At 41.4% G+C, this 143437-nt stretch overlaps 8 protein-coding genes across 12 annotated transcripts; 2 read left to right on the plus strand and 6 right to left on the minus strand.

Moving 5' to 3' along the window:
• Positions 1–5285: 5285 nt before the first annotated feature.
• thrap3a (thyroid hormone receptor associated protein 3a) lies at positions 5286–20777 on the plus strand. Of its 2 annotated transcripts, none has more exons than XM_076106754.1 (11): positions 5286–5445; positions 10910–11072; positions 13669–14601; positions 14993–15676; positions 15919–16091; positions 16477–16588; positions 16889–16973; positions 18381–18562; positions 18684–18864; positions 18957–19103; positions 19231–20777. In XM_076106754.1, the coding sequence occupies exons 2-11, from the start codon at positions 10933–10935 to the stop codon at positions 19465–19467; spliced, it is 2874 nt and encodes a 957-aa protein (XP_075962869.1). In that variant the 5' UTR covers positions 5286–5445; positions 10910–10932; the 3' UTR covers positions 19468–20777. The 2 variants fall into 2 exon arrangements, with proteins under 2 accessions (XP_075962869.1, XP_075962870.1); XM_076106755.1 differs by lacking the exon at positions 5286–5445 and adding an exon at positions 10631–10819.
• Positions 20778–22724: 1947 nt separating this feature from the next.
• Positions 22725–32156, plus strand: sh3d21 (SH3 domain containing 21). Of its 3 annotated transcripts, none has more exons than XM_076106675.1 (17): positions 22725–22949; positions 23518–23675; positions 23780–23837; positions 24405–24514; positions 25039–25129; positions 25212–25273; positions 25352–25391; positions 25676–25770; positions 26124–26225; positions 26593–26644; positions 28626–28676; positions 28782–28899; positions 29750–29936; positions 30435–30515; positions 30730–30926; positions 31585–31648; positions 31797–32156. In XM_076106675.1, the coding sequence occupies exons 1-17, from the start codon at positions 22946–22948 to the stop codon at positions 31842–31844; spliced, it is 1518 nt and encodes a 505-aa protein (XP_075962790.1). In that variant the 5' UTR covers positions 22725–22945; the 3' UTR covers positions 31845–32156. The 3 variants fall into 3 exon arrangements, with proteins under 3 accessions (XP_075962790.1, XP_075962792.1, XP_075962791.1); XM_076106677.1 differs by having other exon boundaries at positions 22728–22949; positions 29771–29936; XM_076106676.1 differs by having other exon boundaries at positions 22741–22949; positions 29768–29936.
• A 4470-nt stretch (positions 32157–36626) lies between these two features.
• Positions 36627–49433, minus strand: eva1ba (eva-1 homolog Ba (C. elegans)). Its single transcript, XM_076106679.1, has 4 exons — positions 49194–49433; positions 39372–39534; positions 37837–37931; positions 36627–37747 (listed from the first exon to the last, which is right to left on the minus strand). Exons 3-4 carry the CDS (start codon positions 37901–37903, stop codon positions 37323–37325), a joined length of 492 nt encoding a protein of 163 aa, XP_075962794.1. The 5' UTR covers positions 37904–37931; positions 39372–39534; positions 49194–49433; the 3' UTR covers positions 36627–37322.
• A 25087-nt stretch (positions 49434–74520) lies between these two features.
• Positions 74521–88453, minus strand: stk40 (serine/threonine kinase 40). 2 transcript variants are annotated; one of them, XM_076106716.1, is made up of 12 exons: positions 88094–88453; positions 86119–86356; positions 84598–84722; positions 84084–84169; positions 83428–83571; positions 82052–82276; positions 81514–81566; positions 77544–77659; positions 76004–76148; positions 75690–75809; positions 75380–75464; positions 74521–75150 (listed from the first exon to the last, which is right to left on the minus strand). In XM_076106716.1, the coding sequence occupies exons 3-12, from the start codon at positions 84713–84715 to the stop codon at positions 74932–74934; spliced, it is 1311 nt and encodes a 436-aa protein (XP_075962831.1). In that variant the 5' UTR covers positions 84716–84722; positions 86119–86356; positions 88094–88453; the 3' UTR covers positions 74521–74931. The 2 variants fall into 2 exon arrangements, with proteins under 2 accessions (XP_075962831.1, XP_075962830.1); XM_076106715.1 differs by lacking the exon at positions 86119–86356 and having other exon boundaries at positions 88094–88443.
• Positions 88454–90264: 1811 nt separating this feature from the next.
• oscp1b (organic solute carrier partner 1b) lies at positions 90265–96276 on the minus strand. Its single transcript, XM_076106717.1, has 10 exons — positions 96083–96276; positions 94655–94809; positions 94199–94366; positions 93928–94008; positions 93704–93807; positions 93168–93296; positions 92759–92828; positions 92395–92534; positions 92196–92259; positions 90265–91252 (listed from the first exon to the last, which is right to left on the minus strand). The coding sequence occupies exons 1-10, from the start codon at positions 96192–96194 to the stop codon at positions 91133–91135; spliced, it is 1143 nt and encodes a 380-aa protein (XP_075962832.1). The 5' UTR covers positions 96195–96276; the 3' UTR covers positions 90265–91132.
• A 1099-nt stretch (positions 96277–97375) lies between these two features.
• On the minus strand, positions 97376–99265 carry LOC142965698 (cornifelin-like). Its single transcript, XM_076106756.1, has 4 exons — positions 99156–99265; positions 98303–98447; positions 98039–98175; positions 97376–97831 (listed from the first exon to the last, which is right to left on the minus strand). Exons 2-4 carry the CDS (start codon positions 98409–98411, stop codon positions 97733–97735), a joined length of 345 nt encoding a protein of 114 aa, XP_075962871.1. The 5' UTR covers positions 98412–98447; positions 99156–99265; the 3' UTR covers positions 97376–97732.
• Positions 99266–100494: 1229 nt separating this feature from the next.
• Positions 100495–104822, minus strand: mrps15 (mitochondrial ribosomal protein S15). The gene is made up of 8 exons (XM_076106740.1): positions 104599–104822; positions 102359–102427; positions 102195–102270; positions 102015–102063; positions 101796–101880; positions 101644–101702; positions 101046–101237; positions 100495–100786 (listed from the first exon to the last, which is right to left on the minus strand). Exons 1-8 carry the CDS (start codon positions 104732–104734, stop codon positions 100688–100690), a joined length of 765 nt encoding a protein of 254 aa, XP_075962855.1. The 5' UTR covers positions 104735–104822; the 3' UTR covers positions 100495–100687.
• Positions 104823–105885: 1063 nt separating this feature from the next.
• On the minus strand, positions 105886–115711 carry csf3r (colony stimulating factor 3 receptor). Its single transcript, XM_076106839.1, has 17 exons — positions 115085–115711; positions 113027–113128; positions 112201–112275; positions 111725–112021; positions 111485–111617; positions 111183–111349; positions 110512–110681; positions 109588–109738; positions 109208–109287; positions 108885–109092; positions 108587–108775; positions 108270–108371; positions 107851–107997; positions 107628–107768; positions 107426–107522; positions 107268–107346; positions 105886–106595 (listed from the first exon to the last, which is right to left on the minus strand). Exons 3-17 carry the CDS (start codon positions 112262–112264, stop codon positions 106122–106124), a joined length of 2499 nt encoding a protein of 832 aa, XP_075962954.1. The 5' UTR covers positions 112265–112275; positions 113027–113128; positions 115085–115711; the 3' UTR covers positions 105886–106121.
• Positions 115712–143437: the final 27726 nt, after the last annotated feature.

The raw sequence follows: 143437 nt of genomic DNA on the forward strand, positions 1-143437 counted from the left end.
AAATAATTAGCCGTTACCTTAACAGTTAACATTATTCTGTAGCTAGATGACAGAATATTTAAATGGAGTAGATACAATAAAATGAACGTGTACAATGTAAAGCAACACTCCTGAAATAAACAGAACCTTTGTGATCAAATGGTGATGTTTCCTTTAAAAATGTATAATAATGGCAATGTTATATCCTATTATAGTGTGCCTAATATTCAGCCCTATAGCAGGAGACTACAAGATGTTATTTCTATTTGCTCTGTTTGTGTCCACATCCTTTGCTAAAGCAAAGAGGTTACGCTCATCAGTCTTCCATTTAATAAAAGGAGCATAAATTTGTTCTTAAGCTCAACAAGTTTTATGAAAATATGACAATGTTTTAAAGATATGTTAGTCAAAGACAATTGTACCTCTTCTCATTGGCGAACGAAGGAAAAACTAAATGTTTTACAGACACAGCATATCAGGGACAGAATGTCTTTGCTATATAGTTTCAAACATCTGCACACTTAAAGCGGAGTACCATTTTTATTACTTTTTGGCTCCCATTATTTGTCAACTAATCACATCAGGCTCTTACTCAAAAGAGATCCTATTTAACCCCCTGAGCAAGCAGCTCCAACTTGTGTCCCCACCGTTCTCTCCTATTGCTGACACAGCGTTTGATGGGTAAGGGTGGGATTCAAGCCCTGCAGAAACATCTAGCAGGCTAGAAGGCTCTGGACAGGGGTCATGGAGTCCCCAGGAAGCACAGGCAGCTGTCTTGCTTACGCGTTTGTCTCATCAGACCCAGTTTGGTCGATGCGTTGACAGCGAAGAGGACAAGAGAGACATCCATCTTGTGCTGGAGAGGTGTCCGCTAACCTGACGTTTATAGTGACGGTAAAGGACAGTACAGATGGTGGTGTAGCCATAGCAAGCGTCTTTTCCCTTTCTAGCCAAATATGACCGTTAATAGGGTGGGAAAGCTGGATCTCAATGGGTGAACCAAAATCAACTGGGAACAGAACTAACAGTTTTTACCTGAGGAGGAACCGGAGGGTGGGCGCTATACTTCCACGACGACGGAACATTTACTTTATTCAAGTATAGGCTACTCCACTACATTTCAGAGGCAAATATCATACTTTTTACTCCTGTCAATAATGTGACAGCTATATAGTTACTAGTTACATTTCAGATTCAGATTTTACATAAGAAAATATGTAATGAGCATATAAATACAATTCATTGTTATAGATTCAACTACGCAACAGTAACAACTGATAAAGTTGTCATCATTTGCTCCACCTCAACCAGCTGGAACCTGAAAATAAATAGGGTTTTGAATGCAGTACTTGTACTCATTCTGTTGAGCCATACTGAATCTAGCCATGTGCTTTCACAACAGCATGGAGTGGAAAGGATTTGGTTATGTCAGTATGGCTTTTATAAAAAGACAAAAGAGTTTTCATCTTCAGAACAATCAAAGCTTTATTTTGAAACTGTTAATTGCCGATATTTTCCACCAAAGTGCCCTGAACATGAATTACAAAATGATTCAGCCAACAACCGCATTATTAAAGAAGAGTTTGGCTCTTTACAAGAGGTAACCACAACCAGATGGGACTATATTATGCAAAAGAATGGCCTAACAACCAGCTGTTTGCTTCTGCCATTATATCTTTGTTCACCCTATACTCCTTCAGAGAGTCAAATGATTTACAAGAATACATACTTAAATAGAATATGAATATTTGAAAAATGACTTTTGTTGATATTTAAAAAAGCTCCAACATCCAGCTCAACAAACAGCTATAACAAGCAGCTACATTTCAGTATATGCGTTTTTAAGTTTTTAGGTAAACACAGCAAAACATCATGAGAGATCAAGTCATTTCTTATGTGCAGTCTCTGTGAAGGTAGCAGTAACATGTGGCTCAAGGTCCATCAACCCTTGGGGATTATGGGTGCAGTAATTAGAAGTATTGCTGATGCTCTGTGTTCAGGCATGTCAGCAAGGAGACGGACAGCTCCAACAGGTGGAAAGGATATAAAGTAGGGGGAGTATGAACTCTTTTATCCCGGCACAGAGGGAGAAAGTGGTGTCAGAGGTATTGCCCAAAATAACCTGCCTGGTGTCTGGCCAGTGGCGATATGATGCAGAGCTAACAGGCGAGAGAGATGGATGGGAAGGGGCCCCAGGGCAAACTGTAGGTGCTAAAGCAGGGGCCATCCCAGGACTGACTTTCAGCAAAGATAGTGTCAAGGTTAATAGGCAATAGTTTTTGTATTCTGCTTGAGGAAATGTAATTGTAATTTAATTAGAAATAATAACTGAAGTGGGAAAAGTTTGTGACTTTTTATATTAAAAAGAAATATCCTAAATCCAATCTTACAATGGCAATGCTAAGATGCTGATGTTAAGTATGATGTTTACCATGTTCACCATCTTAGTTTAGTGCGTTAGCATAATGACATTAGCTTACTAGCAATAAACTCTAAAGTACAGCTGAGGCTAATTAGAATGTAATTTACAAGTATTCGTTCAAAAATGAACATTGGACAAATTCATATGTCGACCTGATGATGGGGCTAGATGAGGTCAAGGGATTGTTTTGTATAAATAACCCCATAAAAATGTAAGATGCTCGGTCTCATTTGCTGTGGATTATTGGCTTTTAGCCTCAGGGCCTTCTCAAACTGAGCACAGTTAGTCCTGTGTTGACACTTGTTTTCTGTGGAGTAAAGAACTGAGTTCTGTGAGAGATTCTTAACTCTGTCCTTATGAACTTACACAAAAGCAAACATGCCACTTCCTGCCTAATTTCCTTTGCATCTTTCAGCCACACTGATACTTCTGATCTCATTTCGCCTACATAAGCCGAGCTATTTTACTGTGTCAATTTCCTGGGAGTCACATTTTGAATTAATCAAATGAGCACTTCAGATCCACTTCCAGGATGTACCAGTGGTATCTGCGCACACAACCATTTATGGGGGAATGTACCTAAATAGTAAGATTGCAATATTCAAAAAGACAGTTTGTAAACTTGGCCAAGTAACTGATATACAGTATATTATATTTGATAAATATAAAAAACAACCATATATATTATAACCATACGATAGCAGCTGTGAGAGGAAAAAAAATTTTCTTACTTGAAAAGTGCACTCTGGACACAAAAGAGATGCACCCACCCCCAAGCAGACTAGCAGTTGTAGAGATAAGGGTAATGCCACATATGTCTCAAATGACCCTTCTGTAAATCCATTATCGCCCTGTAAATGTTGTCTGGCATATACATTAAGAATATTAAGGGATCAGGAGACCAAATCCAAGAGGATGTCTTCATGTCCAAAAATCCCAAAGTATGTTGTTTTTGTAGACAGTGAGTTGGCTATGTCTAGGTAGACATGATAGATGATAGCAGTAGGTTTGATGCATGCATATAAACATGTCATTATGTTCTATTTTTGTTATCAGGATGATTAGAAACAATTTTGTTCCCAGTAGGACTAAGAAAGAAAAGTGTCTCTGTGGTAGACCCTTTTTGTGAGCTAATGTGCACTGTATAATACTGTATAATTGTCAAGGGGATAGAGTTCATGTGGCTGCTGTGCGCACTTCATTTTTCTTCCCCTGGAATGTGCTAAATGTTGAACATATTGATATTGAAAACAAGCCAAAAAAAAAAAAAATCAGAAGATAACAGATCCCAGAGTAATGTCTTGTGTGACCCCCTGACAGAAAGCATTTGTGACTTTTATTACTACACTGCTAACATGTAAGTAACACGATTGGAATATTATTAAAGAGACACTTCACAGAATAGCACAGCTGATCTGTTATAGAGTAAGTAAAAACCTTACACATAGTTCCAAACTGGAAAAAGTCCACCAAGATTCATCGTTCTACAAAGCAGGCTGCATTGAAAAGGTGACAAAACAGTAATGCCTCAGTAACCTTGTCAATATCTCAAACCAAATGCTTGGTGTCTGTAAATTTGAACACTTGCATGCACATTTATTACAAAGATTTAGTATTTTTCCCAAACAATATTTTCTTGGCAGGATGGAAAAGCCTTTGAGAAAGCTCATGAGTCACTTAAACCCTCCACTGAAACCCATACCAGTTTGGGAGATAAAGGACTAATACAGACTGAGTATGAAATAGTTTAAGTCACTCTAAATATTAGAAATGATTAATGTAAAGATTTGAGAATTCACAGTAAATAATCATACCAAAGGTAGTAGGTACTAAAGACTATACGTCTGTAGCTAAGCTTATATTTCACATTTATAATTTGATTAAACCGTGTCCCTTAGAACAGGTATTATGACACTTGGTTGAACGTATTTGGAGTTAAAGTTTTTTGTTCTCAGTGGTTCCTGTAAAATACATTTACAAATGACGACATTTTTGCAGAAGTACAATGAAGTCCAATGGAACTTATTTGTGTTTTGCACACAAAATATGCAAACTGCCAACTCTGAGATACAGTTGGAAGATCCTGATTTAGTTGTGTCTATTAGATACATATAGTGAAGGGAAAAGTACAATTCCTGCTGAAATATAAACTCAGTGGCCACTTTAATAGACACAATTATACAGTCTAAAAGTCTACTTTTGCCTATAATGTTCAGTTTTTGTTGACACTCTCATCTGTGTTGATTAACTACAGGTAAGACTGCAGAATCCGACCTTTATAAAGTGAAACGAGACGATATTAGTACTCGTTTGAAAATATTATTGGCCAATTGTTCGAAAAGCATGACAATTAATTGAATTTGCATTAGAATTATTGATATTTAATGAAATAAATGTAATCAAACAAAAACAAATAACTTCATAAGTTTATTTTTGAATTTCTTCTAAATCTAAGTCTACCTTATAAAATGCAGATGAAAAATGCAAATTAGCCAAGTTTACAAATGAAAACTGGACTTTACTACAAAGAATGTGCTGTCCACTAATAGGCGAACCAAAAGGAACAAAGAAATGGCATTATATTAATAATAAACAAATGGGAATATAATAGCACCATAGGTTATACAACAGACACAGTATCCACAGTAGCTGTTCCCTGTAGGAACACTGTTACTACAGTGCGTTTTCATCGGGGATTAAAAGGCTTCTTTGACAGAATGATGTCATTAAAGGACGGGGGATTTATTCGCCGATTGTGTTTCTGATACACGGCTTACTGAACTCCACTCCCGTTCACGGCGATGTGAACGCGGAAGGAAACGTGAGCCACACGGGCCGGTCACACCCCCTTTTCTCTGAACACCGCAGACTCCAGCCGACACACATACACACACACACACACACACGCACACGCTTGACATACGCTAGGTGCAACTGCGCAGACACACCGAAGACAAGGGAGAATTCGTCTTTAACTCGTTTCTGCAATATTACACCGCGCTGCCTGAATGTGACGCGACAACACTTAACGACAACGCTCACCGGTGAGTAGTTTAGCTTTTTCCCCATTTATTGTATTATTTTATACGATGGTCGAGAGTGGAAATAAATGTAAAGAAAATAATTGTATGGCTGGCAGCAACATGGAAAACGATCGTTGCGCACCACAGGGATCATCCACGCCAAAATAAAAAGTCACTGTATGACATTACTTGCCACCAAATTCTGCCTCGAAATTAAATGCGCACAAATATTGACAAGAAAAGTATCAAAGGTACATTGTTTGACCCTCAGAGGGAGACGTCGTTCTGAATCAGGTCCTCGGGTGACGTTGAGTGCGTATTCCTTCTCGATTTATTATTTTTCCGTCACGCTGAATGATGCGTCATTATGCGTTTGGATGCACTCTACAGTCTATGGATGCGCATGAGGAAACTCCAGGAGGATGCACTGTCTATCCTGTCCAGGACATGAGCCTACTGGCTTTGATACGCTTTCCTTTGGCGTAAGGTTATGTCATTTCACCAAGTGTAGTGAAAATATCTGTGAAGTAGCCTCGGGGTTGAATAATTTGCTAGAAGCTCAGCAGCCATAGTCTCAGTCAAAGTTTACATCTTGAACTTTGTTTAACGGTTTAGGGATTTTTAAAGTGCACTTGTTGGACCACCGGAGGACTGAAGGAGGAACTCAATATTGGAGTTGTTTAACTTTACCAGTTGTTTTTAGTGGTTAGCCCAATGACTGTTGTGATTGCAGGTTTCACCAAGCTGTCCCTCCACCTACTGTAAACAGCTAAACTCTTGAACCAAGCCCAACATGTCATACACACAAGAATTGTCTCTTAGACTTGAAGTAAACTTTAGAGTTTCCTGTAAATGCTCATCTAAATGGGTTTTGTGGTCCAACATGAAACTGCTTCTGGTGTTCAGTGATGCAAAAAACGAAAGTTTAAAAACATTATCATGTGATTTCCTGTTGGTCCGCTGCATCCTGGTTGAGGTTGACCCTCTAAAACAAACACCAGCAGCACTTAAGTACACACCAAATGAAAAGGTGTGCCCATGTTGCACTTACAGAAATAACATTAAATATCCCTTTGTCTTGTTTTCACTTTTGTGTAAGCCACCTTCTTTGTGAGGATATAGACTTACTGATCATGTATTCATCGTACTGTAAATGTGTCTGTCTGTATGTGGCTTGGAAGTGTTGCCAGTATTGACATAGGTAGTCCCAAGAAGCAGAACATTTTAATATCTGCAACACTGGAGTACCTACAGCAGAAGATTAAAGCATTCTGGTTATACGCCATGCCGCCCGTAATTAACTAGATGAACACCAACCGTTTCTAAACGCTTCATGCAGAGACTTAATTTAAAGGGGCATGAAAACACAAACAACTCTATGTCCTCTCATCATTGGATAGGTGTTCCCAACCGACCAAGATAGAGGACATTTAGCTGATGAGTTCCCTCTTTTTAATGCAGCAGAGTTCCACAAACTTGGTGATGACAGACAGCTGAGGAGCTTGTCGGTGTGAGGATGCCTCAGAGACACTTAGCTGTGTGACATTTTCCGGGCAAAAGTAGCCTAGAAATCGTGAAGTGGCAGACGCTACCTTTTACAAACTGTTGATTGTGAACGTTTTCAGATAGAACTAAACGATGAAAAAGCAGCACAAATCCTCCTAAAAAAACCTGCTGAGTGATATTGAACTGCCTTAGTTGGGGGAAAGTTAGCTGCAACTGCTGATAACTGTTATCAATAAACCTTCACCCAAGTTCAGTGCCAAGCTGAATAGTGTTCTCGTCTGTCATTGTAGGCGATTAGCAAAGATTGATGTTGCAGGAACTGTCTGCATGAGATCATCCATTTGTCTCTTTAGCAGTTACAGTAGCTCCCTGAAGACAAACAAAACTCAGCGTATACACATTCAGAGATAACTGAATGAATCAGGCTATTCAGAAGAAGTTTTTTTTTTTTTTTTTAATTACCCACGAGGAAGCAGAAAGGTTTATCTTGTGTTGAACAGCTCGGCCAGCGGCTTTCTATCCATTAACTGCCTCACCATGAGAAGTGTCTTGAGGGAGCACCAAGAGGGACTGCCACATTTCAATAACAACGATTGTGCCAGTGACAGTTGCTGTGACTTTTCTGAAATAGCGAGCAGGGTGTCTCAGGGGCACATATAGATAGCAAGTGTGATTCCAGCTGCCACTGTGGCATCCAAGTCTTAATGATAGGGCAGTTGACGAGTGGAGTGTTTCTTTTCATATGCTTTGAGCTATGTATCAAGTTGCTGGACCATTGTTGATCAGAGCTACTTTTGCCGTAACACAAAATAAACAGCTGATGAGGATTATACAGCTGTCACTCCGTACTCATAAGGGGGGCTCTTAATCGAGTCTGTGTGTGTGTGTGTGTGTGTGTGTTCTGAACTTCTATCCTTGCGAAGCATTACCAGTTAAATTCTGTTTTACTATTTAAAACGTGTCTACTCACCAAACTTTGTTATGCGTTTTCAATCCTGCAATGTTGAAGACCGACTTTTCTAGTTAGTTCCTGGTAAAATAAGGTGACCAAGATTGTTCATTAGGATACCAGTCAAATAACTTCAAGGTGATACTTTTGTGAGGGAAGTTCATCTTTGGTCAAATTACACTATAATACCAATATTATCTATCTCGAAATATCACACCCATTGATACAAGCATTAGATAATCAATAACAAGGACACCCAGTGATACAGCTCAGAAAACCTCCCAGGAAGACTGGAGTTAGACTTTAAACCAGGAAAGATGTTGTTTTTCCTGCTGCTGCCATTTGTGAATGCATCATCAACTGTAGGATCTGGTGCAGAGTTGACAGTGGAGTGACAAGCACACGAATGAGGTTGGCAGTTGATGAAGTGGTTAGTTCAGTGCTCCAGATGGAGTTGAGGTGAAAATGCAGACATTAGGGGCAACTAAAAGTCCTCACAAGTATAGTAAGACACAACATGTGTTAGTGACTGCGTTTGGGTACGCAAATCTAGTCGTGAATGATTAAAGACTGAGCTTAAGGCGGCCTTTCAGAGAGGCTGAAATGTCGGTGATTAGGCTGCCGCCCATACAGTGTGCTGCCGGGACAGCTGCAGCTGGTTATCAATCAAGCGTTTAGAGAAAAGCTATCGAAACGGATCCCACTGCTCGATTCTACCAACCAGTTTTTTTGTAATGAATACAGATGCAAAGAGGTACTTTAGTTGCAATCTCTTACAGCCATCTACTGTACATAAAGTCATAATGCAATACTCCTTTGACTGGGATTCCACATCTCTGTATCGACAGTTTCTGATGAAACTATTTTCAGCCATATGAAAATTGTCTAAATCACAGATCTGTTGGTTTTGAATATTTAATGACAGCAATTACAACAAATGTAGAATAATCCAATACAATTTAAGGAGCAGTGTCTAAGATGTAGTGGCATCTAGTGGTAAAGTTACAAATTGCAACTAATTGAATACCCCTCCGCTCACCCCTCCCTTTCCAAGCGTGTCAGAGAACTACGGTGGCCTTCAGGTAACGTAAAAACCTGAATGGCCCTCTTTAGAGTTTGTCCGTTCTGGGCTACTGTAGAAAAATGGCGCTGCAACACGACGGAGTCCTTGAAGACGACTAGCTCCGTATTTAGATATAAATGGCTCATTCTAAGGTAACAAAAAACAATTCTTAGTTTCAGGTGATTATACACTGAAGAAAATATAGTTGTGAATATTATGTTCCACTTCTGCCAATAAATCCTGCTTAATCTTACACACTTTAAGTTTTCAACCTTCAAGGCCAACTTCCCCTGGTATATAGAGCAAAATTAAGAAGACTGGTACAATTTATTTATTTTACGGTTTAGCTACCATGTGCTGGAAAGGGGCACATCTGAATGCCATTCTTGAAATGTGCAGTGTAAGCTAAACTGTCTGTTGAGGCTGGAACCTCAGGAAATTATTCTCTGAAAGCCAAAAACAACAAGCTGCCAGGAATGGGGAGAGTGGGAAGTTCATAGAGCATGAGGTGGAGGCGGGACAAGATGGATACATTTCAGTGCTCTCCAAAATAGTAGCTTCAGATGCACACTGGGACCCTCATGTGATAGCGTGCGCTGGTTTTTAAATCCCCGTCATGTGCAGTCGGCAATTTCCTCTGTCCAAAGTCCTTGAAGATAACTTTCTCATCATGAAAGAACATTTATTTGATCCCTGGCACGTCCTGTAGTCCGAGGATCATATGTCACTGATAATGCCATGTGGACCTGGGAAAGAACTGGACGCCTTGTAATAGAGAGTAGAAGAGAAGAAACTTATTTTGAAGTGAAAAGTATACTGAAGTGAACATGCAGTCTCGTAGCAAATTCACAGCTGATCATAAACCATATGCAAATGTCATGGGGTGAACTGGCCACAGAGGAATTCAACTATTTCCCCGTCTAGTGAGGTGAACTATAAATAAATCACGTTGGACTAGTAAAGTGTGAGTTCAACCGTTACCGGTGCTTTTAATCCCGAATGACGAGGCATTTAAAATAAAAAAAATGAATTGGACCAGTCTTCTTACTTCGTAATTTGTATTAAATTCTTGTAAAGACAACATTTGTGGCGTGAAGATATACAGTATTTAGCAGCTTTGCGTTCTATTTCAGAGGCATAGATATATGGTCGGTCATTACTTCCTCAAAAATGATCAGCTCAGTTATTTGCGCTGAATATTTTATGCCACATCTGTTCACATCTTTAATTTTCTCTTGTTGACACATTCTCGGCGGCCGTTGGTAGAGTTCAGTTAAGGTATTTGGAAGTGTGCATAAGTGGCGAGGTTTGGAGTTGATTGTAGAGACTTGTCTTATATGTGTGGGCAAATCATTCAAAAATGAAAAATAGAATGGAACATGCAGGCTTTGCTTTTGTCACCTTATTTGAAAAAAAATGTTTTGTCTTTTCATGGGAACACGGAGACTACAGAACAAACATTTCTCTCACAGGTTTTTTCACATCACCCAATTTACAGTATACATATACCACAGTGGAGGTAAAGTATAGCATATCTAACTGATAGCTGGAACTATGTATTTTAGAGTGGGCTCAACAAGTAGTCAGATGACTGACATACGACTGCCCTCTATGCAAATGACCAGCGACCAAATAAAACTGCTTGTGTTTGGATGCCCTACACTATTGCCTTCTTCCTTATCCACAGCTGTTCCGTCTCTTCACTCAGCTTTTCCATTAAGACTGCTTTTGAAGTGCATCTCGGATGACTCATCTCTGTCGGATATTGAAATTCTTGAATTTTCTACTCTTGCCTCACTTTATCTATTTTTAATTTTTCTTCCGTGATACTTGTTAAAGATTAATATCTATTCAATGCAGCCAATGCCTTAAAAAAGGTAATTGAATAACCTTAGACTTTTTTGTTAAATATATTGTTTGCCGTTTACAAAGTCCTAACTCGGCTGTACAACTCTTTTGTGCGACAGTTTGAGGTGGGCTGGCTGCAGTGATGTCCAGAGCCACAAAATCTGCCTCGAGGTCCCGGAGCCGTTCCAGGTCCCGGAGCCGCTCCAGGTCCCGGTCAAGATCCCACTCTACCTCCCGCTCCAGAAGTCGCACCAGATCCCGGTCCAGGAACCGCCACCACCGGTAGAGCCCCGTTTTATGAACTATCCTCCTTTCTGAGCAATCTATTGGCTGTGTTGTTTTTCTGAGGTCAACTGCCTGTTGCTTCATTGTTGGAGATGCCTCTTTGTTGCCAGACCAGAATCATTTAAACAAGGTTATGTACTAATAGTATTTAGTACATACAGTGTGAATGAAGAATGCCTTGACCCACCTAATGCTGAAAGTATGAATGACTGTGATGAAGAAAAGAAAAACTAGCAGCAGGTGCAGCTGGTAAAGTGCTGCCTTGTTATGCACAGACACCAGTATCAACCATCCATCCACTCAAATTCTATCGAGTAAATCGTATCCCTAAGATCTGACTATGCTGGTAAGATTTGACATGTAAAAAAATATGTATGCAGGTAGATTATTTGTGACAGTGGGGATGTCAACAGGCAGCTTTGTGTTCAGTTATAGTCAGCGTGACCCGTTGGCTGCATATTTATTGATTTCCATCTGCAAGACCTTCTTGTCTTGGACTTTATTACTTTGGTTCTCATGAACTCTGGAGAACTGGTGCAGCATGTAGGGTATTAATGGATTTGGGTTGGACTCCAACTCTTGACTTCGGCTTCTGTATCAAGAGGAAATTGATGTTTTAGAAAGAGTTCAGCTGCCGGTTTGGGAATTGAATTAAGTAGGAGCGAACATTATTGCAGTTTGCAATTGGTGGGAAAACATTTTCATATTAGTCGACCTCATCGGCATGAGGTATGAAAATATTTAAATCAGGAGGGCAGCATTGGTTGGTTTGCTTGAATAGAAATGTGCTGGTTGTTGGGTTATCTGCTGGATATGATGTGTGTTTTCAAGAAAAAGTGAGGCTTCACATTGATGCCTTTGCTGTTTCTATACAGAATGACTTGTGGTAATAAAATGGCAGGGCAGCTCATTTTTACTGACAGTGCACATATTCAAATTAGCATGAGTAAGAGACATGGAAGGAATCTAATGGTTCACTCTTCCTGTGCCCACCTTTCTCATGTGCAAATGGTTTGTGGTCACACTGGACCTGTGCAAGCCTGAATGCACACATTAGCATAATGTGTATATAAACACAGATTAAAATACAAACACACCAAAACATACTCACACATTATTTCCCTACATCTTGTTGGAAAAACACAGCTCCAACAGGTTTGCAGGTCTGAAGACTAAACACAAACCTTCTTCTCTTGACTCCCCTTTCACTGTCAGCATATCTTAATTGATGAATCATCAGTAGTTAAATGGGCCACAGATGCAGACTGCAGCAAAACACTTACTCTGGACTTTCCTAACTGACTTATTTCATGTTTAATAAATATAAAGACCACATTAAGATGTTGATAGTATTTTGGATGAACAGTCAGCATAGTAAAAATGTCTCACTAAACTGGTTAAACAGCCAGTATAGCTGGCAAGCATGGAGTCAAAGGATTGGAGTAGGAGATTTTTTTCCTCTCTCAAACGGTCCATGTGACTTTCTGCTCCACCATAGTTGGCCAGACGAGACAAAGTATCTGTAGCTCGCAACGTGAGTGTGCGGTGCGGCTCAGTGCGCTGCTCTCTTTGCTCACTCTGTATTCCAATGCAAAAACACACTAGGTGAGTCTTTTTTTAGCCTTTTTATATGGCTTTAGCATGTCTTTGCATGTAGTGTGGTTCTGCGCTGCCCTGTCCAGTTATTGTTCTGCAATATATAGGCTTTGTATGTATTTGTAAATATACTTTCACATTTCAGTTGATCTTTATCTTATATTACGATTGTAATTGGAAAACCAGCTGAGAAGATTCGTTTTATTTATTGATAGTTGTCTAAAAGTTGCTGAAGATGTACTGTTGCTGTAGAGAAAACACGAACAGAAAAAGAACTAGTTTGATGTATTGCAGTAGATTTGCGACATTCATAATCTCAAAGCTGTTGGTGGAAAGTTGTGGATATTGTGTTGACATGGGTTAAAAAGAGCATGTTGGACTGATCTAAATCACTGAAGACGGGTATAATCTATAGATTGTGTTTAAGGTTCGGGCTACAGAACGACACGAGGCATTTCATCAGAAGGGCAGCAGAGCCACCATGTGGCCTAGTCTCACCTTGCATCTTGGCTCTGCACCACAATGTGAAAGCTCTGCTTTTCAAACGGACTGGTTTAATTAAGTAGCAATCTAAGTTGTATTTTTTTTGGCATGCGTTTGTCAACTTGTAACATTTCATAGTCCATTTAGCCATAGTGGCATTCAGTGCTTTAAAGTGTCCTTAGTGTGATTAGCCAACATCTAGATTTCTTTATAAACTGAGTGACTAGGTTGTACTACATTGGTGAAATGGCAAAGCGCTATATGATCACATACACAGCAGGGGTGTATCCGACTCTCTGCTCAGTAAATGTTACATTTTGTGAGAGAGTCTCAGATCGATGTTCGGAGTTTAGTGAAGAGCCTGTGAGTTACAGATTCAGGAAGCCATGTATTAGATTGTAGTACATTCCTCAGACACTTCAAAAAAAACGTTTTGTTATGTATATCTATAGTCTTAATTTGTGTATTAAGTGATAACTATTTGCTTGCTTTTCCTCTTTGCTTTTGTTCACAGCTCTAGGTCTCGGTCATGGTCAAGATCTCATTCTCCATCTCATAACCGGGAGAAGAAATACCAGAGGGGATACCAGAATGGTCGTGAGTTCCGGGGATACCAGCGCGGCTTCCGGAGGCCGTACAACTTCAGGGGCCGAGGGCGGGGCTACTTCCCACGTGGACGCTACCAGCGTGGTGGCTATAACAATAACAACAACTTCCGCCCCAACTGGAAGAATTACAAGCAGTACCCTCAAAAAGAAGAACAACAACAGCAACAACAACAACAGCAACAACAACAACAACAACAGCAGCAGCAGCAGCAGCAGCAGCAGCAGCAAAACCATTCACGAGGACGCTCTCACAACCTCCAGCAACGCTCAGGAAGCCCCCCTCGTGGTCACTCTCACCACTCTGACCGATCCTCTTCGCCATTATCCAGACACTCGCAGCATTCTTCCTCTTCCTCACACTCCTCTCCCAAATGGAAGCCATCCTTGTTGCAGATGAACCAGAACTCCAAAGATGTGAAAGAGGAGCTTTCTGCCTCCAAGGAGGTCCAAAAGGGAGGAGGGGGAGATGAGGAGCCAGTGGAGCTCATCGGGGTGTTGGCAGGAGATGCCAATGAAGGAACATGCAGCGGGAAAAGTGAGGGAAAATGGCAGAGCCTGACAGACTGCAGAAGCAGTCCAAAGAGAACGAGTCCTCTGGTAAGCTCTGTTGTTATTGTTGGTCAGAACAGCCAAACTACAAACCAGTCAAGTCCTTCCCCTAAAATCACGAACGACATTGGCAATGGCGCCCCCTCCTGGAAGATGGTGTGTAGTAGTTCATCCTCAACCAAGAAAAGCCCACATGAAGGTCTAAATCCAATGCTTGCAAGCTATGACTTCTTCTCCAACGAGGAATACCTGGATGGAGATAAAACGGCAATATCCGTTGCCTTCAAACAGTAAGACAGATTTTTACTCTTCTTTTTTCAAATTGTTTTATCAGACTATGCAAGCTTTATAAATGTACAGATACAATGTGATGAATTATTGCTTGAATCCTTCATGTGCCTTTTTTAAGACCACACTTTTTATGTCATTTTATCCTGGGTAGTAAATATTTGTCTTGTTTAACAACATTGTTTAACAAGGAAAATAATGTAAATGTCAAATTAGGGCCTTTACAAATAAGACTTTTTTAAACACCGGGGGGGAAATAGTGTCAGATAAGTATTTTATATTTAAAAAGGCTCTAATTTGACATCTTGTCAGATTTCTTCTTTAATTTCTGCAGTTGTCTCACAAGTTGCATGCCCAGTTAGATGCAGCTCTTTATCTCTTGTCATTGTTTAGGTTTTTGGAGGAGCAAAAAAAAAAAGCCAAAGCTCTTGAAAATGGCAAGACCACAGAAGCAAAAGATGTGGACATGGAGGAAGGGAAAATGAAGGCCAAAACATCAGCAAATATCTCTGACTCACTGTCAAGAAAGTACAGAGAGGACATTGATGGCGAAGTGTCTCTGAAAAGCTTTTTGAAAGCTTCTCCTTTTCTGTCTGCTGACGGGGAGGAAGAGGACGAGGCGATAATCAAGCCTCGTTCAAAGTCTCTTCACAAAGACTGGCACAACGGGGACGAGTCCTTTAAGACAAAGATAAAGGTCACTCACTCATCCCGGGAACTGTTTGATGAATGCTTTGGCAAATGGCAGAATGTGGCCTACTCACAGGTAGCCAACAGTGACCTCGACGTCATGGCAGAGGACATATACCTCGCTCGAAAGCAGGAAAAAGCAGCGGCCATAGCTGCTGCCCTCGCCAAGAGGGAGTTGGCGGGAAAATGTGAGGGACTGTCCCCAGACATGGGTGGTAAAGCCAGGAAAATGGCAAAATCTCCCTCCATCTCATCTCCTACACCACCACCACCAAGGAGGAGCTCTGACAAAGAGCTCAGGGGAGAGGACTCACATTTCATGTCCTCAAGAAAACAAGAAACTAAATTAAATGTCAGAATGGATTTCCTTGGAGAAAGCCTGATGAGGTGAGCATCACATAATGATACTGGGTGTTTCCTCAGTGAGCCATAAGTCTTATCTGTACGTCCCGATGAAGACATTGCAACAGTAGCTAATACTAAACTTCTGATATACTGATTCCTAACAAGAATTATATATCTAAACTCATTTTAATGTTGTTTTATGTGATTGAAGGACAAGCTTTCTGTTTTTTGACGATTTTTTAACCAAAAAGAACAGACCTAAGTTATTTTTTTTTCTTTTCCAGGTCTTCTGATATCTTAGCTGAGGAGCGACAGTTGTCTCAAGATCTTGTGCAGTCCTCAAAAAAGGATCAAGAGTTTCGCTCCATCTTTCAACATGTTCAAGCTGCTCCGTCACAGAGGAGTCCCTCCGAGCTGTTTGCTCAACACATTGTCACCATCGTTCACCACACTAAAGGTGAGTCCTCACCTCTTTTGCTGTCATTATTAGAGTGGTGTAATCTAATAATAGCTTTTTTAAAAGGGACAAATCACTCTACATGTTTAGTGTAGTAAGATTTAGCCATTCAGTTTAGCCACACTGAGCATTGTAACCTTCAAAGTAGCGATAAACAAATTCATGACAATTGCAGTTTCTCTGCAAACCAAAGCATGATGTTTTTTTAGGGGACTGTAAAACAAGGCCTTAAGCGCTTAGTAATGTTTCACTTCCTACATTATATAAGATCTTGTGTCACATGGGAATATTGAATTCAATGCAGCATCACAGTTGGATGGAAAAAGTCACAGACAGTAGATGCACTTACTACTTTAACGGCTGTTTTTACCGTGTCCCTGCACAGCTCAGCACTTTCCAGCCTCTGGAATGACTCTAAACGAGCGATTCACCATGTACCAAAGACGAGCTGCAGAGAAAGAAATCATGAAGCCAAGAAAAAGCCCAGAGATACACAGGTAGAGTCGCCTATTGAGTGACCCTCTCACCTTCAGTGTGCTGTGGCTTCACCTCCTCTTTTAACAGCTTTCAGGTATTTCTCTCACCTTTCCTACCTGAAAAAAAAAAAAAAAAAAAAAAACTATCTCGGCTTATTTTTTGCTCATGCTCAATTTTTTCCTTTTTCTTTTGTCCGTTTTGTGTTGTCTTTGTAGTTGAATGCACTGTAGCTCACAGTTTGTCGTTTTGGCACTTGTACCGTGGTTCCTTTGCTGTGTGCATTCAAATCATCTTGTCTTAACTGTGTTTCCTTCTCACAGGAGAATTGATGTTTCACCAAGAGCTTTTAAGAAACACTCTCAAGTTTTTGAGGCGATGAAAAGCTCAGAGGATGGCACTTACAAGGTGACTGAACATTTTGCAAACTGAAGTACGTTGGAAAAATCAAACAACAGCAAACGAGTGCGCAAGCCAGATGCCTTTAGGCTGAACTCTCTGAAAGCCTGTCAGGCTTTCCTTGAAGGGAGATGCAGAGTCTAAGAAATGCAAATGCTGAATAAGGCACTTTGACTTTGTTGTTTGTTATATATCGCCTTCACACATGGTGAAATGCTTAGACTGTGGGCACAAGCCTGACCAAGGCCAATGAATCATATAAGTTCAGAAATGGAAGCCACTGTGCCAAAGCTGTTCAAAGGACTCTAAGCAATTGTCTTCGTAAGTATTCTTTAAAAAATAAGGAACGGAATTAACCAACCGCAAGCACTTTAATGCACCTGTGCTTATATTTACGTGTTTAACTTTCTGAGTAAACACTCACAATATTTCTTTATTGATGCGCATGGGCACATGGTCAAACATGAGGCGCAAATACTAAAATATATTAAAGTGAGTAAACTTAAATTAGCATGAATCCTCTTTTTCTTCACTATTGTTAAAGAACCATGCTGGTCGTTTTGCTCAACAACTACAAACTGTGTATACTTTTAAGTAGGGACACAAAACTATTTCCCAAAGCATACCTCAAAGTTTCTAGATTGGTTTCCCAACTCCCAAGCAGCTATTGGTTTGACTTCATGTCAGAACAGTGTGATAATTAACTCACAGTGACTTTAAACTTCTTTGAAACAGGAAATACATCACTGCGCACATTCATGGATTGTTTTGAAAACACTTTGAATTCTTGAAAGCACCATGTCTCCTAAGCTCTGATGGTCAAAATGTGGGAATTGGCCGCTGAGGACGTAATGTTACACATGGAAGACATACAAGCAAGGATGATGTGAAATATGCTGGTGCTGTAGTGCAGCAGATTCTCGAAGCCTTGGATGCTGGATTTTCCCCACAAGCATTCGAATGCCCAGTAAGGAGGTTTTCAAAGACCCATTTGGCGTTTAACCATGGATTAACTTAACTTTAACACAAAAAAGCATCTGACTACATATTAACAGTGATGGATTGCCTATCTGAAGCAAATTGTTAATTTTTTTCAAGTTGATTTTCCTACCATATTTAAATAGCTGCTTTGAAGGCAGAAAAAAATCAATCTAAAAACATATGCTTTGGAGAATGGTTCAGATTTTAAGGTGATTCTTAAACATGCAAAACTTCTGGTTTTGCCCTTTAAGTGCACTGGAGAATTCACTTTACAACAGCTTGCTTTTATTCATGGCAGCCGTCTGTTATCAGGGGTTTTTCCCCTTTACTCACTGTTTAGTCTAAAAACCAGCTTGGCTGAGAGCAGATTGATAGCATCTAAATGCTAACCCAAAGTCTGTCCACGACGTTGTGTTCTGTTTTTGATTTTCTCAGGATGGCGGGGAAAAACTGACGGGTGACCCGATGGACCTTCGTTTGGATATCGAGCGCCGTAAAAAATATACCATCCATGACAGAGATAATAATCAGGATCGGGGAGGAGATGTGGGAGATTCCCCAGATTCTAGTAGAGACAGATCCATGGAAAAGCTATCCAAATCGAGCGAAAGATCAAAGTATGTGCGACTGCCCTGTATTGTTTCCAATTATCTTCAAATGTGTTTAATACCGTTGTTCATCTCACCTGCATGATAAAGAGTTTGCCATGAAGGATTTTGCATGCTATTTCTCTCGTAGGAAAAGTCAGAAGAAGCGCTCTCGCTCAAGTTCGTCCTCATCTTCCTCGTCCTCAAAGTCCCAAAAAGAAGCTTTGCCCCATGGCAAGTCTGATCCCAAAGATAAAGGCATTGACAGGGCCCAACTGGGTCAAACAGAGTCATCAGGACCAGCTGAAAGAGGAAGGCCACATGGTGGATTTGTAAGTTTAACATATGATGGTGGATTGACACCGTGCATTTGAATCAATGGTTTTTCTCCATTTCAATTCCTTGTCTTTTATTCCAACTACAGCAAGTTCGTATCCGTGGAAGGAGCTGGAACGGAGGCAATTATCAGGGAAACTGTTCACATAGTAACATGATGGCAAACATGGCTGTACAACCAGAAAATGAAGACTGGGACCCAGAGTACACTCCCAAGAGCAGGAAATACTTCTTGGTAGGGTTGATCTCTTTCCCAATCATGTTTGAATTAACCACCTGGTGTCGTTCGGTCCAATCTAGCACAAGTTTGTCCTTTTGGCAACTGTTGTCTTGACACACCTCCATCCTTTCATTTCTCCCAGCACGACGACAGAGAACGGGAGGCAGAGTGCAAAATGGTGAACAACCGAGGGAGAGGACGGGGAAGCTTCTCGCGTGGAAGGGCGCGATTCATCGTCCGCAAAGCCACTGGGGGCCCCAACACCAACAGCCCCAAATGGGCCAATGACAAGTTCCAGAGCAACGGGGAGCAAGGTGACACGCATGAGGAGACGGAGCAGGACCATAAAGAAGGAGAGGACAGAATACTGGAGCAGTGAAGCAGGGTGCTGCTGAGAATCTTAATTTTCTTCTTGTGTTGTTATGGGATTTGAATCAGTGATTTTATCCACCACAATGGATTCATAAATGCAGATTAAGACTCTTTTTAATGCCTTAATTTCAGTTTAGGATACTCACTCTGACTTGACATAACGATTTTCCACATCAGGATAGAAGTCATACCTAGTAGTAGCACTGTTTAAAGGTGAATTGCTGTTTCTCATAAGAAGTTGGATTTATGTTAAAATGATTTATTGCTTTATATGTTTATGGGGAATTTTACTTTTATCTCGCAGAATTGATTAAAAAAAAAAAAATACTACTTAATTTGACATTTTTAAGTAGCAAGAAAAGGTCATATCATAGACCTTATGCTTATGCAAATGAAGAAATGTTTTGCGAGTGGGTTAGAAGAGGAATAGTTTTAGAACAGCAGGCTTGTTGTTTTGAGTTGTGTCTTGATTAGAATGACAGCAATAAGTACACTGTAGTTCATGTTGACATAAAAAAACATCGCTGTTTAGCCAATGCAGCACTCTACAAAAGACCCCGATCTGACATGGGACCAAACTGTATGGAGTCAAAGGTTATGCTCTACTGTCTTTCATTGTACTACAGCCAACAGATCTACAATACTGACACCATATGAGACTGTTACTATGAGGATAACTGTACATTTAATACGTTGCTCACTAAAGATTTTGCAGTCAAGATATTTCTATACATTACAGTCGCTCTTTGCTTGATCTTGGACACCACTAATCAATGTATAATATTGATAGTGATTATATATTTTCTCCAAAAGACATTCATAGTTTTTGTACCTGGCTAGACAGGATTTTGTCTGCAAAGGACTTGCCATAGATTTTGATGTTTTTCATTCACTGTTTGCAAACTTTTCTCCAGCCAATAGTGATTCAATCAGTTATGTTGTGTTCAACTGTGTTGACATTGTGATAGAAGAGGCTCAACATTTGCATTTGTTTATACAATACAAGGCAGTTTATAGAGCAAAGGATACAGTATGTCTAAACCTAAAATAAGAATGTTTTTCAGTGTATATCTCCAATCATTTTAAGTCTAGGATTAGGCTCATCTCTGTTTGGCCAACTGCCCGTACAGTTGGATTACACGTTCTTGTGCCTTGCTGCGGGTCTGCTGGTCTTATTTGTACTGCAGGTCAACAGATTGAGATTCAAATTTAAATGTTTCAAGATTACCTGCTTGGGGAATATTGCTTTTCTAAATAGGTGTTGTTACTGTTTTTTTTTCTTAGAGAATGTAAATTAAAGAGACTGATTACTTTAAAGTTCGCTTTGAGGTGTGCTTTTTTTTGAAATTTCTTTAAGGTGTAATAACAATTCAGGTTTATCTATAAGAAAGCCACTCACACAGTCATTATAGTTGTATCATGGGAAGCATGAGCTTGATGCTTGTCCTCACCTAGACTCCCACCAGAGAGGAACTTAACATACTGTGTAACAGTAGTTCATCTAGTGAATAAACATCTTTACCACATGCCAGTGACTACCTGCTGGTTGTAAATGTCAGTTAACAGCCTTCTTTTCTCCCGGAAACACTGCAGCAACTGAATATAAACCCATTTAGCAATAACCCATGCACCCGTGACCATAAACAGCGAGTCCCCCAGGGACAGCTCATTTAAATAATGCACCAGCTGCACAGGAAACCAACTAAATTGTACATGGTTAAGTCTCCAGATGACACTGCCATCTTGTGTTTTAGGACAAATTATTCAGACAATAGCAAATGCAACCACAAGATCCAGAATGTTTTTGTTGGGCTTTATCAGTATTTTAACCCTGCCAGACCACTCACCTTGGCTATGTTAAAAATATTACAACTTAGATTGATTCATGTCCATACCTGTTTATCTGACAACACTAATAATAACTTTAAGCATTTTTGGGGTTTTTGATTAAATAGTCATCAGACTGATCATGACAGAAGCTGAGCATGTCCTCCACTGTGACTCTCGCAGCTTCTGCTCTCTGGGTTTGCTCACTGGAGACATCAGTGAAAACACTTTCTTACTCTGTCCACCGAGGCGCTGGAAGACAGTGTCTAATTCAGTAATGGCATTTTTATAGTATTTTTTATAGTAAACAGGAAGGCAATCAAGTTGTCCAAAATCAAAGACCAATGCAGAAGGAAATATTTAAAAGTCTTTATAATATGGGCCTTAATGTATTTACATACATGCATTTATTGTATGCTCTGACGAAGAGAGTGGTCAAAACACGCTCTTTTAATAATTTAGCCACTATAATCAAGGCTTTTTAATATTTTCTTTCTAGTTGGTGTCAGATTTTGGAGTGCCTGGATTTCCGTCCTGTTGATCCTGATATTTTTCCCATTTATTTTTTATTATTTTCTACAGTTGAGTAAACAGAGCAACCAGTTATCGCTCTGTCCTGGTATTTTTATTGTATTGTAAAACATTATTTTAGTTTTACTGTGAATTTTTGTGTATTTGAAAATGGGGCCGTTTGTACTCATTGATATCAGTTTGTACACCTTCTTCATTTTTAACAGCCCTCACTGGATGTTGTCCAGGAGAAACCTTTAAAGGATCAAAAAGACAATACCCTTTCCTACACAATCTTGAAGACGAGACCGAGAGGACTTGCTTACTAACATTCAACAGGAAAGATATAAGGAAGCACTTGAGTAATGACATGACTCAACATATAAAGCAAAAGAAAGGGCGAGAGCCTGAACTATTAAAGCTGATATGTAACATTTTAATAACATTGTAACAACATGTTTTACCTTCTATAAAATGTACGTTCTTTTTTTTTTTTTTGCCAGATGTTATGTTGTTTACTAAATTCAGTCTTGAATATCCTATTTCAGCTACTTTGCCTCAAGCGGTGAACAAAAACAACATTACAGACACACTCAAACAAGCCCCTCCCAACAAACATACATAAAGTATTAAGTTTCTTTATTTATATATCTTTATATTTCACACCATCAAGTATGGATGTGTATGAAAGAGCAAAGCAGACTTGGATTAAAGTGGGGTTGTGCTGCTTGTGAATGCTGACTTTTATCCTCCGATATTGTTGTGATGACATACGTTGTCATGATCTATTCTTAGCCTCACTTGTGACCTTTGTTCTTTGACTATAAACCTGTCTTACCTGTTCTGTTCATTATCTCCCTCTGTCCTCCTCCTCTCTCTCTCTCTCTTGCTCCCCCCACCTCTGTCTCTCTCTCTCTGTACTGTATGACCTATCCTACTCCTTGCTGTTGACTTGTCATGACTAGCCTAAGGAAAAGTTGCTCAATGTTAATGTTTGACAAGCAGGAAGAAGTGCCCTGGCTGCCATATTGCTCAGTCTTGGTCAACGCAACCACACTCTTTCAGTTCTCCTTCTACTCGAGGGTTTGTTTGCTGCTTTGTGAAGGAATTACATATTCAAATCTGAGGGAGAAAGACAGAAAGAGATCATGGGTGAGTCGGTGTTTTTTACTTGTATATTATGTTTTAATCCTCTCGGCTGTCCGTTAGCTGGATTCCTGGTGATTCAATGATAAAACAGGAAATATTTGCAAAGTAATGAAAAGATGAAATGTTTTTGTGTCTGTACAAAATGCCACTGATTTGATTGGAATTTGGCATGCAAATAAAAGTATATCAGTGGTTCTACGGACGGATGCCATTGCATAACTTCGCATGGACTGAGCGTATGTATTTGTGTTTGCTGGAATTTGTTTTGTATGTACCCAAAGATTCTTTTAAGTTGGAAATCCTACTAACGCTGGCTGACTTTTCTGTAATTTGATGATACGTTTGAAGACTACCATTGAAAACATGTTTTCACTTGTAAGGAATGATGAGTGACAACAGAACACAGTGGCGTTTATCTGTAGCAATCTACATTCACTCCAAGCCCGTTCCTCTCGTCTCCACTGGGTTTGTCTTGGTTTTTGAAATGTCAGGACACATCACTTGTGAAGCGAGCACACCAGGCTTTGTGCAAAGAATCAAATTTTCTGCCCCATTTACGGTGCCACTGCAGAGGTGCTGGTGCTGATCGACTTCGAGGGCACCATGGGAGACGAGCTCACAGTGAGGACGGGGGATGTGGTCAATAATGTCACCAAGGCCAGCGAGGAGGGATGGCTGGAGGGGGAGATGAGAGGAAAGAGAGGCATCTTCCCTGCCAACTTTGCCAAGGTCCGTTAACTCTACACAGCCCACAGCATTGTCCTGTTACTGTACTGTGCGTTTATGTTTATCCACTTGTCTTAAAATATGCCTCGTTCTGGTTTTCATTACAGGAGGTGCCAGTCTTTTTGATTGGGGACAGCAAGAGGGAACCACGGAGCATTAGAAAAAGTACAACGCTAAGTCTAATAAAACGCTTCATTTGCTTCATGTTTAGACTTGTGTGTGTAGAAGATCTGGAGTTCTGTCTTCATCAGTGGCAGGCAGATTAAGTCAGTAAATCAAGAGAGGATTTTATTATATTTAATGTACTCAGAGAAATGATCTTGAGAAGAAATACTGCATATGTTGCAATATGAACCCCTTCTCTCTGCTTGCAGCTTGAGTCAAAATAAACCATGAAAATATTTGGCAGTGCTGTTTAAATCAGGTTGCTTTTTCTACTGTAACATTGAGCATTTAAAATCGTGGTTAGTGTGGTGCATACAATCAGCAAGACTGTGCAGCAAGCGAGCCGACGGTAACTATATGTTGTACCACATCCTCTGCCACACAAATCCTAATTACGATGTATGAAAAGTGTGCAGATAGAAACAAACAGTCTTTGAGGGATTAGACGTGCACTATCATGTCCTCCGATCAAGGTAAACACACCATTATTGACCTCCAGCTGTCCATCGGCTTTACCGCTAGATTATCAACTTTACATCCGGCTGCTGATTCTTTGTCTTTCTCCAGCGATGAAGATGAAACAGACAAGGAAATGCGAGGTAGCGTTTGCCTACAACGCTTTGAATGAAGACGAGCTGGAGCTGGTTGCTGGGGAGACGATAGAGATCATCAGAGAGGTAGAGTCCCCTATTATCGCTGCTCAAACACTCACGTTTGAACTCCAATAACCAAACAATGATGCTCGGCAAATGAGCTGCCGCAGCATACTGTACAGTTGCAAAGCATTTCTCTGCTGGTGGCTGAAGCTGCTCAGTGGCCAAAGCCTTAGTATTGTATGTAAATCTGGGCGTTGGGGAAAGGTTTGCACAGCCAATCTGCCCTGGGCAAATAAAGAGTGTTTTTATAAAGGCATAAATTGATTGTTTGGGTATTACATTCTCTTTATGCCGCCAGGCTGATAAAGCATATTTCCCGGACAAATTACAGCTTGACGGAAATGCATGTGGACTGAACCGACTGGTTCTGAGAATTCACATGGATACTAATGCCATGGAGTAATCAGAGACCTGAAACAGACCGATTGTATGCAGTGTGTTAAGGGTTTTAGCAAAGAGTTGTTGCACCCATACAATGCTGATTTTGTCTTCTCACATTGTTCCTTGTTGTACTCCGTCTCACTTTGATCTAATCTACTCAACAGATTGAAGACGGATGGTGGATGGGGGTGAAAAATGGCAAAGTAGGAGCATTTCCTTCAAATTTTGTCAAAGAAATTTTCGTTTCTCCTAAAGGTTGGTAAAACCCAAACTTTTGTTTCATGTAATCTTAAAAAAAAACAGCTTAACTCATGATTAGCGATACTCTTTTTTACAGACGGCAAGCACAGTGAGGGCAAGGCAAGACCCAAGCTCAGTGACGCAGTGTTCAACAAGGAGGTGTGTAAAGCAGAATGAATGTACCTGAAATGCATGATTTGTTTACCCTTTGACTTAACAAACTTTTTGTCCTCAAAGATATCTCAAAGAACAAGTGTGAGGAACAAAGCAAGAAACGGTTAGTCCTATTATATGTGGTAATTCCTGTCCTTGTACCTGAATGGTAAATGGGTGGTGGGAGTCAGGTGGCTAACGTGGCTGGATTAATCACTTTACAGAGTGTTACGTCAGAGCGGAATATCCCTCAGCGATGAAGATTTACAGCTTTTATCTCCAGTTGGTCACCACCTCTTTCGGGTTATTCTTTGAGTTAGTAATGGGACGGTTGCATGCAAGGCTGATAAGATTCGTCACCATTGTTAAAACGTCTTAGTAACCATGTCATCTTCTACGTCTCCTCAGTGGTGGAGTGTTGCCAAGTCATGTTTGACTACAAGGGCAAAACGGATGATGAGTTGGATCTGAAAAAAGGAGACGTTGTTGTTCTACTGAGAAAGGTGCGAGGACATTTTATTGTTCTTTTCTGGCATTGTTTCGACCGTGTTTTCCCATGATGCCATGCTATTAACAGATTCCTTTCGGCTGCATTTGCATTTCTTACAAAGTAGTTGCAAGGGTATGACATTGTTTTTCCAGCCAAACCAGGGCGTTCCACGGTGCACATGTTTTAGTTTCACACATCATAGAGAAGAAAAAATGCCATTTCTGAGATACCTTCCATGATAAAATAGATAATAAGGCAGCCATGTCTTGCTTGACCATCTGGTAACCTCGTGTGCAGCAATTTGGCGTCCCAAAGGACGCTGCCATGTTTGAACTTCTAATGCGACTCTTTAATCTCCATCTGAAGGAAACAGAAGATGACGGCTGGTGGGAAGGAGAGCTCAACGGACGCTGTGGCTTCTTTCCTGATAACTTTGTCATGGTGATACCGCCAATGGACAGTCTGCAAGTGAGTGGACTAAAACACAATATCCTCTTTGGACTGGACCTTCCCCACATTCAAGATCTGACAACTGCACTGCGCTTCCACGAAACCATAGATGTGCTTTATAGCAATTCATATCTGTTGAAAATTTTTATTATTTTGAAATGGCTCAAAATACAAACTACATAATGGCTGTTTTTCTGTAGCTGGCTAGTATTTATGTTACTTTAACAAGTCTGCAGTGAGTCACGATCGTCTCTTAACATCCTCCGTTTTGGAATTACTCACTGAAAATTCCCTTAGTGGAAAGAGTGTGTAAAATAGAGGTGCCTTTAATTCACAAGGGGACGTACTTGCCAACCTGTTGAGTTTTCCGTTTCTCCTCCTCTAGTCTGGGACCTCAAGCCAACCGCCTGCACGCAACAACAGCACTAAACTCCCAGGTAAGAGACGAAAATGTATGTTGATGAAACGCAGCAACACAGGGGCAAACAGCGTTTTACATGAGAGACAGGAGCTAGGCTTCACGTCTTAGAGGTTCTCTTCTGACTCGTGACTTCTGGCTGCAGTGGTGTTTAGCCTGGCAGTGTGTCCGCAGCTTGGACTGTGATTTTCAGCGTGTGGTATAGAAGTAGCCAAAATGTTGCCCTGATCAATGTCATTATTGAAATGTGCTTCCGAAGCAACTTGAACGCTGCAATTTTGAGATCCTTGCACTTCACTAGAGTATTTCCATTTTCATTCTATTTTACAAGGCAAATATTGTACTTTTCATTCTACTGCATTTAATTAACAGCTTTAGCTACAAGTTACTTTGCAGATGGATATTATCAACACATAGTCAATTAATAAATTATGATGAATAAAAGTTTACTTTCAAATTTCTAAATTACAGTTTTCATTGTTAATGTCTTCTCAGTTATTGCAGCCAACATATTCTTTTAGTTTGGTGATTAAAAAAGAGAAAAATGAACATTTATAGCCTCTGAAACAAAGATGTAGAAGTCAAATCAGTGAACCACACAGAGCCGGATGTGGCTTCTTGTGTTTCAGCTGAGGAGTGCTGTCTGTGGTGCAAGTTGCACATTTTGCAAATTATTCTACCAACAAAACCAAAATGTCTATTTTACAAAATTTAGACTCCCAACTCTTTCCTTGATTAGAGATTCAATATGCATGCTCATTAAAAACATCTATGGGTAAACAGGCAGGTGAAACAGTGCCATTCTATGTCAATGCCACCTGAACTAACTGAATATCAGCGCAGTCTCATACTGCCACCACGTTACACTCATTACAGCAGTTTTTCCACACAGTATCACTCACAAGAAGTTCACAGGAAGTCTCAGACTATATTGAGATGGGGGAGGGTTACGCTGGTCATGTGACACAGTTCAGGAGTCTTGGAGGAAACAAGGGGGTGGGGGGGACGGAGGAGGCTCTGTCACAGAGATTTTCACAACCAGCACAAGACGCAGCACTTGAGCTACTTTTGCTGTGTGGATGGTTTGCTTGAGAGGGAATGTTGCACAATGCTTTGAACACTCAAGGTAGGCTTCCTGTGTTCTCATTCGGTCTGTTATTCATCTCTGATTCTAAACGCTGTGCAAAGTATAGTTACTATTATTTATTTATCTTTAAGGCTATGCATTAGAGCAGTTTTACTCCATAGATTTGTGCTTATATGTAGGTAGAGCGGTAACCAAGCTCCTCAACATCTTCTGTTTGAAATGAGCACTTGACTGTATGATAAACGGGAATCTCTCACATTACCTTCCTAATTCAAGTTCTCTCAGGGACTGTATTTTTTTCTTTCTATGAGTTGAGGCAGAGTGACAGCGGTAGAGTGACAGTCCCTGAAGAACTTGTTGAGACCCTCGGGAGCTGTTACTGCAGTGCTATTGGATACAGCTGTGACATTGTATGCTCCATCTTTGTCTTCCCATGCAACTGCTCATAAACTAGGTTGCCGTTTAATTGAAAGATTAGTGGCATTTTGTTCTCCACCACATTAAACCATAATGCTTTCTGGGGTAAACAAATTCTGTGACTAATAAAATAAGCCAGCGGCTTCTTGCTAGTGGTAATAGCTCTCCTACGTTACATCACTGAAAACAATAAGACATAAACATAAGTGGCGATGTCAAAGTTTGTAGCGGTACTTTCGCTGAGGGTGCTCTTTTTTTCCGACAACCTGCTCTATATTCAAATCGTTACACACAATGACACCTGGGAAATACACAGAAGCTTGAGAGCACTCAAAGTAGTTAGCTTAGGGAAACAATCTAACAAAATCCCAATGTAGGATGTCTCTGCTTAATTGTGTAGCAAATTAAATACTTTTAATATTTAATCTAAAGTGCAGCTGTGCTATTTACATACCAAATGCAACTTTGTGATAACGGTTCACTACTGCTTTCTCAGTGAAGACAGAGGCCTCAGCGATGGAGAAAGTTACTCCAGCAAAGAGGAAAGGTATAAATGGCAGTGGCTTTTATTATAATGATAATATTATACTGACACATTCCTTTTAAAAAGGTAAATAATGCTGTGCAGTAATGTGATGCATTTGCTTTCCAGATGATAAACCAGAGGTTAAGGACCTGAGAAGCAATCCTCCAACCAAAGTCAAGCTGCCATCCTTCAACAAGCCCAGCCCGCCTCCAGTCAAAGACAAACCCAGCAAGGTTTTACCCAAGTGAGTGATGCCAACACCAAATGCACAATGCTGATGTTGTGTCTCACGGCTAATCTCCATGTAAAATCACTAAAGAGTTACTCGGGAATATGGCTTCCAAATCAGAGACACGATTAGTGATTAATTTGCAACCTTTCCAAAGTAAAAGGCCTTTAGGAAATGTCAGGAACACTTTCTCCTCTTTGGTCTGGCACCAGGAGGGGAGCCTTTAGATATTAAAAGGTTTTGGTTGCCGCCACCAGTTGCCATGGTGTCCTTAAAGAAGAATGCCAGGATGTCCGACCTTTATCGGCTCAGTGGAAAATGGGATGAGTCAGATCGGGCCTAAACAGACGAGAGCAGCCCATTTCCTGTTTCCTGAGCAAAACACACACAAACGGGCACGTTCACAAAAAATAACAAAAACAGCGCTAGAGAGACTGCTAATGGAGAACAAGCTTTTTCTGAAAATTGTTTCCAAGAGACACCTTTCAAGCTTCTTTAAGAATCATTGTTAATTCGGAAAAATCTTTCCTCAAGACCATTTATAAACCTACTATCAGATCTCAGCAATGTATAAAGGGGATTGAAGTTGAGTTGTGACTCAGGGGATCTGCCATCATTAAAAACAGTATGCGCTGTGAAAGTGAAACATGTGCCAGGACAAAATAAGACACAGACTCCAAAACTTCAGCTGCTATGCTCTGCACACATCAGAGTTCAGAAAACACATTCAAATATTCTTTCCTTCTAAAAATGTCAACTACAGATGGTGTGTGCACTGCAGGTTTCATAACCTCAGAGAAGAAATGTGATGTTTCGCACTTTTCTACTGCAATCAAAAGGTTGACATCAATTTAAATCTTTTAAGATTTTACTCTCTTTTCAGCAGAACCAACGGTGATGTGGCTCCCGTTTCGCCAAAACAACCGGAAGAGAAAGAGACCGACCAATTTGATGGAGTGGATGTGCAGACTGAAAAGCTCTGCCATCCTACGGCAAACAGAGCCAAACCCCCGCAGAGGAGACCCCCATCAGGCCTGGTTACAGCAGCACAAGTATGTCCACAACAGTGACAGAATAATATTGACTCATCACAACTTTTGCCTCCAACGTTCAAGTGGAGAGTTACATAATGAACACTTAACTGAGGCAGCAACCGCAGACAACCTGCTAAACCACATAGGTGGTGCTTACCACCACTTCTGTAGATGACCTTTGAAACTTGAGATTATCGCTACAACAAAGAGGCAACTCCCTACTTTATCTTGGACATAATTGTTAGGTAAAAGTACTTGCTTTCTTAAACTGAAAGGGCCTAGTAATAGACACATCACACAAGCCCATTTTACACTGACAGCAACAACTTTGGACCTGGTCTTAGAGCTTCATTATAAGTCATTCTGGGAAATGAAGGAATTTCTTCCCTAGAGGGTAATTTTATGGTTTGTACTTGGCTGCTCAGAAGACAGACGCACAGGAGAATGAGAGTTCTTAGGTCAGGTTGTGAGGAATGATTATTAGCAATGATTGCCATAGCATATGCTCCTTTGCAGGATCAAGGTGCCACTGATCAGACAGAACCTGAATCTTCCCCCAAAAGGTTTCAGACAGAGAAATTACCTGGCTTGCAAAAGGTTTGTGACATTGACTTCTTTCTAGATACAACACATCACATGCGTTTTATTTTTATGAAACCTCACTGGTTTGAATTCAAGAAAAAAACAATATATATATATATATATATATATATGATCTTTGTTGTATATCATTTTACATCTCATTTAGCGTGGATATTCTAGCATAAAGCAAATGAAGCTCAGTGGTCTAAGCCACCTAAATTCATTGCAGGGTACAGAAAATCTCCTGCCATTGCCCCCAAAGCCTGAACATCGACCAAAGACGCCGCCTCCGGTTCGACCAGCACCACCGAGAGCAGTTGTGTGTGCCAAAGCTGTGACCCATGAAGAAGAAGCAACTGTGGAAAGCTTGCAGGCTGAGATCAAAGAGCTGAGGATGGCTCTGGAGCTGCTGCAGACACAACATGAGTGAGTAATACTCATTTTTTTATGATTCACACCTGAGCAACTGATTCAGTTTAGCTGAGAGGTGTTAAAAAAACAAAAAAAAAACGGTTCAGTCATCTTGAATCAAAAAGAGGGACTTCTTAGTAACATTCATCCTCCTTAACTGAAAAATGTGCATATGGACCCTCATAATGAATTTTTGGTGTTATTTGCGGACACTAGCACACACAGGCTTAACAGTGTTCGATCTTTTGCATCTCTGTGATTTGCTTTGATATGAAACATCAGAGGACTGGTTGGTAAACATGAGCTACGCTGTGCGCATTGTCGAAACATGATTTCCTGGCAACTGAACTCTGTAAGCCATTCAGAGCCCTCGACATGCGATTACAGACAGAGTAGCTTTAAAGGTGGATCTACAGGGTTGTGTATTATGAAACGGCATATTTTATTATTATTATTAAAAAATATTGATATATTTAAAAGGCATATTTAGAACAATTGTGTACTACTTGTGCTTAATTAGAGGGATAAGAAGAAGAAGATAAAAGCCATTTCTGTTTCAATATAATTCATCTATACATTTATTCATGTGACTTGACTGCTAGTATACATCGTGACCTATTTAAGCAAACCCATGTCTGCAAACTCATCATTTACTTCTGTCCCTTTTGATCAGCCGAGACATGCAGGAAGTGAGAGAAGAACTGAGGGAGGAGGGAAACAAACGAGTTGCACTGCAGGTCAGTGAGGCATGCCCTGAGTTTTGCATGCATCAAACTTTATGCCTTCGGCATTCTGCCAAAAGACAATAATACAGAAGCTGCGGTTCCAAAGATCGTGACATGTGGTGTAATTGATTGTATAAAAAAAAATGTCTTTTCCTTGCAGGAGGAAGTACACAGTTTGGGGAAGAAAAAATCCCAACACAGACTGTGACTGGGCGGCCTGTCTGACACTGTGCTATGTGGACTTGCGTACTGCAAATTTAAAACAGGATCAACATTTTTCTGAAGTGGAATGGGGATATGGAGAAGACAAGCTAGCTCTCCCACTGCAGAAACACAAGCAAGGGCTAAATTACAAAGCTGGACATAGGATCAAGCTAATCCTGCACTGGACCGGAGAAACTTAATAATTGAGAAGACTTTTAAATGTACTGTTAAAGTTTTTTACATATTTGAATGCTGGAAATGACAAATGCTGGTTATTAGGCGGTTACTCTTTGTTACAAATTAATGTTTTACACTGTTCCGTTTCAATTGTCACTTTTGTTAACTTCACTAGGTTTACTAGTACTTTACTGTAATTTTAACTTTAACATATGCCTTGGCAGAGTATGTAAAATATGCAGCTGTACATAGGAGGACATATTGTCTTTTGCAAAGACCTAAAATATAATTTTAAGTCATCCAAAGGGGCATTGTTACTTGAATGTTAATACCTTAACTACAGCTGTCTAACACGGTTTGACATGGAGGTGATTTTATACAGCAGGATGTAATGCTGCATCAATCCACTGGGGGGCACTGTATGACTATTCTACATAAAGAGTAGGGTTAAACTTTTCAGTCAACGATTGGTGGAAGCGATCATACAATAGTGAGTTCACAAATATAATAGTTTACATTAGAAAACAAAAAACGTATTTCATTCAATAGAATGTGTTGAGATGGAGTTTGGTGGCAGTGGTGGTAGTGGTGGTGTGCTCCTGTCTACTCGTGTTGCCCACTGTAGAGCACATCTGGAGAACATCTGGAGCTCATAAGGGACCGGGTGCTTCCATGGGAACATACTATTTTTAAAAACTGTTGAATAATGGCCATTAAGAGCACATTCCCTCTTGGACAAGGGGTGAAATTACATTGCAGTTGCTTTTTATCCAAAGCGACTTACAATTCAGATTCACATTCATACACCGTAGGCACAGCTACGGGAGCAATTTTGGGGTCAAGTGTCTTGCTCAAGGACACATCAACATGCGACCAGCGGAGCCGGGGATCGAACCGCCGATCCTCTGATTGAAGGCGGCCCTGCTCTCCACTTCAGTCGCGCCCATAAATGAAACTAAACAAAGGTGGATATTGCTGGATTTTTGCAAGTTATGAAAAATGACTTTCTGTAGCCCTGTAAAAACAAGAGAATATTTTACTTTATTCAACGAGGGACCTCTAAAATATTCAATAATGTCAGTGATGACGGGTGCTGCTTATACAACAGGCTATATATTATAATACACCATTTGTACGTACGGCACCGTACTATCTCAGGAATGTAAGACAAGTAAGATGGAACTGTTGGGAGAACTGAAAACTGAGTGTTGATAACTGGAGCATTTTGGAGCTCTGAGGTCAAACACAAAAAGACCCCTCCGAGTTAAAATTAGAAGTAGAGAAAGAGGAGCTGACGGAGAACAGTTTGCCTCTGTCAAAGAAAGGAGTTGGACAGATGCCGAAACGAGTCATATGCAGGACCTCATGGGAAATTGCAATAAATCTGCAGCATATTTAAAAAATCCTTTTAAGGAGATTCACAATCACAAAGCTAGTGCAATTTTCGACTCAAAAAAGTTGAAATTTGGCCATTATAATAAAATGTATCAATTAAAGCAGCGGACAAATAGCATACATGTAGCTATATAGACGTTATCATGAGTAAAGGCTGGTTTCTGGAATCAGCCAAAGAACCACAAAAAACGTCCGTACTATGTTCGACTTTGCAGAGATCTTTCCCACGCTGTGTTGTGGTTCCGATTTATGGCTTTCCCTCATGCTGGTGCTCACTTAATTTTGGTGATGCATTGTTTCAAAACTGTGTAATTACCATAAAGCCTAAGACATGTTGCTTCTCATTACATCCTGTAAAATGAAAAAGAGACAATTCAAAATATTGAATCGTGGGTCGAGTGAAACATTTTTAGAGTCCTATGATTTTGAGGTAGACGCCATTCACAAGAGATTGATACAAATATAGTCACACAGCTACTTCAAAGAATCCACACCATCAATGCCACTGATTTAGGCCTGTGACCACAACAAGACCTCAACAGAGAGGACTTCGGTGTGGGCTCAATCTGAAAACAAGAGCGGGTCCCAAGGCAAACCTGAAGCCTGTCTGCTCCTCCAGCACAGTTTGTACTTCGAGGCCGACTCCGGTGGAAGTTCTTGGCCTGCGTCCATCGCAAACCAAGACCTTCCTTCGAGCAACGCCACACCGGCTTCACAGCACAAAGACTAAAAGTTTCTGGCTCCAGGTTGGCCAGCAGAAAGAATGTGGACACATGCCCAACATGGATAAGTAGTTAAGTCCTTTTGTGTGGCTTTATTGACATGCCAATAATGCATAATTTCACTGCTTTGTATAAACCACCAAACGATTAACTTGTGATGACGTCCAGTACAAACACTCACCTAGTGTGGGCAGGTCATCAATGTTCTTTCTGTAAGTCTTTTTTGGCCGTCAGTTCACTCACATGAAGATGATTTATTACATGAAAGCAGAGTTGACATTGGCCACATACGATAAGCTCAGACCTTGCCACCAAAGTAATTGTGGGAGTGAGGATAATACACTCCCTCCAAAACCACAATAGATACAGAACATGACACCAGCTAGTATACGGACGCTACTATGTGTGGGCCATTCCCCCGCAACGAAGAGATATTATGTAGCAGAGATAGCAGCTACAGATAACCATCAGTACAATGAAGGCAGTAGAATTGAGCAGCAATGTAACCCAGTTGAAACATTTCTGTAAGACAAATATGAAGTGTCTGAAGAAAACGTGAAAGTGACAAAAGACATGCTGTGTTTGCTCATGAAGCCAATGGTATAACATTACAGTGAAATCATTATGTAAACAGGCTGTGTGCTGGACAAGAGTTATGTTTGAATACCAGAAGCTGGAATCACCCCTGCAAAACAATTTCAACAACATAGAAGGAAGCATGCCACAAACCAACAAAGCCTGTATAAAAAAAGCAGCAAAGCATCATTATGCACATGCCAAACAGCCCAGAGGAGAAATGAACTCTGACGGGAAATCAATTCAGTTATTTCCAATTACTACCAATGCCAACACACTGCACGTAGTGAAACAGCATATGAGCAAACATTGGCAGCCATCATTTTAAAAGCATTAGTGCAGAAATAAACAACCAGCATGTTTCAGCAGCATAAAAGAAGACAAGTAGCCACAGAATTAACAGCATAAAAGCAAATTCAGCCAGCAGACAGATATCAACATAGAGCAGAAGTTAGCAGCAAACAGACTCCAAGACACGCAAAAAAGACTGAAAGAGAACTTAACAAAGCTTAAAGTTTATAGCCACGCCAGCAATTCTATACTTTGTAATTTGAGCGAAATACTAATGTCAGCAAGTCAATACTGATGTTTTGCTAACACTCAATATTGTTTTGCAATATTTACTATGTTCATCTTAAAAATGTAGTGCTGAACTCAAAGTACAGCTGAATGTCATTAGTTTTGCATGCATTTGTTTGTAAATCGACTTAGACTTAGATGAAATGTCAGGGGAGCATGATAAGTTACTGCTATTCTGCGTGGGGCAGGGGCGTCGTTAGGGGCCCCCCTAAAATGTTCTTCAGCCCCCCCAAATAATTTGGCACGCCCCTGCTGTGGGGAACATGATTGTTAAGGATATTCATCTAATAACTTTCCAGACATTTCACTTGGAGACAAAAAATGTCAACCTGCTGGTTGCACCAGAGGAAAAGTCAGGGGATCACTAGCGTCATTAGGATCCATCCTCTGGGAACCATGAATGTCTGTGCCAATCTTTCCAGTAGCTGTTGGGATGATTAAATTCATAGGTGAAGAATTAAAAGATGAAAAGTCAGCGAGTCAAGAAAGTCAATAAAGAAAGAAATGTATTCTCTGGGATCCTTGAATATCTGTAATACATTTCATGGCAATTCATCAGATTTGACTATATATAAAATAAAAATGTCAACCTCATGGGGGTGGGGGGGGGGGGGGTCACCAAAGTCAGTAGGATTAACCCTTTGGGGAAAGTGAATGTCTGTAAACAAATGGCAATGCAATCCATCAAATGGCTCAGTCTGGTTCACAGTGGGTTGACCAACTGACCGCCCCTAGCCTCGCTGCTGGCGTGGCTTAAAAAACAAGCTGCATTGCTTTGCTCTGTTGTCAGCAATTTATCACAGCTAAGACATTCTTCACGATACACGTTAGATACATTAGCTGCACTTAGCTTGAGGAAGCGCTGAGGTCCCAAGTTGTCGACAGCAGGTGAAGGAAAACGCAGGTAGGACGCGCGTGATTGGACAGCTGACGTGACCGACGGAGAAGACGGTGATGAGCGACGCATTTACGGATTATGAATCCATAAAACCGCTCTTAAGTAACATGGCTGGACTTTTAGCGGGCAAGTTTGTCTATGAAATACGACAAGAGCTGCAGTAGAAGCAACAAATTAGTGAGCAGGTGTGACAGGTGGTAAATGGACCGCCTTTCCAAAGGTGCGCTTGAGTGATGTAGGCTGCCGTACGGAACCGGTTCCGACTGAGTTATCCCATTCTGTTATCAGAACGTCCTCCTTTCACAACCCTCATGTCTCACTCCACCAGGCAGAGTCCACCTTATAAAAACATATAACCATAATTGTACCTCTCTCTCTCTCTCTGTCCCTTGATTCTCCATCACGGCCCAAAGCAATATGAAGAGAAACAACAGCAGAAAACGTTTTAAGCGTAATACTTTAATTCTGTCATTTCCTTTGGTAGAATTATCCCTGAAAACACAGACATGGATTTAATGTACTGATAAATTAAAGAGTCCAATTGTAATTGTCTTTATATCATATTGCGTAATCTGACCCACCACACTGATTGATATGTGTTTGTTCAAATAATGTAATTTCCTGTTTTCTTTCCCCCACAAACTAACCAGTCTAGAGGAGAATTGTCCTCACTGCAAACAAAAGAAAATCTTCATTGCAACATACAGTACATACATTGTCCTAATATATGCTTTCATTTTCCACTTCTTACATACATAAACCTAACTGTGTGCATTATTGTCATTAAGCGCCATACATTTTAACAGACTGATTACTTCAAGTGTCTGTCAGCTCCCACATTCATACTGCATCTTTTCCATATGGATCAATCAGTCTTTAAGACACCTCTTGGTTTATATTTCATGTAGTCAGTTGAAAATAACATTGCTACATGGGAAGTGCAATATCACATAGTTCAGCTCTGTCAGGGCTGAGTGTTGGCATATCAAAGTGTCACATCACTGTTGTCCTGTTTCCATGATGTTGCATTGTATCAAACACAAGTCTCCCAGGCTTCAGGGACATCGGGCCCACCCAAAGGTCTATGTCTGTCCTTCACGGGGCTCACAGTGTTTCCCTTGAAGCCTCGTGTGTCTTAGTAGTAATGCACTCTTCCGATTGTGCCTGTTCCCGACCCCAGGATGTCAGGCTGGCCATTCCTCCAGATCTCACGTATGATTCGTTCCCTCTCCTCCAGTCGCTGTGCCCGTTCCAGCTCCTCAGCTGAAGTAAACACGTTCACACTCAGTGTCCCATTTGATTGGCTGGTATGATTACCAACAGGGATTTCTGTGCTGGGCAAAGGGATAGGTGCCTCTACATCGTCCCCGTCTTCATCGTCATCGTCCTCACTCTCCTCGTCCTCCTCGCTGGTGTCCTTTAAGCGTTTTTTCTCAGGCATGGTGGGGGCGACGTTGGTCCGCGGCTTGCAGGAGATGCGGATGACCAGGAGGCAGAGCGTCAGCACCAGGCCGAAACACACTCCAAGCACGAAGTAAAGGCTGAAGCTCTCTGGGTTTGCTATGGAAAGAACAACATGAACAACGTTGGATGCTACTTGATCTATTGGATAGAGATCACTATGACTGGTCTATTGTGCTGTGACTTACCTTTGATGTGTGCGTATGCAGCTATGCTGTTGCTCAGGAGGTCCATTTCTTTTTTCTTCACATCCATGGTGACCTTGACTTTGATTTCTTCCCACCTGAAAAACAACAAACATATGACGCCCTATTATGACTGCACAATAAATTAGACTGGTGTGTAATGCAACTACACATAGACAGCATTTGAACGCTTTTTCAGGTGCTTGAAAGTCTTTGAAATATTCCCCAAGAACCCTTCCTACAGTGTCACATTCTGTGCAGCGCCTAGATGTCAAACCCACTGCCCACGGTACTTCTATATAGGTCACGGAGTGTGGGTGGGATGAGGCTTCCAAGTGTCAAACAAAAGCTCCTCTGTGTCCTCCTAAAGTACTGGCTTAATCTGGGATCATCATAACGCATTTGGCACATGGCACTCTGCCTCTGCCATTTCTCTGAACCATGACAGCGCCCTCTATAAAAGAGGTACATTTTCCAAGCGCCCACAAAGGACTCCTTCCAGCCTGATGGGACTCCCAGATCAATTTGTGAAGCTCAGAGGAAAAGAGCAGTGTGTTGTTGACTGACATTTAGTCTGTCCTCCTGGCATCCTGTCAGTCTGAGGAGCTCTATTGTGTTTTAAACCGTTCCCGTGTGCTCCCAAGGAAGTCCTTCTCAAAGTAAAACCTGTGGAGCTGTGCACCAGATATGATACAAGAACAGTTCAAATCCATTCTCCTTTACAATCAGTTCTTTGTTTACAGTAACTATTATACATCCTCCGTGTTACCTTCATGCTACTTCCTCACTCAGTAGCTTTTGTCTTCAGGAGAAACAAGCCTGGTTCTCATCGGAAATGTTTTTGGTTTTTTTTTGCCCGCATTGAATTGTGCTGTCGGGTCAACCCTCCTCGGCTCCCCTACCCCTGCAGCCCTTTCCTGCTGACTCTGGCTTATTTTCCTCCTCTTTGCCATTTTGTGAACATTTTCCATCTCTCTGGCTTGATGACATCATGGTGTTACACCATGAAACACATACGAGTTTAGATGGCAAACAGAGGAGAAACCAGTTCAAAATCAAAAGGAAGTGCCTTTAATCGTTCCAGCGAAATGTTAACGCCATTCCTCTTTAACGTGTGCTTTGTGTTGTGGCTGACTGTGGGAAAGAAAAAAAAACCTGCTCATGTGAAATGATGATGAACTCTAAAGCCGTCCCGCTCTTACGTGTGCACACTTTTCGTTAAGTCGAACCACATGTCACAATACCGAGAGAACATATGGATGTCCTCAAATTGCACAATCCACATGTTTGTGTTTGCATTTACTTCTAAATTGCACCCACTGATAACCTCAGTGCCTGATTTGTGTCATGATGTGAATACCTCAATGATTCATGCAGCATATTGCTTATTTGTACCTTTTAGTTACATTCAAGCATAACACCACATACGTAAACCACATGTAATGTGGCTCACTAATGAACTTTAAAACACAGCAAACATTCTCCGGTAAAAGCAGAGGTAAACAGAAAATGGAACACGGATAAAGTATAAAACTTACCACAAAATGAAAATATGAAGCACGTTCTCAGATCCAGCTCATGGTGTAAAAGAAGTTGGATAATGGCTGCAGAACGATCACGCTTCTCTGTCTTTCTCTCCCTTGCTGTTGGAACAGGGCCTGTGATCTTTGGTCCTCAGGCTAAACCGTTCATTTGGCCACCCTGAGACGAGAGCAAACACACACACACACACACAGACAGACGTCAAGCCACATTAGATCCAAACTCAGTGAGGCGTCTGCAATGCAAACAAAGACGGGCCTATTGCAGGATACACGGTTCAGCAAGAGACTAGAGGCAGGCTTTTCAGTTTTCACTGGTTCAACTGTGCTGTCTTGAGCCTGTACAGGGTAAAAAAAACAACAACGCAGGAATGTACACTGGCCCACTTTTTAGGTACAAAAATACAGTTTAATGCAATCCAATACAACAAATCTACCACAGTTCTATATTTTGGAAGGTTATGATGATCAGTTTTTGTTGACACTATATGTTTATCATTGAGGGTGTAGTTAATGGTTGTTGTTGTACTGGACTGCCTTATGCCACAGACACTCGTGCACCACGGGAGTCAACAGCACAAAAACAGTTTAGTCCTTTTTTGAATAGTGGAAAAAGTTAAAGCTGCAGAGTCATTGTAGTTTATATGTTCTCTCAAACAGTGAGGAGAATTGAAATGTCAGTGAGACTTTTAAACAATGCTGTCTTTGGCTTAATAAGGAGAGGGGAAACATCCCAACTATAGTTTAATGTGACAAAATCGGAAGTTTCCCTCCTACGGCAAAGTTCCCTCACAGCCGTAGCAGCTCAAAGCACCACAATCTGCCAGAAATCCGACAACACGAGCCCCAGAATCACTTTCCTATACTCAATAAAGGCCTATAATGTGTGTGTGTGTGTGTGTGTGTGTGTGTGTGGGGGGGGGGGGGGGGGGGGTTAGTGCTTAACATACCAGGTGGGGGATCGAGGGCTGTTAAAAATGCTGCGTTGTGAAGTTTTCTAACTTGTAGCCCTGTTTCGAAATAAAAAGCTCCTCTGCCAGCTGTAGTTGGTTTAACAGAGCCTCTGTGCTTTCCAGGGCAGATTTTGATCCTGCTGACTCTTGGCAGATTCTATGTACACTGCAGAGCGCCTGACCGAGACAGAGCTTGGGGCTAAGTGACAGAGCGGTCACTATAGTAACATGCTCCCCAGGCCACGCCCCCTGTCCCCACGGTAGAGCGAGACGATGGGCCTTTTGTTTCTGCAGTGCATCGTAGGGATGGACCCACACGCTGTCTTCCTGTCGAGCTTCCTTCCTTTCCTTGCGATTATGAACAAGTTCATCTCCTCACTCCCACAGAGCCTAATCCTTCCCTACTAATGGAATCTATTCATGATTATCCAAGCAGAGCTGGAGAGCGTAGGCTTTCAGTGAGATATTTTGTTTTTGTCTCGAGGGTAATAAAGTGAACAGCTCCAATGACTGCAGCAGTTCCTCAAGCCAAGGTCAAAGCTAATGACCTACAGTAACTGGCCTCTTCTTCCACTGGAATGCAGCAAACCTGAGCCTCATCAACACTCAGGCATCTGTTTCTGGTTAATGACAACTGGAGAACTGTTTAAAGACAATATAAACACCAATTATCCCACCCTGTTGTTTTGTTGTGTTTTTGTTTTACCTCAAGAAGGAAATCATTAACAGACCTCCTACTATCCCATGACTCAACTTTCAGACATTTTCTCCAAGTGACCCAATTAGCTTTCCTGTTGCAGATGTTGCCCTACGCTACAGCCTTGAAAACGAGACCTCAATTACAACATGCATTTGCAATTTAATGTATTGTTTTGTCCCATCATGTTTTACTCAAACTTAAGTTGCATTATAAAATGCCTGGTAAATATTATGAATGGAACACTCCTCAAATGATCCCCATGTGATCAAATACTGACACTAACCATGACGACATGAAGAAAAAGAACGAACCCAAATGATATTTAGTGATTTCATCACTTTGGCAAAAATCAAACAACAAACAAATAAAGCTTCTCGCTTTATTTTTGGGGAGTGCCGACTATAGTGGGAACATTCACACCAACTGCTTTGCCATAAAAGTGAGAATATTGCAAGAATCAAGACACCATACTACGGGCATATTCTGTTGGAACTCAAGCTTTCCTCTGCCTTCCATTATTAAGTTACAAATAATAATCAGATCTAGAGACGAATATATGAAACAAAACATAAAAAAATATTTTCCAGTCATCTGGCTGAACAAGAGGCGACACGTGTCTTTGTGCCACGTCTGAGCTTCTGTGACGTTAATGTTTAGTCCTATTTTGTATTGTTTGTCTTTCCTGGCCTCATATCCTGAGGTCAACCACTCAGGCATCCCCTTCCTGAGTCCTTTGCACGCTGCTGACTATTAAATAATCTCTTAAACCCATCCTGACATGCCTTCAATTGTGTGGGAAACACATGTCTACATCTCTTCATCTCATATTAAACCAAAACAAAATATGATCCCAGTAACAAATGATTGGTTTGCTCAGCTAATGTCAACAATGGGTTATTTTTGTAACGTCAGATGAGAAAATGTGTTCAGACTGCCCGGCAGCATGAACACATGGTGGTGGTGGTGTCCTGAGAAGAGGTCAAACACTATTTCTGACTGAGCATTGTCTGCTTTGGTTTGGTTTGAGGAGCTGAAGAAAAGCACCAAACTGTCATGTATTGTGATATTTTCGTTGTCATCCACTTTGAGATAACCACAATGGCGCTTCCTTCCCACAGGGGTTGTCCCTTTCCGCAGGGACAACATCCAGGTCAAAGCCCTCCATCAGGATCATTGCCATTGTCTAAGATAAGTACGTAAAGACAGAATGACTAAGCTGTCTTCTGCACACGAATGTCAACTGTGTTGATTCATCAGCTGCTTCCTAACCGGGGCAGACCTCCAAAGCAACAGTCTGTCACAGAATAGAAGCACTTTTCCCCAGACACGTCACCAGTACTACTGGTTTTATAAACCATCGCACAATACTCCCGTTCCACAATGAAGAAATCAAAGTCATAACCCTTCACTGGAATTCATGCAGGGAGTCAAGCCACATTTGACAGAAGATGAAAAGGTCAGATTACACAAGGGAGCGAGCCGGTGTTATTTCCTCATTGTAATAACACACGCCAAACCGCATAGGGAAATAAATATTTTCAATATCTTGAATTTCAGTGCAGCCGCAACAATTCCTGGCAGACGGATGGTCTTTCTGTGGTTCCCCTGCAACAGAGCTTGACAGAATGAAAATTTGAATGCAATCAAATTTCATTTTAAACTTAAGTCCACACACAGGCTCTGAGGGAGATCACAGAAGCAGCCATTCGTATTTATGGCATCTTACATAGCGCCTTTGCTCTTGATTATGTTCATTAAAACGTCCCTGCTTTGGTTCTGTGGCTGCTACTTAATGATGCACAGCATCAAACAAGCCAATCCGCGTAATTCGTTCACTATTTTCAGTTTGCAGAGCACATTCTGAAACTCTGCATTTTCCCCTTAAATAAATATACTGAATCAAAGCTCGGTCTTGGCAGTTATTCTCTCACTGATGAAGAACTCAGCTGATGAAAGTCTAACAGCAACCTTCAAACTGCTAAAGAGTCTGAAACTGTATAACAAAGTATCTGCTGGATGTCTCTACGAGCCATATATCACACACCTGTGATCAAGCCAGAAAACTGACTCCCAAGTACTAAAACAAAATGGAACTTCAAGCTCTCCCCTGAACAGCAGAGGTGCAGGCGATTACTTTCCACTCGGTAAACAGAAACATTGTCCAGACCTGGATCTCTGTTCACGGTGTCTGTGGAAGCATTCATGAATGTCATCAGGATGAAGGTAATTCATTGTGAAAGCCACAGCGAGTTCTCTCCACGTCCAAGAAGGTTGCAATGGACATACTGTATCTGTAGAAAGTAAGAGCGCATTTCTTCCAAGTTCCTCTTGACATAAAGATCTTGGGCTTCAAGCTGCGCAAACCGTCAGTGCTGCTTCCTCCTTGTCAAGGCCTGCCAGAGTATCTGACTGAGAGGGAAACTGTTGCATTTGGAAACAGGACAGGCATGTGGTTGCCATCAGGACAGAGATGTGGAGCACCAGGTGAGGTTGACCTCGATCGGACCTTGGTCAGAGAGTATTTGCAAATACCTTTACAGCTTGTTTTATTCTGTAAAACGAGCCAAGTTGGAGTGGCTACACTCAAATGCGAGATGAAAAGCAGAAAAAGAAAACAGATTTCTGCCAAATATTGTTCATATCTCAATACAGATGTTATTCGCACTTCTCCCCCTCTCTTCAACCAAAGGTTACAAAAATTGGGTGATGCAAACTCTGCCTGTTCAAAAGCCTGAGGAAGTCAAGAACAGATTATTCTTGACTTATAAACAGCAGTAATATCTCAAACCAAGGTCCACTTACTCACTTTTTGTGGAGCTTTCGACCATATCACACAACTTGGACAGCAGTTTACTTATTTGTTTGTAACCTATTTTAATCCGCACATACATCCAGGTACATGTATGATATTTGACCCCTGCACCAATCCTAAGCATTAGGAGCAGTGGTCAGTGTCTCACTCATGCAGGCAGGAGATTAACTGTCAGCCTCAACCGTTATGCAGACAAAAGGACACAAAGTCCGAGATCTGAATCTACATCTGTTGATGAAGACTGTGTGTTACTGTTGAAAGCACTTATTAGACTTTAGTTCAGGAGATTATGACACTCAATTATCCTGATGTGAAACACACCCACTCATCTAACACTCCGTAGGTAAAAACAATCAATCAAACACATTTAAAATCATATTTGGCCCTAGTCTGAACTCCAGTGTGCTGCCAGCTGCAAAGACTAACAGCTCCAATGAATGCAAAGTTAGAACTTGCCCAACTTTTATTAAGTTTCCTCTTGAGTGGGTCGTAACTGGAAAATAAATTTAGATCTAAACCTGTGTTGTTTTGTGCAGCATTCAAACTTTGACATTTTTGTTCCATTTGACGATTCAATCTCATCTAAACTTCTTGAATATGGTTCAGTGTTTGATATAGTGCTGAAAGGAAGCTTTGTTTAGTCAAGTGTTGATGTATTTGGCTTTGGGCATGCACTTTATTTGACATGGACTCAATGAGCTTCAGCTTCAGCTTCAAGGACAAAAACATTTCCAGGAGTAAACACAGAATCAAACCAGTCAGGCATTGTCGGCAAGTAATTATTTGACTTTACACACTGCACTTTTCAGCAAAGGTAGGGTTGTAAATTCAACATGATTCAGTATGCCAATGTGACGCCAGCCTGGCTCAGAGTAACTGCAACCCTTGCCCCCAATGAATCTCTGTGTATCTTTAGGTCATAAAAAGGGAACCACAGTGCACTGCTTGTCCGGTGAAGAGCATATTTTGTAGACAATGGCAGGTAACGGGAGATATGGGACTGAGCTGTGGCTTAGGGCAAGTGGTTAATAGCACCCAGATGTGTTCCTGATGAGAGGCAGAGTCCGAATGCTAGAAGATATCCTATGTTCCATCTTCATTCAGTCATTATCACGGTACCAATCAAGCAAATCAAGCAGCGCTCATGGCAGTCAGAAGCCACATTTAAACCACAGCTGTGTGTGTGTGTTTGCTGACACAGTTTATTTGTGTGTGTCCGTGTGTTGGTAGCTACTGATTGTCTGTGTACGTTCCCGTACGTTGAAATTGATTCATATGAACATTCCTCCATGATTCTCCAAAGCAGTGGGCTTTAGATCGTCCTAAACTCAGAGCTCTGAAAATAGAGCCATGATCTCACCCTTTTCATCGATCTGGGCCACCACCCAGCAGCAGGCCAACGACACATACTGTATCAATTACATGGACCCTACGGATTACTCCGTGACAGAAAACACGTGTATGCCTTCGTACGATTGGGTCCGTAGCATTTACTCTATAGAGCCCATGAACATGATGCGGCTCCGCAAGATTTAGGAGGTTCAGAAATGTTGTTGTGACAGGAACTAAGTTTGTGTAGTAAAAGTGAAGGATGGTGCACGTTTTCTGCTATTTAAAAGGCCTGTATGACTTCTAATGGACCTATAATAGCGACCAGTAATAGACATCAACAGTATTGCCATCTGTCATGGTTTCTTTAGAATTACAGTGGCATCATATTTTTTTTATAAATAGAGATGAGTAAATACGACTTTCAGATCAGAACCAACAGAATGCATTTTTGTGTGCGTTTCAGTTTTGGTGTTCCTCCCTTCATATGTGTGTGTCTAGCTACATGCTTGTATGTGTGTGGGTTTGTATCCGAAATAGGAGTACAAACTCAGGCAAACCCACTGGAATTAGCATGTCAAACATCTGCCCGAGCTTAAACAGGCGAGTGTCTGGACCAGTGAAGCTCTGAGCCCATGTAAGACATCAGTGGTTGATGGGAGCTTTGCTCAACACAGTTTGTGAGACAAGTCATTCATCAAACGCCCTTTTCTCTATTACTCTAAAATAGCCTCCTGGTTACTCAATGCCAGTGAGATTAGAGCTGCTGTGGTAAGCAGAACATAAGTTCTTACCAAGTATATCTTCATATTGAACTATTCATAACGTCACCATTCACATTTGAACAGTTTTATGAACAGGATTATCTCCCGGTTAAAGTGCACTGAGCAAACCTTTTGTTTATAAACTCTCCCATCTGATCACCATGAGGCTGTATATTTATGATGGTTTGAAAAAGATATTAATCTTACCCAATTGCTGCATGATAGAAGATGCAATGAGCTAGGACCAGGCAGCAACCTCCAGGTATGAAAAGTGAAGCCAATGCTGAAGTGCCTCAAACTTGCTATCTTTCTAATAGCCAGCAGGGTGCAACTCTTTGGTTGCAGAAGTCTGATTATATAGAAGTCTATGAGAAAAGGATTCTACTTCTCACTTTGATTTATTACCTCAGAGTTTATGGTTTTAATTGCTGGTTTCAAGTCTTCTTCAATGCAGCATGATGTTCATTTAGTAAATGATCATCCCATTTAGGGTAAAGTAGATGATAAAGCAGGGTATGCTTTCTGGTTTGGGGGCTTTAGACATATTAGAACTTCCCATTGTGGTTCAGTTCATGAAAGTGTAACATTTTGTGTCACCTAAAAATCTCTTATTCAGCGTTCAGTTGTACTTAGCTTTACCTTCTCATGTCACTTCTGGTCGTAAAAACCCAAGGTGGCAACGGCCAAAACCCAAGAAGGCGATGGCTAAAATGCCAAATTCCAGGCTTCAAAACAGCAGGACCCAAACCAATGGATGACGTCACGGTGACTACGTCCACTTCTTATATACAGTGGATGGCTAGGACGTTGTGTTTTAAGACACTTTGTACTAAAGCGAAAACAGGATTATAGAAATTGTTGTAAGGTTAAACTAGTAGTTAATGAATCCCCTTAAATTCTAACTATTAGGATATCTTTTCAGTTTGCAGTGAATTGCAGGCATTGACTGAAAAATAAGAGATAGCAGCAGTAACAATTGCGAGCCAAGTGTTTGAATGGACCCCTCTGTTATAGGAAGACTGCTTCAAAGAGACCAGCTGATGATAAGCTGATCTGGGTGAATGGCTGCATGTCATTGCCTAAATATGCGCCATGAAATCTATTCCCACAGTATTTTCACATATCATTCATTCATCTCTACAGTGAAGATATGACTATCCTTGATCTCCAGTAGAGGCCAATCAGAGTCATAGGTCAGGTGTGATTTGGGTAAAAATGGAAATATTTTCTGCCAAAGCACAGATTGCTGGGATGTTTAAGGGAGCCAGTGGTGGGCTACAGTCTTACAATTGGTCAGGCTGAACTGTACGTAATACTGTGTTTAGCTAGCCTTGAAGAGCTTTGATAAAAAGGAGTAACCATGAAATTATAACTCGTTCTAATTCATGTATGTCAAAGCTTTTCTATTGCTTCTGTTTGCACTAGCTTTAATGCGCAATACTACCATACAGAACCTGACCAACCGACAGTGAACTCTTGATGCAGACTTTTCTGCGTGTCCAGGTAATACTGGGACATAAGAGACGCATTATACGGTAAGTATAAACATTAAGACCGAAGTCGCTGAACTTACATTTTAATTGCAAATTACCTCATTGCGTAAGACTAAGATAATTTATTTTCTAATATTGGCTAATAGTTCTGAAGCATTTCACTAAATGAGAAACGGAAAATTAAAAGAAGCTGCTCTGTACTCTGACTGGGAGAACACCCCCTGGGACTATTTAGTTTGTTGCTAAATCAGCCAAATTTATTGTCTATGGAGTTGCTCCAGGCTTCATCACATGCACTAGTTTCGGGCCATTCAGGAGATATTTATTTTCATTATTGTAATAAACATTAAAAACAATTAACAGCACATTTTACCCCCTTTTCTTGGAAGAGGTTGTGTTTGTTTCTTGTCACTGTGAAACTGCTATGTGGGGTTATTTTCTCTTGAATTATCTCAGCTTTGTTTAGATTGAAACTTTCGGTATCTCCCCCTGCAAAACAGATCGGTACCCTTGGAGTTTAGACATGCAGTTCAAATCAGAGTCTGACCTCTGACCTCTTGGTAAATAGAGTAACTTAACAACAATCCTCGGGACTGATAAGACTGGCCGACTGATAACTGAGTCGGTGGGGTTTTGGGAAAAGGACAGTCTGCTGGCAATAGCTCGGAGAGGTCACACAGAAGTCAACTCTTCCCAGTTGGCCTTGAAGGGGTTACTTAACCAGGCATTCACACTCATCCTATGGAAGGTTATCTGATCGACTGGAGGAGGCACAACTAAAGTGCTGCCGGCCCACTCAGATTAAAATGTGCGAATTAAAAGAGACCCCTGAGAGCAGCCCAGCCCTAACCAGCCTCCACCCATCACCTCCCTCTTCCCTCAGCTTGCCTTCTCCCTGATAAGAGGTGCTAACCACAAACGTCCAGTTTGAGAGAGAGAGAGCGAGAGAGAGAGAGAGAGAGAGAGAGAGACTATGGGAGCTGAAGCATATGATCAACTGCTGTCCTTCATGAATGTTTCTATGAGTTCACGTCAAATATGGGGAACAGCTGAAAAAGAAACAGAGCCATATGCACCATGTGTACACTTTTCATGCCTCATTTTCAGAACCTGTGACGTCTCCCACCTCAGTTGTTTTTGATTAGATGACGTCTGCTCCTTCTGGCCTCACGAAAAAACACAAAGAAGCGACAGGATGTTTGATTTGATTGTAGCAGAGTGACAACTAATTAATCACCACAAGGTTAGCCAATAGCAGCTGCACAGGAAAGCCATCCCCGGGCTTTGCTGTCCTGTCTCAACTATAAATGCAGCATCAGCTCCTCTTTGGAAGCGGCACATCGAAGACATGCAGAGAACACATACATTCAGCAGGACTGGATGCACTGACACTGCTTGGATGAATGTGGATATTTAGCTTATAGTCTTGAATTGATATTGACAAAACAGAGTGCTACACCGTAATAAGATAATGGTTATTACTGTAAACAAAAGCCAACAGCATGCGGGCTTTATCAAGGAGTTTACTCTGCTTTTACCAAAACTCATTTACTTCTCTATCATATTTAATCACACTTTATTATGAAAATACAAACAATCACACAAGAAATTCATGTAAAGTAAAAACTTACTAGAGCTGCTGCGATTCAGACTGCAGACACTTAACTACAGAGAAAGTTCCTCCATTGTAAAAGTACAGTGACAGAAAAGCTGTGGCTCACTGGGGTTTCTATGGTACTATACACACACTGAAAACTGTCAAACTCACCGATCTGTGATGCCAAGAAACGTCCCTCTCAAACGGTTCAGTCCACACAGAAAGCGTCGGGCAAAGCCTTCTTTCCCTCCAAATTCAGAAAGAATCACAGCATTACAAGCAGTCCTGACTATTTCAGTTGATTCCCTGTTGTTGCTGTGTTCAAGTCCTGAAGAGCGTGTATGTGTGTGTGTGTGTCTGCCTGAGCGTGTGTGTACAGAGTCTGGGGAAGAGGTGGTAACTTCCTCTCAAAGTTGGAGACGGAGTGAGTAACAGAGTTTTCTCTCTCTCGGCTCCAATCCACAAGAAGCAGGAAAAGCTGTCATACTATCCCCCATTTCAAATGGAAAAAAAAGGAACAGCCTAAAAAGGGCAAGCTCAGGGAAGAGGGGAGGGAGGAGAGCAGTGTGTGTGTGTGTGTGTATGTGTGTTGGGGGGGGGGGGGTCTTTTCCTCTGTTGTTAAGGAAACCAGCAGAGAGCAACTCCAGGCAAAATAGCTCAGGTTTTCCATGCACAGTTCAGTGTGACAGGAAAAGAACAACAACACGTATAGCTGATGTGTAGCTGCTGTAAAAGCCTACTTTTACAACAAGTGAGTTGCTTTGTAGGTCTATAAGGTACAGTTTGTCATTTTTGGAAATACTCTACTCTTTCTTGGTGAAAGTTAGGCGAGAATATGAAGTGCCAGCAGCAGGTTAGCTTTGACTGTTTCCAGTCTTTATACTAAGCTAGGCTAACTGGCTGCAGCCCTATATTCACTGGTGGGATATGAGAGGTATTCTTCTCATATAACTCTTGACAAGAATGCGTGTAAGCGTATTTCCTTTATAATGGACAGTTTATCACGGAGGAAGAAATATGAAGAAATGCATTCATTCTGGTTCTGTTGGATGTGGACGAAAAATTTAAATAAGCACACTTATCCTCCTGGTGATATTATTTATGAGACTATATACTCTCTAGATATTTATCATCAAGTCTCATGTGTTCATGCAACATAAACTACAATGTGCTGACAGAAAGGGGCATAAGAGCTTCCCCAGGATGTCTGAAGAGTGGTCCCACGCTGCCATGATGCTTACAATACGATGAACAAAAGTTTTATATTTTCAATTTCAATTCAGAAATGTTCCTGCAGTGTGCAGCTATAAAGTGAAGGCTATATGGTTTTGTTGAAGCGGCCGCACACAAAACACGGCAAACATGTAATCTCAATAATATGTCAACTCCCATGCTGAAGGAGTTGACATACTAATTGCTAACAGCTGCGAGCTGAAAAGAAATCCTTTGGCAGATCGCATCAATGATCGACCACACAACTGAAGCAACACTGACAATACTGATCCTTTGCTAGTTTCAGGATGTTCTCAACATTTGAATTCGCAGCACACACTGTGAACTCATGCGAGTCATATTTTGCAAACAGCTTTACAACCAACATTTCTTCAACTTTAAGAGCCTTGCACTATATCCATGTGGGCTCAGCTGTAAATCTTGGTGGCCACCGAGCTCTGTCTTGACCAACTTTTATTAAAGCCATGTGCTCGGAAGGGCAAAGTGACACTTTTGATTAGCGTTGCCCCGACTCTTCATGGGAAAATAAGGAAGAAAAGCTGAGAGCAGTGAAATCAAGCGTTCATTTTATTCTTCCAACTGGTCAATGTTAGAGCAGAGCTGTTTTTTTTTGCTACACCCTGCTGGGGCTTGAAAGAACATCCTGGTCTCTATCCCACATATTTCACTCATAAACCCGCTCGCTAACTTGAGCAGCCTGCCTGCGAGTGGCCACAGAATCTTGTGATAGACTCACTTTAGTTGAAATTGCATTGAATACTGGACCCACTGGGCTTTTCATCACTCCAAATCAAACATCCTCCCACTGCCTCTTTCTCAAATGTCTGCTTTCCCCTTTCCCTTCATTTAAAAAAGTGTCACGATTAAAATGTTTTTTCTGAGCTGCATCGATGATCACATTCCTGCCTGGATCTCCTCATGGCTGGCAGATGTCCACCTGTCCCTGGGGCTGATTTATACCCCGGCACTGGTTTGGTCCGATGACGGTGGATAAGTTATTGGTAGTGGAACGGAGAGAGACTGAGGAAGAAAGAAAAGAAGAAGAAGGAAGAAAAGGCAAAGCGAGAGAAAGGTGAGAGGAGGTGAAAATTTGACTTAAAGAGAAATGAGAGCAGTCTAATTACAGGGCATGCATGTGGCTCCCAAGGCAGACTTTTCCTGGATCATGTCAGACAAACCTGAACATGCCAGAGTGGAGTTCAACACAAATACACGGTATATCATGATAAGCTGTTGCGGAGGCGGAAAACAGAGAGGGATATGGGGCTGATGACCGTGGAGAGTCTGTCTGCAGGTGGGAAAGGATGAAACAAACAGTGAAGGTGCATGTGTGTGTATGTGTAGACGGCGGGGGGATGGTGGGGAAATTTAAACAAGATAGCACTCGTTCACAAAGCTCGCAGCCGGTGTGAAGCGAGGGCCCGATACGCTCGAAACAGATTTCTGAGGAACAAAAGCTAACTAGCGTATTTAACCTAGATTAATATTTGCAGTGCGTTTCATGAGAGAGTCGCCTCACCCACTCATTTTCCAAAGGTTGCCACACAGTGCCTTTGTTGGCGATCTGACCTGGAGGGATGCCGTGTGAATGAATGGTGTATGGGGACCTTTGATGTGGGGCTGTGTTTAGCTGTTACAGATTACAAAGCACAGAAAACCAAGAAAAGAAACTCTTAAGCTCAGGAAAAGAAGCTGAACTGCAAACACAACACAATCCATTTGAAGGAAAGCAGTGACTTTCTTTTTCTGAAGAAAACTAATAATCTGATATGGAAGAATAATATTAAAGCATCGTCTTCCTTGCTCAAACTGAGAGAGAGAGAGAGAGAGAGAGAGAGAGAGAGAGAGAGAGAGAGGGGAAAAAACACCACCCATAGATGACTCATCTGTACACTGAAATGAATATCCTAGGAGGGCGCCCTGAGATAATTACCATTGTCCTTTCATCAAAACATGCTGAGATATCAAACTGTAAACACATGTTGCTAAGGAGTTTAGCTTACGTCAAGTGGCAATGTTGATTATGACAGAACAGAAAAATAGGCAGACAAAGAAGAGAGGGGGAAAGAAATCTTTGGCACTTTTTAATGTAGGTTATCAACAAGCTTGTCAAAGTACAAACACTTGGGCATTCACAAACTGCTCATTAAAACTTCCTTGGCGAGCCTGTAGATGGGTCCTGTCTAGGTCTTCACTTCCAGGTACTCTCCACTCCCTCTTTCCAGTGCACGAAAACACATGTCTCTTTGGCCCCTTGTGCCCCCATATAAAAACAAACTCACTGGAGGCATATCTGCCTGCAGTAGCTTCTTTATGGGACAGATGGGAGAGCAGGGAGCTCCTGTGCACAGGGCTTGTTTTGTGATCATAAGTCTGATCTTTATCCTGCTGCGACTTTCCGTTCCCTCGGCAGGCATAAATAATAAATCACATGTGCATATGTAGGCACATAGAAACACACTAACATGCACGTATGGAGACGTATGAGCACATAGTGTAGAATGTACGTACTGGAGACTGACTCAGTGATCCTTCAGTTCACCCAAATTACAAAAAAATATTTTTTCTTATTCTACAGTTTTTCTGAAGCTACAGTATATCATATTGTCCAATATGTAAGATTTTGGAAACGCATCACATATGCAGTGTGCCGAATAGAAAAGAGATTGAAGGAGAGGTCTGCTTGATATTAGGCGGGAAGCCTGAGACAGGAAATGGTCGATAGTTTCACAGAGGCGTCCCATCCACCGAGCAGGAAGTGGTCACACCACCATGAGGGCCAGGATAAGGCCCTAGTGTTCACACTCGCCCCCACCCAACTCTCTGTCACTTTACACAGTGGGGTTGACAGACATTAAACGAGTGGAGGAGGAACTAAGGGATTTCAAAAGCTGAGGAGAAGTTAAGGGGTGAGATTAAACAAACATCTCACCTTGGCAACTCATCGTGGCTCTCCCTGCCTCCTCAGTTACATCGTTTCCCTTCCTCCCTATACCTCCTCTTTCGCCAAGTGTCATTAAATTAAATCAAAATAGTCAGGTTTCGTGTTTTGTTAATGGTGAGCATTCCTTGCAAGATAGGACACCGTGTTAGGGTTTCATTGTCATGAGAGAATGTTCTGAATGTGAAACATAAATGTAACTTAAAATAATTACAAAGGGCATATGTTAATCAAATGAGAACTGCTTGTGCACATCACAAAGACTGTGCAGGAGGCCACGACTGAAACGGCTCTTTTATGAACCCGTCTTGTTTTGCATATTTAAGAATAGCTCTTTGTGTGAATGCGAGCATACTTGGAAACTATGTGACTGACCAGCTTCCTCCAGCAGCCTTGAAGTGCTGGATATAGAGGATATAGTGGTAAAGCCCTGCAGTGGATTCCTCAATAAGCTCGGATTAGGTCCTGAACAACAGGTTCATTAACAGCCAGTCACATTAATTCACTGCCAGCCTGCCTTGAGCACAGAGAGAGAGAGTCACATCCATCAGAGAGAAAAACGGTCAGCTGCAGCCTGAGATAATGAATAATTATTTCCACCTCTGGCCCATTCTGCCAGCAGCACCACTCAGCAACACCAAACATCCACATCTGTATACACATGAGGCATAATGATGGGCTTTCTTCTTCAGGGAACTGTAAATGATGCTAAATATATGCCCCAAAATAAGCATGAACAATGTTGCACTGTGTTTATGTCTTCCTTCATAAAATTGCTGAAACCAGATTGGTGACGCTCGGTCACAGAAACACTAGTTTCCATTTTCAGATGGAGCAAAAACAGTGAAGCTGTTCAAATGACATGACTTATACTTTTTCAGTCGCATATACAAACCACCAAGAATATGAAACATTTTACACACATTAAAACAATGGACCATTGTCTCAAAAAGAGTTGTGTGTTTGCATGTCTTGTGGTGATGCTGGCTGACATACGTCCTTAAGTTATTATGTTATTAAGTAAAGAGAACCCAGATGAATCGGATAAAAACATGAACTAATAGATATCACCATGGAACTTCCCCAGTGTATTACTTACATTTAGACAACTATTTTTTTATTGCAAGTTTTCTAAAAATATTTAAATATGCAAATGAGGCATTCTCTTATTAAATATGTGCTGATATGCATATATTTGCAGAGCAGAAATCTGGATTAAATAATGCCAGGTTTAAAATTCCTGTTTCATTTTGTTCACATATGAGAGTCAAAGGTTTTTACGGCGATTATTTTGGATATCTCTTTATCTGATTGTTGAATTTAACGGTGTTAAAAAAACTTTTCTCTTAAAATAATTATAAGATATTACATAAATCAGACTATAGATAATATATAAAGGACCCCCATTTCAAAACCTTCAGAATACAGATAGGACTGTTAGACAAATAGACAAAGTGTAGTAAAATAAATACCTCAATGTATATTTTGGATGTTTTCTTTCTAGTCTAGTCTCTATCGGACGTCACTGAAATCAAAGGTTTTGCTGCCATGGCAGAAAAATTGCAGCCAGCATGTTTTGAAGATTACAACTTTTTTTTACAGAGAATATTATGGTTCATGACCATGGCCACTAACACTTCAGATTTGAGGCTGACACTAAAAAAACAGCAAGAGTAGTGATTATGGTTTGATAAAGGCATCAGTCCCAGAGCAAGCTGGAGCCAGTTTGCTAGTCTCTCCTGCAGACACACACACACACACACACACACACACACACACAGATAGAGAGACAGAGGAAGAGAGAGCAGCTGTTGACTGTCAGAATGACAGTGTCGTTGTTTGGCCGGCATTTTCAGAGTAGTCTGCTTCTTTGGCCCCAGCCTTCGTAACCCTGCCTCCTCCATTGACCTGGCCTCAGGGCATGCATCACCTACAAAACAGACACTTTCCAAACACGTTGACGGATGGATTCTTTAGAAAAATAGACACACAATGACAGATCTTTCAGTGTAACAACTGGCCAAGCAAGGAAAACAACAGGGAACAAAAAGAAAAAAGGACAAGTGCTCCGATTTCTCTTGTGGACTTAGATTTTTTTCCCGACTTAATTGAATTAACTTTAAGCAGCATCAGATCACACAGACGAAAACATCCTTACACAAAGTATAACATTAACAATGTTGACATTGTTGATTGAATTCTCAGCTCAGGAGGTGAAAAATGACCCCAACTCTCCCGCATAGAAAATCAAGACATAAAAATACATCAGAATCTACTGTAGACTTTAGATACAACTTTACATTTAGATAGAACATTACATCGTCACTTTCTACAAGCCCCCACTGATGTCCAGGCACTGTTGAGAACCACACATGTTGCAAGTGGAAGCTCCAACCTCTGTGTAATTGCCGCAGGGCTTTTCAGAAGTGCACACAAACAAATCGGGCCGACCCACAACATTGCACTGAATCCTGTTTCAAATACTTAACTGTTTGTGGTCCACAACGGACAAGAAGACTAACAACACTTTTAAAAGAAAAAGAAAAAGAATCGGAACAGTTCGGAAGCCTCTAGTGTCTTCATGAATATGGAAATCATTTTTTGACATTAGCAAACAATACTTAAATGCTTCAAAAATAGTTTCTGAACGTTAAATTATTGCATTGGACTACACTAAATGTGTTATACATCTAGTAAACACAAGTAAATACAACAGCTAATCCAGATGTTGCAACTGCATGTTGCACCAATATTAAGTTTTTCGTAACTATCTTCAATTCCCATTAATTAGATTAGCATGTTGTCCCATAGTATGACATGATAGCTTATAGTATGAAGCTTGTTTTCAGTTTGATTTAACAGGTTTCTTTCACTCTCTCTAAAGGACGGCAGGATGGTTAGTAAACAGGAACCAATCAGCCTGCATCATGTCAGTAACATTATTTCCCTTTAACTCACAATTATGTCAAAGCATTACTGGTTCAGAAACGCAGTTCTCACATTGTCCACTGTGTGCCATTTGTCTGTGCGTTGGTCAGCCACGGTCAGATCGTGTGCTGTCATTCACGCTTTCACACTGGGACCATTGTTCTACATTAAGCAACATAATCATCAAAGGATTCTGTAGTTCATGGGCCCCATGCCTGCAGTTAATAAGTTCTCTGAAAAAGAAAACTGTTTGGCTTCACAATTGAATAGTCACTTGTTTTAGTGCAATGACCCTCCTCAATGCCCTAGCCTAAAAGCACGGGAAGACCTTATGACGACGAGGAGCTAATGGCACAAACAGACTTCTAATGATCGCTTCTGTTATTCTTGCAGAAAGAGAGGGACACTAAAAACGATGGATTTTAAAATGTCTGATTATGAAAACAGATATTTCTACCCTTATTCACCCTGTCAGTTATTCCCTCTAGCCAATAGTCACCCTCCTGAGAGTCAACATGCCAATCAGGTGCCAAATAAATCCACACAGCTCCTTCCCCTGTGAGCCTGTGCCACCATAATATAAGTCCTGGAACCACAAATTTCCCAAAGGATGCCCGGCCTCACAGTCATCCCCTTTATGAAAACAACCACTCCTATCTTTACATGCACTGTAAACACATACACAGTGATAGATAGACTATTTGGAATTGAGCTTGAACTATCCCACAGGCATGAACTAAAAATACAAGCCCTCACTGGTATTTATGACGACTGAGAACAAGTCGAAGTGAAACATCAAGCAGAAATGTGTGGTAGGCCGGCCTTTTTTGTTTTTTTGGCTGTAAACCACAAACAATTGTACAGCCTTGGGAGCACAGCACTCTCAAAAGACTGCACATAATGACATAGAAACTGGCATTAATAATATGTCAACAAACAATCTGTTTCCATTCATGCTTTTCACACAGTGAAGGGTCTAACATTAACTGGAGCCGGGCTGCACGGTGCACACATGCCTTGCAAAAATGAAGATGCCCTTAAGTCAATTGTGATGGTGTGTGGAGACTTTTTCAGCAGTGACACCTTAGGTGTGCTACATGCACATGTATAAGTGTATTGCATTTACATATATGCAAGTGTGTGCCTATACATGTGTGTATGCACAGTGTGTGTCCAACAGTGGTGGCCAGAGCCATTAGATGCTGTCTTTTTTTTGCCTCCCTCTCATTAAGGTGGAGCCCGGAGGAGTGTGCTGGAGGAGTGTAATCGAGATAATAACACGGTTGCACAGACAGCTGCTGATGGGGACTGCAGAGCTGAGCCAGGTTGAAAGTCAACACTGCTGATAGTCAAGAGTGCAGGTTTACTTGAGAGCGCATACTGTGGACAGGACCCAACAGGCCATGGAGAGAAAAGAGAGAAAAAGCAGATGTGAAAGGTAGATGAAGTAGTGCATGTATAAAGGAATAATCCACATAATAGTAAAATACTGTAGTTAGTCTTTACGTTCTGAATAATTCAAGTTTGTAGCTTCTTTCTTCACTGAGGATGGCAAACTGTATTCAGCTTGGATTCACAACAGTTACATGCATCTCAACAATTACCCAGCAAAGCAAAATGTAAACATTTCCACTGAAACTTCTCAAACCATCCCTGCACCAGAATCCTCCTCTTCACCATTCATCCATATCTTCAGTGTGTTCTGCAACAAAGTTTGTTGCACATTACAGCAAAAATTGGATCATGCTGCAGGAGGAGAAGTTTCTTCGGAAGATGATTATACTGTAAAGAAAATGTAATCAAACTATGAGTTATGAGACTGCCGTAACATTTGAATTTAATTCAATAGTTTGTTCAGTTTGAACTGTTTAAGCCCGCAGGCTCCATATTTTGTACTTTAGAGATTATCAGTGCGGTATATGTGCACATCATTCATGCACACCAACATCACAATCTTGCACACACACAAACATCCGCCAACACTATAATAATTACAGCAGTCCACACTGACATCAGTTGGCAACTTTTTTGCTTCTGAATCACTCAGGCATCTGCTTCCTGTTTGCCCCCACCCCAGGAGCTCGAGCCCCATGTAATCGTTCAACACCATTGCACTTCCTTTCCTCTGTCCCTCCATCCTGCCAGCCCCCTCTGCTGGGAACTGTTGACTCATGGTTGACTAAATCAACAGTTTTGGGTCAGAGGCATCCATCTGGACTGTGGTCGCCGCTGTGCCCTGCTGGTCATTTACCTCTTCACCGGAACAAGCCCCTGGAGTTACAGTCAACACGCATGGACACTTGTGATAACAAGCTGAGCTGCTTTTTATTGGAAATCAAGCACTTTGACACCGTCGCACCGTCGGTGGAGCAAAATTGTGTCAAAAAGTGAATGAACAGCCTGTAAATGTGCCAGAACAAGCTTGTCACAAGTTCTGTTTTCAAGACCCGAGGGTTTCTTTAGGGAAGCAGGTGTCCTTCCATGCTCCGTTCTCACAGAACGTCTTTAGCCTGCAGATGAGCGTGACCCTCCTTTCTTCAAAAAAAAAAAAAAGCCAATGGCTTCATTCAGAGTGAAGGAACTCTCAAAAGATTTTAATCTGTCAGCATCTAGTCTTGATCTTCAGTGGATGCATGCACACCTTGGAGTCAGCAGCTATAAAGTTCTTAATGACTTACTCCACCCTATGAGGAGCTGGAGCAAGAGCTGACATGTACAGGACAAATCTCATCTTTTTGTGCGCCGTCAACCCATTTCAAAGCACCCTCTTATCGTAATCTATTGCTTCCTTCAGGTGCAGCCGAGATTATTTATTATCATCATTGTTATTACTGTCATTCAAAATGCAGAGCGACAGAGTTCATGAACCATTTGTTCTTAACATGATAGCATGTCTGCCGCACAGGCAGGTCAGAGTAAGATGATATATATACACAGTATATGAAGAATGTAGAGACCCATCTTCAAGACTAATTTAAATTTTGGTGGTTTATTGAAAAAACAATTTAATCAGAGTGAAGCTCTGGGGATTCAAATATCTGCACACGCAGCACTGCATGAACAGCCAAAAAAAATCCACCCTGACAATCACTGCTTTTCACAGCCATTTGTTTTTTTGATAGAAGGTCCCTTCAAGCACGCTGACTTGATCAACACCTAAGAGTTCAGGGAGTGCGTTTAGTGAAAGTGTGTGCACGCAAATATATGTGTGCTTACACCCTTATGAATGCACTGCATGTGCGTGCGCGTGTACGTGCACTGCATTGCATTTCTCAGCTGACAGGGGAATGCAAAAACATGACTCCCTTGGAGTGGAAACCATCTGCCTCACTTGTAATCAGCTTGTGCAGTGTCGGGGTGTTTACATTGAGGCTGCATGCTTGAAAGAAAACAAACGGGCAAGACTTCATCAATCAGTTTCCTGTTCAAACCCCCAGAGTTTGTGCGGCCACAGCATAGTGCGATGCTTATCACTGATGTAATGAGTGACCTGCAATCAGGAAAACAGCCGAAATCCTTTCCCCACATGCAAAAGCTGCTCAAATTTACTGGTTCTTTTAATGTGTTGTTATGTCTTCCGGATGTTTTTTAGATAGAAACTAAAAGGGCACTCGAGTAGCGCAGACCTCAGCCAAGGCCAAATGCTCTGTGTAAACGAAAGTGAAAAATAATTTGTACATCCGTCCTTTGAATCGGATCCGCTCCAGATATTAAGGGATTCTTCCTTGGCCCATGCTTCATCCTTCCACCAAGTTTCATGAAAATCAGGCAAGTAATTATGCCGTTATTCTGCTGACAAACAAACCAGCCAAAGCGGGAAAAGAATAACCTCCGTGGCGAAGGAAACAAGATGGCGAGGATTGACATGTTATATGTGTTTAATCGTTGGCTTTTTTAGTTGGACTGATTTTGTATCTGTGAAAAATGCATGAAGTTTTTCAGCGTTATACACCGAGTGTAACCCCATCCTTCTTATATGCAGCCTATGATCCACACTCACTCCAAGGAGATCCTGTCTTTTGCTTCAATGGTTGAAATGTAATTGACATCTCCTCTGAGAGAATGAAATTCCAGCACTGCAGCAGTGGCGCCCGACTATAAAGCAAGCAGGCCAAAGACTGCATGATTCCCCCCAAGACGGTTCACCTCTCTCACAGCACGAATTCTGTTTTTTCGACCGCACTTCTTCTGGATCCAATCTGAGGAGCTGCAGCATGAATGCTGTAACATGAGGATGAAGCGAGTGGATCGACGGGAAATTAAAGGGATTTAGTGAACTGTGCCTTCCACGTCCAAGAACAATGTCTATAGCTTGAACATCTGTCTATATGGATTCCAAACCAAACAGTTTGCTCTGATTAGGTTTCATTGAATGTTAATTACATCAAAAGACCTTTCATTTAATACAGTATGTGTAGTTGTAGTTGCCTTTTCAGCTTCAAAATGCTCTCCTTATGGGCTCAAAAACGTCTTCTTGCACAAACTTTATCGAAGAAGTGCTCTTGGTCAACAGCAATCTGTATTTACAGCATTCTTAGCTCAGGTTGACTCATGGTCGCGTCATCTTCAGCATCCAGAAATAGAATCAACGACTGTTTGGTTGGACAGTACAGTACAGTGGGTAATGTTTATAGCCTGGAGGCTCCGCGAGGCCAGATGTGCAATCTGGAGAGCTCGACTGCTGAGTTCACCCCGGGACACATGAGAAAATAAAACATTACAGGCCCACAAAGTATTCACTGGAAGCAATGGGGCAGTGTGTGTGTGTGTGTGTGTGTGCATGTGTGTGTGTGTGAGGGTGAGAGAGATGATGCATACAGGTGTGTAGTGGGAACAATAAACACAGCTTGAAGCCTTGAACTCTAAACCACAGGCCGTTATACCAGTTTTAATACATATTGGAGCATAAATACAGCTGACACCTTGTCAATGTTGGAAAAATAAAATCTAATCATTTCCCAGGACACCATTCTCCCTTTGATTATAAACATGTTGGTTGAGGGAGGCACCAACTACGCAGATGAAATACAATGTTATTGTGCGAATATTTAGGCCCGATCTGTACCAGTGCAGAAACTATTCATCTGATCTTCAGAGACGTTTGAGATGTTGCCTTTGAAAGTTATTTCTTTTCTCCTCTCTGTAACTGAACCCTCGCCACTAGACATTAATCTCTCCGGGTACCGTTCACCGCCTCTCCAGGTGTTTGGAATAAAAGCCTCTTCACCCGCTGCTCAGGTGGCGACTATAGTGCGAGTGTAGATGATGGAGGAATGGAGTGGTAGGGAGCCTAATAAATAACAGGCAGGCCCTCTAAAAGCTTATTTTACAGTACTGGGGATCATTTACAACAAGAACACTGCAGCAAAAAAATGTACTCTGGGCTTTGGTGCAAAGCATTTCCACAGATGGAGGAGAAGTTACTGTTCTGGTTAAAATGGGAGTTTCATGTGTGGAGAGACTTCAGACATTTTAGTTTCCGTTTCATGCGTTTCATGCTTTTCTTTGCCAATCAAGGCAAGAAAAGAAGCGTATTTGTAAAGCACCTTTCAACAACAAGGAATGCAAATTGCTTTACAAAAAAAGAAACACAGATAAAGACAGATAAATATTATTTTAAATGATAGAAATAAATGCAAACAGAAACATGTTGAGCCTTGATTTAAAAGAACTGAGAGTTTGAGCAAACATCAAGTCTCCACGCTCACTTTTGACTCTGGGGACCGAAAGCAAACTTGTCCTCGTTCATAATGTGGTGGAATGTATTTTGGCTCTAAACTAGTCAGTGCTTTATGACAACAGAAGTGTTTTAAAAGCAAACTCAAAATATGAGAACTGGCCTGTGATCCACTTTCTTGTTCACAGTGAGGACTTTAGCAGCAGCTGTCTGATGGGGTCTTTAGAGGGACCTGCAAAGACAGCTAGTCAAGCCTACTGCTGAGACACAAGTCCTAGGTGCTATATAATGGGATTCATATCATTATATAGCAGCAAACAACATGCTATGTGAAGAAGAAGCAGCGTAATCTTATGATAGGGATGGGCGACACCGCAAAATGTGGTTTTGATCCGATATCAGGTACTACAGGGACAGAATCGCCAATATCTATAGCAATACTTTTTATTATTTATTATTTATTATTATAAGCGGCTTGGGCCTATGTACTTTCATGTTGCTTTCCACTAATTCATGATACAAATTAATACCAATTAGTTACTGAATCACATGCATGTTAAAACACAGGGCAACAACAAACAAAGGCAAATTATAAAAATAGGTTTTTTTTATTTTTGGAAATTGAATGTGCTAACATGTTTTGATAAAAACAAAGTGCAAATGTTTAACTGTTGAGATAAGAGAATTTTTTTTAACTTTGTTTGTCAATCCAAGTGCTCCTCCTTCATTCAAACATCATGCGTCGGTCAGAGTAACCAGTCAGCTCAACCAAACAGCAGTGAGGAGCAACGAGTACAGCAGAACGTTGTTTGCACAGAGAGTTCTGCTTTCTGATGAAATACAATTTGCAGTAGAGAGAAACTTATCTCTTCTTTTGTATCGATCGTATTGACACTAGAATCGATCTTCAAAACAAGACATAGGTATCTGTAGTATCGATCATTTCAGATCCATCCGCTCACTCCCCGGGCACAGGATGAAGTCGCTCTCGCTCTGTGTGTGTTGTTATCCAATCTTCTCCTTGCTTTGTTGATATAGCCGGGTCGGCCGCACGGGCTTTTAGTGCATGTTCGTGCATGTGAGCGTGCCCTACTGGTTAGCTCTCGGCCGCTGCTCTGCACTGCGCTCATACGGCGGTTACAGCTGATAACTCTGAAAGCAAAGTTGAGCTGATGACTTTTAATTCTTGGCTCCACAAACAATTATTTCTATTTTATCTTAGTTTAAGTGGAGGAATTTTTGGACGTCCAATCACTGATTTGTTCAATGCACATACTGACATCAAATTCATAATTACAACATAAAAGTGTTTGGTTCCAAATTAAACACGCACACAAAAAGAGCACTGCAGAGTTTAAAGTGTTCCCAGAGATGAAGTGGCTCTTTTTGGTTTCTGAATTCAATTAACACAGGAAAAGATGTTATCTGTGTAATATTCAGGCTTCGGAAACTGCTCCTTTATCCGTTATTTCAGTGTACTTCACACACAACACTGTGCGTCACTTCCAGAAATGATATAGCTTTGCTGCCACAACTTTTCAAATACAATCATTTTCTCAGGGGAAATGATAGCCTCTCAAGAACTTCAGCCACTGCTGCCTTTAAAAAAACATGAAAAGAGCAGGTCCTCATTTTCTACGTCTAAACAGAGCCAAAGTACACACCCTGCCTGTGCTGTAATTCAGGCTGTCATCTATTTCTGTCAAAAATGCTCAAATGATTTTCAAACAATGTGTGCTTCTTATGAATTATACATGCAACACAGCTTGATGCGTGTGAGGGAAGTGTTAACATAACTGTGATGTTAGCAAAGTTTGGCGGGAAATAGTATATTTATATCTCCAGATAAAGTAGCTGCAGAACACAAACATAACATAAACACACAGTTAGCATCTTGGACAGTCAAAGACTTGTCATGACAGAGTCCAGACTGATCCGCAACTAACCAAACCTCCGGAATGACTGACAGTGACCACATGTAGAAAAACAGTCCACCAGGTAGCAGCCACAGGGCACCTCCAAACATGGACATGATCTGCGCTGGCGACAGACATCTGGAGACTTTACTCCTGTTTCCTACATCCATCCTACTGTTGCAACCCCACACAAAAAACCAAGGAAGTGCAAAGCAAACCAGCAGCCAGGATGGGACCGATCCCAAACCAAACCCCTGAGGAATTCACATTTGGGCCAGCGTGTAGCCAGAGTTAACGGTCCAGACTTGTTTCTTCTCCATGGGTGCCTGGCACCACTTGGGAAATCTTGGTTGGGTTTTTAGTAAGTGGCACTCCACCCATGCCTCATTGGGGTTGAAGACACAACCACAAGAATTACACCCTATGTGAATGTTTGTCACCCAGTGTCTACTCTAAGAACCGCTGTGCACCCACTTCACCCTCGCTGAGCAAGAATAGACCTGAGGAGTCATTCAAGCAATGCCCTGGGAAGCCTGTAATGACTCCGGCTCCGGCTCTATTTGGCTTTCTGTGGGAAGAGTGATGGCTCAGAGAGAAACTGAAACACATAGGTAAAAAAACCAGTACTGGTGTAGGTGGGTTTTTGTTTTCTGTTCTTGAATTATTCCACTTGTTTTGTTTTTCTCATGCAACAAAGTCAAATAATGTGTGGTGAGGTTGTTAAAAAGGTCAAAATGCAGTAGTTTGTAATCCTGAAACATCTGAAAATAACAAAGGAAATGATTATGGTGTAATCCAAATTTGTTTATCGCATAAATGAAATCATAAACTTTTCTTCTTACTACAAACACTACCCTAAGTTGAAGAGACGTGCACTCACTCTCTCTGTCACTTAACTCAGCTGCTTCATCCTGTTCTTTGATGTGTGTCTCAGAGATTAGACCGAGCTCTGAAGTTTGACTCTTTGATAGGAGAAGATATTTACAGCACACACAGAGAGAGAAAAAGACATGTCTCAACCGCCCACACCAAAGCTCGCCTTTTGAAGGGGCAGTGAGAGGAAATCCAAGGGCTGTTTGCCACCAACAGACACAGGATGAAGGAGTGAGAGGCACTCAAGAGGAAGAGGAGGAGGATGCGAGAGTCAGAATTTAATCAACATTTTGGTAATCTAGTGTCTTTACTGGCATAATGACGAGCATAAAGCCCTGTGGTTTCTCAGCACAGTGCCGGTGGGCTTTATTTAAATCACTTGATTTCGGTAAATGATTCAGCTTTTAAACGCCCACACGTCTGATGCTGAGACTCATTGTCTCCTCATTGTTCAGCTGACTAAAAAAAGTTGTGGTGTCAAAGTAGAAAGAGCTTTTTTAAAGGTGCTGAAAACAGAGAAGACAATTGACATTTTACAAACTATTTTTTGGACATATTGTATTTCAAGAAAGTTCTATAGAGATGTCTAGAGAAGGTCCTGACATTCATAATTACATTTCAAAACTCATGCAGCTAGTGCATGAACAAAAACATAAGGACAATTATTCGTTACAAAAAAAGGCAGAGCTTAAAAAAGAAAATAATTATGGATATATCTGGACTAAAAGTTTAGAAAAGTACAGTATCTGATTTAATAACGTGTCTCTGTTTATGTTTCTATGTCAGACGGAGAGTATGGAATGAGTCCAAGCATCATTAGAGACAGAGAGGTTCAGACAGACAGCTAAGTTTTCCTGAGTTTTTCCACAGCATACATTATTTAACAGTTTTCTCTCCGCTCACTGTGCTGAGTGGGGACAGCTGCAATGTCATAATCACCCTCGATGAACAGCGGCTCCGTTCCCAAGCTAACACTCCCCAAACCCACAACTCCGGGGATTGGCTTGGATGTAAGTGTATTTGGGATTGTACACATTCACTTTCAGTATTTTTCATTGGGAGGGCAGTAAAAGGAACAAAGACATCAGACTGTAGGACAGTTAAATGTTCCTTCACAAAAGTGTCTCAGAGGCCAGAACCTGATTCTGTCATTTGGAATTTGGATAAAACCAAACAGCCTCTTTATTCAGTTCCCACTTGATTTTACATTGATTGAGTCTTGCTTTTTTAATAACAACGAATATATTATATCATCAGCCTAGTTCAGAGAAGTGTCCTTTTTCACATAATGGTGTCCTAAAGCAAGTTTTGCAATCAATGTTTGCTCTGCTACAGAGCAGGAAATCTAGCTGCACAGGGGGCTGATGTTTAAATCATTTGAGCAGAAATAATAAAAAATAAATTAAAAAAACAGTCAAAAAGAAGAAGAACTTGGTGTTCTTTTGACTACTATTTGAGACTTTCAGAAACCAAAGTGTATTCATTGAATATGTGATGAAACATTTGTCTTGGAAAAATGATTTAAGTACACAGATCTTTCAGGCCAAGTTGTTCTTCAGCGTGCTTAATATCAGACACCAGTTCACATGCAGGAGGAGTGTGCTGTCACTACTTACTATGTGTATCAGTGAAAAGGACAAAATGACAAACAGCATCTCTAGCAGACTAACTGGAAGACTCTTTATTTCAACAACACATTTATGCACCTTCATCGGGGTGTTTTAAATCCCATCAGGGTCATTTAAATCTGAGCAAGTGTTGCTGATGAGTTTTTGTTGGAGACGCTAGTTCACTCACAGGTGGCAGCAGTAAACGGGCAGTGAATTAGTTAGTCAACAAGATGTATATAGTGCAATTACAAAAAACGAGATCAGGTGTCAATTAAAAAAAAACTCCTTTCCCACCAAGGTTCTTAAAGTCCATATTCAGATGCCAGTTGCATCTCTGTGTCAGGGATCATTAATGCATGGTGCCACACATGGAGGTTCCATTCGAATATTAAGGTTTAAATTGGTATACACGATGAAACCATTTCCACCAATTAAACATGTATTACATTTTACTTGTTGTGGAGAGACTGTTGTAGTTTATTTTTTACATCAAGAGGAAGGTTCAAAGAAAACACAAAGTAAAACATTAAGGTTCAGCCTGTGGTGGTTCTCCAGATTTCAGCTAACCGGCTCCCAACCACATAATACAGAAATACAAGTGCCTTCTCAATGAAAAACACATTCTTCAATAATAATGAAATGTGTGCAAGGGTTTTTTGATGGAAATAAACCATTAAAAAAAGACCACAGGCTTCAAATCAATTGTTTAGGTAAGTATAAACTCTGGCACTGATGTCACTGAGGTCTGCCTTGATGCAGGTAACTTAGTGGAAGACATAATTACTCCAACTAGGTTTCGCAATGCTCCAAATCACTCTTAATCAGAAAAGTTAAGACAACAAAGAAGTCTCAAATCGGCCAAAGATGGAGGACTTCTGGGTGAGAATATCTGCTGAATTTATGTCTGCATTGAGTCAAAGAAGGATCAGAAAGCCCTGAGTGTGCAATCCCTCACCTCTCTTAAGCCCTAAAAGAAGGGTGTTGTCACACCCTGATTGGCCGATAGGGAAAATGCACCAAGCTGCTCTCAATTCTTAATTAGGAGCAGGGAACAGGTGATCTGAATAACCCTCCAATCAACTAAGGAGAATCGTGACATTCCGCTAAACAAATTAGGAAAAAGGAGAAAAGGGAATAGTTCAGTCCCTATCACGCCTCATGACCTGAACAGATATCCATGTCATGTTATTGATTCATGCTTTTTGAGCAACATTCCCAGTAAATTTTAGGATACATTAAACACGTGAACTTTCTTGCTTATCAGATGCTGATCAATTGTCACATCTGTGTGCCCTGATCATGTTTTTGGTTATTGCACCGGATGTGCATTGTTGATGAATTAATTCAACAGCTTTTTATTGATGCTGCATGCCAAAGAAAGTTTGGCCTTTTTTATTGCAGATGGAAGAAAAATTCAAATTACAGTAACTCCATCCACAAACTTCTGAGTCGATGCCTGTTATACATCATTCCAGTATGAACACTGTCGGCCATGCATTTAAAAACACACACATGCCTCCTTGTTCACCTTGTGGCGGGCTGTTCTCGTGGTGTCGACAGGGGAGACAAGGCCTCCCATTGACAGGGTCGCCCTCCTCCCTGTAGGACCAGATGTTCAGAGTTAGCGGGCAGTTTGAAAATGACACACTCATTCTTGCGCCATTGTGGATTTACCAATTTTTTTTCCTGACACACGAGTTGAGGAGGTGAAGAAAGATAGAGGGAGAAGGAGGAGTTCAGTCAGATGTAAGTTTGCTGCATATGTAGGGGAAGAGGAAAATAGTTCAGAGATAGTAAAAGGACTTTGAAAAGACTGAAAAGACAAAAAGTCTGTCAGCAAACTTCTTCAGCTGGTCGGGATCTTCATAGCGTCTTCCTCTTGAGATTCATGCAAGCTATCTCTCAACACCGAATAAAGCCATGTGTAGGCAAAGTATGCAAATGCTGGACGGACCATCACAACCCTTCTGCATCACATCAAATGCAAACACACTGGACAAATTACAGAATGTATGAATGTCCCAGGATGTCATCCTAAAAGAGACAAGAAACAGAGGTGTTTCCGTCTCTCACAGAAACAGCACAAGGTCACAAGGAGACACAGAGCAGCTGTAAACAATCTTCTGCTGCTCGCTGATGGCTCTCAGATGAATATGAGTAAGAGGGGTTGTGCCCTGGGTCCACACGAGGCTTTATTAATAACACCTTCTGGTAAGAGTCATACCCACAATATATATCAGACTGTTGATGAAAAAAAAAAGGAAAACCATGTTTAGTCTATACTCAGGGAAAAGAACAATACAGTAATAAAAGTATGATTCTTGGGAAATACGTTTATTTGCTTTCTTTCCAGAGTTAGATGGGGAGGTTGATATCAGTCGGAGGGTTTTTAAATAGTGTATTGAAGTTACGATGTAGGAGGATGTTCTCCACACATAAAGGAACACTTCATCCTTCAGTTTATCACAAAAATTTGGAAAATTCAGGTAGTTTGACATTTTGGGAAAAATACGCTTATTTGCTTTCATGTCTGAAAGTATGAGTTAGATGAGAAGATTGATAATACTCTCTACTCTCTAAGCTACCGTGAGCAGGTGGTTATCTTCTACAAAGACACAAGATGGTGAAACTGCTGGCCTGGCTCTGTCCAAAGGTGACACCGAGCAGCACCTCCAGCTGCCGGCTAATTTAAGCTACTGATGATGTGATTACACTATTGCGGGGGAATCCATTCTGGAATAACGCATGAACGCAGCAGACTGGAAGCAGCTAAGCTAACTCAGCTAATTGTCTCCTGATTCCAGTTCTGTACTCTGTACACAAACAAATAACAATGATCTTCTTATCTAACTCTCGGAAAGAAAACTAATTTAATTATTCAAACTTTGCGATTGCAGTTTAAGTTGTTATTATAAAAATTATATTCACTCGAACATTTGGCACAATCTTTCAGTGTTTTATGTACAAAGAGCTAAGTGCTATAAAGAAATAACCAGTTCATCACAATAAAACAATTATCTGTATTAGACTTGGACAGTTCTCTGGTCGCGTTGCTGTAGGGCACACCGTGTGTAAAGTGCCACAACAAAGTCTTTGAATCTGCTGGAACCACATCTGAAGTCACACTGTCTGTCACTGAATTAGACTGTAGGCTACTCTTTAATGTGGGAGGACGAGCGGTGCTGTTACCTCGTTTAATTTATTGATTTAAATGAAGATATCGTGTTAAGAGAACTCCACACGGTATAAGGAACAAGAGCGCTGATTTCAAAGTCACACCGTATTAAGTTTAAGAGAACACGGCAGCAAGTGACTGTAATCAGCTGAACTGCAAAGTTAATGAAAACAAGGATACAACAAGGATATCTGGACACTTCAGAAGATTTATACGTTTGTGGTCACTAATTCCAATCTTCTGTTTAATCATCTGTTTTAACAATACTCAAATATGAGTAACTACTAGACTGAAAACAGAGTGTCTTTAAATGAGCAAAGGAAGACCTTGAGCAGATGTTTTCCTTCCCTGTTGCACATCTGGGGACCGTACTCCGTTTCGAGACCTTGTGGCCATGACAGCTCGCCAACAAAAATGAACATAGTTTAGCATGTCTGTGAGTACAAATCATAATGCTGCTAATCTCATCTTCTCTTTTCCTTTTTGAGTCTTTGAAGTGAAAGAATACTGAAGCAATTCCATTTGTTTCCACCTCAAATAGGATCTACTGTACTGGAAATTAGTTTTATGGATTCATTTTTATTTCTCCAAGTTGTATTGTAGTATTGAAGCAAAGTGCAGTACAGTAATTGAGTAAATGTACTTAGTTAATTTCCACCACCGACTTCTCAACAGCAAGAAAGCAGATATTAAACCCTTTGAGGCGTAGATCAGCTAGTTTCATGTCTTCTTATTCTTCTTCGGCAGATGAGAGAACTTTGTATCCGTTTCTCAGTGCAGTGAAGAGTCACATGTTTTGTGTTTTGCTCAAATACAAAAGAAGTTTGGTTTTGTGTGTTGGCTGGAATGTCTTGACAGGGGCCCATAAAGCCTCTGCCTGCTGGACACATTCACACACTCTGACAGACATAAACACAGTGATAATTACTAACCGAGCAGATGCAGCTGCACAGCTGCATCTGCTCTGCTGCAATCAATTATTTCTAATACATTTCAACATTTTATATACACTGCTACCAGTAAAGTACACAAACACACAAAGCCGACAATACGGTTACGTACACACATCTGGATTCCTGTTTATCCTTTGTCATCCATGTCCAGCTGGATAAAGCCAGCTCTTTCCTGGTGAAACTGAATACGTAATGCTCTCCAAGGTAATTAAGAAAGAGCATCGCAATGTCTGACGTAGCCTTTAATGAACAATCGTTTGTTTGAGACACATGAATCCAGGATGGACCTCCTGAGGGCCAGCTGGTTGTAGTTTAAGGCGACAAAGCATCTGTGCAACTTTGACCCTTGAGAGTTTTTCGCCCTGCTTGACATGTTGGGAGAGGGGTGTAATGCTCCAGAGGAGAGACCCACTTGAGGCAATCCCTGTTGTGAGGATCTCAGAAGGGTGGGAAACGTTACTCAGAACGCAGTTATTCTTTTGTTGAGTGAGTCAGCACATCATTTTTTGCCTTTAGTACCTACTAAATGAATAAAACATGTAAATCCAAGGCCTCATCTCCTAATTTGTCTTTCGATGCCGCAGTGTTTGTAGGTTTAAGATTAAATTCCCTTCGGTGGGAGACATTTTTCTCGCTCTAAACTTTTTGGAGTCACAGTAGCCGTGCATCAGTGGGCTATAAAAAAAAAAAAGTGCTGCATAGTGGCTTAACATGAAACCTTTGCACTTGCCATGACAGATTTAATCCAATATGTCTGACAGGCCTGCGTATGATGAGATATCCATGTGTATTCTTTGGCATGCATGACAGGATTTATAATTGAATTAATACCCTGCTCAAGAGTGTGTGTGTGTATTCAAAGGCCTGAGTTGAGGTGGGGGAATTGGCAGAGCATCCCACAGGGTCCCGCAGCGCTGTCAGAGTCAGGTTTCCTGTTTGAGCACCTCTACCTCACTTTCGCTCCAAAACCCGACTCACCGCAAAACCGAGGCGGTATATACGCACAGAGACTCGGTTATTCTCTATTCCGTTCATTCCCCACACAAGTCTCCCCCTCAGAGGCCTGAGACAACATCATGTAAAAGCACATATAGACGGCTGGCACTGCGCAACATTTTCTGTAGATTTTATTTTCCACATATGGTAAGTGAAATATGTGGAAGCCAACGAAGAATAACGTTCAGTATAATTTCCTAATGCCAACGTTAATTATTCTGGTCCCACTGCCGGCTTTGGTTTCATTTTTTAAGAAAGTGCTCCATCATCTGGAAGTAAAAGGAAGTGTCACAACACAAAGATGAATGTTTCCATATCAAAGTTTATTGCTGACATGCATGTAGAATTCTGATGACGTAGAAAAATATGGGTTTTTTTAATTTTTTTTTATACAAACGTGTTTTTCATCTGTACAATTACGCAGTTTTCCGTATCTAGATGCCCATGTCCGACCAAGCAGCTTACAACACATATCCCATTGGGTTTAAACCACACCGCGGTTCTTATCTTACAACTACTATCCTAAGTTTCCAGTTGAAACAGTCAGCAATACATCAGTTACATACTGCAGACATAGGACTTTAGAAGCAGAGTGAAAATCATCATAAAAACTGAAATTTGGAAAATTAATAACATTTTACTGCTTCAATTCAGGAGTTCATCTACTTTGCTTTGTAGAGTAAATTATCTGCACATTTTCAATCAGTTGCTCCGGCACACCGTGCGAGTTTAAAATCATGCAACAGTCACGTGTTTGACACAGAGTTGAACCTCACACTATGTCCATGCTTTTCAGTCCACGTTGCAGTCTACCAATACAACTCCGTCAAACAAAAACATTGAACGTGGTACAATCCACTAGCTAGAAAGTGAAAAACTTTTTTTGATTAGGGGCGGGGACAAAATAACATCTACATCAAGGGTCCATTGAACCTTTAGTTACTAATCTGTAGTTGGGCATCATGGAAGACTTGCGTAAAACACTTTCCACAGACAGATCAGCATTCAGCGATGGCTACGGTGTTCATGAAACACCCGTGTTTTCTGATGAACAACCTAAACTACTACAATACTGCTGTACACCCATGGAATTCACATTGAGGTGGGAGAGAGCCGACAGCTCTCTTTACATGTCATTTTAGCTTCTGGGTGTGGTGGTTGATGGCCAACGTGGCCCATAATGCACGGCAATCGGCATGTGTTGAAACAAGAGTTGGTGTCTCGCTGGGTGGAACTACATACAATATGACTGGCGCATTCATGATGGTACATATTTACATACTGACCAGAGAGTGCAGCCTCATGTGGGGATGTTTGGGGGAAATGATGGAGGGGAACCAAAAAAAAAAAAAAAAAAAAACAACACACAAACACCCTCCTATAAATCAAGATAATGTGCGAGTATCATTTTTGTTTTCTGTAAAAAAATATAACTATGCAAAGTCAGTCTTGTTATTAGTGTAGCTTAAGTTGACCACAGACTTAAAAATGGCAAGAAAAAAGATTGAGGAATCAAAAAAAACACAAGAATTAGATGCTACTCTTTCGTGAACGTGGCTGAAAAGGATCAAAATGAGAACCACTGTTGGAGTTAACAACACTGCTTAAAGCTGAGAGAGCAAAGAGGCTTAGGGCCCCCGTCACACTGGCATAAGTTGCGCCGAGTATTCGGGGGATGGGCGGTCTACACAAGAGAATAAATAAATCAACATGAAATCACAAGGAAAAAAAGAATAAGTAAAGACATTTGAAAATATTTCAGAGCCTATGTTCATGCAATCAGTTATAAATAGGAAGAAGTCTAGATAGCCTAAAGCAGGTACCAATACGCAAAAGGCAAGTTACAATGTACAGATGCCTAACAGTCACTGGTTGGTAGCTTTGCCATGGTTTGAAGAAACCCCTTGGATAAAAGACAAGAATGCATCAATAGCCAAGAAGCCCCAAGAACTAAACTTAAAATCAGAGTCTGCATTTTCATTTCTCTATGAAATATTACAGTATCAATTACCGGCCACCACCTGGTCTCTCTGTATAGAGAGCCCACGTGGTGAGATAATACAAGCATGTACAAGTTGAGCTGGAGAGAAGGCTTGAGAAATGGCAATAGAATGTGAAAGGTGTCCATCTTAAAAAGAGAGCATTCATGGCAATCGGTAAAACATTCAGTCAAGCCCCGTCTCAGCAAAGCCTGCTCTGGTTTTCACAGTGTCTGCCACCGAGGCAGGCCAGATAACAGAACGCGATGATTGGAGGTTAGCTTAAAAAGGGTCTGTGCCTGTGAGAGGTGAACAGCTCCACAGCTCCACAGCCTCAAAGCATAGTGTGACAGTTCACATTCATACTGAAGAAAAAACAAAAAACACTTCTCATTATCTTTCTTGATAAAGAGAAACTGGGAAGTTGGAATACCTGGAAGCCATTTGATTCTGAATGAGGCTGTGGGTACCAGTTTCCTTGGCTAAGAGTTACTTTAAGACATGATTTTTGGCAATAGAAACATGACAGTGCTTAGATCTCCACTATAATGGCACAGAGGAAGCATTACCATCAATATGCCTTGGCAGGGAGGATCCAACAGGGTTTCCCATTCAGTTATTGGCATCGTGACTTCCAGGTACCTCACACTAGCTGCCTAGATGCTAAAATAGATTTCCACAGGGATGAGCAAAAGCAGGAGACCAAATATCAAAAGGATGCATGGACACATTCTTTGATATTCATTATCTTCAATCCAAAAAGGTAGGGATGAAATGCTACTTATTAAGGTTAATATGATAAAAAGCTTATTCAGATTTTCTTTGAAACCACTGAAAAAAAGGTTTCAAAGCATTATCACTCAGACAGAAAACATTAATGCTTTATGTCACTGGTGGCATCAAGACTCCATTGTTACAATCCCTTGTCTCAGAACAGTGAGCATGGTTTACCAACAGACAAGAGAGACAGAGAGGTAGATTGATTTGAAGTCAGAGTTACAGACGGGGACCAGTCTCGATCATTTTCGGTACAGTAAACAATAGAGAGGCAGAGGAACGAGTGAGAGGAGGAGGAGGGTGGAATGGAGGTATAGAGAAGTGACATCTGTGATCAGGCGATCTGACTTGAGGCAATACCATTAACCACTAGGAAGAGGGGGGGTTGCTACATGATTCTGGCCCTGTGTTGCTCAGGTGATCCAGAGTTGGGGGGGGGGAGTGTTACAGTAGGGAGATCTCAAAGGAGGAGGAGGGATATGGGGTTTAACGTCTCTTCAACACTGCAGGCGGAGCCTTGTGTTAGCCCCACGTGGGACGGTGCCTTCGGGTTGGTTGCACAGTGAGATCTGACTGTGGGTGACCTGAGGGCAAAGGAACCTTTGGTTCAGATCTTCCTCCTGGCCATTCCATGCTTCGCTGGAGGCTTCAGATTCGAGGAGTGAAGTTTGAAATTGGCAGTTTGTTCTGGCACCCAACTCACACACCTGCTCCACCTAGCTTGCACAAAAGCCCACCTACGAATGGGGGCTGCCTGTTCCCTGGTTCGGGCTGGGCCTCCTGTATGCAAGTTCAGTTTTGGGGGGGCTTAGGGGGGTGTGGGAGGGGCTGCCATGGGTGGTTTGGGGGACTACTTCCGGAGGAAACGTTGTGCCAGGATGGCAGCATCCAGCGGGCTGACAGGCTGTGCGTCGTGGCCCAGACGCCTTACAGGTGGGATGCTGCCAAACTGGCGCTTGGTGAGAAAGCTCTTGGCCTCGTGGATAGTGTTCTTCTCTTCAGCCAGCAGCAGCTGCTGGCGCATGTAGTTCTCAAACTCGTACTGTGAAGACTCTTCTATCACCTTGGCCTGAGGGAAGAAAATGTAGTCTGTTCACTGTGCTGCAACAGCTGAGCTGACTGAAATAAAACATGTTCTCTAAGTTTATCGAGGAAGAAATGCAGATTTGAAAACTATAGAAATACATAATTGCATCCAAGTAGTGCTATTTCTTGAGTAGCTGTATTTTAGCTGATCTGGACATATCCAACAGGCTCCATATTCAGATCTGTCATGTCATATTTTTCCTAAAATGTACCTCCTGCAGAAGTTCTGGGTGATTGATCTGATCGTCAATATCCGGCACCACCTGCAGAGGGCCACTCAACGATGAAACCGACTGCCTGTTATTAGGAAAACACACCAAAGATGATGATTAACACCAGTGATCTTGTCATTCTGATATGTGCTGACAAAATAAAATCACAAACGTGAAGCCAGTGGATATCTTCACAAACTCATGGCAAGCTGGCAGTCGACGTTTCACACAAAGTCATGACAATCATTTCTTCAACAATAAATCATGACTTGACGATATCTTTCAAACATCCAGCAGGGGGAGCAATTACCATGAGGCAATGATGCCACTGAGAGACTCCAGCACCTCTCCTGCAGTCAGCCTCTGCTGAGGGTCCAACACCAGCAGCTTTCGGATCAGGCACACCGTGTTCTCCGACACACGGCCGTCCCTGTGAGGAGGTGAAGGAGGACAGAAAGTCACATATTAATAAATGTGACTATTTGGAAGAATATACTGTCATTTCTTCAGGTCCAAACTGAACATGAAAATGTGGCAAATTCTCAGCAAATGTTCTGCAGATAACATCTTAATCACGGATGAAGTATGCAAAACTATTTGGTAAAACCTCTAAAAAATACTCACTCTGGGATGGAGTACTCGGCCGCCTTGATCTTGCGGAAGAGCTCTTGAGGTATGCTGTCATAAAAGGGGAACTGGCCGTACAGCATGGTGAACAGGACCACGCCAAGAGCCCACATGTCACTGGGTTTACCGCGGTACGGCCGACCTGGAGACAGGAAGGACAGGGGATCTGGATCAGTGTCTGACATCAACAGATGGCATTTGATATGGTGACAGCAACAAAACAAAAAAAGAAGATTCAAATCAACATTTTTTTAGACTGTGACTCAGGGGTGATCAACCCTTTCAGTTAAATTCCTGTCATGTCACCGGGTCTAATGATTAACGACATGAGTAAACAAACAGAAGCTACGACTCCATATCCATATTTCATAGAAATGTCCAGCCCACCACTGACTTTTGACATGAGAGCTAGGAACTGTTTTTATCATCAACACTGAACGTTGAAACCAGCCCTGGACCGGCGGCGAATAAACTGGAGCCGTTGAAGGTGGAGCATCATGGCTGTGCATGACCATAGGCAGTGTTGTTAGCGCCTGGCAGGCAGTAGCAGCAGGCAATTATGTTAAAGCTTGTCTGTCTCACACACACACACACACACACACACACACACACACAGAGGGGGATGGGAGGGGAAGAGGGTAGATGGGAGTAGTTTCCCTCCAGTGAGTCATCAGTGCGTGAGTCACTGAAGCTCTGTTTAATTGTGTGCCTGTCACGTTATGCTGATATACAGGCCCGGGTTTCATCTAGTTTCTGAGTTGGTTGAAATACATTCTTCTCGATCTTGTGCAGGGCTACGTTCTGGATATGGCATTGCGGTCAACCGTGGAAGTGCCTGAGGCCTAAGCATCAACCGGATTGGTGCGTGGCGCTCAGGTCTGCACGTTCACTGTGACAAATGAGCATTGTGAAGCGAAACAATGGATTTCTGCTTTTTTTCCCCCCTAAAGACAAAGAAGATGTTTCACACAAAGTGGAAAGTAGCTTCCTCTGCAGACACATACCATGAGAAAATGCAACATCACCATGATAACACAAACAAAGACAAAAACAAAGAAGCCGTTTCTAGCTACATCTGAAATTGCAACATAAACCCTTTCTTGTTGCCCAATAACCAGAAAATCAAACACAAGACAGCCTGCTTAACGTTACACAACGCTCATTAAAAAGAACCCCAGGATCCCTTCTGGACCCGGATCCACAAGGGTCACTCTTCTAACCAGAACCAGGTCTGGCATTTTGTATACATATATATTGTACATTAGACACTTGTTTTTCACTTGCAGTTAATACGCTTCACAACTCTATTTCACATCCTTAAAGTGGACGCGGCAAATCAGGGGCGAGTGAGGAAGGTTTTCACACCTGTGTGTGCACACATGATCAGTTGCTGCAAAAACAGGTGTGACTGTCGGTTTTTGAAAGTGACAAAAACTGGGTGATGCTGACCGGTTTTCAACACTGTTACGGTCTGAAAGGCCCCATGTACGATGCATAAACTGTCCTATAAAAAGAACACGCTTGTTTTTTCACTCACCACTTAATACATCAGGGCTGATGTAGGCCGGACTTCCTCTCTGGTCTTTCAGCAGGTCGTCCTCGCTCACCAGGTGCTTTCCCAGGCAGAAGTTGGTGATGGTGATTCGGTGAGTCCTGTGAGCACACACACACACACACACACACAAAAACACCCGATTAATAACTTTTATTAGTTCTGATTTGTAATCAAATAATGACTGGAATATTCCCACTGCTGATGAACACACACACACACACACACACACACACACACACACACACACACACCTCTTTAACTTGATCAAACCATGGCAAAACACTGTTACTCATCACAACAAATGTAAGTTTAGAATGTGGGACACTGCACTCATGGCTCAAAGCGTGAAGTGAACACAGGCTGACAGAGATGAGAAGAACTTGCGAGCATGCCTTGTTTTAATAATCTCACGGTTCACCGGGCCTTAAAAATACATTAGTATCTCATGATTGCCAAATGCAAAACAGTGTGCACACTCAGTCTACAGGAAGAAAGCCTCCCATCTTCCTGGGTTATCATTGCAGTTAAGATACAAGTTGTCACAAGATTCTTCATATCAGATTCTGACCAGCATTATAAACTGGCAGAGGGTCTCCATGTCCACACAATGTTCACACAACTGAAAGTGTTCCTCTATTCCTCTATAGCAGCTGTTATATTCTCCATGCATGTTTATCCCCAGGTCTTGATCTTTAGTAGTTTCAATACAAAATGCAGAGCATATCTGTTGCCTCCACACGGCTCTCAACATGGCGACGTCCAAGTCAGCGGCTCGCGGCCATGGATGTTTAAAGTGAACTGAATACAGAGTTGAAGGTGCCGCCATTCATTCCTTTGAAAAGAGCTTTTTTTTTTGCTTCATGCACCACTGAGTAACATTCAAAGTATAAAATTCAGATTAAATTACCCGGATCTTCCGGCAACATTCCGCATCTATGGGCCCATAGAGCAAGGTCACGACTATTCTTTCAGGTGGTCTACATCAAGTTTAATATCATCACCACCACAGTCTTACATGATGGTCTACATCAGGCCTGAGACATAAAGATAAAAGCCATGCCAGACACACGTCACAGTCGGAGAAGACCCAGGGATGTTACAAGCGATGTTTGATTAATTTGGTTTCTGTTGAAACAACGTGGCACTACAAGACCTTTCTCTGAGTCATTAAGGTCAACTGAGTTTGCTCGTGGTGGAGTGAACCCAACAGTATTAAAGACGAGGCACTATGAACGGTTCCATATCACCGTGTTCTTTCAGCAGAGAAAGAAAATAAAAAGCTACACTTTGACAAACATATGAGTCAACTTTGTGGCTTGGGATAATTGTTCCGATGACTAAGGCCTGCATGGCGATGGGTTGCCAAACGAGTATATGAAGCTCACGAAGATTTCAAATATGTACAGATACGCAAAACTTCAAGTGCACCCACACGATCACTCCCATGGTGAACACACACACGAAAAACACACTCGAAAGCAAATGAGTGCAGACAAAAAGCAGCCAGGGTCTAGAGCCCGGGTCCTCTCTCGATCATGCTCCTCACCCACATCCGCTTTCTAAAAAGCCTGAGGTCAACAGCTTCCCCTATTCTCTCCTACTTTCACACCCTGCTCCATCACACACACACACTCACTGTTCCTATTACAGCATCTGGAGCCAATTCCTGTCAAACACTATTTTCAACCAAATGCTCCAATCTCAATTTCCCCTTAGAACATGTGGTTCAAATCATTTCCAGCTACTTATATGATCCGAGCCTTGAGCAGCCTTTGTGATCCAAATCTCTAGAACCATACAGTGGCCTTGTGATCTGCACGGGGATGGGCCAGAGCAGAGTGCAACGCTTCAAGGACCCTCGGCATAAAAGCTTCCTTCATAGAGGAGTCTGTTCTTTTGTCCGTCTGCATCACGACCCGAGCTTCTATTCTTGCACCGGAGATTGGGTAAATTAAATTGCATGTTTGCCTCGTGAGGCAAGGGTCCCCGAGGACCGAAGAGAGACCACACCATCTCTGCATCCTGTTCATGTGATCCCGGGTAAGTCGGGAAACCAGAAACCTAAACAGCCCCCATGATTTATCCTCCATAGCCGCAACATTTTGCTGAAAATACAACTGCTGACGAGAAAAGGAGGTCAAAGGCAGGGCAACTTCTACACATCATTTGGTCAGAACAGTGATTTGGAGGGTTCTAGAAGTACCCAAACTTTACACAAGCAATTCTTTTACTCACATTTTTTAAAGTTGGTGTTATTGAATTATGGCTACTGCTTGTCTAGTATCATTGCATGTTTCAAAAACAGTAATATAACTCAGACAATGCAGCACATATGGTGAACTGTCACAGACTGTCTGGAAGAGATAAAAACAAGACAAAAACAGACAGAACACCGTGCTGTGGTGCATCTCCATCGATGGAAGTCAACACAGCTCTGACATACAACAACCCTGCAGATTCATTTATGACATCCTGCTTTCATAACAGCTGGCTCTGCAAGAGGAAATCACATCATTCATGCAGAAACTGCTGAGCTTGTCGGTGGCATCGGTGCATTTCCCGGAGTGACGACAAGCAGCGGGGGAGGACGGGGGATTTTTAGGAGCGGCCCGCGTCTAAAATTGGCCCACGTCCTTCCCATACGGAGAGTACATTCACACACATCCAGGGTGGAGTGACAAGAGGAAACATGCAAGCAAAGCAAAGTATGATGCACAAAGCAGGCGGGAAAGGGAATATGACGACAATAAAAGCAGGAAAGGGATTGGGGCGTAAAAGAAAAATAGAAGAAAAGCAGAGTAGAGGGTAAATAAATGATGACTGTGTCCACGTGTGTGTGTGTGTGTGTGTGTGTGAGTGAGTGAGTGAGTGAGTGAGTCAGCTCGGAGCTATGGGGCCTTTGGCAGGACTCTCCTTTGTCTTCAGCTCGGACGGAGTGTTCCGTTCGTATGCTCCTCTCCCCACCACCCCTCTCCCCTGGACAAAACACTCCTGTTTCATCACCACCACCACCACCACCACCACTACTACTACTACTACTACTCCTCCTCCTCCTCCTCCTGCTACTGGTGGTGGAGGAGGAGGACACAACAGGCTCTGACCTGAGATGTGTCATGTGGTAAAAAGATAAGCCGCGAACGTGTCCTCTCAATGCATGTACTCATACTGACAGATAATGCATGAGAAGTGACTAAGTACAGTGTGAGGCAACTCCATGACTACGCTCACTGGTGCGTGATGCGAGCATGCTCTATGTTTGAATGCAAAAGGTATGTGCAGCAAGCGGAGAGAGAAATGAAAAAGGTCGGCTTTGTGGGATGGTTGTCAGTCTTCAAGAAAGTGCGTGCAGACCTCTGCTGTTTGGAGGCAACCATCCACAGGTTCAATGCAAAAATCTAGCTGAATCATCTAAACCTGCACAAATGCACAAAGTACCAGATAGCAGAAGTCACACTGTGAAAGTGGCGGTTACCCCTGAATACAAACATCTCTCTTAACACTCTGTGCAGAGGAGTTTTCCATTCTGCATGGGCCTATCTGAACTGAGGTGCACTCACTGTCCTGTGTGCTGAACAACACAGCTCGGTCTTCCACTGGGAACAAAGCAGTGGCTTATTCTTTGCTCTGTTTTGCACCAGAGTCCGGTTCACCCTCCGCTTCCAACAATCCAACCGCGGAGAGTAAATCAACAGCCTTTGCTCGACACACAGACACGAGAGCAAGGCTTTGGGTTCCTATCACTGATCTCAGTCTTAGTCTGAGAATGTGACCCCTGCTTGGATTTGAAGCCAAACGTACACTGGATACAGGCTGCTGGGGGCCACTCACACCCGTGAGCTGAGACAGAAGGACTTACTGGCAGGCTAATACAACTGACCTGGTATAATGGGAGAGGTTAGTGGCCAGCTAACTGATTGGACAAGTTCGAATGACGGGACGAGTTTCATCTTACCGTTTGTTCAGCACCATGTTTCCCAGCTTGAGGTCTCTGTGTACAATGTTTTTCTGCACGGAGGAAAGAAAGAGAAGAGAGTTTGCTTAGATTGTGCTTCGTGAATCATTGGTATCAAAACAATCTGCTTGTTTTTGAGAGTGGCACACGAACATGGGCGATGAGTAATCAGAAGGTAAAATGTGAACTAAAATGTGAATAACAAAGTGATGATGTCATTTTCTGGCACGCGCGCCGGTTTCACTACAGCAAGTATAAAATAACTTTAAGCCTCACCTACTTGCCCGGGGCAAGTAAAACGACACGTTGGGCTAGTAAATTTGCCGTATCGCACAACTAGTTAAAAAAAAAAAAAAAAAAAAAAAATGAATTACACACGATGATGATGGAAGTAGCTACGGAGTGAATTCTCCTGGAAACAGGAGTTTAGTCGGTTGAAATAGAGGACGAAGTCTTTGTTAAATAACCAAAAACATTAACGAGCCCTGCAAGTGCATCTTTTCTTGGAGTAGTTGCACAAATTCTATCGTAGACTCACCTTATGAAGGGCGTCCACCACACGCACCACATCGTAGAAAATAATGATGGCTTCGCGCTCGCTTAGTCTCTTCTCCTTTATAACGTAATGCTGGAGGTTTATTAGATCTGCCGTCTTGTCGCTGAAGTCATGAGCACACAGGCAGTCAAGCACGAGACAGATCCGCTTCTTCATCTTGCGCACCTTGTTGGCCTCCATGTCCTCCACTATTTCGTAGGCGCGATCCTGGAGGGGGGGGGGAAACAACAAAGAGAAGCGTGAGCAGCTATCTTCAGGAAGGGGCTTACTTCGTAAGTTGTTGATGCATTTTAGAGGCACTTTCCAACAGTGTCCAATCAATAAAGGTTGAGGCATTCATGAACGCATCAAACTGAATGGATTCCTGTACGATGCCAGCTGAGCGAGCTGATTCATTCAGCTTAGAAGGACATAGATTCACGCAGAGTAGGACATCAATCACCAGCCTGCATGCAGCCAATGAATAAGACACGTCCACCCCGATGCATCGGTTGGTGGAGGATGAATAACAGAGCTCATTCCTCGAATTCCAACTCCAGCCCCAAATAGCAGTCGCCACTTCTTATTGATAGCTGTATCAGGTTGTCAATTGCAGTAAGCACCTCTGAAAAAGTGTACATTATGAACTGGTTCTCTCACAGCGGAGATGCACTATAATAACCAATATCGATATCGCAGGCCTAAATGAATCAGAGTGCACGGCTCAATGCTGCTATTCTGAGAACACAGGCAGAGTGGAACCGACCGATGAGAAAGGGAGACAAAGATGAAAAACAGAGAGAGAAAGAAGGAGACAGAGGGGGAGAGACAGAGAGAGAGAGAGAGAGAGAGAGAGAGAGAGAGAGAGAGAGAGAGAGAGGGGGGAGAGAGATGACATTGAGGAGGCAGATGGAACAATAACAAAGTTAAAGGAGGCAGACGGGAATACAGGTGAGGGGGGGGGGGGTCCTTATGAATGGATGGAGCTGTGGATAGATAATGGCTACAGATAAATATGGCTTTTAAATGGTGCTCCCACTTCTCCCTTGAAACAACCCTGATAAGCAAAACACAAGCAGCTGGCCGGACTAATGACAAGCTCACCGCTGCCATTACGGGGCTGATGAGAGCACGGCGTTACTTACACGGTGACGCCACATTCTGAACTCAATACAAAGTTACAGACACGTTTCCATGGTAATGTTGGTGTATTTAGCTTTTGCAATTATACAGGAAACGCGCCCACACACAGTGCTGAGTAATGCACCATAAACTAAAAGACATTTGTCCATGATATTAATTATTTGACTTATGATATACTATGCACCAGTCTACAGAAATGCAACCTAATTGCCGAATGTGTGCAGGTGTCTGTCTACCTGAAAGAGGCCGTGGTGGTGGACCACGCCATCCTGGTTGTGCAGCAGAGAGAGGAGGGAGTACTCTGTGTGCAGCAGCATCTTCCCCTGCCTCTCCTCCTGAGTCTCCCCTGCAGAGTCCACTCGCTCCTCCAGCGTAAGGATCTGCAGTAAACACACGTGAGGACAGAGCAAACATTAGGTCACAAGACAAGAGCTCATACATCCGTGCAGTGGAGATGGTATAAGAGGTTTGCAGCTTTAAAACAGTGGCTCATAGATAAAGCAAAAAAGCTGTGCAGCAGACAGGGAGGCTCTGTAGTCACGGGTATGAGGGGAGGGTCACGCGCTGACTCACTACACGGTCGTGGGGGTTAAAAGTCGACATTCCAGGTGGGGCGCTACCTTCCTCCCTTCCATACCCCCCCCCCCCCCTATAGCCCCCTCCCGTGTGTAACAGACATTGGATAGCCCCAATAAACAGATCGCCCAGCTGAGATTTTGTTGTTTGCACCAGACGGAAACAGGGGGCCATAAAATGAACACCAACGAAGGAAGGTCAAAGGTTCAGATGTCTACTGAGACATCATAGCTTTGTTTCGAATTACATTTTTATTGAAGCATGTGCTTAACTCGCCGAGTTTGTGAGAAAGAGAACCCCCCCAAGAACAACTTACTTTGAGCTGATAGAAGTCATCGGTGCCGTCCTTTCTGGCCAGACATTGCACTATGCTGGGCACGGGTGAGTTGCCCAGGCGAGGCCCTGCAGGGATAAGAAAAGAAACAGCTGCATGACCAAAAGGCAGGCTACAGGCCGGAGTGTGTGCTCCCACTGCAACTCATTAAAGGCCGCATGTGCACGTACCCATTAACACCCCTAGTGTAATGTTTTCTTTGGCACTCTGCATTGCAAATAGCGGAGGGGTCGTGTAGTAGAGAACAGAGAAGTTTGAGAGAAAGGCAGAGACACATTTTCCCAGAGGGAGGGAATAAGCTTGCTCCAACACAGACTGGGACCTTTCTGGCCGATGTCAGAGGGGGGGGGGGGGGAGGGGGGGATCAGCGAAATTCTTCACATTCTTGTCTTAGGCGTGCGTATACACAGGGACACCCCACGACTCACTTTGCATTCCATATCCATACTTTTGAGGCTCGGGGAAAAAATTAAATAAAAAATGGTTGCTCCCTCACCAAGGATGAAGGGCCCGGCTCTCTTGGCGTTACTGCCGGATATCCCGGGACATTGAAGCTTGCTGGCCCTGCCTGATGTATCTCCAGCCCCCCTCTCCGACGAGCGCCGCTTGGACATACTGGAGCTGCACAGGGGAATAAATCTGATTAGTACACAGGATGAAGACAGTCAAGTTAAACGGTAAGAGCATCCACGTGACCGCATGGACAAAACTCTGAACCGATGACGAAATAGCAGCAGCAATCTGTAACCAAGCAATGGCTTTATAAACGGTCTGTTTAGAAAGAAAGACTATACCCAGAGCTGCAGCAGTAGTACTACAGAATGCACTTATTAGTGAATAGAGGAGAGAGGTAAACTTCAGGGCAGCTCCTCCCAGCCTATTTTAAATATCCCTCCCACACATTTACCGACATCTCAGTGTGAATGTGAGGCCATTACGGTTCCATTCAGAATGATGGCTGCTGGCGTCAAGGGCGACACCTCAGATTCAATCTCCCCAACAGGCAATGCGCATGTGCCACAATCTGCAATTTAAATGCATTACACTGGCACACAATTATTTTTTTTTAAAACACATTTTGAATTTGAGTCTCAGCACTGAAACATATATCCTTCTCAAGCATTTCCTGCTGCAGTGGACTTGGGTTTAGAAAATTTTTTTTTAAAAATCCTTCCGCTCTCAATCTGCGTGTTTTATCTCAAAATCTGTACAGCCGGCTTATCTGGCATACCTTCATCTGAAAGGACATGCGTGTTCGAACAAGGCCGAAACAAAACAGAAAAAAAGCCAAGCCCTTACGACATGATAAAGAAATAGATTCACATGCCAGAGGGACCGGTGACACAGTGTGACACATCATCATTACACAAACTACTTTAACTGCCAAAGCAGATCTACCTCCCAGAATTCAGAGAGCAAGAGGTATGCCTTGTTTACTGACTGGAGTTCCTATGTGATAAAACCCCATCTGTTTCCCGTAACAGGGAAGTAGTGCCTTGGACCGAGAGGAATGATTCACCCCGCTGTCGTCCTCACTTTCCATTGGACAGAAATGCTTTACCGACCAGGTGATGACACCAATGATTGTAAGACAAATGTACCAACAAGCCTCTGACATGTGCCACATCAAGTGAAAAAAAAGAATCACCTCATAGAAGTTACGTCTACAAGACAGGCAACACAAAGTGACATATCTGAAGTAAAAATGTCACGAACTGATAGCAGCGGTGTGCATATTTTAGCCAACTTAACAAGAGAGGTGATTCAGACTAATAACATCCAAAATATCTCAAACTGCAAACCAGACAGTGAATGGAGAGCTGACAAAGCCCAAAACTACTTCAGGATATGAAACCAGTCTTGCAAATGGAACAAACTTAGAGAAATGTAATATTCTTAATGAATTAGGCCCTCTTCCTGTTTCAAAACTAATCGTGCACCACTCGCCAGTTGGCGTTTTTGGGCAGAGAGGAGGCAGGACAGTTGGCAGTCAGTATGGGCTGGTATGAATTCTCACTTCCATGAGGCTTTTTGTGATCCCAGACATCAGACAGTGTCATCGTCATGTCTCTCGCCCATCTGTCTCCATCTCCACTAGTCATCACCCACTGAGTCTGATGAGCTGAGGTTTTCTGACGGCATTTATGGCACAAGCCAGGGTGACACCGTCACCCTGCCAAAAGTAAGAGAGCATCTCACTCTAGAGCATGCAAGGCGAAGCAATGGATAATCAACTACTGCAATTCATGAGGCTCCTGAAAAAAAAAAAAAAAAAGAAAAAAAAAAAAAGGTTGGCAGAATTCAAAATGTACTGCTCCCATTGCTGCCAGATTAATATTAAATTGTTGGTTGAGTGCTAGAAAGGCTGATAGATTGAGTAAAATAAGCAGACAGAGCCCAAACTAGAAAAACATACGAATCCATGCACCTGAAAACACACTAATCAGACTCTACGCATGCACAACACACTGCAAATGGTCCCATGGCCATTCATCTACCTACCAAACACCAGCTGTATTGTGGAGCCAACCCCAGACACATCTAAAAAGCAAAAGGTCAATGCTACCAACTAATGCACACTGACCTAAATGACATCAGCGCAATGACAGCACACAGCTATCCTTTCCCGACACTGCTGTGCCTCTCTGCACAGCCAGTGATCTGGCAAGCAAGGCTGCCTCTGCCTCTGACTGTACCAGAGGGAGGACAAGAACAGATACAGCCTCTGAATCATATCACACAACAAAAAAAAAGAGGAGAGACAGGCTGCCGGTGCCCACGAGAAAAGTGGGCTCCTTAAAATAGTATCTGAACAAAACAACCACGTAGGTGTCTCAGGATCCACCCACCCAGACTCCGGGACACTTGTCTGGGTGGGTGGAAAAAAAAAAAAAAAATCAAGATAGTATCAGGATGGACAAAAGACAGCATAAGGACACTACAGCAGGTGGTAAATATACAAGTCCATAACCAAATCTGGAGCGATCATGAAGCCAGAGAGATAGTATGACCCGAAATTAATGAATCCACAAATAGATCAAACAGGACGAAGAAGTAAGGCAACCCGGAGGTCACACATGCTTCAATCCTGCTGCTTTGAATGACATTTCAATCATTCATGTCAGCTCTGACACACGTCCACCGCTATCAAGCCTATAACCCTGACTGCAGTTGTTGACTACATTATTGCAATAACAGCGTCCTTGAATGCACAACACGTCTGCGTGTACGCGAGGTCGCATTACAAATGACAAGACGGAATATAATTACAAATGCACACACACACACGCAGACTGTCACGCGTTGATTGGTGCCATTTTGCGACCACACGGTCTGGACACCGTTCAGTTCTGGAGTACACGAAACTAGTATAAACGCTGACGTTATGCCTCACAACTTGCGCAAAAACCACTCCACAGGCAGCCAACAACTCCTGTAACCAGGTGCTAACGTGTTTTTGCCCGCAACAATTAACGTTACTATTTGACCACCTAGAGAAGCCACGCAAACTAAACCAGCAATTTACACGGTGTGCGATAGTGTCACCGGGTAGGCAACGTCTGGCACGAAGTAGTTACTTACGCGAACACAAAACATACATATTAACAATGAATATGTAGCTTTGTTGTCGTACTAAGTCTGCACATACCGACTTAGTACGACAACAAAGCTGGCTGATTTATTCGGCTAAAGACGCTGCCCGAGCTCCAGGCACACCGGCCACACAAAGGGGCACACAACACAACAAGGAGTTGGGCTTTCGTAGCAAACTACACAGTGTTAGCTAGTGTTTACGGCTACTTACGCACGAAACGTTATTCGTATGTTGCCTCCGGTGTTACTATCACGACTGCAGGCGAGCGACGTTTGCTAAAGCCAAGCCTGGAGGCAACACAGCAGCCGGGAGGCCATTTAAACACAGTAAGGTAACGTTACAGCTGGCTAGCTCTGCCAGAAAGCTAGATAGCAATGCATTTTACCACCTCGCTTACCTCGAGCCGAAACCGCCGGGTAAAGTCTGCGTTGTCCGCTTACAACATGGATGTTTCTTGGGGTAAACGCTGCGGTGGATACGCGGAGCTTCTCGCTGAAACAGGCGAGACCACAAGAGGGTTGTTTTGCCTCTGTTACTGAAATGAGCAATTAAGGAAAAGCCTCTTGCTCTTCGCTGATCGCATCTTTCCACAGCGACAGCACCACCTGACAACGGAAATGACGCACACACTTATTTGATTGACAGCTGCGATCGACCAATGCAAACACCTGTCTGTTTTTTTTTTCTTTCTCTCTCTCTCTCCTGGACAATGGTTGCGCACCGATGATGACATTTTTTTGCATAATACAAGTTGCAAAACCAAAGACATTACATCATAGTTGTTTTTACGGGAAATGTTTGGTACATTAAAATAAAGTTTGTTGCACTATGAAGCAACACCACTTTCAGACATTACCATAGTTATTTATTGTGTCATGCAAATAAATTCCAAGCAAAGCACACATATCCTTGTAGCGGTGAGTTATTTGTCAGACAGAACATAACTTCTAACAGCTGAGCATTTAGATGATCTATAAATACAATCTGCAAAAAAAAAAAAACACAGGTTAACATGTTTGCTTCATAGAAGGCTCTCCACTGACACATATTGCACTTAATTCACTTCAACCATATGACTTAGTGAAAGTTGAATAAGTAAGTTACTCATAGATTTTCTGTATTATGCCATCTTTGTGTAGAAATTGCAATGAAACAGGATATCATTACTAATACACTCACCAATTCAGCTCATGAAAAGGAACATTTGTGCTCATTTACTCAGCAAACATTTGAATGACAGTGACATTTAGTAAAGCCCACCCATGTTCCCTATTTAGACTCCACTGTTAACCTTGAATTCCACCCACAGCTACCAGTTTCATTCCGGTGGGCAGGTGTAACAGAGAGGGCAACCGAAATGGCAAAGGCTTATTTGAGTTGCACTCGTCTTCCTGCATTGACTCAGCAGAGCACAGGCCCCCGGCCACATGAAACACTTGTCAGCCTGTGGCTTTACAGTGTCCTGCCCACAGTCTCTAAAGAGGAAACTGAATCATAACTCGAATGCAAGGTTTGTGAGAGAAACACATTTTAGCGTCTCTTTTGGCGTGTTTATAGAAACTAAATCAGCTGTACTTTAAAGACTTTGTTGTTTTTAAATTCATTTGTTTCCCTTAATGGGACAAAGTCTTCCCTTTCTAGTGCTATTTAAATTTTGTACATCACTTTAAAATGAGTGACTATTATTCATTATCTTAGAAATCACATTTGTTTTTTTACGAATATGCCAATAAAATAGAATTATCTTGATTATGAAATACATATAAGCAATCTTGCAAATCTTGTCTTGGTGACATGTTTTCTAGTGAGCTTGGTTGACTCCAGTGAACAGGGATGACTGGCATGAGCTCTGGTTTCTGTGTGTTTTTGCAGGTAGGTTGTATCCTCAGGGCACGCAGTGTTTCTTGTCTCTCCTTTGCCAAGATTATTCGGAAGACCTCACCAGAATCCTCCTCCCCCGGATCAGATCAGAGAAATGTCTCAGCATGTCTTGCCTGCATGGTATGCACCACGCTCGAGTGTGTGTGTGTGTGTGTGTGTGTGTACGAGTGTGGTTTACTGGGGGAGGGCAGACTGTCTCACTTTGACCCATCTGCAGGCAGAGTGCACAGAAATATCTTGCGTACAGATAGTTGTTGCTTTAGCAATTCTCATCGTAGGTTTGTGCTTGTGGACGGGAGTCTAATTGGGGATTACAAGCATATTGCTTTTAATGTTCTGGTTTGGTGGTAGATATAGCTGAATATAATCAATCACACATTTCTTGTTTTACATTTCAGTGAACCCTATACACTCATACAGCAAGTGAGTTATTTAAAAAAAATAAAAAATCTAGTGCTTTGTTTTTAAAGACTGCATGTCTGCATACTAAAATGCAACGTAGCAATGTGTGGTAGTCACTGTGGACAGACCACACGCAGTACACGATTTATTATTATTATAAAGGTCAGACAGCTCCCTCTATTGTTAGAGCTGTTAAACTGCAACAAGCTGTTACAAGGTTCACGCCATTGTTAACACTCCATTGCATCAGTACCAAAGCTGAAGATACAGTCCATACAATGTGTGTAAAAACGAACATTCATCTATTTATTAAAAATCCTACATAGCACATTTTACAATTTACCAACTGTAGCAATACTACAAATAAAATAATACATTTAAATAAATAAAGTATGCAATAAATATATTTACATATTAGACAAACACGTCCAGACTATAGATCACAGGATAGCGGAAAAATGCCTTACAAGTGGCTCCTTATACTGTTTTATGGACGTGAAGTGTGACGCAAGATAAACATATTTCTTACCAAAATAAAGATTTGAGGAAATTCAAATCACATCAGAAAAGAGCACTTGGGTTTCCTCCGATTCCACCACAATATCGTCACTTCTTCAGTAGAATACAGCAGACGTTAACATGGTGTGACATGGAATTACGGACCATAAATAATCAAATCAACTAAAACTGAGATGTATAATTAACATTTAAGATAAATGATATTGCGTGAAATTAAAGAAATATGTATTTTGTGTACAGGAGCGCAGTCCAACTCCAAAAAGACAGTTTTTCAATTAACACATACACATGTTCAACACACCGACATCGGCCCACTGTATATTGTGATGCACCGAAACTCTTTTCAGTTTACAGCAAACATCATATTACAGTGTCTTACAGCTTAAAGCTGGGCTCACCACATTCTTTGCAACTTAACTATGCAAATGTGCAGTTGGTCATTTGACAATCAATGGAAACACCGGCTCACATCTGCATTTTGAAAAAGCACCCAAAGAAGAAGGATTTCTAACTGCATGTGAGGTTTCTGCAGTGTAATATGCAGGTACAGACAAGCAGACCGGCCTTCAGTCTAACATGCCGTTGACGATGCGTTGCACCCCGCTCCCTGGGCATCTCTGTCAGCGTGACCACGTCACAGCCCGTCCATCATGGCCAGAAGGTCGTCTCCTTTGCTGCTGGAACCGGGAGATTGATCTCCAGACTCTGTAAACTCGCCCATGATCTTGGCCAGCTCTGCATTGGCCTGCTGGTCCTGAAAGACAATGGCCCCGTTTCAGACCTGGCATTGACATCCATCTTGGATGACCCAATCACAAGTAGTGCCAGAGTGGTGATTACAAGGACTTGCACCTCATTACAGTAAATCCTGTTAGACTGGCAAAGCCTCAAATCTCTGATCACTGACTGTATAACGATAAGCCTATCATTGAGATGATTAACATTTGGCCCTGAGTCCCATCATGGGTGTTGATTATCAAGGGTAAAAGACTACAATATTTGTATCCATGATTTGTCTGTCCCGGACAAACTTCTCAGTTCTGAGATAAACAACACAACAACCTTGAGCCATTCTGTGACGGGTCCTGCCCACGCCGTGAGCTGTCCCAGACGCTACGTCACGTTTTAAACACATTTGATTTCACCCTAGCCAAAAACAAGATGCACTAGTTGGGACACATTAGAGACCAGACTGAGATGGGAGGAGAGCAGTATCCAATCAGAGGAAAGCAGACAGTCGAAAATAAAACAAACATCGTAGCTACAAAGAGGGTTAATATGAGGATTAGCATTTGGCCTATTGAGTGGACACGAGAGATGGAGGGGAGGCTCCATGAACTCTGGCCCACTCAAGCTCCATCACTAGCTTTGTAAACAAACCGGACGCCATTTCCGGTGACTGACTTCTTGTGTATTCTCCACCAGCTCCTCCCCAACAGGAGTAATCGATCACAATCAATCGAGGTTGTGTGAGATCACTTGGTGCACCCTAAGGCCTTCGTGACAACAGTCAGGGACAAAAACAATGTCTTGTGTTTTTTTAGAAACAGATTTTTAGTCTACACTTGCCCTTAGATGACAGAAAACTGCGTCACTAAACGCACAATAAAGATTACATTTTCATTACACAAATACTGGACATCCAATTACATTAAACTAAAAGGAAGAGGTTGTGAGGACAGATAACTAAGCTTTACCTTCGTTGCTTGGATGTTTATGACTCCATATGAAAGGTCATCTGGTCTTGATATTAATGCCTCTCTGAAGAAAAAAAGAGTCACAATGTTAGAGTTGATTGGTTAAAACAAGTTAAACAGTTCAATGTTGGTATCAGTTTCATATGATCAAGTGCCACACAACACAGTGACGGTACACAAACAAAAAAAGGAGACTCACTCTTCTTCCTCATCGGTGGCGAAGAGGTTGACTCGGAAGCCGTTGTCTGCATTTCCTGGCTTCTGAACCTCTAACCCTCCCATTAACATGGCCAACAGGTTCAGCTCCTCTTTGGCTAGAGGATTGGGAGCAACGTTGACCTGTTGATACACAATGGCTTGTTTACTTCAGTATATTGGTGCTAAACCAATTTTTTTTTTAACAAGATCCTGCTACTGATAATTGTGCATCAGTAAGCAGAGTATAGTTCTGGACCAGGGTCACAAGGTGTTAATGATATAACGTGTGTGCATGAAGTTCATGTACAGTTTGTGTATTCATAAAATCATGAATTTTTACAGAGCCGACAGTGCAGCTGTTTCACCTTAGCGTGCTGAGCAGAGTTTTTAGATGTTCCTGACATGTGGGTTTCCACTGGGCGGCTTACACTGTACCTGAAGGAAAACATGAAAGAGAGAGGATGAACCCATCATTGCAACATAATGCCAAAGATGATCTGTGTACTCATCCAGAAGGCTTTATACTTTTACTGACTAGTGGGAAGTCCACGGCATTTAACTTTCAAGACATAATGCAATGAAATTATGCCACATCAAACCACATAAGTTTAAATATCTAGGACTCCGAAGCGTCGTCATCACTACACCATTAAGGACTTCTAAATATCTCACAACCCGGATGACAGGAAATCATCATCAACTCCCTGCAATTGCATTAATACAGTATCACCAAGTCAAGTTCATGTACATCTGCGGTACTTTGCAGCGTCTTACATGTTTGTCCCGAGTTTGGTGACTCTGTCTCCAAATATCTCGAAAGATCCCTCCCGGAGAGCAGCGGTGTAGTTTCCTCCATTACTGAACTGCCGCCTGGTCACCTCTTCACCACTGCAGCTGAACATCCTGGAATTACCAGATACAAAAACATTTAATATTACAATACTTTTTTACATTCAAGCATGTAAACAAGTTGTAGTAGAAACCCAAAATACAAGTATGCACCTGGAAATGAGCATGATATGTCTGTCTCCTTTAAACAATTAGATCCAAGCTGAACACACAACGAACGCATCTAAAATTAGAATGTAAGTTCTTGTTCAACAAAACCTCTGTAATGCCATTAGCTGCAGATAGGCCTGCTTAACTTAAGATTACGGTGTCTGGGTAAGGTCAGCAAGCACATGGAAGACCAAAAAGTAAACATTGAGAATGTTGGAAGGACCAACGGTACATTTTACTATCTAAGCCACTTGTTTGATCTCTCCATCATTCTCTAGAGTAAAGAGATAAACAGCCATAGAAAGTGGTACCTTATCAAGCATGGGACTTGTGTTCCATACGGCACCGGACCACTGGTGGGAAGTACAAAGCGGCCATTAGAGTTCTGCACTTTATCCTTGAGGAAAATAGACACCTGGCATCGAAGAAAACATAGAAACAGGCTTGTAAAGAAAAGAAAAAAAACAAAGACAACATAATATTATCCAGTATATTTACCTCTCATGATTGAAATTTGAGAACAAAATGGACTTACTCTTATATGCATGTCTTGGAAGAAGATAAGGAGAGTTTGTCTGATCAGCTGGAAGTCTCCACCAGACAAGGTTGTATACATCTAAAAAATAAAACGTAATTTAATAACACAAACAATGAAAAAAATATAACATGTGAAATCACCCTGTAGCTCGATGTATGTGATTATAATCCAAACAGTTAGACAGTTAGACAGCATAGTATATCTCCCGAAAATAATGAATCAGGAAAGCAGATAAAATAAGTCACTGTTGATATGTTGACATTAATACCTCTATGAGCTGTCGGTTTGTCTCATCAACCTGGCCGAGAATGCTGGGAGTGTCTTTCACAAAGTCTTTGATTGCATCCATGTGGTTGAAGGAGATGAGCAGGATGTCCTTCGGTCGAGGACAGAGAAGCACCTGGTACTTGAAAGCCATGGTCATCAAGTCATAGAGCTGTGAGGAGGGACACACATGCATACACTTGTGTGAATACGAAGCATTGATTGATGTGTAGATTTATCTAATGTAGATCTGTAGTATGCTTGACTCTAAAATACTAATGTAGTGAGTATACTGAGGCGGCAGCCACTGGCATCACTGTGCTGTTGGTGAGAAGGCGATTAATGTGCGGATAAGCTTGGAGCACTGAAGTGAAAATTCCCATTAGGCGAAAAAGGGAACAGGAACAATTCAACGTGTGCACGATGCAACGGAGTGCTACACGTGTACGTGGCGACTTACCTTGTCCATGCTGGCTTGATTGAGTCTCATTATGGAGGCATGGGCGAGCCTGTCGAACACAGTCCGCAGGGCTTTTTTGGAGTAAAGCTCCTGCGGCTTGAAGAGCTCTTCGAGGAACTTTTTGTTGAACATGGTGGTGATGATGTCATTCATAACTATTCAGGAAAACAATAAAACAAAACAGTCCACAAAGAGTTACAGTAGGCTCCAGAAGCAGGCAGCATTTTATACTATATGTTGACCAAAATCATTTCATCCTAAGCCTATCCCAACGGCACCTAATGAAGCAGTAGCTTGGAAAGCCATCAGCGTGTGCCCTAGTTTGTACAGTAGCGGGGCAATAGCAATCGTATGCTGTGATTACATCCATCAATCAGTTATTCAAAATATTCCACAAGCTTTTCATTGGCTCAAGGGTGAGGCAAAGGTGATACACTTGAAAAATGTAACGCTTGTTCTCAGTGCAGAAAGACAGTGTGGCGACCCCAGATGAGTGTCTTGATATAAACAGTACAAACAAGTCCAATGCACTAGTTTTCTTAAGGCAAGAGACAATTTTATGTAGCAATGGTCTTATGGCAGGTAGTTTATGTTGCACGTGGGCCTACGAGGTAAGTTGAAATGCTCTTTAATTTGATTAATAGAACTTGCAGATATCAATCACTGTTTTACAACAACTCCCGTCATTGTTAATGTGGAATAACCAATAAAGTTTGTGGACAGGAAATGAGCATTTGATTAACGCAACCGCCTACCTGGGTGCAGAGACTGCAGAGAGATTATTTGTGAGCTGATCTGTGCTGTTGTATATTTCTCATGCACTACCGTTTATTAAGCGTGTTGCTTCAGTCTAAGCCAAAGCGGAGCAAAGAGCCACTAATGCATCCAGTGCATGATTATGCTGAAGCTCTGCAATAATACCTCTCCTTCTGTCATCCTCTATCCAGCCAGCTATTGTGAACACTTTGTGATTTGAAAGGAGATAGATAAATGAAATGTTATGAAAACCAGATTGCTCAATAACAAAATACTTAAAACTTAAACAATGTTGTTGCACACCACAGTTGAATATATGCTAAAATTCGACACATTTATTGACAATGGAGCTTTGGGAGTCAGCTACAATTCTAAATTTACTCAGGGCTCATAGTTACAGTGCCCCATGCAACAGCAACTATCTATGTGAGTTATGACTTTATCAAAGTATGTGAATATATAAGACAACCAGCTGACCCAATATTGTTAACTCTTGACCTGGCTTTATATCGTTGCTTTACATTAACTTTCTATGAATTCTGATTCTCAATTCACCAACCAGTAAACGGACAAACCGACTGAAATGAATGTGCGTTTAACGTAATGCAACACTGACGTTTTACTGCAGGGTGACATTTGTGTTGTGGTCTGGATAGCTGCTAAACTAGCTACCTTTCTTAGCTTTGTCAGCGGGGATATTCTGAGCACGAAGCCGTTGGTCCAGGATGTACAGCATTTCTCCGCCGAGGTTAATGAATAGCAGAGGCAGAGTTCTTGAGGACATGATGGTATCTGGACGGTTGAATCTCTCCAGAAGACGTAGGCAGCTAGCGGTCGTAGCTAGCTTGAATGCTCGCTTGCAGGGGGGTCTGTCTGTTTGGTAAAGCCTCTTCTGGTTGCCATGCCACGTAGCAAATATCCAATCAGCGCGCTGTGCATTGTGGTGAACGCCCCCATTCTAGGCAGAGCTGTAAAAAGAGACAGTCGCGTCAACGGAAGTTCAAAATGCTTGTTGGTCACGTTGACTTCAAATAGTTCCAGGAAGTACTTAGCGGGCAATTTCCAGGCGTAGATATTGGTAAAAATCAGTACAAACAGAGAGAAAGATTTTCTATATTTGATGATTAGTAGTCAATAAATTAATCAATTTACAATATGTATATGGAGTAACAGCATACGAATTTAGATATCAAGTTTGTGTTTTAAAAAAAAAATGATTTGCTTAAGTAAGCTATTATGTTGATATAGGCGCAACATAAACCCTCGGCTACACTAATATTTGAGGATTTAAGTGTTAACAGCTAGAGTTGCCTGCTTTGTTAACATGTTTTAGTTCCCTTGTTTAAAGGAACAGAAGGAGATTTAGTGACATCTAGTGGTGGGGTTGCAGATTGCAAGCAACAACAAACTGCTCCGTTCACCCCTTCCCTTTCCAAGCGTGACAGAGAACTATGGTCGTCCTATGGTTATTTATGATTTTCGATATAACTAAATATTACAACTAGAACCACAACAGCTATTTTTTCATTAATATCTCACTGAAAACAAATCTAAATCTAAATAATAAATAACATTCCTGAGTTTATAAATAATCAATAACACAGACATCAGAAAGTCATTCCCCCTGTCCTCTGTCCTCCTGTCTGCTTTGTCTCAGCCAGCAGAGAAGTTTACGAAAGCAAACTCAGATAAACACACAGACATCTTTTAATTTAGATTGTTTGCAAAAAGATGTTTTTGGCCGAATTAGGTTAATATGTTCATGGTTGTTGAACAGATATATTGATGTTGAGGAAACAAGGAACTATAGGGTCGTTTGAGATGAGCTGCACCTTGCCTGGAAAGTGGATGATCAGGCGGCAGTCTCAGAGGGGGATGACAAAAGGTTTTGCTATTGTTCTTGTGATACCGAATACTCTTTACTTCCTCTGCCTCTAAAAAAAGATCTGCGACAGTGTCTCAAAATAAGTTGATTTCTTTTATTGACAACGTTGAACAAAATGGTTTATGCTTAAATCATGCTTAATCATGTTGTGAGTGACTGAAGAATGCAATTTATTTACAGTAATGCAGATCAGTACTAGCACTTTGATAGGCAGTTACACAGATACACAGAAGGCAACAGGTAACATATTACAATTGATAAACATGGATGCATTGTTCATTAGCCCCCCCCCCCCCCCCCCCCCCCCTTATTTGCAGTGTGCATGAACGCTAGGCCCGCTACAAGAATAAAGAAATGATTTCCACAATAGCTGGACAGAATCAACAAACTGAAAATACTGTATATAGTGGGCCAGAATCCTTAATGTCTTCTTGCGATTACATTTCTCCATTCCTGATGTGGATTTCTCGCGCCATCCTGCAGATCTCGCAAAGTCCGCAGCAAAAGGTCATCAAGGCGTCATTGGTTATTGTTCCCTGTGGTTAAAAGAGTGAAAAAACAATGAAAATAGGGAACATCAACCTTCTATGAGGAAATGCACTTTCTCAATTGCAGGGAACACCCAACATTTCCTCTGTTTCATAAGAGCCAAGATATTGAAAACGTGAGACTCAGAGCACCACCCGAAACATGCACAAGCGCGGGTCTTCTAGAGAGTTGTGATAATTATATAAGTTACTTACTTGAATGCCGTAGGTCAGTCTCATATGAGTCCTTAAGGCTGCTGTGCCTCCTGGCACACAACCCAAGCAGCAGTTTTCTCCATACTTATTAGCTGTGTAGCAGCTCAGTGCAACTGGACAGATGCAACCAAGAGCACCTGCACGACAGAGATGTGTCTCATTGTGAATTTTTGAAAGAGGAAAAAGCAATGAAAGCGTGCCTGAGTGTGTCTCAGGTGTGTATGGACAAAACTGTCAAATGTAAGCATTTTGAATGTTACTCACAGACAAACAAGTCACTGAAGCAGGAGCACAGGCCTGTGCTCCACTCTCCTGTTTGGACATTTGTCCCAAAGCTGCCTGCACCTGGTTGGGTGACCACTGGGTTCGACATTTTTGGATTACTGGATCTGCTTTTTTATTTTGAAACCTGAAAGAACATGTTCAGCTGTTAGCACTGGAATAGAGCAAAACACTGCTGGAGGAATGACATAAATCAATCTTTCCATGTGCCACAATTGTTTTCACATGTTTTACGTGTGTACTTATATCCAATATTTATTTCCAGAGTAGGTGGCATTACAGTTTGAGTTTTCATAGAAAAATTCAGAGGTATAAGTAAATATATTTTAGTGCTTTCCAGAATAAGAAGACGGAGTTCATGTGTTATTCATACTCTACAGCTCAACAAGCATACATGAATCACCCTGCAAAGCGTAAAATACATGTTTCAGCTCTTGTGACTTATAGTTGATTAACTAATTAATAGATGAATATTTCACATGGGTTCCTAATCAGAAATATATACTTGTATTTTAAGAAAATCCTGTGTAACAGCTCAGCGACTAATGTTGCTCAGAAAATATTCTGCTTTGGTAATTGTCTTGAAATGAAAAAATGATTTATGTGAAGGGGCTACTTCTGTGCTCCTTCAGTACAAAAGAACATGGGACAGCCCATGGTATCTGGTATCTGGTATTGGTGCTGCCAGAGGAAGTTTATTGGCGATGCAGAACTTTTGAAGTTCTAAAGTTTAAAGATTTGTAAATATGGTGATAATAAGCAACAGTTTAACTAAATTAAAAATGCATTCTTAAGTGAATCTACTGCGAGAGGGGAAAAAAAAGGTGTCACTTACCAGAAGAGTCTGTCAGTGTGCAGTCCTCTTACTCAAACTGACGAGCTGCACACCACACAGGAAGCTGTGACGAGCTGAAGCTGTGAAATACTGGTTTGCAAACAAACTGCTGTTTCTGAGGATGACAAAGATCTTTGGTCCTTCACTGACAAACTCAAGACGATTTACCGGAACTGCTGCTGAGCTGTGAGGCTGTTTGTGGCTATAATCACAAGCAGCTACAGATCATTTATCTGTTAGGAGGCTTCAAATGAAATGGGTTTCCAATCTCACGTTAGATCAGCACACTTGAGTGAAATCTCACAGTTGTCAGAATTTTTCACACCTTGTTTTCATACAGCAACCATAAATGCATCATGTCCCTGTTCTCATACAGCTTAAGGTTTTTAATCTTATTCTATGTTTCCACTGCAGTTTGTAAAAAGAAGGGATGGGTTTACTCAAGACCTGAACCACTGCAAAACTTCCTGCAGCTTGCAAAAACGTTGTGATTGATTAAAACGCCGGAGGTATTTAAAATGTTCACATGGATGTCTCAGTTATATATACATATACATGCACACAGGGCTGCATGTGTTGGTATGCTAAGAGTTAGGTGTGAAAACATGATTGAGAACATTGAATATAAATGCGGAGCAGTCATTAAGTGGTGATGCTGATTTCTCAGAAGGTTTTGTTGTACAGCATATGAAACGTAATGATGACTATGCAGTTAGTTACTTGGGGAATAGTATGAGGTCATGTTGTACTGGATCACATTACAGTAAGACCCTTTTGGTATTTGGACAAAATAAGAGACACGTTGCAATAAAACAGGGAACCGTTTCATCAACACCTCTCTGGCAGTCAACAAAAATGTAACATCCTAAGCTTCTCAAATGTCTTGGGTCATCTGAGGAATGTTTGTAGCGGATTAATAATATTGTGTCCAACTCCTGTGTGATGGCTAGTTCAAAGCCTTTTCTCCGCAAACACTTGATCTCAAACTAATCAGAGTTTAAACATGGTGAATCATATTGTAGCATCAGCAGATGCTCTTGAAGATAATGCAGGGTGTTGGCATCATGTGAACTCACTAATTCTGCACAAGGCCTGCAGAAAAATGCCTATTATTGCATATTATGCATATGCAAATGCATATTATTTAACATTATGCAATCACTTGGTGGCAACATATTTCAGTGATTTATTAGTTTGACAAATAATGAAACAGGACTTAACCTTTGACAGCTGATGTAAAAATACCAGAGATGTAACATAGTGTAATAATGTAATCCATAACACCTTAAACTGATAGTCACATAATTCCTCATAAATAAATGTACAAAAGAAATTTGAATACAACTTTCTGGAATGTTTTATTTCCACCATCAATGTGAAAGCAAAAGTAAATAACATTGCATGTTGGTAACACATGAAAAAGGGAGCCATTTATCCACATGCCACGTATCTGAAGGTGTTAAAGTAAAGATGTTAACACAAGCATGGCGAATCCATTGTTGTAATGTACAGGACGTTGTCTTTTATTGGGTTTAAACAGCTGTTATCTTGGCTGCCTCGGTGCCTGCGGAGGCTAAACGTTGCTTCATCAGCCTCTGCTCTGCTTTCTGCTTCTGCACTTCCTTGAAGACCTGAGAAGAGACACACATGACCAAGTGTCAGTGGAGGCACAAAATAACACCTTGCACTTGTTAGTCAGTGAGAGGAGTGAACACGTCGACCTACAGAAAGCTTGAGTAAAGCTCTCGGACACAATAAGCATTATCGTTTCACTCGTGTGGGAAGAGACTCGTTAAGTGTTTAAAGTCTTTAGATATGAATCAATTGATACCATTAATATACACCACAAATGAAAAAAAACCACATGTGAAGGGGTCATTTGTTTGCTACCTTAATGCAGAAGGCCTTCTTGGCCAGCCAGCGGCGTGTGGCCCGTCTGTAGTACTCTGGAGGGAAAGTGTAGGTGATGCCCAGCTGCTCGCACACTTTCTCAAAGGCGTCATAGTTAACCAACCTCAGGTTTTTCAAAAGCTTTTTCCTTCGGTCGATAGCCATGAGCATCCGCCTCTTGTTAGCTTTGTCCTGGAATGAAATAAACACATAAAAAGAACGTGAACTACAAATGTGAACAGGCTGATTTGGGAGGAAATTGGGACACTCATCAGTTTATGAGGAGATACTGGATTACAAATGCCACACTAATCTGTGTCAATTTCAACAACAATGTTTGATGTATGACGTAACGTGGAACTTTCCAACCGTGATCGTGCTAAGCATGTTCTTATTCTGTGTGGTGGAGTACACAGGAAATCCTGTAGCACACGCATGCCTCAAGCCAGAGGAAGGCTCAGAGGAAATGTGAAAAAGACGTTTTCATACGTGAGCGGTCTAGTGGTGCGAGTAAAGTATGATATGATACGTCATCTGACATCTTCTGTGAAGCTTTCGGGGGGAGCAAAATGCTGCCGATTGTTGGTCCTGCACTCACCTTGTGGTGTTTTTGCAAGTGCTCCTGATAGTTTCGGATTCTTGCAGTCAAAATAGCCACTGAGGAAAAAGAATGAACAGTTAAAATACGTTATAAGCTGTTCTGTATTTCAGTGAGAACAACATCGACAACACTGAAGGAACCCAACTCACCCCGGACTTCCACTGAGCTGCGGTCGTTCTCGTCCCTCTGGACTTTGGCAACCAACTGTTCCTTTTTCAGCTGCAGCTTTTCACTCTGAAGACATGAAAAGCAGACGTCGTGTTTACGAGTCTAGTTCTTTTGAAAGTGGCACGTCAGTGTGCGTTTCAAGAAACTTAATCATCAGAGTAAAATATGACGAGGCGATCTGAGGGGACATGAGAACTCACGTGACTCGCCAACTCCAAAGACAGAAGTCTTCTGACAACATCATCGGTGCTATCAACAGAAAATACTCTCGTGTTAGAAGAAATAATAATAATAATGAAGATGTGAATGCAGATTTATAATGAATTGTGAATATACTTTATATTTTACTCAGTTCATGTGCGGCATCAATGTCTGTTTACGTTTGAGCGAGGGGCACAGCTGTATAATCCATCTTCAGCATAGTTGAAGGAAGATCGCTGAGCTGGCTCTCAGGGCCTGCAAGAAAACACAACGTGTTTGGATGAAAAGCGAGCATTTCAAAATGTCTAAAAACATGGCGCGGTGACACAACGCGGCCTCGTACCCATCTTCTTCTTCTTTGCAACCCGAGCATAATGTCTCACCGGTGGTGGAACAGCAAAGCCGCCTGCACCTGAGGAGAGAGAGGGATTGATGGAGGGAGTGAAGTAAAACAACACAGACGGAGACGTCGTAGCTGATTTGAGCCCAGAAGAGGTTCAACGGTTGGTCCCTGACGAAAAGGTGAAACCAAACTTGCGATGTGATCTAATGTTTGCAAGACAAAGGAAGACTTGGCCTTTGCCAGACACGAGAGGATCACCGGTTGCCGGCCAAAGCTGACTGTGAACTACACGGAAACTTTGCGTAATGCGAAAGTTACTACAGAACGAATCAAGACATCTGTGACGCGGTTTCAATTAAAATGCATGTTGTGGCCTTCACAATAAGGAGCATGAAAGCTGGCGTGTGATCAATTAAATATAGCAACATGATACGACCTCAAATGTAACGATACTTATTTATATTCAAGGAGAACCAAAGACAGCTTCACTGCTCAATGTCTTTTACATGTTGTTAAAAACCTGTAATAATGCTGAATGCCATCTATTTCCAATGAGTGTTCTGTGGCTATATAATAATAATAATAATAAGTGGTAAGAAATACAGGCATACTGCCCTTTTTAGATTTCCTCAAAGAATCTGATGTTATCCTAAATTTGAAATCATAGCAAGTAGATGAATTAATTGAATTCTGAGTGACCCTTTCATCACTCCTGCATGCGAGGGAAACTTTCTGCTAGAGACATTGTTTTTCTTTGCGACATGCCACTCAGCATGGATCGCGTGTGGTCTCCATCGCTGCATGTGAAACATTTGTTTTTGATGTCGTGCTGCGAGAGGAAAGCGACAGGATGATGAAGCAATCGATCCACTAGCTTTGAGATGCATGATTTGAAGAGCGCAACCGAGATAATGTGTAGAGCGCTGGCTGTCCCTCACCCCAGATAAAAAACGTCGCACATATCAGATGGTGAGAGGAAATTGGTTTTCAATATCTAACATCATCAAAACACCAAATGATGTAATTTCCCCCCCCAAAAAACACCAGTGCTTCATCCCTGCAGAAATGCAGACACACGTACAGCTGACATGATGGTGCGCAGCAGCTGCTCTCTCAGTGCTTTCTGTGCATTAGAACAATAAACTGAACGGTTTTATGGTAAACATTATGTCAAAGTATTTATTTAGTCACATGTGATTCATGATTTCCCAGCATTTGTCCTCTGGTTGAGGAGACAAGCGATCTGCTATCGTGACGCAGTAAAGTGATCTGTTAACGGATGTTTTGGTGCGTCTGTGACCGTCAGGAAACCAGCTTTCACGTTGAAGTAGACCTGAGGGGCAGATAAACGTACAGCTGCTCTAGATGCTCTCGATATGATCACGATGAAGCGAGATGGCGCATCAGATTGAGCAGAAACACACATGCACAGAAACACTAAGGCAAGTTTGGAATAACAATTCTGCGAGCCTGCTGCAGAGAGGGGTCCATATTGCGCTAAGAGTCTTTAGCAACTTATTGAAATCTGCACATCCTTCCGAAGCCTGTCGGTTAGTTTCCTCATGCTTCCCAAAACGTCATTTATTAACCAACTAATCTGCCAGCTATTTGTTGGTACTTTTGATGAATCAGCTTACTGTTTATTTCTATAATACTTTTGGTCCAACAATTGTTTATGCAATCACTACCATTGAATTTGTTTTCCAACAATGTTTCCCCAACTGTAAAAATGTAAAATAAACTGGCAACTGTGTAAATATGAGTATGCCAATTATTGCTATTATTCTGTATGTTTCAAAGATTTCAATCAGTGCAATAAATTGTAAATGCACTTTATTTAATATTCTTATTTAATGTGAATTCAATGTGATGCATGACTTCTGTCTCAACCTCTGACTGTTGTGAAAGCGTCTTAGACATTTCAGGTAAAGCCTCAATGCTGTCTGGATCCCACGACCAGGTCCAGATCTAATAACCACTCTATCTAGACCTGTCAAATCTGGACTAGACAACCCCAGAGAAGACGGAAACGCTTTAAACAGTTTTAGATTTGTGAAACCATTAATCTATTTGGGGGGGAAAGCAAAAAGGGGTTAGGGTTTCACTGATATAGGTATTGTGAGACAGGTAACGTTAGTGTTCGACACTGTGAACAACCAGGTGTAATGCATTAGTATCCTATTTTCTAAACACATAACGTTAGTCAGGTCCCTCTGGTCCTCCCGGTCGCTTCCACTCACCACAGCCGACTCTCGGTCCCGATAATAAAGCCGAGCTGCATGTCCAGGGCTTCACTGACAGAGCGACGCTTTCTCGCAAAACACCAACTGAGGACTTCAGAACAGCTCGCAGAGCTACGTTTGCTAACATGGCCATCAGGATAGCTCACGAGGCCGAAAATACCCCCCCCTGAAACTATGAAAATGTGACAGTTTATCACACTCGACCCCTAGATGAGGCTCGCCATTTTGACTAGACCTCACTAGCCGAGTGAGGATCGGGTACTCGTCTTCCTAGGCTAAGCTAACAATCCCAGAACACATCGATTGGATGAATAAAGAGAGATTAGTTTCGGTTTCTGTCATGAAAAACAGCAGTTAACCGAGTCAGGGAGTCGTTGTTCCACTACTGCATTATTTTAACATTAAAGATGTGTTGCTTAATAACAAAATTATTCAAATTTACTGTATTTGAGAAGGTTTTTGTGAAGAGTGGCTTAAATTGTGGGAGGCTTTGGGGTTTCAGGTTGAGTGGGATTTTTAGTACAGGATAAATATAGTATATATATATATTATAAATACAACCAATATCAATAAGTCAATGAATCAAAATAGTATATATAATAGTAATGATTGGACAATCTATAGCAATTATTTGATTAAATATATAAATATGGACATATAGCCTACGATATCAAACTGCAACGTTGAAGCTTTTGTTTTGAATTAATGATCCAACATAAAATTGCAAATTACAAAGAGAAAGAGGAGAGAGGAGCTAAACCAAATCAAAATACAATATAATGAATTAAGCAGAATGGTACAAAGGGGAGTCGTTTAACAAATCTTGTATTTTAATCTTTATATCCGATGCATTTTTATCACGTTTCAGTTTAATATCCAATATCGTTATAAAACTAAATGGAAATTTAAAGCAGTTTTGGTTTCACTGAAATTTTGGAGTAAACAAATAGTCGAATTAGGAGTCCCATTTTACCAAGTGTCCCATTTACCTCATAGTTCATCTCTAGCAAAACAGCACGTCATTATGGGGTTTATGTTGATACATAAACATTTTGTATAAATACTTCCAATTGGATTTCACTGCAGTAATGTTTATGAGGACCTAATCAAATAAAAAAAATAAATATGGACTAATGGACTAACACTGAGCACTTTGTTTCTGTCTTCATACAGTTAAATTATTTTATTCCAAGAAATAGTTTTAACTGCAAACTTGGCCTAAAAAAGTAATTTTCATTTTGATGATATATAAGCCCCACGACAAAATCATCTCAACAATATACATTTTTTTCTCCAGTAAAAAGTTTATTTGTTAAAGAGGTGACATATCTACAAAGTGTGGTACGAACAAAGTGTGGACATCATAATCATTAAATATAAAAATGATTTTAGCATTAAATCTTGCATGCATTTACAGATATGTGCTCTGCTGAATCAACTTATCACAATCGGCTCATTTCAAACTCAGAACTAGATGAAGATCTTGCAAAGCAGCTACTCTTATAATCACCAAAGTACTTCTAGCCATTTTGAGTATCATTCAAGGATAATGCTCGGAGAAAAGGAAAGTCATCCCACACAATGGCTGGATCTGCCCCTTTTACAGGTACACAATCATGGGAAGGTCCAAAAAAACATTGCTCACTCGGCATCCCATTAGTTGCCATGTTATGGTAGCACTTTGGACTGAAGGACTCTTCAGTTTCCAAGAGGGGCTGCGTGGACTCAGACCGCAGGTAGACATGAGGCGTAGGGCTGTTGCATGGACCAGAGAAGACCACAGTAGCGTAAGGAACAGAGTCGCTGTTGGAACCGGAGTAGCCAGGGGTGAATGGTGAACCACAAATGGACTCTCCCAAGTCACTGGTGTCCTCTGCACTGCTTGACCATGGGTCATCGTCCTCTTTAGTTAGTTTCACAGTGAGGTCCAGGAAGCTCAGGTGGGACAGGTACATTGGATTGGGCTCCTCATTGTCGAAGGCAAGATGAGAATCCTGCAAAAGGAAAATAAATAAGGCCTGTATTTTGACAAGTATATCACTTAAACATATGCATACATAAGTATATTAAAGCAGAATTTGTGTTTTGTTTGCACGCATGGGTACTTTTGAACAAGCTTTAAATGATGCACTGAAATATAAAGTTGTGGTGAATGTGATAGCAAGCGGTTGCTTGTTTACACCTTTTGCACACATGGAGCAATATTACAATTCCTTTGTATTGTTGGTTCAATATTCCCTCCCATTTTAGCTCTGTTTTGGTCTCCAACTTCTGACGGAAGTATCTGTCTCTGTAGCTGCTAACTGCTCCAATATGATCATCAGGTATTTGCTAACTTTGTCTGTCTGTCTGCTGTTTGGTGATGGGCAGGTGGTGCACAGAGGATTTATCGTAGACTTTTTGCTGAAAAACAGCTGCATGCTGCGGCTGGTTGTTGGGTGTGAGGAGAGCACTGAGAAAATTTGCGGCTTGTAAAACCAAAACAATGTTAAAAGCAGAGGGGAACTGCAGAGCTGGTCATAATGATCTGTGGGTTCATCCTTTTTACCAATTCCGTTCACATTGCACGTAGTCATTTGATCCATTACTAAAATAAAATAGAAGCTTTTGAAGTGGGTTATTATTACACCAAAGCATTTAATGCTGCACAAGTCAATGTTCTGCACCTGTGTTGATTCTGATGTCCATCTCTTGATGCTGCTATTAGCCGGATCTGGAACAGCTGGCCAAAAACGCCTCTTTAGCCTGCAAAAGAAAGAAAAATGTTTTCAGAATGAATGACACCACAGCTTCACAGCTTAAGTCAGCGTGACAATGATCTCACCTTTTGTTGTTGGAGAAACAAGTCATGACGCTGAAGATAACCATCAATAACAGTCCAACAACAGACACAATTACAATTGCCACAACAGCAACTGCATCTGAGAGGAGAAGAATAAGCATTCTTGATGACATATCTGCTGTGGGAATAGACACTGTCTTAATCTCATGTTTCTAGAAAGCCACTGCCGAATGTTAATACGAACCGAAGGATTTCATTGGGATTTCAAATGTTGTCCCGTTCCGGCTCCCACCAAACGTGCTAACCATCATAAAAACTTCATACACAAACACATTGTTGAGGTCTCTCAGCATCACTCTCCTCGCTTCCAGGTCAGCAATCACAACTGAAAGAAGTGTCAGACATCAGATAGGATCAAGTAAAGAAGAAAATGTTTTAGAACAGTTCAATTAAGGTCTTTAACCTACCGTTAATGGGTCCCTTCCTATCACAGTAGAAGACTTTGTAGTTCTGGATGATTCCGTTCCTTTGGTCTAATGGTATTTCATCCCAGGTAAGCTCAACCCGTGACTCCCAGATATTTTCAATTTGAATTTTCGGAACGATGGATGGAGCTTAAAAAAAATAAATATTGTGAGTCATTATTCCAGCTTTAATGAGTGATTATGCTCATGATTTGAAACCTTCAGCCCAGCAAAAAAAAGTATTAATTTCTATCCACAAGAGGGCATTATTACATCATGGATTAGCTGTTTCTAATAGATTGCACTGTTTTTGTGAAATCATGTGGCAACCTCTTTTCTCACTTCTTCAAAGTTGAGGCAGCCCAACTCTCACACCCCTGCCTGCTCTCTGTGTGATCCTCTTTGTGTCTTTGGTGACTTACCCTTTTGTCTGGAGTAGGCATTAACAGTCTGAGGAAGGCCTATCCCATCCTTAAACCTCGGATACACAGAGATCCCATAGGGCTTGTAGGGCTCAAAGCTGCCTATTGATGAGAGTGAAGAGGTTAGAGTTTATCAGTGCCCATAAGCTCCTAACAGTGTGTACAGGCAGGTTGTGCACAGGAAAAAGAAGACATTGTATGAGAGTGGATTCTCGGGGTAAGGGATAAACACTAGATTAGGAAAGTCAAATAAAAGTTGAGTAAAATCGGAGGGACATGGATCCCAAAACCTGCAATACAAATACTATAAAACATACCTGTTATTACAAGGAGTGTCTGGTTTCTGCCAGTTAATTCAAACTGGGTGAAAGAGAGGTCCGTTTGTAACAAAGGTCTCCATTCCACCACAAAACCAGTGAGACTGGAAGACAGCAGGCTTCTCCACTGGACCAGCATGGATCTGTCATCCTGAGGAATGACTGTGACGTCTGATATCACTGCACGAGCTACAGACACAAAACACATCATACACATTGTGGGGAAATGTATTAATCTGTATCATATTTGAGCTACTTTCTAAACCAGTTTAAGCGGGTTTAAGGTGGTCAATTTTACCTCTAGGTAGGTAAATCCGCACTTCAGTGGGGGAGGATCTCCCTGCTGCATTAACAGCACGCAGGTACACTTTCTTTGCTCTCACGGGAGGCTGGAAGAAGCAGTAATTCTCCATTGTAGAGCACAACTTTCCATTTTCACCTGGCAGCTTTTTCACCGAGACAATGTATGACACATTTTTGCCGTTGGCACGGAATTGTTTTGATGGCTAAAAAAAAAAAGTGAGAGGGCATTTTAAAGGCAGACCTCGCACACTCAACAAGAGCTACGACAGAAAATACATCAGCCCGTGACAGGTGTCGAGCAACATGTGATGTGTGTACCTTCCAAAACAAGATGTTGAGTTGTTTGTTCATGTGATCCCCTGATACCCTCATCCACCAGTCTAGGCGTCCAGTGGGAGCTGAAAAGAAAGAGACGGCTGTCAGTTTAGTGGTTCGTCAGAAGCTTGCGCTTCTCTCCTCACTCTTTAAAAACTAAAACTTTCCTCAATAAGACAGGTGGCTGTGGACTATGGATTCACTGCCTGAGTGTGCGGCAGAACTCAATACATCAATTAAGCCTGTGCTATAGAGCAAAGCAATGGGAGATGTAGACATGGCATTAGCATATATTGAAAAGACCAGGGAATGGAAGAAAAGGCAATAGATTGGAAAATGTTAGAGTGACTGATTGTGTCACTGTGAATTGATCTGAGCCCTACCACTGTCCAAGGTGACTCCAGACTGGCTGCTGCTCCATTCGCTCCAGGGGCTCTGCTGGTATCTGACTCTAATCTGGACGAGATATTGAGTCCCATGGAGGAGACGGCACTGGTCCACGGATCTGGTGGTTTTAACCCGGTTCACCAGGATCTATCGTGTGTTTAAGTTAAAGTTTATTTAATTTATATAGCACTTTAAAAGCAAACAGGTTTCGCAGTAAAGTGCTTCACAAAGATATATGAAACCTTATATACAACCATTGAGACACATATGTGCATGGAAATAGATAAAACAAGATAAACCCAGAGAATTGGATAAAACAGGTTAAACACACTTTACAGCTAGAGAATAAAAGTGGGTCTTAAGGTGCATCTTAAATGTATCAACAGACTGTCTAACGGCCTCCAAAAGGCTTTTCCAGAGCTAAGGAGCCGCTACAGAAAAAGTCCTGTCCTTGGCCTTTTTCCATTATAATGGGGCGCAGCCCACAGGGTGGATCTGAGGGGTCTGGTGGTGCTGTAAGGGGTGTGAAGCTGTGAGATATAGGCAGTGGCGTGATCATGAAGAGATTTGTAGACAGTTAGAAGGTTTTTGATGTTTATCTTGAAATGAAGAGGGAGCCATTGGAAGGATGCAAGGATAGGGGTGATGTGGTCTTGTTTTTTGGACTTTGTTAAGAACCAGACAGCAGCTATTTTAATTAGTTGTAGACGGGAAATGTTATCCTGAGAAACGTCTAGATAGAGGGAGTTACAGTAGTCCAGCCTGGATGACGTTATGGGTTTGTCCCAGATCTACAAATATGACTCCAGGCAAGCACATTATGAAGTTAAAGCATGTGTTATTACTGCATGGCTGCTTATAGCTACTGTGTCAAAAGTTAAAGTTAAGTTTATCTTGACACCGGAATGAATTTTACTCACTGGTTGTTCATTCCATTGGCTGCTGTCAGCAGTCATAAGTCGAACTTCCAGGTTTAGGTGGAAGACATGCATCCAGGCCTGGTGCTGAGATAAGCTCCAGCTCAGCTTTAGGCAGCCGTACTTTTTAGGCATCGTTTCAATCTTCAGAATCGTTGGTGGGTCAAACTTAGCTGTGACAAAACAGTAAACAAAGCAAAAGCTGTGATTAAAATGGAATTCATTTTTCCTCACAATTCTTTTACTTTTTCTAAAATGTGCAGAAAAACATTAGATGACATTAGATGTATTAATTTGTCTCAGAGCCAGGCAGCTTTTCCAAAAGATAAACATAAAGAGATCCAGAGGGTCATATAACTACACATAGGAGCTGGTCTGAAGGTATTTACAGAATACTAAAAGCCTATTTTAACCATATGGATAAAAAAAGACATATTCCATCTACTGCAAAATAAAGATTGTTAACCCATTTCTCAAGTTGCGACCCCATTTCCCAGTCCAAACAAACCAGCACTGACTCAAATGACTTCACTTGTCATTTGTCAGATTCTCTTATCTCCTTCTGGAGCCACAAAATGCTTAATACAACTTTTTCACGTCTGCAGTAGTACTCCCCAACAATAGAAACAATCAAATATTTTTTTAACATGGTGCATATCTTCTATATTTCTCACCTGCGCCGACAGGTTCCAAAACGATAGGTGCTGATGTTGCTTCTCCAAGTTCATTCACTGCCTTCACATATATCTTCATATCTAAGAAGAAGCCAAAGCCAGAGCGAGGGATGGTGTAACGGTGGACTCCTGGTTGGAGCTCGTAAGTGTGGTTCTCATTTGAATCCCTGAAATGAAATTAGAATTTGGGAAACACAGTTTGTGCAAACTCACAGACATACTTTGTAAACAAAATTATATTTGCTTTCTGGTAAGTGCTTCAGTGTATTCCTGGTAGATGGCATTTACAGGCAGAATATTACCATATCTCGGTGTGTAGGGAGTACTTTGTGCGGAGGTGGGTCTCCTGCTGCCCAGGGTCCCAGCTACAGGTCAGGGTGTTCGGGGTGGTGAGGTTTGTCTGACAGCTGAGGTTTTGTGGTGCTTCTGGTGGATCTATAGAGGAGAAATAAGGTGAAAAAGGTTATGAAGTTGTTACATTACGTTAGTATCCATCTACCGATCCATTAACAGGTGTCAGATCTCTTCTAAATCGTTCTCACATCCAGCTCTGATCTCCACTCCTCCTACTACTTGAAGAGGAGAGGCCTGGACACAGCAGGTGAGGAACTCCCTGGTGCGATTGAAGCTTGGTATAACAACCTCAGAAACCCTGCCGCTCTCATTGGCCACGGGGCTGCTGGGGAGGAAACGATCGCCAAGGCGCCACGCTATATGAACAGCTCGCCCAACGACCAGAGGGCAGTCGTCTCTGATGACACAGGTGGCTGTGACAGGTGACCCCAAAGGCACCACTGAGCTGGACGTCTGGACCTTGGCACACGGCTGTATGTCGTCTTCTAGCAATGAGAATGAAAATTAATTTAGATGTGCCACGTTGACGAGAATCTTAATTGTAAATGCCCAGCTTTAAATATAGTTTGGAAGAATCTAAGAGTCAGAAAAAGAAAGGTGTAAAAACAATCGTCTGTCAATTTCCATTTAGATTTGCTTCTTCACTCTGAAAGCACACACTCACCATTTCTCGCTCCGTTCACAAACGCCACGAGCACGACAATCACTGACACTGATGTGGATATCATGACGATAAAACCTGTTGGGCAGCCAAATTGAAAGGCATTATTCCTAAATTACAAACTTTCATGCCCTATCAACACAATATTTGAATTGCCGTTCCTTCTGAGCGACACTGTGCGTTGTGTGATGGAAGTATTGAGAGTGATGACGTCCGTCGCTTGAAAAGACATCATCAACGTGGTGTTTCAAGTGTTTGGAGTGGCAGGGTGATGTGAGCAAGGATGTGATCTCCATAATGCGTAATATTTCAAAAATAAACGGACAGATAGAGAATGCATCCACTGCGTCATAACGTAATAGTCGAGTGCAGCCTGTGTAAGACACATGACACTCGTGAATATAAAAATCAACATTTATGACAGCTTGATTCCACATTTGTGTAAAAGGATTACACAAAAGATGTGACATTCCAGCTGTTACAAAAATGAAATGTAAATGCTCTGTAGAAAGGATAAAAATCTCTCTCCTCTTACACTTTTCTATTAAAGGGATGAAACTCCTCCAAGCAGCAGGAAGATTTTGATTGCCAGTTGTTAGAAGGTAACCAGCCCTGTTGGGTATGCGCTCAATAGCTGATTGGTCATGTATAATGAACAGCAGACAGGGGCCTGTAAGCTAAGCAGATGGGAGCAATTCTACAGCATATTAACTCTGATCGTAAGTCAAGAACCTGGTTCTTAAATTCAGGAATCAGTTGGGACCTCAGCTTAAAAGCGCAGGTGTTAAGTTGAAATTAATTTTGAGGAGTGGCTTTTTGAAATACTCACCATTACACGACTACAAAGCGTTAAAATTCAACTGAACTCTGGTAGCTGCTGACAAAGCAACGTCAACGAGGCACAGACATGCCTTCACAGCATTTTCTGTGTCTGTGTGGGAGAAAAGACAAAGCAGTTATTTGTCTGGAAGCACGTGGAAACAGTTAGTTTCCCTCTTTATACGAATCAGTTGGTTGACAAAAGTGTTTCCATTATAAAAGAAAGGCACATGATCATTTATATGTAAAACACCATTTCACATCGAATCCACTGAGAAACTAACATCAGGTACTTTTAAGTGATGTTTCACATGTAAGACATCCCGTGAGAAAACAAAGATTTCACATGTAATACATAAATACATAAATTCACATATGGTTTATCGCATGCAAACAGCTGTTCCCGTGACAAACCACACATACAGACTTGTGGTTTTTAGACATTTCACAATGTATTCCACAATATATTTCACATATGAAAACACGAGGATATTCAATTGTTTCCGTGATTTATGATGCAAAAAACATTTGAAAAAGAGTTCAATTCAACATATACTTTAAAGGCAAAACGAATTAATTGAGATGATTTGCAATTAGATTTCCATAAAACCCGCTTCCAAGTATTTCTGGTCTAGAACAACATGTCTACATTTGGGCAGAAACGTTCAGAGTGTCAATTTAGACGATAAGGTATTGCTTTAATAATTTGAAACTATCACTCAAACTCACAGTCAGATCGCCTCCCTCAGCGCCCAACAACATACTATTTGGAGAAGTCCACGTTAAAGCGATGTGAAAGAAATGCAATGTCTCCCTGTTTCTTATCAGCCGTGTGCATAAAGGCCTACATTTCCTCAGCTTTCCTTTTTTTAGAATTTCTGCTGACCACTAATAGGTAATTGCCTGTGGCTCTGACAAAAGGCAGTCGAGATAGAGAGAGGGAGAGAAAAGATGTGATATTAAATTTGGAGTGTATTTTGTCAACAATCACAGTTTGATACAGGACAGCATACAAGAAAACAAGATATTTTAGGGGTGTTGGCCTATTTTGTTCCTCATGTATTGATGAAAATGTTATCTGGATTCATGTTGGTGTCTCAGTGAGTCATGTCACTGCGTGTAGAGGTACATTTCGCTCTAGTCAACATATGTTTCCTTTCCCGTTGGGGGTTACAAAACGCCCTCTATCAGGATTTGGCAATATCCTTGACACATGTGCAATGACAAACTGGCCACTATTTCCCCTTTTTGGTGATATTTCTCACACTAAGTATTGTGCTTTAACTAAAGGCGTTGATAGGAGTTATTGTTTCTTGATTTAGTCACCTATCAATCATAGATCAGTTCCTCCAAGCTTAGACAGGGTAAGCTTTAGTGTCAGCAGATGTAAAAGTCCAGGAAACTAAAAAGGAGGAATGCAATCTGTTTCACATCCCTTTTTTTTAATGGATGACCAGAACACATCTATGTTTTTCTTAGCTTAACATGCTAATGTTACTTTCACAGCAACACTGGCCATTTCGAAGAATGACAAAATCACAAAACAGCTGAAAAAACACACAAAATTATTGTTTTCATGAAAATAAAGCAAAAAACATTCTTTTTTTTACTATCTTAAAAGTCATTAATACATTTTACATGTTTTCAGCATAACACTTCAAGTATCTTTACTTTGAAGGTGTTGTCTTATCTTATAATTCCTCGTTAAATCCTTAATATCTGAAGATCCTCGATATCTGTAGTATTTCATGTTTGTTAAAAATGTACTGGCGTTATTAGACAGGAAACTACAAAGGATAATAAATGGCACAAGTACAATACAGAACAGGCACAAAAATAAAATGAAATCTGATTAAGCAAGTGTTGAATAAATAATGAATAATTAAATTAAATTGAGCAGTCCGTAAAAATGGATCAGGATGCAACTCTCCAGGCTGAACCTGTGTCATTCAGAAACAAGTTTTGTGAAGTTTCCCTTTTCAATCTGGCACAAGTACCAAAATGAAAGGAGCGGCAAATCGCTTGATGTGAAGATAAAGGAGAGCCATCAGAGAGGCTTGCCACTCACCACACAGCAGCTGCAGCAGACCCAGAAAGACGAGAGGCTCTCATCAGCCCTGATAGCACTAGATGAAACAGTGTGGCTCAAAGCAGCTCAGACTGGAGGACATGTGTGTATGTTCGCCAAGCAGCAACAGCAGCAACATCCTTGTTTTGAATTTGTGAAACTTCACTATTTTCCAGGAAGAAACACATGACTGATGGGGCCCAGTTACGGGGAGAAAAAAAGTGGGGTGTTTAAAGATGGGGCATTCTCGAGAGAAAAGAGTTAATTTATGTTTTATTAAACCTTTATTTTCCAGGATAATCCCCTTGAGATTTAAAATCCCTTTTCTGAGGGAGTCCTGGCCAAGACTGCAGCATGAAAGTTTCACACATAAATGCACAAATAACAGACTTAAAGACGAAACTGAAAAAAAAGTTAAAAACAACATAAGGAATTTCACATTAAAGAGACAAGTAACAGACAAAAAAAAAGCAAATTAATTAGAAGTACAAGTACATCCGTGTTCAAATAGTCCTTAATCCTGTTTTTAAAATTGTGCATACTAGGAGTCTAAAATGACTCTGAAGCTCACACCAAGATGTGGGTGAAAAAAACTTTAAAACCACTTTCATTGTCCGAGGAATGACTAGAATCTTTCCCCCACATGACCGACGGTTGCAGCTATTGATAGGCAAATAAATCAACTAAAATGAATCTAATCTGGGACAAAATCTTTTTTTTTTTACAAGTGATATCGGTTTATTTATTCCTATATTATATATTGCATTTGTGATTGCTGATGAAGTAATAAGAACAGTCCTTGCAACTCAATTTGAAGCAATTTAATGTAATCTCTAGACAGGCGAGGTGTCTGGCCTTTGCTTGTATGAGAGAGCGGAGGTACTTCAACTCTACTTGACGGCCTTTTTTCTCACCAGGTGTTAATATGGCGGCTATCAAACGCCCTATGATAAGACTCCAGGGAGCTGTCTTGAGGAATGGAGTGAGTCGGGTTCAGACTGACCTCTCAGTGTTGAGTGTGACCTTTGAAGTAACGGATCTGCTGTATCAGAACGCAGCCATCTCCCTCTCTGAGCCTGTCCAAGCTTTTGTCAGCAGGGTAATAGAACAAGCTTCTTAAATGGGATTGTAAACTGTGCCTTGACCCCCCAAGGGCACTTCAAACTACTTGCCATATCAGGTTTATTAGCTTATTAAATTGTAAAATGATTCGCTGAGACCTCATTTAAAATGGTGCACGAGGCGAGCCAGTGAGCTCACCCACTCAACTTTTAATCTCACGGCATCCCCGCTCGGTCACTCCGCCGCTCTCAAAAACATAATGGAAGCTAACTGTTCATCAAGAGGCGCTGGAGGAGGAATTAAATGCACACAGGGGTGGGTTTGTGAATAGGAATCAACAGGAGAAAAGAAAAGCATGCACTAATTAAAAATACATTAACTGGTTATCATGCGTTGACATATTTTGCTTGATCTTTTTTTCCTAATTGGCAGTAATGAACAAAGCGCTCTCCATCTATTGGGTATTACATGCTACGTTTCAGTGAGCAGTAAAATTAGCTGAGGGCCTGCAAGCTACGTTGAGCTGATGACGCTTTGCTAGGTTTGATTACGGTTCTTGTACTTAATAGAATGCTGTCTCCTCTTTAGATTGTTATGCACATTAGAGATGTGACTAACCCCAAATTAGTCACTACTGGGAATATCCTCCAAAATCCATCTACTATTATACAGAGAATTACAGTAGTTAACTGCAATCACAACTGCTGTAATCACGACATCTGCTATCAATGAAGGCTTATATTCAAATCTAAAAATGCTTAAGGCCCGGTGCCTTCTGATGAAACAATGCCATCCTACTACTCCACTCAATAAGTCAAAATCAATATACTGTACCCAAGGTTCAAGAGTAAAGTTTTGAGTTCTGAAAGTGTTCTCAAATCAGTCCTTTAATCTCGAGTCAGAGATATTTTTGTGCTTTTAAATTCTCAATACCTGCCTCAGCTGTACATACATCAACGTTTGAGTGCTTTAGTGCGATTAGGTGCATGACCCTTGTTGGGAAAACTGGGCCATCACATCAACATGAAATACATAAAGAACAATAGAAGTTGAGGGCTAAAAATAATTTCATAAAATAACAATAGCAGACCTAATACGTAAATAATCATTATTTTTCGAGGTGCTAAGATGAAATTTAGTTGTGCACCCCTAAGAGGAGTCTAACATTGCTAATGGTGCAAGCTAACTTGCTTGAGAGTTTTATTCGTGATATTTTAATAAAAAAAGTGAACCAAAAACCCCAAAACCCCAAAAGTTAGGGACCACCATGGCAATAGAGATATTCAAGTCTGGACCAAAGCGGTGAACTGACTAACTGAATTCATACAGACTTCTGAAACTGTATTCTGCAGTGAAGGCTCAGATATTTTCTCTACTAGCTGCCCACATGATCAAAACCTCCCAGATGGAGCGACCATATGTCCTGAGAAGTGACAGTGTGGAAGGTGCATGTTCCCGTCACCGCTGTTATAATCACATGTGTACAGATGCTGTTTGCATATGTGCTCAACAAAGTGTCCTGCCATATGCATTTTATTCGGATGTAACTTATTGTATTGTGTGCCTAACAATTATCATACAAGACAAATTCTAATTAGAATCACAATCATTTGTATATATTCAATATACATATTATATACATATTCAACATTAACGCTAGATGACGCGTAATGCATGAACATACACCTGAGTTGTTGTACTTGGTCGAGCTAGACAGTGAGACAGAGAGAGAGAGAGAGAAAGGAAAGGGGTAAGTCAAGTGCCGACTCACGCTCCGGCTCCTTACATGCACCCAATCCACTCCTATCTAGTACCTGTCAGACGCTGGCTGCAAAATGGAATTGACTATCGATTTCCTTCTTACCACAGGTCAGTTGTGCTGGCAGGATGTAGTGGGCTCACAGAGAGCCACAAGAGGAGAGGAAAGGAACACCAGCAGGAAACGCACACAGAACACAAAACTCACACAGGAACAAATACATGTTCTTATTAACCACCACTGTCTGGGATTGTGTAAAGGGAGGCAGCGAAGGTTACTTTAAAAGGACAGTGTGTGTGTGTTACACCAAGTGTGCACTGAGGACGTGGCAGAGCTCTGATCAACTGTGGTGGGATTTGTTTTGTGAGGCAGAGAAAGTTAAACAAGCGTATGTGTGAAATGTTGCGAGGCATTCCATATTTGCATGCTGGATTGTGTCAAACTGACATGGAGGGATTCATAACTTTTTTAAATAAAGCTATGTTGCTAAAGCTACAGGTTATTACCAGCTGTGACAGTTGGTATTGTTTACACTTTGCTAGTCTGTGTGTGCGTGTGAGTGTGTGTCTTCATGTTGCAATGTGGTCCAAGAGACAGTTACAGTAACTGCCACAGAGGCTGTTTTTGAGTACTTCTGGAGACCGATTTCGTCACTGCGACAGCGATGCAACTGTGCTAGATGCAGTCAGGGAACTTTACAGATGTGTAGTTGAATCTCAAAACAAGGGCCGAGATCAAAGATGGCTTCCGGTCCAAGCAGGGGCACCGGAAATATTTTGGCATCAAAAGATGGTGAAAATTACCATTGCCATTTGTCAGAGCACAAAGGCTACTATTGATGTTTAAAGTGACGAAAGCACTGCCCTTCCTCTCCGAGCAAGTAGTCAGGGTTGTCTTGGGCTTGAACCCTTGGGTGCATTTTGTCAAACAGAAATAAATCTTAAAGAATAGAGCTGAACTACAACTTCCAGTGGTTCATAATATTTACACTCACAAAAACCATCAAATCATGGCTTATGAGAAGGTTGGAAATGTAATAAGAGTACCATCCAAGTTATAATTTGTTATATTTTAGCGCTCAAATGTTACAGATAAATGTACTGCTGCTCATTCCTAGATCTGCTGCTAAAATAACCATAAAGTAAAATCAAAACCCCTCAAAGCCTCAACAAAAGCTCCTCCTAGTACACATCATACTAACACTATTGTGTGGTATGCGTTTTAAAAAACACTCTACAGGTATAAATATTATTCTGTCCAACATGTGCACATCAATGTAGTTCTTGTTTTTCTCCAACTAAACCAACCCTAATATGGACAAACTGTCACTCCCTCTTTCATGTGAAGAAACTGTTTTCTTGGCTAACTTGCTGCCGTCAGCCATCTCATCTGTCCGTATAAAAGTTGAGTCAAACTAGATAACTGCAAGGGAGAGGTTCTGATCTGAAGAGATGTCAGACTTATGTCACTTTATGCTAATAACCCTTCCATCTTGCATGTTTTGACATTAACCCAGCGAGCTGCTGGCGATATGCGCTTAAATAAATTGCAGGTGCATCTCAGGTTGCTTCAACCCACAAGTTTATACACAGCAGATTCTCCTACTTGCTGGATTTCACCGTCCATTTTTAAACCGTACAACGGGTCATTAAGTCATTGATCGAGGGTAAGGAGGCGAACAACTGCAGGATGCAATAGGAAATGTGTACGCGTGTAGCGAACGGTAACTGTGAGGACCGGCTTGAAGGGTTACTATTTCTCCATGTATTTAGTGTGTGACGCTCTGAGATCAACATTATGTATGCAAGACATATTCTACTTCTAGGTTCTACATTACCTAAATGTGTGGTCTCCAGGTGGGGATTCAAGCGAGCTCCCTGCAGCTGCTGAACATCCTCTTTTTCTTTTCTGCCCAACCTGACATCTTGTATGATATATGGTTACTCTTCACTGCCTTCCTTCCTGCTCCCCTTAAACTGTTGATTGCTTTACTTTGTTCTGTCACTCATTTCCTTATGCGCGTTCTGGATGAGCGCTCACAACAGACTCTCCTTCTGGCTCCTGATTGATTGATTTATGGGTCCATCACTGAATAACCCTTACCCAACAACCATTCACACTCTCTCAAAATGTATTTCAGTTAGGAATCAAAGCGAAGGGGTTGACATATGAAGGGTTTCTTCAATTAAGCTCGACTAGAAAATACACCCGTTTCTAGGTCCTGCTCTCCTTTGGTAAAAGAATGACTGAAAGGAAAAATATTCAATATATTCAATATCTGCTGAGACAGTTACACAAGTTCTAAATCTAAGGCTGCATTTTAATACCTCATTGTCTCCATTTAAAATGCCAGACAACCAGTGAAACATGACAGCATTGAAAGACCAAGATTATTTGGATGAATAAGCACAACTGCTCGTAGTACTTGCAAACAGCAGATTGTAAACAGATTAGGGGATTTGTCAAAAGCTGACCTTCTGTTAAGCAGCACCTGTGCTCAAGAATGTGAGCCAAAGGGAGAACTACCCATTAGAACCAACAGATGGCACTCTGGTAACATCCAGACCTCAGCGACACATTTATGGTGGGGTGGGTGGAAAGAGGCACTGAGAAATACAACCGTTGGTCATTTTGTATTCAAGAGAGAATCTGGTTTTAGAGTTACAGGTGAGGAAACAACAACGCAGGAGCTTGTACACAGATAAGTTTGACATTGTTTTATTTTCAATAAAAGGTTCGAGAAAACCATACAAATACATTCTGAAATCACATTCTTCAACCTTCACAAAATGCTTGCCTGTTAACAACTCCTCACAGGAACACCATTTGACAAGACAGCCAAGCTGTGTCAGAGCCTTTAGCTCACTGACATTCTAACTGGACCTGATTTTCCTTTTTATCAGACGTCTCGGAACAGGGTTACCTTGAAAAAAACAACCTGTTTGACATTGAGGCGCCTCTACAGGGGATGAGCAAAACGGCCAGAGAACCCCATCCATTCTGGTCTACCGACAGCAGGGTTTCGGCTAGACATCGCTCTGTTGGTGAAGCCAGCTGAACGGAGGACAGGAACCGCTCTTACCCGGCCATATCCAGTTAGAGCGCTCGGGTAAGTGCCGTGACCCCTGCTTTGGGGCAGCCCACTCAGAGACATGTCACGTCTATTTGGGACAGACTCGTCAACAACACTGCCGTGCTCGTTGTGGACAAACGAGAGCGGCTTGTTGCGACCTCGGGGATCCCAATTCACAAGGTTAGGCCGGCCCGGGGATTCAGCTAGAGTTGGACGGGCAACATGCTTGACCTCCTCAAAATTGGACTTGCGGTTAAAAACGGAGCGTCCTCTGGGAAGGCTGAGCACTCGGGCGGTGGCGTATTCACTTTGAACTGGACTGTGAGTGCTATGCAAAGTCCTGGAGTGCGTTTGTTTATGTATTCTGTCATCTAGGGATCTCATGTGTTGCTGATTTTGTTTGTGGGAGGCCATGTTAGGTTCAGTCTCATCAAGTTTCTTGTAAGGTTGAGGTCTGAACAGCATCATGCTGGGGTGCATCCCACGCCGAGCTGGTCCAGAGAGATAAGGGGCTCCATGGACTCCAGGATAATCCAAACCCAGGGCAGCTGCACGAGCTGCAACAGAACAACATGCAGAAGTATTGATAAAACATATTTATTCTGTGTGTGCAGTTCCATCGTTCTGAAATGTCAAATATACCAGCTAATGGGTAATTATAAGAAAGTAGGAACATCAATCGAAGCACACTACATACCTCTGGCTGTTTTGGCACAATACACACCTCCAGCTGACACAGAGTGAAGCACAACAGCGCTGCAAAAGACAACAAACACTGAAAGACAAACAGCACAGCACTGAGCAGCAATGTTTTTTTTTTTTTTTTTTTTTTTCTAACCACAGGACACATCAAGTTTTAAATTACCTGAGAAAAAACACCAGTGGCACACACATCCCTGCAGTCATGTCTGCATAAACTCCCCAGCAACGCAATTACTGTAAACACTTTCCACTCCTGACTTCTTTTGTAGCCACTCTGACTGCCCAAAATCTCACTCTGGCTTGATTTAGTAATTACAGACAGCTGGTAGTCATAGAGACCAAACCTCAACCACTGAATCCAGTCAGCCACTGGCAAATTGCTTCATTACAGGCAATTAGTTAAAATGCTTGCTTGAAGCAGAATTTGACAAAAACAAGACATTTTTTTTTTGTTATTTTTCCTTTTCGTGAAACAGTTGAAAACATGTCCATGTGAGCAGGGATGAGTCATGCCAATATTTATGGTTCGGTGCAATTTTGTAATCTCTGCAGAGGAAAAGAAAAAAGACATGTTTATAGGTGCGAGTAAAAGCCGATATTATCAATTCTGCAGCATAATTAACAACATCACCTCAGAAATTTAAATTACCTGAACAGGTAGCTAATTACAACTTCTAATTTACTAGGCCTAAAACCCTGATAATGATATCACATTTACCATTACCATAACCACCACAAATTTAAAATGATCTCATTAAGCTTGACCTCTTTTATCAAACGGTTCAAGGAACACAGAAAGCATTTGGAAGCAAAGGTAAAGCAGTAACAGTGGGTGTTTTTTTTAAATTTTGTTTATCATAAACATGTACAGTTACAGGTCAATACTAATTGCAGTAAAAAACACGATCGCTTTACTTTGAAAGAGAAAGGAGCATAGCTTGTATTCTTGCAGCTGGGTATGCCTGAGCCAACAATGAAGCAGCAGAGAGTGGTGGAAGCATTTAATAATTCACTCAAATTATTTCTGTCAGGACTGACAAGGTAAACGGAGACTTGATTTAATTCTGTAATTGCACGTTCACCTTTACCCTGAACCCATACTTTGGTAATTAATAGACCTGAGCTTTCTTTGAAGTGTGGCACGGCAAGTAATGGAATTTAAATTACAGGTGACGTGAGACCAAAGATGTGAATGCCCGCTTGGCCAAGGAGCTCCTGTTATTTCCCCAACCACAGTCTCACCCTGCCAAAAAGTGGCACCAACCCTAAATCAACCTACAGACGCAATCCTCTGCTCCTACACCTGGAAGGACATCTGTTGTTTAGGGTGGACTCTTGAAGTTTGCTATTTGACTTCCATACAGTGCACAGTCCTGATAAACACAGCCCCACACATTCAAACTGTCTGATAAACACTGGCGGCGGCGGTGGCGTGTCCATCAGCAATGTGACTGTACTTTGCTTGGAGATGGCCGACATTTCTCGGAACACTACAGCAGACCTATATATCCCATGTGGCCGAGGTTGAATTGCTTGACACGCAGCCTTTGGAGGCGGGTGATGCTATATGAGGTCGGCAACAGAGGATCAGTGCTCCACCTCTCAACCTCGGGGTGACGACCAGCGCCCTCGCTCGGCTCCCATCGTCCCCCCTGGGCCTCATTTGCGATGAGCGGGGGAGGTCCACAGGATGTTGACAGAGACACAGCCGCCTCAGCGTACTGCCAAGTGACCAGTGAACTCTTGACACTGCAACGATACGATGGTCCGGTAATGGCCGTTTCAATCCGAAGCACGGCACGTAATGTGCTGCCATTAGATTCATGATGAAACCACTCGCATTTGTTTTGGACTAATTCTCTAAACTCGTGTAAATATGTATCAGAATCAATTAGGCCTAATCATATACAGTCCTTAGAGGATTCACATCAAAGCACATAAGCACACAATCCAATTAAGAGTGTTTACTGTTTAGATTGAAATGCTCAGCGTTCCGCTCTTAAACCCAATCCGCATATCAGTAAAAACAATATTTGCCAGAGTGTCTTTTCCAGTGGTTGTGTGTGGGCGTATGTGTGTGTGTTTGTATGTACGAGCCGAGAGAGAGATAAAGAGTGAGAGTTTACGCAGCCGTCCAATCTTTATGTTTTTGTGCATTTGTCTTACGTGTTAGTTTTATTTCCAGGAACCTGAAACTGAAGTTGCAGACCACAAGATAATTGGTACCCGGGATTTACAAACATTTTATTTGCTATTTTAAAGTGCTACGGTGAATTTTTATTGTTGACAAAAACAGCTAAAGGCAAAGTGCCTACATTACTCTTAAAGCAGGATTTTAAAAATATCCAAGACAATAAAGCCTCCATAAATCTACATCCACATACATTTGTTATTTATATTCATAATAATTTATAGGTGGGAACCCGGTTGAACATTGGTCCCACGTACCATCACGAGACTACAACTGTATAAGATCAAGAGCCTGAATAACAGAGACAAAGCACACTATTGAGGCTGTAATGTGACATAAAAGTGACACAATACTGTTTGATGAAATTCATCCGGTAAGGTTGTATGTACTAAATATTTACAGTGAGGATTGTAGCTTGAAACAGTATTTCCAGTTTTTATTGTTCTCTTGTTACTGCTCGCAACCTCATGGTTCAGATTGACAAGAGCACAGGATTCTGGCAACCTTGATTCTCATGGAAATGATCAATAAGCAGGTGAACACACTGGAATTTAGTGAATTTCAGGATTCTCATCTCTAACATTTCTATTATTTTATTGCCGCTTCCACTTTCTCCCTCTCACCACTGTGGACAACAGATACTGAGCTCTAGGGCTCAGGCTGCCTCCACAGCACGAATATCAATCAGCAGAGGGAGTGAGGGAACAGAGACACATATACACACAAAGAGCAACAGTTTCTGTGAGAAAGAAATGGTCGAAATACACACCGAGTGAAATATCAAAAAAAAAAAAATAAAGATTGTGTACAAGAGGAAGCAAAGCATTTGTTTCCACATTACCAAATTAGAAAGCGCTCCAATTCATCTCCTGTTCACAACTTTCATTATAGAGGCTTGCCTGCACCAGGCATGCTGAGCCTGCAATTTGAGACAATAATTAATTGAACTTTTTTGGAGCCTGTCTCCTCATTCTTTAACTAACCGAGCATAGACTGTTGCTTGCAATCTGTCCCTCTCTCTAGGATTTCCATATCAAGAAAAAAAAAAGAGACAACAAGATGCTGTAAGGCCTAACATGTAATTAACAATGACACCACCAGGATGGTTCCTTTAAATAACTTACCAATTAGGAAAAAGAGCAGTCAGCAAATATTTTTTGTGATATCTTGAACAAATACCCCTTGTGGCTAGTTCCAGCACGCATGCAGTGGCTTGCATTGGGGACACAGTCGCCTGTCAGGCCTCATTTGGATGTGTTGGATTCCTCTTTGCATGGTGCTGTCCCAAACCATCTCCCCGTGCGCAGCTCAGTGTCAGGGATTAATTAGCTCTGTCTGGTTCTACAGAGGCCGAGAAACCCGAGCAAACTAGTCAAGGAAAGAGAGTAATGATGAAAAAACAGTGGTGTCTTCCTCGCAGTGTTTTTGCTATCCAAGCAAAGACGTCACCCTAACTTTCAATGATGCTCAGCAGCAAATTCTGACAAGCTGAACTAAAGCAAATCAGCATGTGCCAAAATGCAACTCTCCTGTATGGTTCTAGTCTGGTAAATTAGGTATATGCATACATTCTTCCATTAAAAACTATTATTGCATTTTATCACGGCTTATTGTCTTCACATTCTGTATGTTTTCCAACTACACATACTATAAGTATTCAAGGTATACTGTCTACACCTTCTACTTTTCCTTCAGGGCAGAATTCAACTAAGCCAGCTGCCAGTGTCTGAGCTTCATATTGTTTTCATGAATATAACGTCTCTCTCGTTATTTTCACAACTGCATTAATGATAAAAAAAGATTAATAACAAATAAGGCAGAAGTTGTAGCAGTAGCACGTTCATTTCAGTTTCCCTTCCTCAAATTAGTTTCCCTTCCTATACCACTTCAGGTTTTCATTTTATATTCATTTTCACTGTTTCTTTTAAAGACCTTGACAAGTCATTTTTGTTTCCTTCAAATTTATACTCAAATGATCAACTAAATGAATATGCAAATGTCAAAACACAGCCAAACATAGAAAGGTTACACTCTTATTCAGTGCCTAACGATGCTGATTTGTAGTGTAGTCGCCATTGAAATGGATGATGTACATTGGAACCCTGGTTAACATGGTCCAGTACTTAACTTTACTGCTTCCATGTTCTCCATGTGCCCACTACCAGCCATTTGATCGCTGCGTTTGTGGGGGATGACAGATGGTGACAAGCATTTGTGATGAATACTGTAAGTGGTCATAGTGGTGTCATGTCTTGGCACTGAATTCATCAATTGCCATCACAAAACAATATCATCATTATATAATGCGCCATCTGTAAAAACCAGATTACGGTTCAGGCAAAGTTAAGAGATGAATTCCCTTTTATTCGGTTTTGCAGAAGAGGCGATTAACTCCTGTGAGCGAGTCAACGGGATGAAAGTTACTTGAACCTCGATCAGCTTTGAATGCCCCACAACTGGGAAGCCGGGAGCATGCGTTTGCTGACTGTGACATCCTGTGAATCTCCTAAATGTCTGTGGGTGTGGGGCCTGCTGGTAACGCCGGTCTGATCCACTGCACATCTGGACAAGCCCTGCAGTCATAGCCATGCTGCTGGTGTGGTAGGTTGTAATGTTTCGGGGGGGCTTTTGTAATGGAGCCATACACAAAGTGGCACAGTGAGTGAAAGGTCGGCAAAGGGGGGGGGGGGGGAATGAAGCCTAGAAAGGAAAAGAGAAAACCGACATAGACAGAGAGCTGGGATGGCTGATGCTTGAGATTACTGCCATGCCTTCATTCCTCCATCATCTCTATCTCTCTGAAAAGCTGAGAAATATTTCATTCGCTGGCAAAGAAAGGCTGGAAAGTTTTTGTATTTTATTTATTTTTTTTGCTGAGGAAAGTGAAGTGGTATAAAGTCAAGGTCAAGCACTCTTTCCGCTGTCTCCTTTTTTGGCCTGCCGACAAGGGGTGTGCCTTTAATGAAGGCGTGGAAGGTGGTCTGGGCTGTAATTGGCCTCTGCCTCATTAATGAGAGGTGGGCAGCAGTTGTAGAGGGCGACGCATCGATTCAATTGATCGTATCAAGAGAAATATGCATCACAAATACCAGCACTCTCTGTCTTCACAATAAAGCAGTATTCAGGTATCCCATTGCAGGCTTTTGATACTGCAGGGAGAATGTTATTGTCTAACAAGCTTCAGTGATTCACTTATTATACAGAATTAGATGTTTTCAGCAGGGGGACTACGATTTAGCATGTCTTCTGAGAATGCCTAACATGGTTGCCACTGTTACAAAAATAGATATTCAAATTCTCCACTTGCTATCGCAGCTTCAGTGCCTGTTTTTCACAGAGCTGCTGTGTGGCAGGAAAAAGAGGATGCGATGACGGCGGGTGGAGAAGGGTGGAGGGCTTTTTGAGCTGTACTCCATATGTTGTGTCATTTGGGGACTTGCTGGTGTCTGTTTGTGCTTGGCAGGTCTTGGCTCCTTCCCTCTGTTCATGGTGTCTGTGCAACCGTCTCTGTCAGCACCCACCTGCCCTTTCTGCATCTAGACTTGGCACTGCGTGAAATGAACTTGAAAACAGAATTTTCCAATGAAAATATAGTTGTGATGCACATTCTAAGTTCCATGGTCAAAGTTTTGCAGTACAGGTCACAAATGTGTAGCACGAGTATAAAAGTACAAAGTAAGTCGTGAAGCACACAAAAGTACTGTTTAAACAAGAGTAATTTAAGGTAATCAAACATTTATAAAACATTGACCAAGTATTAATCATGCATAGTAAAGATTAGTCAGTCAAGTTTCCCTTAACAATAGCTGCATAGTATGCTTACGTGTCATATGCGACAAGTGTAATTTTATTGCAGCAGGAGTCCCATCCTCCCCTATGGCGAATTTAAACAGATCTGTCGACCATCTGGAAGCTAACCCCTAAACTTTTCAGAGGAAGTTCAGTCCTCCATACTGTAGGCTGCTGCACAGCAGTCAACAGTCATTTGGTTTTGCTGAATACCACAGATTTTCAGTTTTTAATTGGCCAGCATCCTTGTGGTGAAAGGAGACATTACTGCAAATACAGCGGAAAACTACTCCAGGAACCACCACAGCTTCATTGAGCAATGTCTTATTTGTGCTGACAGGAAATGTCAATGCTGTTGAAAGACCTGCACTGGAAGCTGCTCTGATGGACTGATTCCCTTAAAAACAACAACAGTAACAACATCAATGAGCATAAACACATACCAAATGTATATCTGCCACTAACAGTGATAATGTATGAAGAATTCAAAAGGGATGGTATGGTTGGATGGACCATGTGTTACAAACAGCTTATGCATTTGACTTTTTGCTGCCTCTGAATTGCAGTAGAGCAGAGTTCAGCTCCACCTCCAGCTTGGTATAATGTCTCCTGGCTGGAGGATGGGGAGATCCCTTCCAGGTGAGGCTGCAGGTGTAAAGCATGGCCTGCTTAGGAGTGCTGGCCATAACTATGAGGTCATCTAAATGGAGAAAGATCTAATTCCTTAATGCCTTGGAGACTCAAGGGCGTTCTTTACCTCAAAACAATCGCCGGCCCTCCTCAGCTTTGTCGTCCTGCAGCTCCTAAAATGACGGATTTTATGGATTTCAGTTAAACATTGTGCCGGTACCATTAGAGGAGACTAGCAAATTAATGCAAATACCAACATGCTGCTGTTAGAGTGGTCAAATCTATACATCCTGTTACAGACTGTGCTCATATGGTTAGTCTACTATTCATTTCTATCATACTTGTTTACTGAAGCGTTTAATTGCCTCGTTTTTAATTTCCGTAAGCAAACATGCGGGGAAAAATAAATATGATCTGAAAGAGGGAAATGACACGATTACATGGAGTCAATAATATATGTACAACGTGCATGTCCCCCAATCAGAAAACTGTGGAAAACATAATGACATTAATTAAAGTCTCAATGGCCGAAACAAGTCACTCTGCTACAATATTCCCACATGCCTCTCTCATTTGTAATCAGGTGTGTGTTGTGGTAAATTGCTTCAGCCTTGGAAGAGCACAAACCCTCCTTACAGAAAAAAAGCATTTCAAATCAACACTTCAACATGGCAACTTGTTAACCACAAGCTGTATTTGTAGAAAGAAACAAAATAGAGATGGGGTAAAAAAACAAAAAAGAAAGAACACCAAAGACAGAGAGCAGACCTCGATTGCTGAGCACAGACCTTGTAATGTACGATACCTCAAGTGGAGCCTAATCACAGCAACCATTTTAGCAGTCACTGTATGATTAAGTCTTTACAATTATCCCCATATTAAAAAAAATATGTCAATTGCTTTTCATCGTTCAAAAGAATTACAAACTGCACAAGCAAAGCAAAAATGATACTGTGCAGTTATAGTGGACTGATATGTGCTGAATGTGATTCTTCCCTGAATTCAACATGACGTGAGTTACTTCAGGAGGAACGTGGATATGAGGTTTAAGTTTGAGGAGGTTTTGCTTTTCTGTCTCACTTTCCTATTTCTTTTATGATAAAATATTGATTTATTGATATTTTTCTCTTAAAATATTTCTGTTTTTTTTACAACTTGGGTTTTTAGTTTCAGTTTTAACTTAATTGTTGAGACATGGGGTCATGAGATACCACTAGATGTGCTTGGCATACAAAAAAACATACACTTAAGAACTTATTTGGTAGGGAAAACAAAGTTGCTTGTTTTAAACATGATCTAGAGTTTCAGAAGAAATTCCTTCTATAATGTGTCAATACAGTCCAGAGGTTCCTGGGTGTGATCACATCTGATTGTTCATACAGTTAACCTGTGCGTAAGGAGTATAGAGATAGTGTCACAAACCACTAAAAGGAGACATCCATAGTCATGCTAGCTCCACTGTGAGCTACATGCTAATATCAGCCTGCTAACATGAACATTATGACAATGCTAACATGCTGATGTTGAGCAGGCATATATATTTTTGCTAACCAGCACTACACAGAGTACAGCTGTTGGTTGTCAGTAAAGCAGGTGGCAACCTCCGGTTCTGCCGAGTGAAGCCAATACGGAAGTGTCTTAAAACTTGCATTCTCTCTACTGACCAGCAGGTGGCGACTCCTCTAGTTGCAAAAAGTAGTCTGATTGTATGGACTCTATGAGAAAACTACCCTACTTCTCACTTGATTTATTACCTCAGTAAACATTGTAAACATGAGTTTATGGTCTCAATCGCTAGTTTCAAGTCTTCTTCACTACAGCATGATGTTCATTCGGAGTATGCTTTAAAACGAGCTTAGTGTGATTGAAAGGTCGCTGCCGCTACCAGAGCCGTATACATCATCTCTACGTTACTCCTCCGCATTCCAAATATGGTAACTTTCGTTCACCGGTTGCAAAAAGTGTCAACATGGTGATGGCCGCAATCCAAGATGGCGACGACCAAATAAATCCACAAACCAATGGGTGACGTCACGGTGACTTGGTCCATTCCTTATATACAGTCTATGCAGTAAAGTCATTCGTTTTGCAGCTATTGTGGTCATAAACCAAAGTGCTTGAAAAATTGAAATTTTGACCTGATGATGGCGCTAGAGGAATGAATGTCTGCACCGTTTTTCAGGGCAGTTTATCCAAAAGTTATCGAGATATTACACTTAAAACCACAAATGTCAACCTCATGGTGGCGCTGGAGGGAAAGCCAGTTGTCTGTATAAAATGTAAGTGCCGTCCATTCAACAGTTGTTGAGATATTTGAGCCCGGATCATTGCCATCCTAAAAAAAGCCTGTTCCTTTTAAACCAGGGCTAAAAATTACTCACCATGCCTCTTTGTTTTGCAGAATTTCAATACCCTTTCGTTTTTCAAAGTGATAAGTTGCCATTGGAGATTTTACAGTTTTGATGTCCCTATTCTGGGTATTCATGTGACAGCATGCCACACTTCACTTCAAGATGCTGTGTGCATTTGCGTTTCATTAACAAGTGAAACTCCAAACAAACTCCAAACAAACAACTCAAACTGTGGATTGGTTTGCGCCTGGAGATTTCATCAGAGGAATGATGGAAAGGTGTTTAGAACACAGGCATTAGTATGCTAACACAGGAGTGTTTGTGTGTGTGTCTGTGCTGCAAGCCAGCTGTAGAAGGGAGAACCAGTGACATTGGCTTCAAGTGGAGTTAATGCTGAATATTTCAGCTAGTCTTTTTACACTGAAGAGCGGGGTTCCCTGGAGAGAGCCGGTGATGTGCTCTGATTCAGAATGGCCATACCTGCACTTTCACATCAAGGTGAGTATGAGAAGCATTGAGCTGAGAAGGATCAATCTCACTTATGAAGTCTGTTAGTGTATTATTCATCAATTCATCCATCAGTCTATTTATCTAGCCATATATCCGCCTATCAAAGGCTTCTCCCCGTCACCAATTGAAATGATCTTACATTTTTCATTCGCTGGAGCCTTTCTTTCCCGGTGACCCCGGTGATCAAGCAGGTGCAATGCACAGACATGATAACCTCTGCTGTGGCTTCTCATAGTTTTTCAAAGTTTAAACCTTCCTGAGCTCATTATCGTGGCTCTCAGATAGGGATGATGAGAAATTACTTTTTTTGGCAGAAGGGATCATAAACATTTTCGCAGTAAACATAAACTGGCTGACCTGTAGGTTTGCAGGTCTTGATGAGCCAGAATAATGATCTTCAGCCTCACCTGGAACATGGACCATCCTGCAGATCTGTTTTTACTGATTGATGCCTTCTTATGAAAAACGGATTTTAACCGTAATGATTGCACCTGATTCATACGTAAGTGACAGCCAGCGAAAAAAGAAAAACTATTAAATTCCTCACCATGCTGTGTGGTAGTATTATTATTATTGAAAAATAATCTAATTTTCACTTACTGCTATACTACTCCGAGCAGGTCCGAACATAAAAAACATGGGCGCATGTGACCCTGGTTTAATTAACATGCCATGCAAATTCATTAAGTCCTCTTCGCTTAAAGGCGCCATAACTAAGATATTTATTGTTTGATATAATTAAATGACCAAAATATATCTGCAGGGCTGGTTCTTTGCCAGCTGGCGATGTCTGCCTCCGAAACCTCTTTGGTTGTGGAACACAAATTCAGCTCATGTTTTCGTTTGCTCACCAACGCCAGGCTGGACTTCAAGTGAATGACCTGCATATAGCAACACATGTCCTCGAACCATAAATAAATACACATTATATATTTAAACTTTGAGTATGTTTCACTGTTCCATATTACCTCTTTAATATCCCTTTGTCTTGAATTTCAGTTGTGATTAGTTATATTGTATCTAATTCTAATGAAAGTTGAATCAATTAAACAGCATATTTTACATAAAGGTGGTTAAAGAAATACATATTTTATCAATTTCACAAAATAGAAAAAGAGGAGCCAGTTGTATACTTAATGATACTTGAACAGCTCCAATTCAAAAGAGAATTGTTTATTTATGTAGCATATTGTCACCTGCTGCATTATTCCTTACGCTCGCAGGAGCAGCATCTCTTTCATGTGAGTGAATGCAAAGTAAAACATTGATTAGAAGCCAAGGCACTTAGCAATCAAAAAGGAAATTACTTTTCCTATGAATGAATAACATATCAGGATCAATTAATGTGCTGGTGTCTTATTAACTCACAACAGATGAGGAATTAATAAACATGGTGGAGGGGAAACCTGATGCATTAGAGTCTAGCGCTTTACTGACTATGGGTGGAGAATTGATGTGGAATACAATTAAGACACCGTAATCACAGACCTTTTCCTCTTAATCTTAAGAGTTTTGAAACAGAAGGAACCATGTAACTTTCAATTCAGAGGATGAATATAATATTCAGCTTTAACCAATTTTCCCTGAACAATTAACATTTCTTGAGAAAAAGATGCCGAAAATAGATTTTCACCGTGTCTTTATGCGCCATAATGCTGTCTGTTGCGGAGAGATACTACAGGAAAGAGTTAACAGTCAGATGTAAATTGTGTTTTTTAAAAGGTTCTTTTTACCCAATATTTGTGTTGCTGAATACTTTATCTTATTGTTGGCATTTTTAATAAATAAAAGCACTGATGAATTTCATGTTTTCCAGGAACCACGCAAAAAAATAATGAGCCCCAACTAAAACGCATCAAGTCGCACCTGTTTTATTCTGGCTGTTTTCCTTGTGAGATTCACGGGGAAACAAAGACCAACATCAGTTTTAATCTACAACAGTTGGTTGCAGTTTGTTAGGTGAGGGCTCTGCCATATGGTGCACATCGTAAGTGAGACTGTAAAAACCCTTTTAACCTTTATGTTTGCACAGCTCTAAACTGATCCATTCTCATTAGATACCAAAATAAAAGTTCTTTCACCATATGAAATCACACCTTAAAATGTTGACACACAAGCTGACTGAGAGTGAACAGCGTGTGACACTGTGGAACCGGTCCTCCATGTTTTCCCTCCCGATTCTGCCTCTGTGACACCAGGCAGTTACCCAGTCAGAGTGGTAATGCGTCCAGGGCTCATGTTGCTGAGCTGATGCTCCCTCTGCCCACCTGCTCACAGTGTGCTCTCCAGAGGAAGGCCTCCCATCGACACTGTGCATGCACCTCCATGATTTATGAGCCATCTGTCGCGTCTGATGTTCCTGTCGCTTAAGACAGGATGTTCCCGGCTGGCATTCTGCACTGCTCTGCATGGGCACAGCCTGGGTATGCCAAGGTCCACTGTAATTAAATTACACCAAGTGGGAACAGAGTGGTCCCCATAATGCAACAAAAATATATAATAATTCAACACAAAGAAACAGAGAGGGTGTATCAAAGAATATCTGTTTTATTTTTGCATAGATTTCATGTCTGGAGCTATACTGCACAATGAGCGGTTAAATAGATGATTATCAGAAGTATTTTTTCTCTCTTAAATATGGAAGAAAATGGTGACCCTGAAATGGCCACACAAACTGAAGTAGAAGCACCACCTCACAGTTGAATGCCTTCGCCAACCAGTCAAGTTACGGTTTACATCCATGTCTTTCCAAAATGTCATCACTTTATCATTTTATCTGTTAGACATTTGAGAGAAATTGTTATAATCATCATATGAATACTTGAGTTATAGCCCAAAATGTGTTTGGTGACCTTTGACCACCAAATTCTAATCAGTTCATCCTTGAGTCCAAGCGAAAGTTTGTGCCGGATGTGATGAAATTCCCTGGAGGCATTCCTGAGATATTACTTTCACAAGAATACGATGGATGGAAAGATACAGTGACCTTTAACCTTTGACCACCAAAATATAATCAGTTTAACCTTGACGTTTATGCCAAATTCGGATAAAAATTTCCCTCAAGGAATGAGCAGACGAAAACATATTGCAGGCATAAAAATATCAATTAAACTAAAGCAAAACTTATGTTACTAATGGTACGACACAGAACTTGTTTTGAGTTTCTCTGCAGCTTTACTGCTGAGGTGCGTCCTCCTGGGAGGCAGAGGGACGCATCAGCATGCACAACATGGCAGCTACAGAAACACAGAATGGAGAACACAATCCCCAGAGAAAAACAAACACGGTTACACACTGCACTTTTTCAAACTGTTGTTGTCTAAGCCTACAAAACTATTACTGAAATTAGTGCTCGTCATCAGTGATGAACTAAACAGTGGAAACTGGGATGGCTCGTGTGCGTTAAGCCGAGATAGCTGCAACCGACAGTGTCCACCGTCAGCAAACAAAGACATTGGATATGCATTGGTCCCAGTCCTGTCCTGTCCTGTCTTGCTCAGTGATGCAGTGTGTTTTGTTTACCTTTGTTGTCCTATGCTACCCTGTCTTGTCCTGTCATGTCCTGTCCTGTGCCTTCCTGCTGTGTGTGGAATTAGCCTGGCCTGATCTCTAACACGAGTGTCACTTCACCTGCAAGGTTGGTGTGTTGTCTCTATTACAATTTCCCATTAAAATAAAAAAAGTCTGAGTTGTGGTGTGACGTGTGAATTGCACACTTGTTTTGGCTGCCCATAATTATGGGACTTTTGGAAGAGAGCGAATGTTTAAATAAACACGGATGGATATGTTGGACAAAAACCTACATCGTGAGAGCTTCGGTCTTCATTGGGTTTAGCTTAGTTCACATTGTGAAGCATTATGAGGCTATGCTTGATTCTTTTCAGGGAAATGTAACATGTACAGTATTTAAGGATGAAACTGAGGTTGTGATGATACCCTAGTTTGCCAGTTTATTAGTTACGCGTAGCAAAAAAAAAAAATGCAGTCTAATACAACAGTCCTGGAATAAATCCTACCTTTATGAAGGTTACACTGACACGTGTTTCTATTATTATTTTGTCAAACTGCATTTATACAAATGAGGGTAGGCTAAATAACAGAAACACCTCTCTGTATAATGGGACTTCAGTCAAAGACTGAAGACAACTGTTCTCTCAATAAAAGTAAAAAAGAAAGAAAAACAAGAAAGCTAAGTTGCTTTTGGTCACGGTGGCTAACATCTGGCAGCCATACAAACAGACACTAGATTGATAGGTCCACCTGTGCACAGTCAAAAATGATTCTCTTGGGAAAACATTAGCTAGACTTCAACAGCTTTTCCTGTGAAACTAGCTGGCATCATACTGGCTTTGTTTTTATTTATTTTTTTTCCATCTAAATGCCATGTGCCGTTATCCATCCAACACAAGTTTCCAAGTTAGCATTCATGCTGCCCTTGCTGTTAACCTGCTTAGTGGTTAAACTGTCTGTTTGGAAGAGGTGGTTGGTGATTGGAAAAAATATTTTGCGGTAAAGCAGCATCAAGTTATTCACATTGGCTTGGGTTTGACCAGGCAACTCTATGAGAAGCAGTTTCATGAGTCAGTGTCAATCATTTATAAAAAAAAAAAAAAAAAAGAAATCAATCAAGGAATGTCTTCTTTAGCTGAATTTCACTGGAGCAAACTTTTTCTCCACAACACAGAGTTTTTTTTTTTTCTTTCACAATCAACTGAAAATTGATACAAGATATTTCCGGCGGTACATTAAGTCCTCTTTACAAGAAAGGTTTAACATTTTTCTACAAGCGCGGAGGAAGTCATGAAAGGCTCCGCCACAGAGCTGCGCAAAAGGAGCACAAAGATAGGTTAAGCTTTAGAAAATGATTGAGGCTGAGAGGAACGGCCTTCAATAGCAGCCGCAGCCCCTGGCATCAGATCCACCCTCTCTGCCCTGCTTATTCCCATTCATCTAAAATCTCTGAGGCTTCAGGTAGAGTTGCTTCATTCTCCCCACCCAAAACACCAAACGGGTTCTCTATTGATGCTATATTTATAAGGAGGTATGTTGCAGAGTGAAAAGGGATGGTGTGCCTCAGGTCTCCTCACCTGCACCGTTTCAACCCACAAGTTCCCCTCTGCAGCACAAGAAACCTGCTCAGATTCACACTGACATGCATCATGTTATGGTGTGCATGTGACAATGAGGGTGCTGATGCACTGGTATGGGTACCACACAATATATCATTTGTACATACATGGTTAGGGGGTGACGTTTTTCCGGCCTGCTCACCTGCATTTGTTTGCATTTCTTTAAAACTCGGATGTTCAACTCAACTCTGTCAACTATTGCTGCAGGCAACAACTTCACAAGTTGAGGCAAAGAACAACCCTGAGCAGACCATCCATTCATCCATCCATCCATATAAACACAATATGCATTAAAGCTATTGTTGCATGATCACAGATTGCCACAGCCATATGGTGTACAGTTATTTTCCTGTAAAAAAGTGTGTAATTCTTGTTGCTGACTGTATGATTAAATAAAAAAATTGAAAAACTGACACATTTTGCAGTGTAAACCATTCAATGTGCTCAAACAAATTAGGAAGTAAGAACGGCAACAGACGCAGTCAGACATAATTAATAATTGCACTCTCTCCAAACGTTCATGGTGTTGTAAATTTCCCATTTACAACTTTCCAATCCAAATGTTTTCCACCAAATAATTGATATGTTGTAGCTAAGTCAGTTCAACAAAAACAACAACAACACTAGAACTTACCATACTGAGGAAGAGGAGACAACATTATGATTCAATGAACTCTGTGTCTCTTTGTTGTCTAGCCTGGGGCAATATGAGGAGCTCCTGAGGAAACATCTGGCATATCAAGGAAACAGATTTCTCCATCTCAGTTTTCCACACATCCAAAACAAATCCTTGAACACAGTGTTGACGACTGCCCATAGTGCCTTCTCTCTGCACCACAGCTTGCAACACAAATAGCCTAGGTCTGATGATGTGATCAGCGTCCTTATGCTGGGGATTCTTGAATGTAACTGTTGTAACTAAAACACTTTTTTCTGAGGGTACGTAGATGTTTTTGTCATTAATGTATGCATGTTTGATCCGCGAGCCCAGAGGCATAAAGATGCCAATGTGCTTGCTGTGATTGGTAGTGTTTCTTCATCCAACTATCCATCTTGACTTTCGAATGGGTAGTCATGATCCCCAGAGGATGATCCCCATTCATTTAGTTGAATCTGTGGCTTTTCATCTAGTGCCACTACCGGCCAAAAATGTCTACTTGCACACAAGATATTGAATAACGTAATACCCCGATGCCATGACATTTGATGAACACATTTAGCCCACCTGGCACTTAATTTACGTTTAATTGTTCTAAGTGATGCTCACAAAATCTACCAAACTCATTCTAACATGATCAAATTAAAGTCCTTTTTTTTAATGTAAGATAAATAAAAATACCAAAATAGCTATAAAATGAAGGCAGGAACATCTGTGAGCCTATACTCTATTTAAGGGGACATTTTAGCATAAGGGATTTGCAAGATGAATCGATATGCTGCCTGCAGGCTGAGATAGTGACACGGGAGACAAAGAACAAGGCTATTCCCTTAAGGAATTGCCTGGAGCATGCTGCGAATGAACTTCAATAATGTTTCAGATGAAACACCACCTGGCTCACAATATCAATGAAAACATCGTATGCATTGAGGTGCATATACAGCAGAAGCGGGACATCCACAGTATGTCTCTGAGAGGGTGTGACACCGAACTCACACACGAGTCACATACCTATTTCCTAAAAGTTTGCCCTCTTCAGAAAATGGGGGTCTAAAGGTTAAATATGTGGATGCCTAAAGCAGTGTGTAGCACAAATGAAAACAATTCCTCTGCTCTCAGCTGCTATAGTCAGTTTTTACATCGTTGTCATTATGCTTCACTCTAAATATTATATTTTGGATGAAAATGGAATCAAACTACCGTATTTTCCGCACTATAAAGCGCACCGGATTATAAGGCGCACCTTCAATGAATGGCCTATTTTAGAACTGTTTTTATATATAGGGCGCACCGGATTATAAGGCGCATAGAATAGAATAGCGTCGTAAGCGTGTCTCTTGAAAGGTGCCATTTTGGGGTCTTTATACACACAAGTGGTGTTGGACTAGGAGTAAGCACAGTACCGGTGTTTACCGCGGTGCGGCTTTGTAGTTTACCAGTCGTACTGAAACATTTTGACATTTTTACAAGGCGCACTGTCGTTTTTTGAGAAAATTAAAGGCTTTTAAGTGCGCCTTATAGTGCGGAAAATACGGTAAATATTTAATGAAAGCAAAATTAAACCATATTTCCCAGAAGGAAACCATCGACCACTTGGTTGGTAACAAAGCCTTTCGTACGTTGGATTTCTCCTTGTATACATGGTGGTGTTAGATGTTTATCAAAGTCTGATCTTCAAAGTTTGCCAAGTTTTGCAGGAATGAGAATAAAATATAACAAAATAAAACCAGGCAGTCTCTATTATACCTTGTGAAATATTTGAGTCATGTTGCTCATATAGAAGATGATTTGACACATTATCCAGGTCATCTGTCCAGCCAGTTATAAAACACAAAGTTATCCAACGTCAAGCTGCGTTATCTGAAAAGAACAATGTCCGGTCCTCTCTAACACATCCTGTTTACTATCAACTATCAAATATGATCATAACGTGAACACATACAGACAGACCATGCAACAGCAGCAGTGCTATTAAAGTAAAAACTAAATGTGCACCTTGACTTCACAAATAATTACTCCAATCAGTCTGAGGCATTTATAATCTTTCCTGCCGAATGGCATACAAATGAGACCCAGGGAATTTCACCAGCCGTATCTGGTGCACACATGCTGCACTGTCTGTCTCCTGACTGAATATTGCTGTGACGACAATAATATAAAAAACACAAGGCCTAACGTCTTGTAACAAGAGTAGGAGTCTACAGCCATGCCAGTGGCTCTGTTAGAGTGTACTGAAGCATTACGATGCTTGGAGCTAACAGCTAACATGCATGCTAACATGCTCACAGTGACAATACTGTGAGGCTGATGCTAAGCAGATGCGATGTTTACCATGTTCACCATCTTATTTCAGCAAAGTTAGCATGCTAACATGATAATTAGCATGAAACACAAAGTACGGTTGATGGGAATGTCGTTATTTTTACATGCATTTAGCCATTAACCGAGGTACTGAAATCTAGACCAGATGGTGGCACTTGATGAATAGTTAAAGGATTATCAGTTAAGGTGCATTATTTCAAATTTGCAAAGCAATCCATCTTATAGCTGTCGAGACCTTTTACTGAAAACCAGAAAAGTGACATCCCGGCTCTTAGACTGGGTCAAAAAAACACAGGTACTGTATAGTTAAATAGGATAAATAAGCATCTATTTACAAAATGATTATAAAGAATGTAACATCAGTCATGTGAGCATGAAAGGATGTGTGAAAGTGTATACAACAAACAAAACAAAGCAACAGCCGCACCTGCGATCAAAGAAAAAGAGACTCCGTGGGAAGGTATATCAAAAATCACAGCGGGCCCATGTGGCTCCTAAATAACGACCCAGAGAGGCAAGAAATCTATGAGCATTTTATTAAACGTAATTCGACATCTACAACTGTGTACAAATATGGGTGTAGAGCCCATCTCTTGTCAGCAGACGCACTGTATATCTTATACGGTGGCACAAAATACAACTAGCACACTAAAGCCAGACTGCTGGAAAAAATACTAGGGGAGACTAGTAAATGTATTTTTGGGCTTTTTGTGCTAAACCCTTGTTTATCATTTTGATGTTACCAGCTGGACCCAATGGCCACTGGATATAGTTCAGCAAATAACTGTAGTGATATTTCACAAATAAGGAAGGAATTTAACAGAAATAGGTCTAAGCCCCCAAAACATGTTCATATGCATACATAATTATTTCAGAACAGATGTAAAGGTCCTAAAAAGACCCCACATTTGGAATATTTTAACTGTGACATTGGTAAAAGTCACAATAAGCCCCCAAGAAACACATTTTTTTCCAATGAGAATGAGGACAAGGGCTCCTAGAGCTACAGTGACCTCAGTAATCATCGGGAGGGTAAATTGAGGTTACATTTGCTTTAGGTGTTGGCAATTAATTCAGACTGGGGCCCACTCCACACTTTTGTCCCCATTTTTCCTCGACAATATGGTGCTCCTCACCTTACCTTGCTCACCGCCCACCCACTCGGCTTCCACACAAATACAGTAGTCACGAACAATTACATGAAAACAAAATTGATTGCTTGTACTCAAATTTATCTATCTTTCCTTCTCATTTTCAGAATCAACAAGCACAGCATATGAATAAGCGTCTGCTGGGTGCAAGGTATAACAAAGCAAAATTGTTATTGCAATTATTATTATTATTATTGTATGTTGATTCCATTTTGTTATTAGATATTTGCATAATTTTGCTAAGTAGGACTCAGGACAGGTCTTTTTTCGTCGGCCCATGCTACGCATTTGATGGTGACTCTTGGTTTTATTCAGTAAATGTATCTCAGTAAACCCACCCAAGGTCTGAGGGGAAAGCTTCCTCTTCTCATATAATTAGCTTGAATTTATTTGCCAGTGCTGCTCATCTGCAACTGAACTAATTGCATGGCAAAGGAAACAATTCTGTCTCTAAAATACATCGAAGCATGAACATACCTTTCGCATTTCAGGCTCCTATATATTTACAAATAAATATCACATTTACTTTGCCTTTATCTATTCATTTATCTCATTTATCTCAGGACAAGTATCACCTCTCATCCTGTTGTTTTTTTGCATTTTACAAGACGAAAATGATGTTTTGCTGTTAAAACTGTTGTATTTTCTCACATCCCTCAGCACTGACAGCAGCTGCAGTGCATTTTTTTTATATCTGGTCAAGTGAACCGGTAAATTTTAACCGCAGGAGAACATAAGAACAGCGAAGTTTGACTTTTGTGACAAGGGTGTACCGAACATGAACAATGTGTGCTCAGTGGGCAGGAAAATTGATGACAGCATATATCTGGAAGCTGTGTACCTGCAGTGTTAAAGATGGCACACTGCTACCAGTGCCAGTTGAGCACTGGTGATTAAAAAAAAAAAAAAAAAGGACAAAGCATTGCTACTCAAAAGCAAGCACTCCAAGTATGATGTTTTTGACAGCTCCACAACCTCGACACATTTCACAGTACTTTGTATCTTTCGCTTTTTGCTCTCTCCTCTTCCTAACAGACTGGGTCTGCCCTGGTAGAGACATTCTTGCTCCAGTTTTGGTTGCATCACATTTTTTTTTCTCCCAAATAGGATCAGTAAAGGATTAGTTATGTGAGGAAGAACAGAATCAGCAAACACAGTGACACGTTGCCATCTTTTCACCTGGAGAGGATCGGAGCATGTGCATGTGCTGGAGACAGATATCACCTCTCACCATCTGATACCCAGAATGCACACCTGCACGATACTCAGCTTTCAGTATAGGTTCCCTCCAATTTTATTCTCTCCACCGTTGCCTGAGGCACCTCTAGATGGCACTGTGCAGCTGTTAGTAAAATGTCATCTGAACGGTGATACGACGCTTCTTTCTTTGTGGCTCTCTGCTGTGTTCTGAGGGGCATTTGAATGCCTCATTTCACTATCTCACGATCCCTCTTTTTTTGGGTTATTTTTGTTTTTCACAGCCAATTGTGCTTAAAGAAAATGGCACTTTGGTCCGTCAGTAGGTCAGTAAGTGATAAAGCATTGCTCAGTGGGAATTGTATGCTTGATCAACTGTGTCTCAATAGTTTGCCTTCGTATACTTTGGTAAAAAGGACTGACGCGTGTCTCGATTTTTTCACAACACTCAACTTCACAATGACTGACAGAGACACCGAAAAGCTTACGGTAAATTACCTTTGGGCAACCTCTGGCGAAACACCCAAAGCTGAGCTCCAAGTCTGGTCAAGGTCACTACATTACTCTCACAGAGGGTGGGATGCTGTTCCTGATCCGTTTCCACTCTCACAATTTGATCCCATTCTGCTTATTATACAGCCAGCTAGATATGACCCACCTGGATACATTAGTCACCTCCCTGCAGCCCCTCTGTCCTTTTCTATATGCCACACAAAGGACAAAAAGGAGCCACGCAAGCAGAGCGAGGGGAAGCCTGAGCCACCATATTATCTCTCACAACTGAAATTAATCATCTAATATCTCTGGCGCTTGTTAAGGTTTTAGGGTGTGTGTGTGAGAAAGTGTGTTAAATGTATTTATTTACAGCCCAGTGTAAAAAAAATGAAGCAGAGTTTCATAAACAAGTCTCAGTTTCGTAATGAACAGACAATATTTTTACACCTCTCAATGGTTGGGTTAGCTGGCCTTCTCCCGGCACATTTCTTCCGAAACAGTGCGTAGCACCCGGCTCTAGTTCGGCTCCTTAAGTAAGTGCCCAGACTTCGCCACTTCCTGGGGAGTGTTTCTGACGGGACTGTGAAACCGGGGTAGACTCTCCACAGTGTACTCTCAACGCCTGAGCTGGTGGCTTGTAGCTAACAGCGCTAACAACACAAACTACATGCAAACGTGCTGACAGAGCTAATAGTGTTTCCTTTGGGGGAACCAGAGCGTCGACGCGCTTCAATAGTTGATTTGTCTTTTGTATTAAGAATCTGAATAGTTGCCTAACTAGTAACTATTATTGTCAAATAAATGTACTGTAGTGAAACGTATAATATTTCCCTCTGAGATGTAATGGAATAGAAGTATCAAGTTGCATAAAATGGAAATACTCAAGTAAAGTACAAGTACCTCAAAATTGTACTTATGAACAGTACTCGAGTATCCTAAACGGAGTTACTTCCCACCATTAGAACAAGAGCACAAAATTGTTTACAAGAGCACAAAGTTCTTCGTAGATCCAGCCTCTTTGTTTTGCACTCACAAAATTCTCTCCCGGGGGAACATGCCACCACCACACCCTCTCAAAAAATCCTGTGGGCAAACACTGAACATTATTGTCTGAATGCATATTTCAGAACCACAGTCTCTTTGTTAAGTCAAACGCAGTAAAACGCCCACAGATATTCATCAGTGTTCGCCACTCCTGGTGAAATAACTTCACCATACTCAACTGTGACAGAAGTATTTAATCTCAGCTCCTACTTTTGCTTACATTTGAATTGTTGGGGGATCGTACAAAAGCCAGTGAGACAAATGGAAATATGGAATGCCCTTCTAGTGTG

This window comes from Anarhichas minor, unplaced genomic scaffold (genome assembly GCF_050575085.1).
Source record: "Anarhichas minor isolate MPS153535 unplaced genomic scaffold, ASM5057508v1 ptg000035l, whole genome shotgun sequence".
Taxonomy (NCBI): Eukaryota; Metazoa; Chordata; class Actinopteri; order Perciformes; family Anarhichadidae; genus Anarhichas; species Anarhichas minor.

Excerpts from the sequence above, each read along its gene's own strand:
- sh3d21 (XM_076106675.1), top strand. Across the intron at positions 23,838-24,404 it reads ACCACGGAGCATTAGAAAAA|CGATGAAGATGAAACAGACA; the intron begins GTACAACGCTAA and ends GTCTTTCTCCAG. Across the intron at positions 25,274-25,351 it reads ACGCAGTGTTCAACAAGGAG|ATATCTCAAAGAACAAGTGT; the intron begins GTGTGTAAAGCA and ends TTGTCCTCAAAG.
- stk40 (XM_076106716.1), bottom strand. The coding sequence starts at position 84,715 with ATGTCCAAGCGGCGCTCGTCGGAGAGGGGGGCTGGAGATACATCAGGC. Across the intron at positions 81,567-82,051 it reads TGGTGGACGCCCTTCATAAG|AAAAACATTGTACACAGAGA; the intron begins GTGAGTCTACGA and ends TCCTCCGTGCAG. Across the intron at positions 75,151-75,379 it reads ACCCAGAACTTCTGCAGGAG|GCCAAGGTGATAGAAGAGTC; the intron begins GTACATTTTAGG and ends TTCTTCCCTCAG.
- oscp1b (XM_076106717.1), bottom strand. The coding sequence starts at position 96,194 with ATGTCCTCAAGAACTCTGCCTCTGCTATTCATTAACCTCGGCGGAGAA. Across the intron at positions 94,009-94,198 it reads CAAACCGACAGCTCATAGAG|ATGTATACAACCTTGTCTGG; the intron begins GTATTAATGTCA and ends TTTATTTTTTAG. Across the intron at positions 92,260-92,394 it reads GCCACCGATGAGGAAGAAGA|AGAGGCATTAATATCAAGAC; the intron begins GTGAGTCTCCTT and ends TTTTTTCTTCAG.
- eva1ba (XM_076106679.1), bottom strand. The coding sequence starts at position 37,903 with ATGGATGTGAAGAAAAAAGAAATGGACCTCCTGAGCAACAGCATAGCT. Across the intron at positions 37,748-37,836 it reads TGCATACGCACACATCAAAG|CAAACCCAGAGAGCTTCAGC; the intron begins GTAAGTCACAGC and ends TTCTTTCCATAG.
- thrap3a (XM_076106754.1), top strand. The coding sequence starts at position 10,933 with ATGTCCAGAGCCACAAAATCTGCCTCGAGGTCCCGGAGCCGTTCCAGG. Across the intron at positions 15,677-15,918 it reads CTTGGAGAAAGCCTGATGAG|GTCTTCTGATATCTTAGCTG; the intron begins GTGAGCATCACA and ends TTTCTTTTCCAG. Across the intron at positions 16,974-18,380 it reads CAGAGGATGGCACTTACAAG|GATGGCGGGGAAAAACTGAC; the intron begins GTGACTGAACAT and ends TGATTTTCTCAG.
- mrps15 (XM_076106740.1), bottom strand. The coding sequence starts at position 104,734 with ATGGCCATGTTAGCAAACGTAGCTCTGCGAGCTGTTCTGAAGTCCTCA. Across the intron at positions 102,271-102,358 it reads TGCAAAGAAGAAGAAGATGG|GCCCTGAGAGCCAGCTCAGC; the intron begins GTACGAGGCCGC and ends GTTTTCTTGCAG. Across the intron at positions 101,881-102,014 it reads CTTTGGAGTTGGCGAGTCAC|AGTGAAAAGCTGCAGCTGAA; the intron begins GTGAGTTCTCAT and ends TCATGTCTTCAG.
- LOC142965698 (XM_076106756.1), bottom strand. The coding sequence starts at position 98,411 with ATGTCGAACCCAGTGGTCACCCAACCAGGTGCAGGCAGCTTTGGGACA. Across the intron at positions 98,176-98,302 it reads CTTCAGTGACTTGTTTGTCT|GTGCTCTTGGTTGCATCTGT; the intron begins GTGAGTAACATT and ends TCTGTCGTGCAG. Across the intron at positions 97,832-98,038 it reads GACTGACCTACGGCATTCAA|GGAACAATAACCAATGACGC; the intron begins GTAAGTAACTTA and ends TTTTAACCACAG.
- csf3r (XM_076106839.1), bottom strand. The coding sequence starts at position 112,264 with ATGATATCCACATCAGTGTCAGTGATTGTCGTGCTCGTGGCGTTTGTG. Across the intron at positions 109,739-110,511 it reads GCCAATGGAATGAACAACCA|ATCCTGGTGAACCGGGTTAA; the intron begins GTGAGTAAAATT and ends AACACACGATAG. Across the intron at positions 109,093-109,207 it reads TCAACATCTTGTTTTGGAAG|CCATCAAAACAATTCCGTGC; the intron begins GTACACACATCA and ends TTTTTTTTTTAG.